This window comes from Dermacentor albipictus, chromosome 8, assembly GCF_038994185.2.
Source record: "Dermacentor albipictus isolate Rhodes 1998 colony chromosome 8, USDA_Dalb.pri_finalv2, whole genome shotgun sequence".
NCBI lineage: Eukaryota > Metazoa > Arthropoda > Arachnida > Ixodida > Ixodidae > Dermacentor > Dermacentor albipictus.
Window position 1 is genome coordinate 32345990 of NC_091828.1, and position 144179 is coordinate 32490168.

At 46.4% G+C, this 144179-nt stretch overlaps 2 protein-coding genes, 1 long non-coding RNA gene and 1 pseudogene across 5 annotated transcripts; 2 read left to right on the forward strand and 2 right to left on the reverse strand.

Annotated features, from left to right (window-relative positions):
- Positions 1 to 6808: 6808 nt before the first annotated feature.
- LOC135901557 (nose resistant to fluoxetine protein 6-like) lies at positions 6809 to 90205 on the reverse strand. Of its 3 annotated transcripts, XM_070522780.1 has the most exons (14): positions 89705 to 90203; positions 76108 to 76219; positions 73212 to 73296; positions 69062 to 69153; positions 68150 to 68329; positions 64931 to 65024; positions 64338 to 64424; positions 51069 to 51234; positions 44030 to 44112; positions 34388 to 34510; positions 27338 to 27458; positions 26208 to 26397; positions 20263 to 20405; positions 6809 to 7097 (listed from the first exon to the last, which is right to left on the reverse strand). In XM_070522780.1, the coding sequence occupies exons 2-14, from the start codon at positions 76166 to 76168 to the stop codon at positions 6864 to 6866; spliced, it is 1659 nt and encodes a 552-aa protein (XP_070378881.1). In that variant the 5' UTR covers positions 76169 to 76219; positions 89705 to 90203; the 3' UTR covers positions 6809 to 6863. The 3 variants fall into 3 exon arrangements, with proteins under 3 accessions (XP_070378881.1, XP_070378882.1, XP_065287459.2); XM_070522781.1 differs by lacking the exon at positions 76108 to 76219 and having other exon boundaries at positions 89705 to 90205; XM_065431387.2 differs by lacking the exons at positions 73212 to 73296; positions 76108 to 76219 and having other exon boundaries at positions 89705 to 90205.
- LOC135901563 (U2 spliceosomal RNA) lies at positions 47442 to 47581 on the forward strand (annotated as a pseudogene).
- A 4181-nt stretch (positions 90206 to 94386) lies between the features above and the next one.
- Positions 94387 to 96178, forward strand: LOC139048406 (uncharacterized). Its single transcript, XR_011507669.1, has 3 exons — positions 94387 to 94754; positions 95466 to 95661; positions 95962 to 96178. It is a non-coding gene; the product is annotated as an uncharacterized lncRNA (long non-coding RNA).
- Positions 96179 to 135600: 39422 nt separating this feature from the next.
- Positions 135601 to 140136, reverse strand: LOC135918870 (uncharacterized). Its single transcript, XM_070523163.1, has 5 exons — positions 139950 to 140136; positions 138873 to 139015; positions 138571 to 138699; positions 137493 to 137716; positions 135601 to 135622 (listed from the first exon to the last, which is right to left on the reverse strand). The coding sequence occupies exons 1-5, from the start codon at positions 140134 to 140136 to the stop codon at positions 135601 to 135603; spliced, it is 705 nt and encodes a 234-aa protein (XP_070379264.1).
- Between the last annotated feature and the right edge of the window lie 4043 nt (positions 140137 to 144179).

A 144179-nucleotide genomic window follows, 5' to 3' on the forward strand; every position in this document is an offset into this window, starting at 1 on the left:
AAAATCAGCGCTTAACACAGCATTATCAGTCATGGCGCTCTTTGGCCATACCTGGCCCTTGCGCCACTAAACAACACACATCCATCCATTCTAATTATGTACTTAATGAATTATGTCATGCTGCCTTGGCCTGTAGGGGCCCAGAGGCTCTGTCAGGCATTTTGCCTTTACCTCTGCCCCCTACACGGAGAGAATCCGTGAAACAATAAACAATTATTAGGTGGAATGGGAAAAAAAAGATCTGAGTATCTCCAAGCGAGGGCAAACAACGTTACCTTGGTTCTGTCCAGCTACGTGGCATTTGCGTATTTTAACTCTTGGTACTTGATAGTTGAGACATCCTGTGTATTTACATATAGCGTGTCTGTGCATAGTTTTCACATTGGACATTTTTTAAACAATTTTTAAGTGAGAAAATACGGATGAGGTATCCGCCGTTTGTACTTTAATGCGCTTGACCACTAATTGTCAGAATTCGCAGAACTACAGCGAAAAAATGAGTTAACAGTCGTGCGCGTCCGCGCCAACAGTGATGCAGAAAGCTTTTAGCCGCAGTAAAATGTTTTAGTGAAAAGCTGGAGGCAACTCAAAAGAAACCTCAAGTGAGGTGAGTAATAGAACACTCTGGTAATGACAGCTAAAAAGGCAGGGGGGTAGGGCTCGACATTGCTGGGTGGGGCACAGTGCACTTCCCCCGGAAATCTCCGGTGGGGGCTCGGGCCCCGGTGCTTCCCACCCGTATCATCATCATCATCATCATCATGGCTACGCCCATTGCAGGGCAAAGGCCTCTCCCATACTTCTGAAACTACCCCGTTCATGTGCTCATTGTGGCCACGTTGCCCCTGCAAACTTCTTAATCTCATCCGCCCACCTAACTTTCTGCCGCCCCCTGCTACGCTTCCCTTCTCTTGGAATCCAGTCCGTAACCCTTAATGACCATTGGTTATCTTCCCTCCTCATTACATGTCCTGGCCATGCCCCCCATTTTTTTTTCTTGATTTCAACTAAGATGTCATTAACTCGCTTTTGTTCCCTCATCCAATCTGCTCTTTTCTTATCCCTTAACGTTACGCCCACCATTATTCTTTCCATAGCTCATTGCGTCGTCCTCAATTTAAGTAAACCCTTTTCGTAAGCCTCCAGGTTTCTGCCCCGTAGGTGAGTACCAGTAAGGCACAGCTGTTATACACTTTTCTTTTGAGGGATAATGGCAACCTGCTGTTCATGATCTGAGAATACCTGCCAAACGCACCCGCAGCCCATTCTTATTCTTCTGATTATTTCAGTCTCGTGATCCGGATCCGCGGCCACTACCTGCGCGCCCGTGTAGTCGCCGCCTATAGGCACATTTGAATTTCGGTGTTCCTCAAGGGTTGGTACTTGGGCCTCTCTTATTCATTAGTTATATTGTGACACGCTGACGAAGATGTTTTCATCTTGGTGAGAAGAAGACGACGCTCTGGATTTCGCGCGCTGTCAGCCATCTTGTAAGCTGCTACAATTATTGTAAATATCCTTTAAATATATGTCTGATTGTTTTTAACCCCGTAACATTTTTGGTGGAGGTTGCGGGATCATTATCAAGACGGATCTACGCAGCGGGCGCTCCTTGGCTGCATCTACAATGCCAGCTCAAGGCGAGGATGCTTCGGCCTCGTCGGCACCCACGCCCACAGTCATTCTAGTGCAACCCCCCGACCCAGGAAACTTTTCTGGCACCGACGACACTGATGTTGAAGACTGGCTTCAACTTTACGAGCGGGTGAGCGCCAGCAACCACTGGGACCAGACCATCATGCTCAATAATTTGATATTTTACCTCGCGGGCACGGCACGCGTCTGGTTTCAGACCCACGAGGAGGAACTTATCAGCTGGGACATTTGTAAACAGAAGCTCAAACATTTGTTTGGCAAGCATGTTGGACGTCAGCGCGCCGCCCAAAAAGACATTGCTTCGTGTGTCCAGACGTGCACTGAATCCTACCTCACGTAGTACCATCAGAACCATTTTTCTTTGCAGGTGGTGATCCTTTAGGTCCTTTTCCTGCGTCTGCTTCGGGAAACAAGTGAATTGCTGTAGCAACAGACTACGCCACCTGATTTGCAATCACACGGGCTCTTCCGACAAGCTGTGCAACCGATGTTTCCGACTTCCTCCTAGAAAACGTCATCCTTCACTTTAGTGCCCCTCGACAGCTCCTCACCGACCAATCGAGGCCGCTACTTTCTAAAGTTGTCAATGACATTCTACACTCGTGCGCGACTAAACACAAACTTGCTCCTGCTTACCATCCACAAACGAACGGTCTAACCGAGCGCCTTAACTGCACGCTCACTGACATGCTGTCCATGTATGTCTCCGCTGGCCATCTCGACTGGGACATTGCGCTGCCATTCGTTACTTTCGCCTATAATTCGTCTCGCCATGATACCGCAGGCTTCTCTCCATCCTTCCTCTTGTTTGGCCGCGACCCTACGCTACCTTTCGACACAGTTCTGCCTGCTAGTCTGAATTCCACATCCGACTATACGCCCGTGAAGCCATACTCAAAGCACAAGAAGCACGCCATATTGCCCAACGTCGACTTGAGGAGTCGCAGGACAATCAGCGGCGCTTATACGACGCCCGCCATCGTGACGTACATTACATACCGGGCGCCCTAGCTCTCCTTTGGTCATCGTCGCGACGCGTTGGCCTCTCGAAGTTACTTTCACTTCACTCTAGCTATTACCATATCTTGCGCCAAGTAACTGACGTCACGTACGAAATCGCCCCTCTTCAGCCAACCGTGGCTCAGCATCGCTCCGACGTGGTCCACGTCGCGCGTCTTAAGTTGTATCACTCGCCCGCCTCCTAACCAGCACCGAGCCGGTGCTTCAGCCGCCGGGGATCACGTGACACGCTGACGAAGAAGTTTTCATCTTGGTGAGAAGAAGACGACGCTCTGGACTTCACGCGCTGTCTACCATCTTGTCAGCTGCTACTATTATTGTATATATCCTGTAAATATACATTTCTTGTTGTCTTGAAGGCGTTTTTCTATTGTAAATCCCGCTTCGCACTATTGGTTTATATATATCCATGCCTGTGATCCTATCTTTTGGAGCCTCTATTATTGGGTTCAGTCACAGAAATGTTCGCTTGGCAATCCAAAATTACGTCATTGAAAGCAATCGATTTCCATGTTAGACTGATCGTTCTTCCTCCCCACCGCAGCTTTATTTTAGTTCTTATCTATTATTATTATTATTATTATTATGGCCGGTTTGCTCGTGATTATTATTTTTCTCTCCAAACACAAAACGCCAGCTTTTAAACTCCAATGTTCAAATTGTTAACTCCGTTATATTATTTTTTGCACCTGATTTACCCACCCGATTCATGGCCAATCCAACACTGTGGGTATGTGCCACGGCCACACAGGACTACAACAACAACAACAACAACAACAATACGTCTGACTGTTTTTAACCCCGTAGCAATAATAATAAAGTTGTAGAGACAATAGTAACACATCTGTTAAATTAATTATGCATGCTGGTGATTACGTCCTTTCCACCTGCGTCGCTATGCTGACGGCTAATAGATACTAAATATGGTATCTTTCTTGCTTTCTGCTCTTGAAGCGAGACATGACTGGTGGAACTGAATTTCAATAAAGCAGCAGTCATTAGGTTGGCTAACAAACACAAGCCTTCGCAATTCAGCTGCGCGAACCAAGTAAACGTCATGTCTCTGATTTGAAGCATCCCGGAGCCATGTTGATGTCTCATTTCAAATGGCGTAGACCTGTGGGCGCAAATTTCGCAATAGCGCTAGTCACCTTGGGTACCTAATACGCACTCTAAAGGATTCCGCCAGGAAATGTAAACCGCATAAAGGGGGATCATTTTTAACTTTTACGGAATTTTTAGAGGTCGCCTGTTGCAGATAACATAATTACGCTCCTTGAGCTGGATTATTCCGAGAGATGGACATTACTTGCTCGAGAAATGGAAACAGATACTCATTTAATAACTAAAAATCACAAATGCTACTCAATTAATTACTTTACGGCCCATATTGCAATTTACGAATTATAGCCGGTGAGCTTGCAAGACGTGTCCAGTTGGAATGAATTTCCATAATAACGCCAGTTTCGAGATCTGGGGGAGTATTTTGTAAGAGTCCACCTACTGGACTGTGCATTTCGGCCGCTGCTGATTGGCTAGGGCCGCTCATCTCATCCTCTCTCGCACAGCTGCATCCAATCAGCAGCGGCCGAAGTGGACAGTCCACTAGGTGGACGCTTACGAAATACCTTCCCAGCTCCATGAAACTTGCCGCACAAATGCACTGTTGCTCCACTTACTTTTCAAGAAAACGCTCTTTTATGCATTGAAGCAAAAAAGTAACTGGAACGCCCATGTATTTCGTCCGACACCTTGGGTGATAATATCTCGAAATTGGTGTTCTCTTGGAAATTCGCTTCAAGTGTATAGGTATTCGAAGCTCTCCACCTACAATTCATGAATTACAATATGCATCCTACAGTAATTAATGAAGATGTTAATTAGTGCATTCGTGTTAATTAGTTGAATATGTGTTCCCATTTTACCTGCTAGTAATGCCCGCCTCACCGAATAATTCAGCTTGAGGACAAGATTTATGTTATCCGCAAAAGGCGATTTTTAAATATTCCGTAGAACTTAAATATTATAATTCTGTATTTTGTCAGACCCATTCCTGGATGTGCCTCCATTGCAAGGACACCTCACTGCGAATGCGATGCCTTAAAAGATACGCAGTTCCCGCGCATACGTTACACGTATGTTCAAAGCTTTCTTAGATGGTGAATAAAATGAGTTCGCTTATTCTGCACTTTTATGCAGCTCAACGCTCCTCACCCGCCGTGGTTGCTCAGTGGCTATGGTGTTAGGCTGCTGAGCACAATGTCGCGGGATAGAATCCCGGCGGCCACATTTCGATGGGGGTGAAATACGAAAACACCCGTGTGCTTAGATTTAGGTGCACGTTAGAGAACCCCAGGTGGTCGAAATTTCCGGAGGCCTCATAATCAGAAAGTGGTTTTGGCACTCAAAAACCCCATACTTTTTTTTTCAACGCTCACTCAATGCGCATTCTGGTCCCATTTGGTTCCATAACTCTTTTCTTCACATTCGGTTGCAATCTGTTGCCGACTTTTTCACTTCTCTGTGGCCTACTTCAATTTTTTTTGCTCGCTTCACCCCTTCATGCCTTTGTTCCGCTTGTAAATTCGGGCAGCTACACCATTTCACACGCCCACTTTGAGAGATTGGCCAAGGATTTGATGTAATAGTTCTGTGGAAACCCGCAAGGTGGAGAGAATTAATTAAGGGCAGAATGAGGCATCCACCTAATGATAGTAATTGATACAAAGGAAACCCATTCGGGTTGACCGAAAGAAAAGCCTCGCAGTTGAAGAAAAAAATCTTCCTGATCCGGGACTTCAACCCCGGACCACCGCCTTTCCGGGTCAGCCGATCTACCATCTGAGCTAACTAGGTAGCTATCAGAAAGGTAACCCATGTGGGTTTCTTTTCTAGAAATTTCTACGATTGGTTGGATGTCTCATTTTCCATTTATTAATTACTTCTATCCGCCTTCCGGGTGTCCGCACAACTATTACATCAAACTCTTGCCTTTGTTTCAGGTTGTTGATAAGTTCGACTTCGCCCTACCGTCTCTTCCAGCCTCTGGTTCGCTGAAACGGTATAGGGCGGCTTCCCTGGAAATGCGCTGGCCCCGGGTTCGAGTCCCGGACAACGACGAATTTTTCTTCAACCACGATGGTTTTGTTTCGAGGAACACGTATGGGTTTCCTTTGTAACAATTGCTACGATTGGGCGGATGTCTCATATTTTTCTTTATTAATTGGCCAAGAATATTTAGCGATACAGTGGCATATGCCCAGTTTCAAATATCCAGTGTCCGAAGTTTTCTATTCGGCAATTCTGTTCTGTGAGCCCTGCGCGACAACGAACATAAATTTTGCCTTTGTGTCACTCCAAAAAACTATAAGCTCTCGTTGTACGTTTTTTTGCGCTTTTTTACTGAAATGGAGAACACCTTAGATACCACACTGCGCAACCTTAAATTAGAAATGTTTTGCACTGAAACGATTTTTTTCTTTGCTACTATGCCTTTGTTATAGTTTTCTTTCTTTTTGATTGCATACTTTCTATTTACACCCACTAAGGTTCTTTTATGGCGAATTCTTATGTTATGCATTATAAGTAACATTTTGTCTACTCACCCCTACTATGTCTTGCATATAAGAGAACGATGCTCGACAATACCAATAAAAATACCGTGAACATGTCTGTTGAACATACGTGTAACAATAGCGGTTTAATACTGGCGTAGTCATCCTTAAATATAACTTGTTCCTTATTTTACCTTTACTATACGACCTCAGTATTTACTTTGTTCCCGAAGTCACTCTGTGCAGTTTGCATCCAGAACAAAAAGAACATAAAAATGAACCACAATGTTCATGTGTTAGCTTCTTTGGGAGCGTTTATTGACACTTTTACACAGAAATGAAATATCGACGGAACATCGTCATGTCGATGTGCGTTGTATGTTAGCTGCTTGCTCTTAAAAAGTAGCCAGCAGCGAAACATATTAAGGTAATGGAGCAGCAAAAATGCTCACACACACACACACACACACACGCAAATATATATATATATATATATATATATATATATATATATATATATATATATATATATATATATATATATATATATATATATGTGTGTGTGTGTGTGTGTGTGTGTGTGTGTGTGTGTGTGAGCGCGTTTAGCTGCTCTATTACCTTAACACGCATTGCTTACATATATATGTTGGATGAGGTTAAAGCCGAGAAGGGACGAGCTGAAGCGTCTTCGAGTTTTAGTGCTGTATCGACACTGTCAGGCCGAGGTTCTTGCTTCACGGAATTTCCTCGCTCTCTAAGTCCTTGAAAGGCCAGCTTGTCCAGCGTTGCTGTTGGCGCCTCGCATGCGAGGAATGCCATGTACGCCAGCAGGTAGCTCCAGATTAGCACCCCGAACAAAAGGGTCACCTGATATAAATCGGAGAAATTCATTCGTTCCGCTGTTATCATGCTGAATTAAAACTGTAATGTTAGCGGGTTCCACGTGAAGTAAACCCTGAAGTCTGTCGCAAGTGATAAGGAGAGATAACAATCAGGGAAATAGAAGCGAAGTATCTGACTTGCTACGAAACCATGACGGAGCAGGAAAACGCTTCGTCCGTAGGTTTTCAAGTTTTCTTAACAGCGCAAGGACACTAGAGGGGACAGAAGAGATAACAGAGCGATTACTCAGCGCTCTGTTCTGTCTTCAGTCCCTTCTGATGTCATTGCGTTGTTAATCAAACTTTGAAGCACGTCTTATCAACAAGTCCAATATTACACTCCCCATAATTCGTCCGTACGGCATTCGAGTTACGCCCAAATCTCCGTGCACCGTCTCAGAAACAAGTAGGCCAGTCACCAGACGTCCAGCTTCGGATAACCTACCACGGACGTCTCAAATATATTTCAGATGGTCTGGTGTCGGGTATCCTGAGATATGCGCATCATGGATTTTCGAAATGTCTTAAGGACATTCCAGATGTACCTTTTCTGGCATTTAAGTGAATATTTGTCATTTAAGAGGTTTTTGTCTTTGACTTTCCTCGTAGGATGCAGAATTATGTTTTGTCGCATGTTCGAATTGCGATTCGGAGCTATCAAGTCTGCAGCTCGTGTGTGCATAGTACAGTGCGAATTTTCTGACGCAATTTCCTTTGAAAAGTGCAGTTAGTTAGTTCAATGAAGCACTTGCACGTGGCGGAAGGTCCAGAAGAGTTTAGAGTATACTGCACTTCCGCTCGCGTGCCTGCGCGCGAGCGTAACGTCTGCACGTGACGTGTGTGTTCTTGATGCGTGGGTTCTCTGCCTGTGGCTTATGTCACACAGCGTGTGCTGTGAAAGCAGTATACATTACGGCAAACACTGTGCAAAATGCCCTGGCATAAGTCGGTAAACTGTACGCAGCATATCCATGTCCTGGCACTGGATGTGCATAGGATTTCCATAGGATGCCACTGTTGTCAGTGGGAGCGCAATGGTGAATTATGAACAGGGTACTTTGCGTAACGAGAGCATGAATCATCACGTAGGCAGCGCAACTGGCACCCTTTGCGTTTCTACATTCGAAACCAGAGGGGTTAAAGGGTAAATATTTCAATGGATATATCGTCAATGGATGGCTCTCATCACTGGATACATGGCCCGAAAGCCAGCTATAAAGAAACGAAAAAAGCATTAATGTTCCGACAACGGCAGCTACTGGCTCGTTTAATTATTGCCTAACTGAAAGAGTGAATAATGAAAGATGCCGCAAAGTAAAAGCCCCCCTCCCTCCCCTGGCGGCCTATAAAAGATTGTGTCCCTCCCCCCCCCACACACGCACCATCATTATCATCATCAGCAGCAGCAGCCTATTCTATGTTCACTACATGACGAAGGTCTCTCCCTGCGATGGCCAGTTACCCCTGTCCTACGCTAGCCGATTCCAACTAGCACCCGCAAATTTCCTAAGTTCATCGCTCCCCGTAGTCTTCTGCCGTCCTCGACTGCGCTTCCCTTCTCTTGGTACCCATTCTCTCACCCTAATTGTGCACCGGTTATATAACCGTCGCGTTACACGACTTGCCCAGCTACATTTTTTTCTCTTAATGTCAATTATAATATGGATTATGCACCTTTGCTCTCTGATCCAAACCGCTCTCTTTCGGTCTCTTAATATTGCGTTTAACATTCTTCATTCCAGCACTCTTTGCTCCGTCCTTAAGTTGTGTTCGAGAATTTTGGTCAGTCTCCAAGTTTCTGCCGCGTATGTGAGCACCGGTACCATGCACTGACTGTACACCTTCCTTTTTAATGATAATGGTAAGCTTCCAGTGAGGATCTGACAAAGTCTGCCGTATGCGCTCCACCACCTTTTTATTCTTCTATAAATTTTCTTCTCATGATCAGGGTCCCCTGTGAGTAATTGACCTAGGTAATTGTACTCCTTCACAGACTCTAGAGGCTGACTGGTGATCCAGAACTCTTGTTTCCTTGCCCGGCTATTGACCATTATCTTTGTCTTCTGCATGTTAATATTCAACCCCACTCTTACGCTCTCTCTGTTAAGGTCCTCAATAATTTGTTGTAACTCGTCCCCAGTGTTGCTGAACAGGACAATGTCATCTGCACATTGAATGTTGCTGAGACAGTCGCCGTTGATCGTCACTCCTAAGGCTTCCCGGATTAATAGCTCGAATACTTCTTCCAAGCACGCAGTGAATAGCGTCGGAGAGATTGTGCCTCCTAGTCTGACCCCTTTCTTTATAAGCATCTTCATACTTTTCTCGTGGGAACTTAAGGTAGCTGTGGAATCTCTGTAGATATTTTCCAAGATATTTACGTAAGCGTCCTGTTCTCCTTGATTACGTAATGCCTCTACGACTGCTGGTATCTCTACCGAATCAAATGCCTTTGCGTAGTTTATGAAAGCCATAAAAAGAGGCTGATTGTACTCTGCGGATTTCTCGATTACCTGATTGATAGCATGGTTGTGATCTATTGTAGAGTATCCCTTCCTGAAACCAGTCTCTTGCCTTAGTTGACTGAAGTTCAGTGTTGCCCTTATTCTATTAGAAATTGTCTCGGTGAATATTTTGTAAAACACTGGAAGCACGCTAGTGGTCCTATAATTTTTCAAACGTTTAACTTCTCCCTTTTTGTGGATTGGTATAATGTTGGCATTCTTCCAGTTCTCTGGGACCCTTAATCGAAGTCGTGAGACAGTTCGTATAAAGAACCGGCAGTTCTTCCAGCATATGTCTCATCCACCTTAGATTAAATCGACTGTTATTCTGTATTCTACAGCCACTTTTCCCCGTTTCATGTCTTGCAAGGCCCTTCTAACTTCATCGCTAGTTAGAGAAGGAGGCTCTGTAACCTGTTCATTACTGCTTTGAATGGAGGTATTGAGGCTGCTCTGGATGCTGTACAGGTAAGTATAGAATTCTTCCGCTGCTTTTAGCATACCTTCGAGGTTGCTGATGATGCTACCCTGCTTCTCTGTCAGTGCATACATCGTGGCTTGTCCTATGCCAAGTTTTCTTCTCGCTGCTTTCACGCTGCGTCCATTTTTTACTCCTTCCTGAGTATTTATCATGTTATAAATTCGAATATTCCGTGCTTCCTCCTTACTGATCAGTTTCTACAGTTCCACGAATTCTATCCGAGCTCTTTAGTTGGACACTTTGAATCTTTGTCGTTTCTTTATTATGTCCTTTGTTACTTGGTAGAGCTTGCCTACTGTTTGCCTTGACGCCTTGCCGCCCACTTCCACTGCTGCCTCTGAAGCTATCCTAGTTACGGTTTCATTCATTACCCCTATGTCATCTTTATCTCCCTGTTCTACGGCTGCATATGCGTTTGCAAGTAGCAGCCTGAATTCGCCTGCTTTTACCCTTAGTGCGTCTAGGTTGGCCTGTTTCTTCTTGACCAATTTTACTCTTTCTCTTAAAATTGAGGTGATTTCTTGACCTCACTAACCTATGATCACTGCACGGTACCCTACCTAACACGTATACATCTTGCACTATGCTGGGAACGGCAGAAACTATGAAATCTATTTCATTCCCACGGCTTACTACATATAACAGTCAGCAATGTGCATTCGCTCGAATTGTCTTAGAGTGCATCGGCATATTTTTAAATTCTGGCTAAAGTTACCTAGGACGGCTTACATGTGCGTGTATGTATGTATGTATGTATGTATGTATGTATGTATGTATGTATGTATGTATGTATGTATGTATGTATGTATGTATGTATGTATGTATGTATGTATGTATGTATGTATGTATGTATGTATGTATGTATGTATGTATGTATGTATGTATGTATGTATGTATGTATGTATGTATGTATGTATGTATGTATGTATGTATGTATGTATGTATGTATGTATCAATTCGCTTGTTTTTACCCTTACTGCGTCTAGGTTGGCCTGTTTCTTCTTTACCAATTTTACTCTTTCTCTTAAAATTGAGGTGATTTCTTGACCTCACTAACCTATGATCACTGCACGGTACCCTACCTAACACTTATACATCTTGCACTATGCTGGGAACGGCAGAAACTATGAAATCTATTTCATTCCCACGGCTTACTACATATAACAGTCAGCAATGTGCATTCGCTAGAATTGTCTTAGAGTGCATCGGCATATTTTTAAATTCTGGCTAAAGTTACCTAGGACGGCTTACATGTGCGTGTATGTATGTATGCATGTATGTATGTATGTATGTATGTATGTATGTATGTATGTATGTATGTATGTATGTATGTATGTATGTATGTATGTATGTATGTATGTATGTATGTATGTATGTATGTATGTATGTATGTATGTATGTATGTATGTATGTATGTATGTATGTATGTATGTATGTATGTATGTATGTATGTATGTATGTATGCGAAGTGTTGCTCGATATTGCTTTCGCTAACGTTTTAACACAGGTAGTACAGGAAAGCACTCGAAAAACGGGAACAGTACAGCCATATTGGACTTGGTATTTCTTGATGGACGGTTGGAAAATTATCAGGTAGCAGTTGAAGCTGGCATATACGACCATCATCTTGTATTTGTACAAATCAAAACCAAGGTTCCGGCAACAAATCCTAAAGAATGCACTACGCACGTTCCTAATTTTGATAAAGCTGACGACACGAGCATCATTGATTATTTGTCGTTTCATCTAGGCAGTCTGAGCTCTGACGATGACGTCAGTGTGTTGTGGGCGAGATTCAAAACCATTATTTTGCACTGCGTAAATTCATTCGTACCAATAAGGAAAAAGAGAAGAAATAAAAGAAACCCCTGAATAACACGCGAGATTGTTCGCCTGAAGCGAAAAATAGGAAGTCAAAGGAAAGTAACAAATTGTGGAAAGATATCTAACCTATCAGCACAGCTGCGAATAAAACTTGGGCAAGCAAAAAAGAAATACTACGAGGACGCTCTTCCTAACTTCATGGTATCTTCTCCGCAAAAGTATTGGCGTCCCTTGTCGCAAACCACTAAAAGCCAATACAGCATTGTTGTTAACAACGAAATCATAACTGACTGTTCAAAAATTGCGTCTTACCATAACCAGTTCTTCCAGTCTGTCTGTTCAAAGGTTTTTAATTCTACTGCTCCAACTATAGTAACATCATTTTCCCACGTGTCAGATATGCCAGAAGTACGAATTAACTATGAAGGATTACTATCGCTGCTGCTAAACATCAGAGAACATAAATCTATAGGTCCGGATGGAATTCCAAATGCCGTTTTGCGAAGATACACTGAATGGCTTGCTAGATACGTAGAAGTTATCTTTACTGCATCCTTGCAACAAAAACGGGTCCCAGATGACTGGCTTGTTGCAAAAGTTATCCCGATACACAAAACCGGTGACAAGCAGAAAATTGAAAATTATCAACCAATTTCTTTAACCTGCGTCTGCTGCAAACTCCTCGAACATGTCAACGGCCGATCAGACACAATTGCCCTGGAACGTCTCAAACCCGCCTACATCGAAGCACCCGCGCCATCAGCTCCACCTGTATGCGACGCGACCCTGCTGCATCCTTCGTCGCCGCCTGCGCACGTGACACCCAAGACCAACGCGAAGACACGCCGCGTCACGTGGACTTTCCATCGTTCGTCGAACTTTCCTCCTCTCTAGGGGGGGAGCCCTCTGTAGCGGCAGCAGCATCGGCGTCGCACGAGAGTTGACGCAGACGCTCGCGTCTACACGAGGCTCGAGCGGCTGGCGCGTTCCGGCGCGGGCTAGCGTTCCGAAGATCATTAAAAAAAAAAGAATGCTACGCTAAGCGACGGAGTGTTGGTTTTTCCTCTCCTGCGAGAGCCCGATACTTCGACGGTCTACGTGGTCGCCCGTCGCCACAAACATATAATAGAGAAAGCAATATATAAATACCTAGAAGATAAGAAAGCACTACATTCGAACCAACATGGCTTCCGGCAAAAGCTGTCAACTGTCACACAGCTGGTTGAAACCATCCACGACTTTTCAAAAGCAATAGATAACCGAAAACAGGTTGATGCAATATGCCTTGATTTCTCAAAAGCTTTTGATAGGGTCCCTCATAATTAATTAATTATCAAATTGAAACAGCGTGGAATAAATAACAATATAGTGGAATGAGTCAGGTCATATTTATCAGGTAGGACGCAGTACGTGGACGTAAACGGCTGCCAGTCCGATCATTTATGTGTAACTTCAGGCGTTCCTCAAGGGTCTGTCCTTGGACCGATATTATTTCTCGCTTATATTAATGATATTCGTTCAGATATTAATGAAAACGTAACTGTGCGACTGTTCGCCGACGACTGTTTAATTTATCGATATGTAACCACAAGGATAAAGAAATGCTAAGCGAGGCACTGGCGTCTGTTGAAGAATGGTGTGAAGCATGGGAAATGGAAGCAAATAAAGAAAAAAACTGTTCTTTGCGTGTTACAAACAAGGTTAAGCACGTCCTAAATTTTGTTTATCAACTAAGTTCCACTGTGCTAACTACCGTTAACAAATGTAAATACTTAGGAGTAACAATATTTGCTCTACCGCTGAAAAAAAGTTATGGTTCTTACGTGGCAAATTAAAACTCGCTCCAGCCCCCGTAAAGCTAACAGCGTATTTAAATAGTAAGGTCTACACTGGAATATGCAAGCATCATATGGGACCCCTACCGAAAAGATTAATTCATAAAATTGAGCGAGTACAAAGAAGGGCAGCTAGATTTATTCTTTCAAGGTACTCCCGTACTGATTCTGTGACAGAGGTTTTGCAAGAACTAAATTTACCCCCCCCCCCCTCTTGGAACGCGGTCGCATAGCCAGACTTAAATTCTTGTTTTTGCTTTCTCAAAATTTATTTAACTTTGATGCAGCGCAGTACATAATTCCGCGACAAGTCCGGAGCCTACGAGGTGACTGACAACCACAGCAACTTTCTAGTATGTCAATCTCGTGTGAATACATACGCATACTCTTTTTTCCTTAGAACCATAAGAGACTGGAATGATTTACCGAACGCCATATGTGATTCTCAAACTGTGGAACATTTTGAAACCGAAGTTACAAAATATTTTCTAAATGAATCCTCATGATCTAACATTTCTCGCGCAAGTTGTAGAATCTAGTATTGTTATATGTATAATGTTGCGATGTATGTGATGTAATATGCATCATGTGTGTTGTAGTGTGTAGTACGTGATGCATTTTTCGGCTACACATTGCTGCTTTATGTTTCACATAACGGTTGTTAAGTCAGATTTTGTATTATATTTATGTATAATGGCACTCTGTGATTAAGTATTAGCTATACAGTGCTGCTTTTTGTAAGCCGTGATGCGTTTTGTGCCATATTTGTACCCCACCCCTGTAATGGCCCAATCGACCAACCGTACTTGCAAATAAATAAAATAAATGTATGTATGTATGTATGTATGTATGTATGTATGTATGTATGTATGTATGTATGTATGTATGTATGTATGTATGTATGTATGTATGTATGTATGTATGTATGTATGTATGTATGTATGTATGTATGTATGTATGTATGTATTGTAACGAAGAGTGGACTGCCTGCGCCACAGCACCATCGCTACCGGTGTGAGCTCGTGGTTGCTCTCCTTGGCCGAACGCTTGTGACTGCTGCGCATTCGCCTGCGCCCGTTGCTAATAAATATCTTAGCAAGTGGTGGACATGCTGGGTTTCGACCATTCTGGAACTTCGGAGTCGCACTCTACCCCCCATCATGCCCGACGACGCATGCCCTCTTACAACTCCTCCAACGGTGCCAGCCACCTTGGTCTGTGCCGATGCCCTGCGTCAGCGAGATCCCCCTATCTTCTCCGGCCAGATGACAAAGACGTTGAAGATAGGATCTTCTCTTATAAACGAGTGAGTGCTCGTAACCAGTGAGACGATGTTACCAAGTTGAGAAACGTCACATTTTATCTTACTGACATTGCGAAACTATGGTTTCTGAACCATGAAGCCAACCTCACTTCGTCGTTGACCAGCTTTACCCAAGTTTTCGGTCAGCCAGCAGTACGAAAGCTTCGTGCAGAACAACGTTTCCGCACACGATCCCTACAGGCTGGAGATAACTTCACGAGCTACATTGAGGACATTGCCGACCTTTGCAAACGTCAGAGGAGGAGGATGTCAGAGGAGGAGACGATCAAACATATAAAACATATAATGAAGGGGATTGAGGACGACGCGTTTCACATGTCGTTATCGAAGAGTCCTCACCCTGTCGCGGAAGTGATAGAATTGTGTCAGCGTTGCGACGAGTTGCGCAGGCAACGGCTTCATACCCGACGTCCCACTCCGGCCATCGATTCTCTGTCAAGCCTTGAAGTCGACGACAACCAAGCTGCTCTATCTATAAAAATTCAGGAATTCGTTCGCGCAGAGGTCGCCCGCCAACTATCTTTGATATATTCTGTCCCGGAACCACCACCCGATTTGCCTTCTACGATCCCCGACTTCATTCAAGAACAAGTATCTCAAGCCGTTCCACCAGCCGCTGAGCAGACATCAGGCACTGCACCTCTCATTTACACTGAAGCAGTTTCCGGACCTCGTCCACAAACGCTCATGCCGCCCTCTATGTGTCGACCGCCGACATTTTTGCCGACATCTATGCCGCTTCACGACCGACACCATTTTCCTTCTATGCCGCTGCCCGACCGACAGCATTATCCAACTCCTCAACCACGACGCAGACCTTGCCCCCACCAGTGGCGCAGGCAGGCTAGTCTTATTCGTTACAATATATATATATATATATATATATATATATATATATATATATATATATATATATATATATATATATATATATATATATATTGTGATGTTCCGGCGAAGAAGAAGAAGACAGAAGAGACAAGAACAGCAGGGGGGAAGAGAAAGAAGTGATCAAGATGGATACCTGTAAATAAATGAGTGTATTTTAACTCGTACTTTATATTTGGCGCAGCCGACCATGTGGCTCGAAGTAACGTTGGCAAGAAGAACAGATGGGCAGACGACCGTGAAGACCTACCAGCTTGACGGCGAAGATCCAGTGCTTCTTCAGGAATCAGCGACTTCATCGGAACTGCTTCGCATCATCGCTGAGAAGAGTCAACTGAACGAAGCAGCCCTCGTTGAGAAAGGTGTGGTAAGAATCGATGCTTCTATGTCTGAATTTGAGGTTATGTTTCCGGGACATTCAAGGATAGATTCCAAGAACGAGACTGAGCACTCGCATAACGCCTTGTTGCAAGCGCTGTTTCAGCAGCAGACCACGCAGTATGAGCAACAGCGACTGATTTTCGAAGCAGTTAGCGACTCACTAAGAGCACAGAAACCACATCAAGAAGAGTTCAAGCCCGATAGTTTCGATGGGGTGTCTAATGCCGCCAACTTGTGGCTCAGATTTTATGAATATGCATGTGCGCAAAACCACTGGACGTCATTGGACGACAAAGTGTGTAACATGCGCCGTTTTTTATCTGGCAATGCCAGAACATGGTGGGACATGCGAATCGCAAGTCAATGCCGTGATTCATGGCAGAAGTGGAAAGATAGTTTTCTTTCTGCTTTTGAGCGAAATCCGGTTGACAGATGGGACGACGCATTAGCTTTCAGACACAGAGAAGGGACAGTCATGGATTATTTTTTCGAGAAGAGACGTTTACTCTACATTGCCGACCCTAATCTACCAGACTCTGCAATCCTTCCCCTGATAATTCAAGGCATGACTAACGAATCGCAAAGAGAGGTTTGTGTACACCGTCCAACCTCCACGGATGACTTACTTGCTTGCCTTAAGTATGTGTCCAGTGATTTTCTGATTCACGGTCCCATCAAAAGGCATAGTACTCTACCACTGAGCATTGACGCACATGGCGAAACGGTAGAATATTTTAATACCGAGTCCGACCAATGTGACACGATGGAAAATGTATACCTTCTGAAGTCAAATCTCCTATTTGTTAAAATGATGGTAAATGGAAAATGTCTGGACTCCCTGGTTGATACTGGAGCATTTGTAAGCCTGGTAATTCAGGAAATCATCCAACCGAGCAAGGTTTATGAAGGAAGAATAGTTAGTGTTCAAAGCTATGATGGAAAAACTAGAAGGTTGCAACACTGGGCAGAAGTAGAGGTTGAATTTGGTGGACATCACCTAAAAGTAGATGCCCTTGTCATGCAGGGTGTTGATTTCCTGTTTCTTTTATCTCGGCCTGATATGAAGCGATTGAAGATGAATATTTCTTGGAGAGACGAAGTGACTATTGACGGATCATTTAAGCCTAACTTGCGTGGAATTGAAAATTCACATCGAAGAGTTAGAAATGCTGATGAGATACTGACAAATTTTCCCGAACTTATTTGTGTTGAGACGTACCCGCCAGCAGCAGATGTCTTCGAGGTACCGTTTAAGCTTCGTGACGTCACAGTAGTGCGTAAAAAGCCGTACAGTCTTTCCCTCGAGAAAAAGACCTGGCTAAAGGCCGAACTGCAGCAAATGCTAAATGCCGGTATTATAAGGCCATCAACATCCACTTTCGCGTCACCAGTCACCATAGTACCGAAAGACGATGGCTCATTTCGCCTTTGCACAGATTACCGGCAGATCAACGGCCAGACTGATTTGTTTCCTTTTCCCATGCCCCGAATAGACGAGATCATCAATGAAACTGGTGGATCAAATGTTTTCTCTCGGATCGACCTCTGTAAAGGATACTGGCAGGTGCCACTACAAGAAGATTACAAGCAGTACACTGCTTTTGTAACACCTTTCGATGTGTACGAGTACAACCGCTTACCATTCGGTTGGAAGAATTCTGGAGCTTGGTTTCAGAAAATGATGAATGGCATTCTTGATGAGTTCCTGGGAAAGTTTTGTAACGTATACATTGACGACATCATCATATACTCACGTACAAGAGAAGAACATGAAAAACACCTCTCGTGCGTGTTAGAAGCCCTCAGCAAGTCAAAGTTAAAGATGAACAAGACCAAGAGTGAATTTTTTCAGACAAATGTTGTCTTTCTAGGAAGAGTTTTTGACGGCAAAACTAAAACAACCAAAGAGGAGTCTATACAAAGGATGAAGAAGCTCGTCAAGCCATATGACCTACACTCACTCCGTGTTTTCCTCGGACTCGCCGGTCATTTTCGTGCGTTCATTAAGGATTACGCTGCAAAGACAAGATGCCTCACCAAGCTGACGCAAAAGGATGTGCCATTTATCTGGAGTGAAGAGTGCGAGAAAGCGTACGAGTACCTTGTTGAAGCTATATCGTCGGATCCTGTGCTTGTGCTACCTGACTTCAACAAGCCTTTCGAGCTGTGTACGGACGCTTCACAATATGGTACAGGGGCCGTTCTATATCAACGAGACACAACGGAACAGCAAGGACGCCAGCTCAAGGTGATTGGCTATTATTCTTCTACGTTCTCAAAAGCTCAAGAACATTACACGACCACAGAAAAAGAGGCTCTGGCTGTTGTGATGGCACTCCGGTATTTCAGAAGCTACATAGAGGGTCGTCATTTCCGGCTTTTCACTGACAACCGAGCGTTAACCTACCTCTTGGGATTAACCCAGCCCAAGGGCAGAGTGGCGCGTTGGATCAGTGAAATACAACAGTTCACTTTCGATGTAAGCCATCGACCTGGTGATAAGCTTCCTGACGCAGATGCACTTTCCAGGCTTCACATCACAGAAGTGAGAACATCTGATCATGAACATGTTTGCAGCTTGTGGGAAGGCACCGAAGATCTGACTTGCAATAATGGCAAATTTTGTGTGCCAGGAACTTTGGTGAAAAAGGTTTTGAAGCTGTACCATGACAGCCCAGAGTCAGGAGGGCATGATGGATTCTGGAAAACTTATTGGAAGATAAAAAGTCGATTCATCTGGAAAAATATGAAGGAAGATATCAAGAACTACGTGCAAACATGTCACCAGTGCCAAATTAACAAGGCCAAGTATCGTCCAAGAGGGAATCAAATGGTCATCGCCCATCATTCCCAAGTCCCATTTGAAGTAATTCATCTAGATTTTGCCGAACTAAAAAAGCGAGGAGAGGGAGTCAGTAAGACTCAGGCTTTCCTTGTCGCAATAGATGAATGCACACGCATGGCTGCTGCAAAGCCAGGAAAGGAAGACGCCAATTCTGTTTTGACGTTACTGGAGCGGAATATGTTCAAGAACACCAAGGTAGTGGTCTCCGACAACGGGCCAGCTTTCCGCAGTAAGAAGCTTCAAGAATGGGCCCGTGATAGAGGAATTGCCCTGAGATTTGCCACACCCTACCATCCAGAAGGAAACGGCCTAGCTGAGAGGCTCATTCGGGATTTGAAAACATTCATCGCAATTTACCATGATTTCCATGGAGGATGGAAGTGTGCCTTGGAAGCAGCAGTCAGGCACCACAATCACTCTCATACCATGGGATTAGGATGCACGCCTAACTTTGCTGCATCAGGCGAAGCAACTTGGCTACCGGCCGACTACGACCTTGGAATCGTTGGGAAAGTAGATCTGCAGGAAAGGCGCAAAACAGAAGAGGAGCTTTCACGCTACAGATCAACAATGAAGAGACACTTCGATCTGCGACATAGCCCAAAGATGCCTGTAATAGAGCCTGGAGATACAGTTTTAGTCCGGAGGAGTTTAGATGGACCGAAGTCCAAATTTTCTGGGCCCTACACAGTGATAAAGACCGTCAAGCAACAAGGAATCTTGAAATCGCTACACTATTTGGGACCGGAAGGAAAAACTGAAATAGCAACAGTGGGAAATGTCATACCCTATCATCCCAGGAGGGATGAAAACCGAAGTCCGGGAGGATGTGATGTTCCGGCGAAGAAGAAGAAGACAGAAGAGACAAGAACAGCAGGGGGGAAGAGAAAGAAGTGATCAAGATGGATACCTGTAAATAAATGAGTGTATTTTAACTCGTACTTTATATATATATATATATATATATATATATATATATATATATATATATATGTAGTCATCACACGCTTACTATACATAGCGATCACACTCTTATTCAGAAAACTTCTGACACGGTGGTAGGCCTTACCTGATTAAAGTGAGAAAAGTGTATACGCTCCCTAGACGCATGTAGCATTGCCATGAGGAAGGGGTAGTGTATTAGGTACACGTTGAATGACAGCTTGCTTAGTGGCGCGAAGACGCTCGAAGACAGAAATCGTCCGACGAATCCTGCGAGAAGAATGGGGAAAACATACCTTTCAAAAATAATACAGAAGAATAACTTGGTTGCGAGCACGTTCTTTTAATCAAATTATGCGTGATCAGGCCAGTTAGGCAAAATGTTCTTTATATGAAATAGGAATAAAGGTAACCAAGGGGTAGATCTTTAGTTATAGTTTCATCCATGTGAAGAAATAGATAATGAAGCCAGAGAAAGGATGTGGAAGTTACTTGTTATGTCTTTATTTGAAATGTAGGAACAATAAGGTAAATGGAAATTAAACTAGACCAAATGACAACCTGCCGCAGGTGGGAAACAAAAGCACGTCTTCCGCATTATGCGTGGTGTGCTTTATGTGTAAGTTAACGCGGCGCACGTGCTACCATGCTTTTCTTTGTTTGTTTGGGTATTTGTGCATGTGCACAGGATATTCCTTGGGTATGTTAGGCAACCGCTACTCGAGTCCATGCAGCCTTTAAACCGCAGCCTTTACACATCCTTTAAACTGCAGTCGTCCTTCAATACATGACATGTCCAAGCAGAAGTGGTTTGCAATCTCATGGCTTCAGGTCTGCCAAGGTCGACACACTCGTTAATCAATGAACGAGAATTAAGAGTAAGAGGAACCTGCTCCCAATTTCGCGTACTATGCACGGGAGGACTGCCGCAATTGGGGATGGCTCATACCTGCGGCAAGTTGTCGTCTAGCGCACTTCCATTTACATTTTCCGTGTTATTTCCACACTTACATAAATTACAATAGCTAATTGCTCGTACGCTTTGACTTAAATTAACAAAAAATCAAGCCCACCCGTTCCCCTGCTTTTCTCGCTGATACGTCGACATGAGCAGCCATGGGGCCATGAGGTAGCGGTTAATTGGCCAGTTAGAAATGAAACTAACTTTTTGGGTTTCACGTGCCAAAATCACGATCTGATTATGAGGCCCGCCATTGTGGGGGTCTCTGGGTTTGTCTTGCACAACCGGGGTTCTTTAAAGTGCTTCTAGTGCACGGTACACAGGCGTTATTGCATTTTGTCCCCATCTAAATGTGGCCGCCACAACTCGTATTTCATCCCGCGACATCGAGCTATAGCAGCGCAACACCGTAGCCACTAAGCAACCGCTGCGAGTGTCGGCCAGTTGCCTGCTCCCAGGTTTACGCATCACTGGATGTCAATGGATGAAAGGATGCTCAACATCCGCTGCCATGGGCCTAAGTAACGCTGGGTAACTCTTCCAGGGCTAACCTTGTACAATTACCCACTACCCCTTAAAGTGGATAGGGAGACGGCAGCCGCAACAGCTCAATGGTAAAGCAGCGCATTGGCATAATACTTAACACGGGAGTTGAGTTCCCACTTGCAAACGGCAAGTTGCCTTTTGCATATTAAGGCTCCCACCTGTGGCAAGTTGTCTTTTCGCGCACTCATATGCATTTTCCTTATTTCCACACTTCCATAAATTACAATAGCTTATTTCTCGTATCTTTTCTCTGGCTTTTGTTTGCTTCATATGGCTCGTGGGTCGAGGAGGAGGAGGAAAAACTTTATTTGCTCTAATGGTGTAGAAATTAGCGGTGGCAGAGGTGGTCGGCCATCTTCACGGTCTTCCCCATCTGCGCAGGGTCGACGCCCCTATTCCAGGGCACCACTGAGGGTGGCTACTCGGCGAGCGTGCCTTACTAGTCCATGCTGGACTTTCGGGTCGCTGCTGGAGAGCACCCTCTCCCACTGCTCCGCACTCGGGTCTTTTATTTGAAGGAATTGCTGATTCTGAACGCATTCCCATGTAACGTGATATAAGGTGGGCTTCGCGCCGCACCAGGGGCAAATGTCTCTATACTGGGTGGGAAACATCGAAAAATCCGGTGTCCGGCGTTACAGCGCCAAAAAATTCATCGCACGAAATTTTATAGGGAGTCGAACCCACGAGCTGTGGTATTAATTAGGCAAAATGATGCCATCGATTTCTGTATAATAAACCGTGAAGCCGAGGCGAAGAGTAAGCGCCAGCAGGACCTGTGGTGTTGAGGCAAAGTTAATTAGTGCATAGTTAATTAAGGCACTTGAACACACAAGCTTTGGTGGGAATCAAACCCACCTGGAGATATGGGCGGAGCGGCCATATCTCCACGTTGGATTCCAATTTACATCGTGAAGGTCGACAGTCGAAGCCACTACATTCGGTGTTAATTAAGGCGAAGCAAGTTAAGACACAGTTAATTCAGATATATTTAATTAAGTCACTGGGACGCACGACCTTTGCTGGTAGTCGAACTCACGACCTTTGGTTTTAATTAAGGCGGTGTTAATTAAGGCACTCGAGCCCAAGACCCAACGTGGAGATACGGGCAGACCGGCCATATCTCCAAGTAGGATGGCAATTTACATCGCGAAGGTCGAGACTGCAACTCACTACTTTGGGTGTTAATTAAAGCACAGTTAATTCAAATAAAGTTCACTACGGCACTCGAACCCGCGACCTTTGGTGGAAGAAAACAAGCAATAGGAAGCAACAACGCATCCGAATACAAATGTCCAGTAATGAATGCCTCGTTAGCGCGCAGGCTTTCGCCTTCATCCTCTTTAGCCTATGCTAAAGTAACGGTCAACCTATTTATACGTTGCAATCAAGCATAACAGCAAATTTCCCATATGTGTTCTTTTTTCTTTCATTGTCTGATCGCCTCATATGGTTGTTTTGTTATATGCTACTCGTCATATTCAAGTACTCATGCTGTATATGAGATATTTTGCCCTCTTTCCCGAGACAAAGGGCATAGTTAGGTACGCATTGCCAATGATGAGCTATGTCGTACAGGTATATACAAACAAAGAAAAAAAACATAGAGCTGGGAATGTGACAAGAAATTACATTAAAAGTTACTTTCAGGATACACTGCACTTCTGACCGCATGGCGACAATTCTAACAAGCACAAATGCTTCGACCATACGCACACGCGCGTAACAGTTGACCCGTTCCTCGAAGCCGACGCGCCGATGCCGAAGTGCCACTGCAGAGCACAAACTGAGGCTGGCGCGAACCGAGCCTCATCTGGCGCATTGCAACGGCTGCCGTTCTTCGAGCCTGGAACTGCCCAATGAGATTCTGTCTCAGACCTCCTTCAAACACCTACGATTACATAAGAATTGCTGTAATTCCTCAAGGCAACAGGACAGGGCGGCCACCTGTGACACAGCGTGGAGAACAGCTGACTTACATTCCTTGGCCCATTTCCCCCCGTGAACTCCCTCCCTTCAATTTATCCTTTGCTTTCTCTCTCTCTCGCACTTTCTTTCCCCGTTAAGGCTTTCCTTGCAGCGTCTAACGGTCTTGCTTCATTGTCTGAAAGAATACAATCGCCATAAGTACTGACGAGATTGCATTCACCTACTTTGTCGTTGAATGTTTCAATACTGCGAAAAATTCTGGGGTTTAAAGTTTAATAGGGACGTTATGGTAGATAGCTCTTAAATAACTTTGGCCACTGCGGTTCTTTTACGCCCACCAAATACACAATACACGTTCGTTTTTTTTTTTGCATACTGTCCCCATAGGAATACGCGGCTGCTGTTGCTGGGATCAAACCGGCGACCTCGTGCTTTGCAGCGCAGCAACGTAGCCACTCGGCTACGGTGGCTGGTTCGACACTGTAACCAGCGTTATGTAATATTCATGAGGAGATTCCAGTACTTAGTGCTGCACTGGAGTCACAAATACTATACATTTTCATCGCTAGATTTGTCAGTAGTGTGGCTGAGTGGTGAAGACACTCGTTTTCAAAGTACTGGTGCAGTTGAGTAGGTTCGCGACACGCCAGTGGGTACGAACTACTTCATCGTATATATGTGCCATGTTTTGACATATTCTACCAAAATTTCAAGTTTCAACTGAATTTCTTAAGGATGGCCACACCTGATGGATTGTCCTCGGAAAGAACATAGAAGGGGCAAGAAAATACAAATTTGTGGCATAGACCTTAGATCGCACATTTCTTAACGCATATAATTAACAATTGTCTTTCATATGCGGTATTTCCTCGTAAAATGCAATGCGCAAAAGTTACAGCAATCTACAAAAAAGGTGATAGGAATGGTCTTACAAGCTACCGTCCAATCTCTATTCTACCTGTCTTTTCAATAGGTCTTAAAAATAATTTTACCGTGTTTAATTTCATTTACTGATCACTAAAACATGCTAACTGACTCGCAGTACGGCTTCAGGAAAGACAAATCTACAGAGCTGGCATTGCTCATGCAAAAATAAATAATACTTTAAACGTGCGAAAGTCTGAGCTTGGTCCTTGGTATCTTTCTGGATTTCACAAAAGCATTCGATCATATTAATCACAACACACTTGTGAAAAAATTGGAGCACTATCACATTCGAGGGAAAGCTTTGTCTCTCATTTCATCGTACGTACAGAATCGGTCGCAGTTTGTCCCGATTAATGGTCACTCTTCTTTAGTCGAAGAAGTTAATTTAGGCGTTCCACAGGGAAGCATTTTTGGTCCTTTTCTTTTCATTCTTTACATTAACGATATTGTTAACATTGATCATACCGCCAAGTACATATTATACGCTAACGATACTAGCCTATCGGCTTGGATGTCGCATGCCTATCTTCTCGCCCAAAAGAAACACTTCATCGCATTCACTTGTGGGCTACAAATAATGAATTAAAGCTAAACATTAGTAAAACCAAAGCAGTTTTGGTTTCATCCACGAAACTAATTCTGCGCAATCCCACGACTACTGCTAGACGATTTCGAAATGGAAGTAGTAGAAAGTTTTAAAACGCTTGGCGTGATTTTCTCCAATAATTTGTCCTGGATGCTCACATCAATTACCTAACGAAAAAACTGTCCAAAGTAATTGCTCTCACGCGTCGACATTGCATTACGTTCCCTCCTTCTATTAACAATATTTTGTACAATGCTCTATTTTCTTCTACGCTAAACTATGGTGCGCTAGTTTGGGTAACAACTACTAAAGAAAATATGAAGAAACTTCTTTCACTTAAGAAGCGTGCAATACTCCTTCTTTTTAAAGCTCCTTACATGAGTTACACACAGGACATGTTTAACAAGCTTAAGCTTGTAAACGTACAATGTATGTCCAATTTCAGACTACTACGACAACATAAACTGGAAACAAAAAGGAAAATTAACTTTCTGAAATAACTGGCGTGGTTGCGAAAAAATTCCTCCGTATACAACACATGCTGTCCCGAAACATGGAAAGTTGATAGATGCCGCACGACCTACGGTAAGCAAATGTTAAAGTACACATTACCGACCTTGTTAAATGAGTTGGCCGAAAATGGCACAGATATAGAATTGATCTCTTTGAATCAGCTACGCAACATATATGTATTACTCTCCATTGTTCTATATTTTGTTGAAACACTACATATGTTTTCTGTACTTTTTTTTCTAGTTTCTGATCCAGGAAATTTTACATGGTGTTTTTGTATATTTATGGATTTTTCTTTACGCACATATTTGCCTGTTGTTTGCATTGTTCCTGCATTTTCTGTAGTTTTTAAATTTTCTGCAAATTGATTTTCTCCTCTACCTTTTGTATGGAATTTATGCCACTGTATGCCATGCTATAGTGCACGGACCCAGTCAAGCCTTTTCAGGCTTTTTGTCCGTGCTCCAAACATCTGGCAGGTGCCGAATAAAACTGAATTGAATTGAATATATGGTACGGAACCCCATGGGGACAATGACAAAAACGTTTCATAAATCTAGTAGTGGGTGTAAAATGCTTACGGAGTTAGAACAGCTAGAAAAGTACTCACCGCCTCGTCCCGTCGCGCAAGCTAACGTCAACCAGGCGAGGAACAGCGACCAAAGGACTCGCTCAAAGAAAGCTGCCACCAGCTTTGCGGCTCCCGAGGGGGGATCACGACGCCTGTACCAGGGAACCTTCATGAAGACGGCGCAGAGCGCACTGGTGACGGCCACGCTCCAGCATGCGAGCTGCACCATCTAGTCGAGTAAAAGTAACGTTTTCATTAATACAACAAACATTTATCCCCATCTGAATGGGCAAGCACACGATTAAATATTAAGATACAAAAATTCACCGACGATTACGATGCTCCCTAATGCGCAATTTGAGCGCAGCTCTATACGTGCTTTCATTTCGCGATACATTAGCTGGCGCGGACAATCTATCTCGTGCGGGACATTGCAAACGGAGCGAAGTGTAGCGCAACTGCCTCGCAGACCGCGAGAGCCAGCGCGTGGGCGCGATTTACAGCAGCCGCCGCCGCCGACAGACCTTCACTCATCCCGCGCTTTGATATCCAGGGCGCGCGCTCGCCGCATGCCATCAGGGAACAGACAACGGCGCACTACTCTGGCCATCTCGTAGCAGCCATAGAGTAGCGGCCGCCACAGCACAGCCCAGCCCGTCTTGAGCGGCACTACGCTTCTCGCGCCTTTCGCCAAACCTTCCTCCTCTTTCCGCGTCACGCTCTCTTTGATGTCGGCGTCGTTCATGCCCGCTGCGCTCCACGTTCGCTCTTTCGTCCTTCGCTGTGCTCGTTCGCCCGTTTACACCTAGGGCCGACGTCGACGCGAAACACAGAAACGGGCGCCTCGTTACGTTAACGAATGGGCACCTCGTTACAGACATCACGCATGGTTAAATGAGTGCTGCAGCTGTAAAATACCCCTCATTCAGCCTGTTGCGCAACGTGCGTGCGTGAATGTCGAAAGGCCGTAGTCACTATACGATAACATTCGCAGCGGATGTGTCTAGGTGAGGAAAACTCGTTAAGTATCAATGTTGCGATTAAAAAAAAAAAGAACAATAAAGTTGTGCTTGACTGAGCCATAGCATCCAACTTCCTTTTCTTTCGAACTTTACCAACTTTTCTTTCAATTTTCGGAAAGCAGGTCCTAGTTATAAACGCTGACTTACCTTAGAAATTTTACGGTTGCTGAAGTCATCCAAGATGAGTAACGTCATGCAACCGCTGAAGAAGCATACGGCATGGTAGAAAGGTCGCACATAGTATAAGTTCGTTGTTGTGAGTTGTATACTGCAAAAAAAAAAAACTTTTGACGTATTAAAAATATATGCCTAAATCAATCCTCTTAGAAAATGGCACGAGGGTAAGTCACCTTAGGACCACCTGGTGTTGTTTCATCTCAAGATCTTTTTGATGTGGGACCACATATAAATTAAATTGTTGCGATTTATCATGCAATACATGCATTTTTGTGTAAACACTTCATGACGACGGAACAGCGCAATATACCACAAATGGTTTTCTTGCGACTTTTAGGTTTTAAGTAAACATGTTCCTACAAGAGCAATGACTCAGGAAAAGAAAGGAACGAAGGAAACACAGACATTTTCTGCGTCTTCGTTCTTCTAATAGCACGTCTAACTCAGCATGTACAGCCAACTAGAAACAACATTGGCTCTTCGCCGACTAACCATTGTTTTGTAAATAAAAATGAGATGAAGTATAGCGATACTGTGAGAAATAACCCGTTTGATGCAATAGTTTCCGTTTTGTGCGCAGTTTATGGCTATATCTGCACAATGTTCCAGTTGAGAAAATGAGTTACTGAGAATATAAATTTTGAAGTGTATTTCCGCTGCCATTTTGGCAGCGTGACTCGGATGTGCACAGGGCTCAACAAAGCACATGTTGCACGAGTAAGAAAAACCTATGTAATCGATTCTGCTAGATATACGCGTGTATTAGGAATGTGTCGCCGAACAACGCGATAAACGACTGCACTTAAGTTAGACCTAGTTTTGCATGGCTTGCAGGAATCCCACACGGTGGAATTCAACAATATGCTTAAAGTTGACACATGCGCGGACGTTTCCGCAATGAAGTGTGTAAAAGCAAAACCTGGTATCCGCTTAACATAACATAGAAACACGATGCAGGTTTCTGCTTAACCAACTAGCTCGTGTTCAGGCTCTATAGGGTTACATTTCCTCCTAACTCTCCCATTCATGAGACTGCCTCGAAATTGCCGGTTTACGCTGAACTTGCGTTTATAATCAAAGTTCCAGCGTATCAAGATGGGAATCGATACGCTTCCACGATGCCGAAAAAATAAACCGTTGCTGCGAACGACTAGCCTCCCCATTAGCCAAGTTAGTAGAATAACTGCCTTGCAACGGCGGGTTCGCGGAATCGGACTCTGCCTACGCGGGAGCTGCGTTCCGCGCAACGCCTGCTGTCGACGCCGCCCGATTTCGCCGCCTACGTCGATACAGCTCACACGCCGACCTGGAATATCAAGTCGCAGACACCTCCACCGGCCCTGCCGAGCTTGAAGCTGACTCACGCTGGGTCTGTGCCGTGAAAGCACACCGTGCAGCCGCGGCCCACCAGCCCATCGTCTCGCCACCGCCTGCCTCGCCACCATCCAAGTATGCCTGCACTAACACTCTCCGTCGTCACGCTCCCCTACCTCGCCTCCCAGCGGAGGTGTTCAAGATCGTCTACAGACCCGGAGGAGGGCTTGACCTCGGCACAACCACTAACGGAGCCCTGCTCCAAATCCTTTGCACTCGTGTGACCATCGACTACGCCACCGCACGCACCGCCGACCGTGCACGGACAAATCCGTACAACAACTCCCTTACTGTCAGCACCCCATCTGAGCCGCGCGCTCGCCTCTACCTCCGGGTCTCGGAACTCCGCCTGTGTGCCATGTCTTACCCCCTGCGTGCCTACATGGCCGCACCCGACAAAGCCCTCCGCGGCATCATACACAACGCAGTGGACTCCCAAACCCAGAACGAGATTGTCAAAACCTCCAATCAATGACCGTGAACACCCCCTACGCCATCGCTGACGCACGCCAGATGGGGCGCTCCCAATCCATCCTCAGCACCTTCGTCGGCACTTCTACCCTTCCCTCCACCATCGTCTTCAACTGCGGGGCCTACCGATGCCACCCGTTCCGCCCGAGAGCCGAGGCCTGCACGAACTGCTGGGCTCCTGGCCACCGAGCCGATGTCTGCACCAAGCCCAAGTCCGCCCTCTGTCACCGCTGCGGCCAAGCCCTCAAGCCAGTCGAGCCCCCGACCTGCGTCCGCTGCTGCATCCTGTGCAAGGGAGCGCACGTCACGGGATCGTGCCCGTGCGGGCTCCGATTCATCCGGAACGGCCCGTCATCGCTCCCGGCCACCTCCAAGCACCAGCCTCCCCCACCAGCGCCACCCACCGTGCCCATCCTGAAGACCTCCCGGCCTTCCCGCTCCCGCCCCCACTCTGTCTCCTGTGGTGCCCAGTCTACCAGCCGCCGGTGGCGGCTGGTAGACTGGGCACTAACTCCCTTCCCGCCTCTCTCTAGGTCCGAGGCGTCCACCACCCCCGCCACCACCACATCACCGGTAAGCTGGAAACCGCAGTCTCACACGTCGGACCCACAAACCGCGGCCCTTGAGGCCACTATCGCTGCCCAGCAGCTCCAAATTCAGGAGCTGTCTCGCCAGCTGCAGGCCGCGCTAGTGCGTCTGTTCTCACCCTCTCCTCCTCCTACTTCCCCAGCTCCCGCACCTCCGCAGCCGCCGGCGCTAGCTGTGGAGCCGATGAATACGGCATCCTCGGCTGCATCATCGCGCGCCTCCTCTCCCAACCGCAGCCCCCCGCTCAAACGCCGATCACCTTCCTCCCTCCGACGCCGTCGCGACCGAGCGTGACGTGATTCGCCAAACAACCTCCTTCTTGGAGGCGTTTGAGCAGCGCGTCATGGCCCGCTTTGCGTGACTTGAGGAGCGCGTCGCCAGTATCGACACCCGTGTGGGCGCTATCGAATCCCACCTTACCGCCCTAGACACCAGGGTTGCGGCCTTAGAGACCCGCCAAAGCGCGACTGAGGCCATCGTCGCACACCTGTCGCTCCCTGCCCCACTCATCCCGGCACCTACCCCAACTCTGTCGGGGGACTCCGCCATCCATCTTGGCCAGACACCTTACGCGCCTTAATTTCTGGCAGTGGAACTGTCGGGGGTTCCGCAGCAAGCGGAACACCCGGCAGCTCCACCTCCAGAACATCCCTCCCGACACTCTCCCCTCCGTCCTAGCACTCCAGGAACCCCTAAATCCCGTGAAATTGCGCTACTACACCTCCATCCATCCTTCTTGTGTCCACCCAAATGATGCCGTACTGGTGCAGCGCAACCTTCCTGCCGCGCAGCACCAGTTGGACGTATCGGACTGTGCCCATCTCCTCCTTGAAACCCTTCCTCGCCGTCGCACTGAGACAAGCCTCTTTGTTCTCACTGTGTACAGTCCTCCCAAAGCCCCTTCAGCTCCTCTCCTCCTCGTCCTCCGCAGAGTGCTCTCCTGCGCTGGTCGCAACGCCCTGGTCGTTCTTTGCGACTTCGATGCCCCACATACCAGCTGGGGCTACCCCCAGAACACTCGCTCGCAAAGACCACTCACTCTAGACTTTCATCCACAACGAGTGCCTTTCGGTGCCTAATGACTTCGCTTGCCCCATAAGGATAGGATCTAGTGTTCAACAAGACACCAATCCGGGCCTTACCCTCGCCAAAAATGTCGCCAATCTGACCTGGACTAATACAGGGGTCTTCCTCGGTAGCGATCACTACGTCCTCTGCACAACTTTCCTACTCCGCTCCTTTGCTCGCGCCTGTACTCGTCTGACGCAGATAGTCTACTGGGACCGCTTTCGCTCCACTCATCTCTCTACTTCCTCCTCTGCTCCTATCACCGATCTCTCTGCCTTGACTGAGACCCTTTTGGCGGACGTCCACACTGCCACATCCACACTCCCTCCAGCACCACACTCCACTACCAGCAGACAGCCGTCTGCTGCACCTTTGGGAGGCCTATCGCGCTGTCCACCGCCGGTGGCAGTCTCAGAGATATAATCACTGTCTGCGCCTTCGTTTGGCCCGACTCGCGTTGGACATGGAGGAGCATTGCGCCTCTCTCCTTAGACAACAGTGGGGCCAGACCTGCTACCGCATGGCAGGCAACCTGGCCCTCCGTGACACGTGGTCGCTTCTCAGGGTGCTGCTTTACCCTACACAAACTAAAGCTTCCCAGCGCAAGGATATCGCCCATCTCCTTCATTCCTCCCCACTCACCGATACTGACTTCCCGGCGGCCCTCCGGGATCACTACCTCTGCACCGACCTACCCACTCCGCTTCCCACCTACTCCGGCTACCCAAACCCTGATCTTGAGGCGGACTTCTCCGTGGGCGAGGTTCGTGTGGTGCTACTCACACTCCGCACCACCTCGGCCCCGGGGGCGGACCGCATCACTAACGAGGTACTACGCAACCTAGATAACCCCTCCCTCGAAGCCCTTACTGATCTCCTCAATACACATTGGCAGGCTGGCACTCTTCAATCCTCCTGGACCCATGTACGTGTCTCATTCATCCCCAAACCCGGCAAACCTATTGCCCTCGAACACCTCCGCCTCATCTGTCTCACTTTCTGTCTCGGCAAGCTGTTCGAGCATGTCATCCTGGCCCGCCTCCAGACCTATCTGGATCATAATGACTTATATCCGGACTCCATGTTCGGTTTTCGTTCCCACCTGTCCACACAGGATGTCATGCTCCAACTTTCCGAGGATGTCCTACACCCCTCCCACCACAAACGCACTCGAGCTATCCTGGCGTTGGGCGTTACTAAAGCATTCGACAATGTACACCACGCCACCATCCTGGACGCTCTCTCCTCCCTCTATGTCGGACCCCGTGTCCATGCTTACGTCACCGCGTCCCTCGCCCACCGCACAGACGAAATCTCATACGGCCCACTTTCTTCTCCTTCCTTCTCCCTTGTCAACAAGGGTACCCCCAAGGCTCTGTCTTGTCCCCTCTTCTGTTCAACATCACCCTCTTCCCGCTGGCACGTGCTCTACGCGCTATCCCAGCTCTGTCTCATGCTTTCTACGCCAATGACATCACCCTCTGGGTGACCACCGGCAATCTTGGCGACATGGAGACCACTCTACAGGCAGGTGTGGACGCGGTAGCAACTCACGCCTGGGCCATCGGGTCGAGCTGCTCCCCGACCAAATCGGAGCTTTTGCTCCTTCGGCCTGGGCGGATGGCCCCCCTGTCGCCTTCCCCACTAACCGTCTTCATTGACGGCACAACCATTCCTCTCGTCTCTACCCTCCGCATCCTCGGGCTCTTCCTTCAGTCCAATGGCAAAGCACACCACCTTCATCACTCGATTCACAAACACTGTACACCACACTGTCCGCCTCATACGCCTCATTGAAAACCTCCACCACGGCATGCGCGAACACGACCTCCGCCTCCTGCTCCAGGCCTTTGTTCTCAGCCGCTTCATTTATTTTCTTCCATATCTCTACCTTTCACGTACCGAGGAAGACAAAGTCAACAGCCTCATTCGCCAGGCCCTTTCGCCAGGAAAGGGAAGTCAGCCCTTTCCCTTCCCACATCTACGTCGATGGCTCGGTTACTGTCGATGGGCGTCCACAACGCCCTTACGGAGCTCCTCCGTCTCTCCCGCACCCGCACGGATCGCGCACTTCTCTCCACCCTTAACCTCTCCCCTCTTATTCCTCTTCCCACATCACTGCCCATCTCTTCCCATGTCTCCCCCCCCGCTAACCGTAAATTCCCTCCCTAAAGATATGCATCCAGAACACCACCCTTCCCGTAGAGCAGCGCAATGTCCGCGCTCTGGCGTCAGTACGAAGGGCAGGCCGCCGTGGCTTACGTAGACGCTGCCCTGTACCGCCGCCACCCAGCACATGCCCTTGCCGTCACTGACAATTCTCTCCGACCCACTCTTACTGCCTCACTCTACACTTCTACCTCTGTCGAGGCCGAGGAGGCAGCTATCCTGGCAGCTAACCTGCGGTCTACAACTACGCGGTTGTACGGGTGGCACACCCGGCCGTCGGAATCTTAGGTTCCGATACGGTTCCCTCTCGTCCCATCCAAATCATCTAGGTGCCCGCTCACGCGGCCCATCCGGGTAATGAGGCGGCCAATTCCATCGCTCGAGATTCGACTGACCGAGCAAGCCCGCCCCACCGTTAATGGATACGCGGGACGCGCTCCTCACGTACACCGATATCACGCTGCACTATCGCCTCTCTCGTCTCACCTACCCCCTCCGCACCAATCCCTTTCCCAGCCCCACCAACACTCATGGCGCCACCTTCAGGCCCATAGCTATCTTACTACCGCACGTCTTGCCCTCCTCCACCCCGGGACGCATTCGCCGGCTTGCCGCTTATGTGACGGCTCCCGCGCCGATTACGCCCACGTCCTATTCTCCTGCCCGGCACACTTGCTCCCCGCCTCTTGGCGCCTAACCAATCCGCAGCGGTGGGAGGCTGCTTTGTCCAGCACCGAGCCGGATATCCAACTCCGGCTGGTGAACTGGGCGGAGGATGTAGAGACTAGGCATGGCCTCGACGCCACAACCGGCAGCCTGAAGGCCGCCCTAAACGCTGCTTTATAATTGATTTTTACTTTCTGCCTCCTCATCAATAAATGTTTTTCACCACCACCACGGCGGGTTCGCTGTCGGCTAAAAATGAGTTGTTATTGAACTGTGAAAATTTCTTCCCTGGAAAACGTAAGCGCTTTTGCTGCAGATTCGGGCCATTTTCCAGTGAATGCCAACTTTTGTTTTATGAATTTGAATACACTCAACGGGTTTATGTTTCAATAAAATATGTAGGAGTGTCCCGTTACACAAAATTAATTTACTTAACCGGCATTTCCGTTCCTAGTTCGGCCGTATACAACGCTTAAGCCCGATTCGCTAGACTGAGGGATTTAATCACATATGCACCACTCACTTATCAGACAACACTCAAAATTGAGCAGATATTCTGTTCACCAGGTCATATATCGCAGATACAAAACCTCTATGGTAGATATTTGTATATTTTCTACCTTGTTGTAATTATGCCTGAAACTGAATAAACGTACCGATCCTGAGATCTGATTTGGGGCTCACCTTCTTGTGTAAGCAGGATAAGTCATGAAAGGTAGAACATTTGGATTACTTGCTGTCCACGTTGCGATGGCGCAACCCAAAAGAGAAAGCACGGTGAACGTTGCAAGCGCCAACTTTTTCCGCCTGTGGAGTAATGTCGAGCAAGTCGTTGGAAAGACAGCACGCTTCTGATTACCGCGTGACATGGCAATGCGTCTTCTCAATGGAGTGTTAAAGGGGATAAGCTTAACTACAAGCGAATCGTGTCCATGTTTATTTCCGCATGTTACACATCGCACTGCAGCCTTGCTGCTCCTTGATTTCGAACACTAGCGACTCGAGTGCCAGATTTTATAGTAAACCAAAGGTTTTTTTTTACACAGGCTTTTGAGCAGCTCTTTTGCAGAGTTCCAAAGACTTATGCCTAGTCATCAAAGCTAAATGAGGCAGAAAAAAAGCGCCAATCAGTGGCATACATCGGTGAGCCAATCCTTGCATGACTACACCATCTGCAGCTATTGGGTATTCCTTCTGGCATTCAAATATGCACACGCTTGGTCATGCTGCATATGGTGGGGATAAGCATTCAGAGAACCGATGCATGACCTGCCCGCGCAACCTCAAAGGCAATGGGAGAGCATACCATGACATTGCTCTTGTATAAGCGCATTACATATGGCACATAATTCTCAGATGAAGCACGCTTCCTATAAAAACAGGCGAAGCGGTGATATCCGTACAATCTTGTTCGGTAGCGTACATGAAAATGAGAAAGCACTAACGCGAAATTTCGTGACACCGCAGACAATTATTTTCAGCATGCAGAATATCATACAGCTGACTTAAAGTGCTCACAAGCAACACATGCTCCATTTTTCTGGCAAATAAGCATACGCGCATGACGCAGTCAATGCAGAACAGACAATTCTCAATTTTAACTGAAATTGATACCTTTCAAATTCTATTGTGCATTTACAGACAAGAGCGTAATACGAATGTACTTTCTCATAAACATTAAGTGCGCGGTGCTTTGTGAAGCGAAAAACATTGTGAAAAAAATTTGTCGCTTTCTGGTTGGTCGACACCTGAACAATTCATACCAGCGTCAACTGAGACTATAAAATGCACAAAGAAAAGGACGCGCACTGCACTTTGTATTCTCTCTATTATTTGTCGAAGCCCAGCCTATGTGTGCAACATAGCACGTGCTCATAGGTGACGAGCATACCCGCCAAGTTAAAAAAAAATCCGCTTGCCACAAGTGATAAAAGTACGCCATAATTCAGCTCATGCCTTATGAATTTAGAAGGAATGCTTCAAATAGTTCTTGTGCCATCTCATCTTTGCTTCGGCCTAGTACAATAATTTCACTGCTCTGAAAAAAATGCCGATTTTTCAAAACAATACATAGCATGAAAGCAGCGTATAATTAGGACCACGGAAAAGCTACGTGAAAGAAAAATTCAAGCTACTTTCACACACTGAAGTTAACCCGCTAAATAGCTAGAAGAAGACAGCAAGTGAAAACAGCTTGTTAATATCAGCATTTCCTCGCACAAAATATATATGATTGCAGTAAAGGAAATGACATGAAATTGCAATCACAACTGACAGTTATCAGAGTTTTATCATGAGGAACCTCTAATCGCTTTTTTTTACTCTCACAAGGATAAGGGAAACAGGCGTTTTTCAGTATAGGTTTATGTTTACCATCTGCGTTAAAGGTCTATGGGCGACGGGATGCCGTTAATCTTTTAAGACCGTGGAGCAATGTTGTCACTAAGGTTTGGGATTGCTTTGTAGTAGAGAAAGACGTGTCTTAGTTTAAAGAAGTTGTGAGCGTCATGAGTGCTCATACTGATCCATCGCAACGTACAAAGACAATTCCAGTTAGTTTCGCTGCAGTTGGAATTAATTTCAGGGTCAAAAGTTTGAACGTTATTAGCTCGTTTCTCCTGCTCTTCCGTGCCTGTGCGGCCAGGGTTGTCTGCCGCTACCGGTTATCGGACACTATAACAACGGAGACGGAAGCAAATTCTACTTTATATGTGTTTTCATCGCGATCAGTCTTCCAGAGTACCCATTCCACAGTCACAAAAGAATTGATGTCGCTTGCAGAGCACCCTTTACACTCCCTGCACAGATTGTACGGCGGCAATGGCTCGGCATTGGCTAGCATGGACTTTTGCTTCGCCATACCAATATCCCGCTGCGGGCGATGCAGGCACCATATCTCCTCTTCATTGGCTGATTTCACGAGCCACGGCGACGAAGGTTCACGTGCTTCCTGGGTAGACTACTCAGACAACACTACATTGCCAGTATGTTCGGACGGTATGAAAGAAAAACCGGGCGCCATAGTGCGCCATAAATAGCAGCGCTCTCATGCCGTGGACCTGCCGCTTTAGTAGTCACGAGATATGCACCTGTTCATCCATTCAGTTCAACGAAATTCCTTTTATGCATTACAAGTAAATATTGATACGTGCCAAGACTTGTGCTGTTTGCCCTATTTTGTTTCAAAACGAAGCGGAGAGCAGCTTCTGACTCATCGTCCTCATGTCATCTATACAAGTGCAAGCCACGTCCACTGATGTCAGCACAGATTCAACATGGCACTGACTTTGTGGTGACAGATGGCCATGTAGTGGACAGTACTCTGACATCCCCTCGGTGGAAGAACAAGAGACTAGACTAGCGCCATGAGGCTCGACGATGGTAGCGACGACATCAACACAGTCACCTGATAAATAAATGGCAATTCTTTGTGGGCCTTCTGTTTCTACAGGTTGGTGACCTCGGACGTGATACCACATCATAACTGTTTACGTCTACCAAGTTTCTTTTTGGCGTCATGGAACCGGCCGCCGAACAACGACGTCTCGAAAAAAACGGAACGTCTTCCGTCGCCACACTCAAACTTCCCGATTTCTGGCCCTCGGACTGTGAACTCTGGTTCGTCCACATCGAGGCACAGTTTCGACGTCATTGAGTCACATCTCAGGCGGTCAAGTACGACAACATCGTGAGTGTGCTTAACCCGACCACTGCAACTTTGGTCCGCGACATTTTGCTAGCTCCTCCGCCCAATGATCAGTACGATATCCTTAAGCGGGAGTTATTACGACGCACCACCGACTCTGAGTCGGCACGGATTCAACAGCTCCTCTCATCGGAGACACTTGGTGACAGAAAACAGACTGAGCTGCTTCGCCGCATGACACAACTCTTGGGAACCAGTCCATCGTCAGCAGACTCAAAATTCTTCGGGAGCTCTTCTTCCAGCGACTGCCGAATCAGGTACGCATGATTTTATGTGCCTGACCTACTACATCTGTCGAGTCCTTATCGATCATGGCACACGAGGTTATGGATTCTTTCCATCCTTGATATCCGCTGTTGACCGTTGTAATGCGCCCGTAGTGACACGACCCCAGTTACAGCAGCACTTTGACAAACCCGATAGTTCAGGCACGCACCTTGCTGTGCAAGTAGAACAACTTACTAACTAGTTGGCTGCCTTAGGCTTTCGTGCGAATAACCATCAGCAGTGGCATCGCTCGCGTGGCCAAAACGGGTCACGCCCTCCATCTCCCTTTATTTGTTGGTATCACGCCAGATAGGGCACTCGCTCACGTCAGTGCCGTCCGCCTTGTAAAGTTCCGGGAAACCGTGGGGCCAGTCACTGATGACGGCTATTGCTACTGGCTCTACATCAAGCCATCTCTTCTACGTCACCGACCGCGTTACGAAAATTCGCTATCTTGTAGACACTGGTCTGGAAATTTGTGTCATTCCCACTACTTTTCAAGACCGCAGAAGACATCGCCATGACACGTCGTGTGTCACTGCCGTCAACGGCTCCAACATTAAAACGTATGGCCGTAAAGCTGTCACTCTTGAGCTTGGTCTGCGACGCCCTTTTCGATGGCTATTTACCGGCGCCGACGTCCGCAGGCCAATCGTCGGCACTGACTTTCTCTGGAAGTTTAAGCTTCCCGTCGATTTTCGCCGCTGCCGCCTTCTTGCCTCTTCAAAAAACCGGTTCGTATAAGGTATCACCACGTCTGCGCCACCTTTGCTTCTCGTACAAGCCCACACCCAGGTACCGGGACCGCGGTCCACCAACCTGTTGGAATTTCCAGAGCTGTCCGAACCACCCTCGCCAGATCGTCCAATAGTGCACAACGTCATGCACCATATTCTGACTAAAGGACCACCAGTATGCGCTCGACCTCGCCGCCAAGCACCAGAACATCTGAAAATTTCAAAGCAAGAATTCGAACACAAGCTCGAGTTGGGCTTCGTTCGTCCTTCCGCTGGCCTTTGGTCACCTGCTTTATACATGGTGCCCATGATGACAGGTGTTTGGCGGCCGTGTGGCGATTACCACACCTTAAAAAAAGTTACGATACGCCATAGGTACCCATGCATACCTCACATCCACAATTTCACCGCATCGCATCATGGTTGCTGCATATTTAGCAGGGTGGATCTAGTAAAAGCCAACCACCATATTCCTGTCGAGCCTTCTGACATTCCTAAAACCGCAATCATTACCACTTTTGGCATGTTCGAATACATGCGCAAGCCATTCCGCCTCCGTAATGCCGCTCAAACATTTCGGCGGTTCGTCGATCGAGTACTCCATGGCCTGACTTGTTGCTTCGTCTAATTAGACGACATTCTTGTATTTATTCACTCTGCTGTGGAACAAGAATCTGACCTACGGAAGGCGTTTGAATGCCCCTGTCAATATCATCATCATCATCATCATCATCATCAGCCTGATTACGCCCACTGCAGGGCAAAGGCCTCTCCCATATTTCTTCAACAACCCCGGTCATGTACTAATTGTGGCCATGCCGTCCCTGCAAACTTCTTAATCTCATCCGCCCGCCTAACTTTCTGCCGCCCCCTGCTACGCTTCCCTTCCCTCGGAATCCAGTCCGTAACCCTTAATGACCATCGGTTATCTTCCCTCCTCATTACATGTCCTGCCCATGCCCATTTCTTTTTCTTGATTTCAACTAAGACGTCATTAACTCGCGGTTGTTCCCTCACCCAATCTGCTCTTTTCTTATCCCTTAACGTTACACCTATCATTCTTCTTTCCATAGCTCGTTGCGTCGTCCTCAATTTGAGTAGAACCCTTTTCGTAAGCCTCCAGGTTTCTGCCCCGTAGGTGAGTACTGGTAAGACACAGCTATTATACACTTTTCTCTTGAGGGATAATGGCAACCTGCTGTTCATGATCTGAGAATGCCGGCCAAACGCACCCCAGCCCATTCTTATTCTGATTATTTCCGTCTCATGATCCGGATCCGTAGTGACTACCTGCCCTAAGTAGATGTATTCCCTTACGACTTCCAGTGCCTCGCTGCCTATTGTAAATTGCTGTTCTCTTCCGAGACTGTTAAACATTACTTTAGTTTTCTGTAAATTAATGTTTAGACCCACTCTTTTGCTTTGCCTCTCCAGGTCAGTGAGCATGCAATGCAGTTGGTCCCCTGAGTTACTAAGCAAGGCAATATCATCAGTGAATCGCAAGTTACTAAGGTATTCTCCATTAGCTTTTATCCCCATTTCTTCCGAATCCAGGTCTCTGAATACCTCCTGTAAACACGCTGTGAATAGCATTGGAGAGATCGTATCTCCCTGCCTGACGCCTTTCTTTATTGGGATATTGTTGCTTTCTTTATGGAGGACTACGGTGGCTGTGGAGCCGCTATAGATATCTTTCAGTATTTTTACATACGGCTCCTGTACACCCTGATTCCGTAACGCCTGCAAGACTGCTGAGGCTTCGACAGAATCAAACGCTTTCTCGTAATCAATGAAAGCTATATATAAGGGTTCGTTATATTCCGCACATTTCTCTATCACCTGATTGATAGTGTGAATATGATCTATTGTTGAGTAGCCTTTACGGAATCCTGCCTGTTCCTTTGCTTGACAGAAGTCTAAGGTGTTCCTGATTCTATTTGCGATTACCTTAGTAAATAGTTTGTAGGCAACGGACAGTAAGCTGATCGGTCTATAGTTTTTCAAGTCTTTGGCGTCTCCTTTCTTATGGATTAGGATTATGTTAGTGTTTTTCCAAGATTCCGGTACGCTCGACGTTATGAGGCATAGCGTATACAGGGTGGCCAGTTTCTCTAGAACAATTTGCCCACCATCCTTCAACAAATCTGCTGTTGCCTGATCCTCCCCAGCTGCCTTCCCCCTTTGCATATCTCCGAAAGCTTTCTTTACTTCTTCCGGCGTTACGTGTGGGACTCCGAATTCCTCTAGACTATTTTCTCTTCCATTGTCGTCGTGGGTGCCACTGGTACTGTACAAATCTCTATAGAACTCCTCAGCCACTTCGACTATCTGATCCATATTAGTAATGATATTGCCGGCTTTGTCTCTTAACACATCTTGCCAATTCCTGGTGTCAATATGGCCTGGTTGTAAACATTTCGAAGAGTGAGTTTGGTGTTGGTTCTCTCGATTTTTTGGGCCATGGAGTACATTAGCATGACATCCAACCCGTCCCATCCCCTGTCCAAGCCATTAAAGATTTTACACGTCCTTCTTCCACCATGAAATTACGGGCATTTGTGGGCCTCATCAGTTACTATCGTCATTTCATTCCTCGTTGTGCTTCAATGTTGCAGCTTCCGCACATTCTACTCTCTGGCACAACACAAGCTAGCACGCTTATATCATTGACCAATGCCGCTGAATCTGCTTTTATCTCTGCCTAGAACGCCCTTGCTGCCCCTACTCTACCGGCACACCCGCAACCAGACGGTCCACTGTCCCTTATGGTAGACGCCTCTGAAATAGTTGTTAGCGCCGTGTTTCAACAGCTGGTCGGGAAGACATGGCAGCCTATATCTTTCTTTTCAAGGAAGCTGACACCGTAAGAAACACGCTACAGCACTTTCGGTCGCGAATTGCTTGGGCTCTACCTCGCAGTCCGTTACTTGCGTCACAACCTCGAAGGGCGTCAGTTCTTTATTCTCACCGACCAGAAACCACTCATTTATGCTATTACATGCAACAGTTCCTTGCTTATTTCCCGCGATATTCGCCAGCTTGCATGTATCTCCAAATTCACTACTGGCATTCGGCATATCAGTGGTGCCGATAATCCAGTTGCTGACGCTCTTTCACGGATTCATATAAATGAAAGCCAAGTAAATCGCTCCGGCGTTGACTTCGTCCACCTCGCTACCGCTGAACGCACAGACCGGGAACTTCGAACACTCCCGACTGGCAACGATTATCTGCGCTTCGGAGATATCTTACTGCCTGGCTGCAACGTCACAGTGATATGCGACATGTGTACGGGTCGTCCTCAACCATACGTTACACAACAATTGCGGCAGCAAGTTCATCACGCACTACACTCCTTATTGCACCCTGGAGTACGCGACACAGAACGTCTGCTCACTTCCCGCTATCTGTGGCCGCGTATGAACGCAGACGTCCATTGCTGGGCTCGGGCATGCATGCAGTGCCAGCGCGCCAAAGTCAGTCGGCACACTATGAGCGCGCCTGGTCATATTTCACTACCAAACGTTTGTTTCGGCCACGTTCACATCGATATCGTTGGTCCGCTACCACCGTCGTCGACCCAACGAAACATACTCATTTGTATCGACCACTTCACATGCTGGTCTGAAGCAATGTCACTCTCTCACATAACTGCAGAGTCTGTATCTCAGGCCATCTTAAATACCTAGATTTCTCGTTACGGCGTACCACACACCATAACGCCGACAAAAGAAGACAGTTTGACTCGTCCCTTCTTCAAGCACTGTCCCGTATTCTGGGTGTAACGCCCATACGAATGACAGCTTATCACCTAAGTTCCTATGGCAGAATACTTCCGCCGTCGACTGAAAGCAGCACTTCGTGCCCATGACTACATGATTCCATGGACAAAGCACCTGTCTTTGGGTCTACTAGGTCTTTGCAAAGCTCTGAAAGCAGATGCAGTGTTCCTCAGCAGAGCTTGTTTTCGGTACGACCTTTTGGATACATGGTGAGTTCTTCGCCTCGGAACTGTCATCTGCTGACGTACAATCTTAGGCCTACCGCCTTCCCATTAAAATGGCCACTGTTATACCACCGCCGCTTCGTAACGACCGCAGAAATGTTTACATGAGCCCATCTTTACTTCATAACAGTCACGCATTTATCCGTCACGACGCTACTCGTGCTCAATTACAAGCTCTTTACGACGGTCCCTTCAAAGTCCTCAAGCGTGACGCCAAGTTTTTCACAATTCTTGTCAGCAGACGCGAAGAAACCATTTCAATTGACTGCTTAAAGTCAGCTTATCTAGACTCTGGCAGTGCCATCTCCACAACCTAAACCTCTCAACGGCAGTGCCTTCATCGCTAGGGGGTGGGGTGGGGTGGGGGGGGGTGCCATGTATTTGACAGTGCTCATAGAGCCCCTCGGTGGAAGAAGAGATTGGACTAACGCCATCGAAGGAGGATATCCAATCCAATCCAACCGCCATCAGGCATATAGGCTCGACGATGGTAGCCGCGGTATCAACGCAGTCACCTGATAAATAAATCTCTATTCTTTCTGGGCCTTCTGTTCCTACAGGCAAAATAGCCAGAATGCCGTTGTTCCATGAAACTCAATGTTTATATATCATTGATCCATTTTGCTGAACCAAAATTAGAAAAATATTAAGCCGCTGATACTGGTCACTGAACAAATACAATATACATAATTAGCACTTCTTAAAACACTCAGGCAACACTTCAACCCGGTATCAATCACTGAAGAAGGCAAACAATGCCCAATTTGTAGCACTCAAGTAAGCGGATTCTTGTGTACGTTGTAAGCGGATCAGTGGATTTTTGTCAGATGCTTGGCTTCAGAATGCGTTTTCCCATTTTTAGTAAACATAAAACTCGGCTGTCCATCTAATGAAACGTGTCATGTTTGACACCCTGCGTGCAAAGCATTTATAGCTCACTTGGAGAACATAAATCGAATCCAGAGTAAGGTATTTCATTTTGTCTTGGGGCTTAATAAACTAATATACACTTGTACAGATCTCGCGAAAGCATCACAATAAATATATGTACTGCTACAATCTCTAGAATGCTGTACGATGCTACAAGAGTCGTACGTTGAACAGGCAAACCGGCACATCAAACACTTTGTGTCCACCTCCATTGCTGATCTATACAGCGTCTTGTGTAGTTGTTGGTGTTTATCTTTATTGCAGTGCGGTATTTTTCTTCCCTTCTTGGGACAATTTCTATTGCTTTTAACCTTAACAACAGTTTGACAATCTTTAGCCACTGATCACCTTGCGAACTCTATCCATAAGAACCATCTTAATGGGAAGACGTCATTATGAATGCGTGCTTTCCGGCAGCAGTTTAGGGCAGCCTGTCACTTTTGAAACGAAAGTCAGGTTGTACTCTATCGCAGATTATAGAGCAAAAAGCAACTTCCTTAAAATAGGGCCTGCACATCTTATAAAAACAAAATTTACACCCGTCTCCAAACTGAACATTGAACACTACACTTATTTTAACAGAGTGCTAAGCATCAACTTTCCATAGACCTTAACGTTGTTACTCCTGATACGCTGCGACTCACTATGATGTGCTGGCCTGTCATGATATGCCAACTCACTTTTTCAGTACGAGCAGTATGGGAAGAGACAGAACGAAAAGCTGGAAGTCTGTAGACAAGTACCAGAGGTGAACAAGAAGGGTCTGAAATAAAAAGAAAGAAACGCAGATATATGCACCGTTTTAAAGCATTCCAGCATACAGCATTGCAAATCGTTTCATTTTTTGAAGCATGCAAGCAAAGACGAACACAGATCTAGGGGGACCCTCTAGCCGCGTTCTCATGGTGTGCTTAAGTATAATTAAGTGAAAAAAACAACAGTCCGAATTCTCATAGGAAAAAAAAACAGCGCCCTTCCACTCTGTGAAGAAGGATGACCAGAGAATCTGTGTATGTGGGCCGCTTAATGGCGAACTGCCCCTCCGCCGCGAGTCGGCCCGGCATTGCACTATCTTTGGGATCGGCCCGCGTATGGGGAGTGCTTAGCGCCTGCATCACCTCCGCCGCGGCCTGGCCCGGCATTGCACTGTCTTCAGGATTGGCCCACGTATAGGGAGTGCTTAACGCCTGTTCACCTCCGCCGCTGGTCGGTCCGGTATTGCACTGTCTTCGGGATCGTCCCACGTATGGGGAGTATTTTGCTCACAACGACACGAATATTTCCTTGTACGGTAGAGGTATACATATTTGCTGTAAATGATTTGGTAGGCTGTATCAGGGACACAACCGCAGTGGTGCGCGTGAAGCGTCTGGTGCGTCTGGTTCTGGTTCCCCCTCTGGTTAACCAGAGGGGAAGATCCGGTTTGCTACCCTGAGCTGGGGAGAGAGGGGAGCAAGTTAAGGAAAGGGAGCACAGATACGCAATCACAGCCGGTCACTATTAACGCATGCTATCACCGCACAGCACAGTAGCACTTGCATCTCTATAAAGATCAGTTCAGGCTACAGCCGCTTGTCCAAGTCTGATGTCCTTAAGAACTGCAACAGTGCCCTCGTCGCTTTCCGCTGCGATGGTTTGCGATGTTGGTATTCTAAACAGATTTCCACTAGCTGTTTAAGGTCTTTGATCAAAACGTTCAATCGCGATTGACATTGATCGTCTCTGCAAATTGCAGCGAGGACAGTCACAGAAAACGGGTTGAAGAGCATCCTCGCTATAACAGTCATCGCACGAGGTGTCATAGTTCCATCCAATTCGTGAAGCAAAAGATTTCGTAGAAGCCACTCCTAGCAATATTTGACAAAACAGAGTAGCCTAGCGTCGGCAGGTCCAGCTGGGATCCAGACGGAGTCGCCTTGAAAAATTCGTATGTTCCACATGGAGCGCGTGATATTCCTATGTAAGCATTCGAAGCTTTCTAGCGGCATCTGCCCTTAATAATGGCATCGACTCCCCTTTGCCGCCTTGGAAAGTCGACAGAGCAGCGTTATCAGCGTGTTCGTTACCTGTGACGCCGCAGTGACTTGGAAGCTACTGTAATGTCATATGGTGTCCATTTTCAGCCAAGGCATGGATTAGTTCTCTAATCTCGAATACTATTTGTTTGTGTAGTCCACGCCGCAGTGCTAATAGCAAAGACTGCAGTGTTATAGGGTAGAGAAATGACGTAACCAAATGCACACGTTACATTTCTGGATGCATTAGAAGGCCTAGATGCCTAACTTAAGTCACAGCTAGTGGGAGTCTTACAGCTTAACTTTGCAATTGCGCTCGCTCCCTAAGTAACTGGGCCCGTTTGTTTTGCACATGCTGTTCGGGTCCTAAGGTAAAAAAAAATTGCAGGACGCTTAAGCTTCGCCTTTAATTGTTGAACGCGATAGCATTCAAAGATCCCTGACTGCTTGTACGCTTCCCCGCAATCGCAGCTTTGTTGCGATGAATGGATGGATGGATGGACGGACGGACGGACGGACGGACGGACGGACGGACGGACGGACGGGATGAGCGTCCCCTTTGGAGCGGGTCCGTGAGTTGCGCTACCAAACTCTTATTATATTGCTTATGTCCTACCTGTGCTAAAGAAAAAGACAGAAATAAAAGGAAAGAAAAAATTCACGAAGAATCCCCATCACCAAACTTTTTGAACCACTATTTTTGAACCACATTGTTTTTTTGCACGCCTCCATTGTTTGTCATTTCCCTCATTTTATTCCATGAATCTTCCAATCGCCTCTTACTAATCCCTACTGCGGGCATGTTTACTTTCCCTCTGCTCTCGTTGAACCCAACGGCTTCGAGGAGGCCAGAGATGACTAAATTGACCACTGGGCAGATATTTTCTCATTCTAATAAAACATGCTCCGTTGTTTCCCTACCTTTACATCAAGCAAGTACATGCTTGGTCTTCTTTGTTGTATCTCGCTTTATAAACAATATTGCTATAACATGTTTTCTTTACATGCGGTTTTAGCGAACGACGCCTCCTGACTGATTTTAAAGGCGTTTCACGTCAAAACAAAGAAAAATAAAGGCACAGCCATTGTCAACGTCTGCACAAAGACCGGCATGTGTTCAAAAACAGCTTGGGTATGGGGACGAAGTAGTCCTAGGTGCACTGTTTAACGGACCGATGCCTTACCAATAAACCGAGTAAAAGAGGCAGGTTGTGCGTACTAAATACCAAAGGAAACTTATAGTGTTCTATACGAGTTACATATAAAGTACTGTGGACTTGTGGTCCCAGTTACTTCAGTGGGATGGCACGCTGCACTAATAAATACTTGGCAGAGAATAAGAATTGCTTAAATAGGAAAAGTTTTAGTCAAGTTATGTATTCTAGCGTGTGCGGGTGTAAGACCTGTTTCAAGATCCGCTGCCATATTAGGTGGCCGCCGCGATCAGGACGCATGAGAAATTGAAAAAAAATTTAGTGCTATTCCACTCTGTGAAGGTGGATGACAAGCGAAGCTGTGTATCTAGGCCCAATAATGTCTACTGCCATGCGTGAAACGTCGTACGCACATAAATGGAACGCGAGGCGTGACTGGTCGCTCCTCCACGATGTTGAGACTCGGAAGATGATGAGGCGCCGTGGCGTATACGCATCCATGTATTGTTGCAAGACGTGGCGCGACACCTTTTGCTAACGAATCCGGGCACGCAGAACAGACACGCACCTCGCCCCACTCCGAGGGCGCACACTGCTTTACCGTAGCCAAGGTGATCGTGCGTTGGTCGACCTCCCGCAGTTCAGTAATGGTTGTGAGGACGCTCGAAAACCACAAGCGGTCACAAACAACACAGGCCACACAAAATTGGTTCCCAATAAACTCCCTCTCAAACCTGGCCGTTGCTTCGGTGAAACGATCGAAATTTGCGGGATGTGGGCCCCATAGACGGTTCACGTTTCTTTCCTCCTTACGCTCATGGCTAACAGCACGCTTACGGGACCGCCACCACTGGACAGTGGAAGGAAAGGAGATACGCAAGCGCTTGAAACGAGGACAAAGAGAGGGCAGTGCGACCGTAGGCATAGCCAACGCGGGTCAAGGTGTAGTGTCTGTTCTTATCAGCCTAACAGCTGATACGGGTTGTATTCGGAGCGAAGATATTGAACTTATCTTTGCAAGTCGACCCGGAATTGCAATATCTTCGGGATCGGCCCATGTATGGCGAGAAATTCTCGATCTATTTGACTCTTGCTAACGGAAACATCTTTCATCAGAACCTAGCCATATACAGCTTCGCTGTGAAACAAAAGAAAAAAAGAAAACATACGATATGAGAAAGTTCGCTGCCAATTGCCTAAGCGAAGTTTCAGCGGCGTTGCACGACCGATATTTTTGTTACGACACACGACATAAGTGAACGTGAACAAGGCACAACGATCGAGGCCATCTAGGAGCACGACAAACTAGATGGAAAAGTGGTCTACCTCTTATACCTAGTTTTTATCGTCTGTAGGGTGAACTGGCTATCTGAGCAGTTATCAGTACGCGCTACGATACCACAGGTCAAGCGGTACTTTCCAGAATACGGAATCGCGCGCAAAGTTCAGACGCACATGCGAAGACACGCACACACCAACGACAATGTACGCTGTCATTTGTAATCACAATCAAAATTCCGACGATGCACAATCTTATCCAAAATGACGGCAGCGCCTTAGGCGCTCCCTGTAGGGGAGGGTTCTCCCGGCGAGAAGGCTTTTGCGTTTTTACAGTGAACTTGTATATGGCTAGCCGATTTCTCCGTCCTTCTGTCGTCTGTACGCCGGAAACTCCTCCGGCGCAACCCCATGCGCATGCGTAAAAAAAAGAGAGACAGGTGCGCGATGAGCTACGCCAGTAATTACGTCGTTGCTCTCCGTCCCAGGCGAGCGCGCGCGCAGCAGTTTCTCTGCAGCTCCGACATGGATAGGCCATGCGGCATACGTACTCCTGAGGAGCAGGCAGCTTTCGATCAGCAACGCCGCGAGCATAACCGGGAACGACTTCGTCTACACTGTGCCGATGCTGCAGTTCGGGTACAAGAGCCGGCTCGTGCAGCCGAGCGGAAGCAGCAACTGCAAACCGAGGATCCGGCAGCCTACTAAGCGATCGTTTAATGAACTGTCGGGATTAACTCAGTGATAAACGCGGCCTCACGTTTTAGCTTCGCTGGTTAACCATCTGTATGGAGTGCTTGGGTGGTGATTTTTTTTTGAAATGTTTTTGCAGACTTCCGTGCACGTCACGTCGAGCTACATCCTTTAAGCCGATGGCGTTGGACGCGTGACTGCTTAGAATGTACGGTCTGAAATTAATACTTATGGAAGTTAAACATACTTTGAGAGCTTATAAAGAACGCCTCACGTGTACACATGAAAAAATTTCAAGAAGAAATGTTGATGCGTGGCTGCTTACAGTGATTGGTGGTAAATTGATACTTTGAAATAGCAAAAATACATTAAAGGGACACTAAAGGTTACTATTAAGTCAACGTGGACTGTTGAAATACCATCACAGAAATCTCGAAACGCTTGTTTCGTGCCAAGGAGAGACTTATTTTAAGAGAAAATGCGTTCTGAAGCGTCCGCGTACCTCTAGCGCAGTTCAAATCGCCCGCCCTCCGATCGAGGAGTACTGACATCATGGTCTCATAGTGACGTTGCGCCATCGGTGAGTAGAACGGCGTCCGCAAACGGCGCTACGGCTTTTCTGCGCAAAACGCAAACGCGCGGCCAGAAACAGAGCCAAGACAGAGCCGACAGCAGAGCGAAAGCGGGAGTATGGTGGCTAGCGGAAGGAGAAACGAATTACGTGCCACATTACGTCCCACGGCACACGAAAAGTCTGTTTTCGTTAAACTATAGGCTGCGGCGAGCTCGCAGCGTGGTCGGCTTGGTCTGTGAGAAGTGACGAGCCTTTTCGCACTCGCAACAGGGCATAAAAAAGTGCGAATCGACGCAAAACTCGGCCTAGAAACGTGCTTCGCCACAGCCGACCCAGATGTCGTTTCCCGCACCGCCACCAGGTGCCGCTACTATACCTCAAGCTCGAGCGCAAGACGCCCATAAGCTGGTACTTCATTATATGACGCAAACTTCGACGCTCGTCGCAATGGACCCTGACACCGACAGATTGGTTCGCGATGGTGGGCTCAACTTCAGCGATTTGAGCACCGACGAGTGCGACCTGCTGCTGAGGGCTCGCACTGCCGGCGTCGTTGCGTACTACGACGGCGGCCTCGACACCGGCTCTCCGGAGCGGGAAAGCAACGAGGGCTTCCCACGACATCACATGGACGTGGCATCCTCGCTGCTTGTTCCAAATGAAAGTTTCGCGAGCCAGCAGAACCCTCACAGCACTACACGATAACGAAAGTACTGAAACTCCAAAGCGTGTGCGGCGCAGAGTCGAGCGTGCAGAGTCGAGCGAAAACGAAACCCTTCGAACACCCATATTACTGAAGGGTAACGTCAAAATGTTATTTTTTCTTAGAATCGAATAGACGTAGACAAGCAGCATTTTTCCTGTCTTATGATCGAATGAAATGATATTTTTAATACGAGTAGTTGAGTATTAGTAACACAAATTATGAGGAGTCCTTTCGTCATCGGGCTGGTACCGGAATGTCGCTGGGGGGTCTCAAATCGTGTCATGCATTTACCTCAATTTCTCGGTTACTAAAGCTCTGTTCGCGATTAAATTGACGCCTTAGACGTTCTAGAACATTGCTCTACCACTTTCACTTGAGTTTCTGGTAACCTTTAGTGTCCCTTTAAGAGGTTCTTGATAAACGTAGATGGCCTCCCACATACGTAATAACATGTTTAAGCAGAAATATTGGGGCGTTTGGTCACAGCCGAAATTCTAACACCAAATTCACAACTCGGAGGAGCATTTTAAAAGATCATCAAGCCATTTGCATTATATTACGGTGCCTTCAGTGCAGCTACAACTTTGACATTTCACTACCGCATTCCACCAAGCGCCGCGTTATGTTTACGTATATATTCTCCTCGATACACTTTGTAGCTTGCAAATGCCACAGCGTTTGCGCCAGAAGAGCTCCAGTCAGCACAACTATGATAACCTTTAAAGGTGCCCCCGGTGCAAACGCAACTACATTTCTCGAACATATTGATACATTAAAACACATCTTATTTTTGGCAAGTTCTCTCCCAAAACGCAGGATTTATTTCTGAAGTGGCATGCTGCCCGATACATCACGTACGGAGGAATTAACACAACGTTACGTAATTTTACACAACACGCTTAATTACCCTACACACTTCTAACATTGATCGCAGATCACCCACGGTATTCCTAAGAACTGCCCCAATTTTCAGTGTGGTACTCTAATAATTCCTTCAGTGAATCACCTCTTGGAGCGGGAATTCTCCATCGCCACCGATATTCGCAGAACGCCCGCAGCGAAAGCGTACCACGCTCCGGCGATTTTAACAAGAGATTCCAGGCTGGATGGGGGCGACGCGCAATGACGCAGCCGTTTACGGTGTCCGGCGCTGATGCTTGTGATTGTGCGGAGGTTGAGTCAGATCAGGAAAAGCTCTTTCCTGCGATCAAACGTCGCACGTGGCTGCTTCCCAACGCGACAGCTGTCAAACGGCAGCTTTTAGCGCCACGCGAGAGCAACTTTACCTGCGTCGCTCACCCGTTCGGTCACTTGGAAGAAATTTCTAATCTGCAGGAGCAGGGCCCACCAGGTCTCAGCAATCTCCTCGTCAAGCGTCCGGAAAAACCCTTTGGCATCAGGCCCAGTCACAAAGCGGGGAAGCACGTAGGTGCACATGATGATAAAGAAGAGCGGCACGCAAATCCTGCAGCAAATAAAAAGATATACAGGTAACTACATGTCTCGTGTTCAGGAAGATCAGCCAGGAACCATACACTTTAATTCTTTAACTCATAAAGATCGTATGCGCTGTTGTATGTCATTCGCTACTCTTAAATACCACCGTAGTTTTTCACGTGTTTTCGTGTTTCCTCCAAGAGGGACGCAAAACGACGAAAAAATATAATCCAGACTTTTGTTCTAACCGAAAGGGTGGCAGCCCAATGATCTTTTTCCTTCCATTCGCATTTATTTTGTACATATAACTTGTCTTTTCCAAATCTGTGCACATATATTGCGAATAATATATTTTCAGGCAATCTTTTTGTAATAATGCTGTATACTTTCTATAGGTGACGATAAAATTCAACGGTCGCTGTCATGCGCTATTGGCTAGAGATTTATTATCGGCTACAGCTAAGCCCACGTTCTCCTCTTCTCTCAAACGAGCATTTCAGCCACGCGCAGATTACCAGTTTTGTGGAACTGTGGATGTTTTACATATTTGTGCGCAGTCGAACATAAAAATTGACGCTGACCAAAATTTAAAAAAAATGTGCAGGAAACATCGAGAATAGTGTCTGTGTAAGTGAATAGCCCGAAGGAATGAACGAACGAATAAAGCCAAAGTGCGAACGAGAGGTCGAGAGAGAGGACGAGCGAATGCGTGAAAGAGCAAGCGCGTGAGAAAACGTGTTAGAGTGCGAAAGCGAGAGAAAAAGAAAGAGCGAACGAACGAACGTTTTTGTTTACAGTCTGACTACCCACCATCAGCCACCGACCACGAAAACGGCCATACGATTCAAAGAACGAAGGGAAAGCGCAAAAAAACACGATGACAAGAGAAGGAAACGGACACAGCGCTACTAACAACTAAATTTTTATTGCACATGGTTACCACATATACACCATCGCACAACAGGATAATATCGCAACACAGATTTCTTTCCGGCACAATTATCTACTACAGGCCGCTACCGCGATAGAAACATTTCTTCTTTTGACAGCGACCACAAATGGGCCACTTACAGATTTGTCATTGCTAATAATTTCAAGTGGCCCTATGGTCTCCCTAGCGACATGATCTGTGTTCCGAGATATCACTTTTCATTTGTCGAACAAGGGTTTTCATTTGTCGAACAACACGCAAGCAGTGCGCGGCTAGATGATTAGTCTGTACCAGATTATTAACATCGTTCGAATGTTCCCGTAAGTGATCATTGAGGCACCTTCCTGTCTGATGGATGTATTCCTTCCCACACCACTCCTTCCATGCACAAAAAAAAAACGCTTCTCAGTGTATTTTATTGCAGTCACGGCGCCTCTTTGCAGTATTGTTAACTTTCGCGCCATTTTTAACCATGCGCCATGTGTAACCATTTGCAACAAAAATTCAGTTGTTAGTAGAGCCGTGTCTTTGTTTCCTTCTCTTGTCCTCGTGTTTCTTGTGCTTTTCCTCAAGTGATGCAGTACGAACTACCCCACCAATCAAATTTATCAAATGTATCTCTTGTATCAGAGAACCCTATTCGCTTAGAAAAAAACATGGCTCGCTATCCCGGCATACCGAAAGTAGATGTCGAGCGAGGCTGTTGAAAACCTCCATTACTCCTGCTGTAGGAAGTATACAATGCTTTATTTCCTTACAGTAATGCTTGTGATGGTAATTTAGAGTAACCGTAGTAATGGGAGTAATTGAAATTTTGGCAGCATGCCGCCGCTGGTCGTACTGACGTTTCTTCTCCCCCTTGCCGCTCCTCGTATCCAGGCTGCTCCTCGGGAATACTGATTTGCTGCGACAACAAAGAAACCAATCGCTAGGCTGGTTCCTTTATATGTGAAAGGCTAGTGACGTGACTCCCGAAATCGCAAGCTGCCATCACCGCGGCCTCACAGCAGTCCTTACCGAGAAACGTGTTATACGAGTGCTATACGTGCTTCGCGTTGTTAGCAGGAGCGCCTTATTATCAATGATGTGGTGTGGATTCTTGTTTCGTGCTTGTTGTTTATTGAAATGAATGCAGTGCTGTATGTTGTATGGGTGATACCAAAAATTCTACGCACTTTTCACTTCAATCGCTGAAGAATTTTTTTTCTGATTACTGAAGGTATCTTTTTTTTCGTGACGACGCGGCACAAAAATTCACGGTCAGCTAGAGGCTAACAGCTTGTCTGTAAAAATAGCGCTCGTCCTGTGTTCTGCTTGTCCCTGTGTAATTTTTTTTTTGCGCTATGTATCCCAGTCTGACTGTAAAAGGAGTTGTTTCAGACGAATGTGGGGTTGCGCCGAAAACTCCTCCGGCGCCACCCAATGCGTATGCCCGGAAGAAAAAAAAAAGGAAAGAGGGGCATGCGATTGGTTGTGCCCGTAGGGACGCCGTTGCTCTCCGTCGCAGCCAGTTTCTCTCCTGCTCCGAAATGGGTAGGCCGCGCGTCCTACGTACCCCTGAGGAACAGGCAGCTTTCGATCAACAACGCTGCGAGCAGAACGAGGAACGAGTTTGTCTACGAGGTGCCGATGCTGCAGCCCAGGCACAACAACAGGCTCGTGCAGCCGAACGCAAGCAGCAACTGCGAACCGAGGATCCGGCAGCCTACCAAGCCGTCGTTTGATGAGCAATCGGAATTAACCGAGTGATAAACACCGGGGCCGCACGTTTCAGCTTCGCTGGTTAACCATCTGTACGGAGGGCTTGGGCGGTGATTTTTTACGTAACTATTTACTTCTACGATCGCAAGAAACTTTGCTAATTGTTTATGTTGATGGTGTCGATAACGCATGCATACCGTCCGGAAGTGCAATGACACGAAACGGCCGATATGTCTGGGCATTTCATTCCCTACCTATTTTAGAACTTTGTCAAGTCAATCATTTACTGAAGTGCGAAAAGCAAAAATTTCACGTGATTAGATTATTTTAAATGCTCTATCCCAGTAGCAGCATGGGGAAACTAATGGACATTACGTTTCTAGCACGGCTAGAATGGTACCTCGAACATTACCAGGCATATCCAGATGTAATGGCCGGTTTCAGGAGTGGCTGTTCTTCTATAGACAACGTTATCGACTTGGTGAAGTACCTCTAGCACCACAAGTCCAACAAAAGATTATCTGCTACCTTGTTTCTTGATGTTAAAGGAGCATCCGATAACGTAGCGTACGAAGCGATTTTCAACGCGTTAAAGGGATTAGGACTTGACAGAAAAATCTATTTCTAGATTGGTAGCTATATACATAAAACATTCTTTTTCATACTTTCCGAGGATGGCCCAACCTTCCAGCATTACAGTAACTGTGGGGCGCCTCAGGGCGGAGTAATGAGCCCAACGCTCTTGAATCTATCACTCATTGGACTCGCCGACACCCGCCCATGCACGATTAGGCTCTCCATCTATGTCTATGACATCTGTATTTGGACGTCGGGTGTGACAGGACTGCAGCTTCGCGTTGCGGCTTCTGAAGGCAGCCAAGTACTTTAACATCATTTTACCTTCGAGAACAAGGACTTCAATTATCATGTGAAAAGTGTGCAGTGGTGGTATTTACCAGAAAACCAATGTCTCCGTACGTGATATCTGTCGATGGACAGTTGATCTCGTACAGCACAAGTCAGAGATTTTTGGGCGTGGTCATTGACAGAAATTTCTCCTGGACCCTTCATGCGAATTATGTGAGAAAACGCCTGACAGGAAATTGCCATATGTTTAAGTTCCTAGCAGCAAAGACCTGGGTAGTGTCGATACAATCTATGCTCCAACTGTACAAGGTCCTCTTTATTGGATTCCTACGTTACAGCCTACCGGTCATCTCCAACACCTACAGAAGTAACCTAAATAGGATCCGAGGCATCCAAGCCCATGCCCTCAAGATATGCCTTGGTCTACCGCGGAGTGCGTCAACGACAGAAGTTACTGTAGTCCTTCAAGATTGCACTATTAGAACGCACATTACCATTTAAACAATGCATGTGCACATAAGGCACTTCGCCCGGACCCCTATCCACCACCTGGCAAGTCTCCCAGTAGAGGACCCGCACAAAATTCAGTGCAACTGTCTTGCCGCATCGTGTCTCTCTCAGGTCAGGTTACGCAGCTGCGCCACGACGTTCAATTCCTCCAGGGTGTGATCTGTTTTCAAGTAAACCTTACTATCCCAGGACTTCAGACAAAATCGAACTTGCCAGGATCAACACTCAAGGAAGTTACTTTACTCCTCTTGTACGACAAATACAGCGTCTGCACGCACGTCTATACTGATGACTCAAATACATCAGCTAGTTCCGGTAGCGCTGTAGTTATATGCCAATAATGGGAATAACCCAGCGGTTCATGACTTCCCATGTCACTACATCTACAGCTGCAGAGCTCGCGGCTCTCCGCGACGCCCTTCATGTGATAAATGCTGAAAGTCCTAGAAACTGAACAATCTCCTAGGATTCAAGGCCGGCCTTGCAATGTGTGCAGTCGCTTCTCCGACGTGGAACTCACGATCAGCTCACACGCAAATCGTGGAAGTTTTCCACCACTTGAGAGAAAAAGGCCATGATATCTTATTTCAATGAATACCAGGTCAATGCGGTACGATTGGAAATAATGACGCAGATAAAGCAGCTCGGACGTCAAATAAAGAAGACCGCTGCGTCCTCATTCCTCTCTCAATGACCGACGCTGCTAGACAACTTCGAATTCTTCGCATTCTAGACAATTTCTCCTTAGCAGAGTGGAATACATCACATACAAGGCGCACCAGACTTGACAGACTAAATCCTTCACTGCAACTGAGACGTCTAGGCGGACTGTACCGACACAAAGTGTCTCTTCTGTGTCGGTTGAGGCTGGGGTTGCTTTCGCGAAAGCTTCCCCAGCACTAATGGAGATGGCTGCTAGTCCTGCATGTGATGTTTGCGGGTGCGAGGAGAACATTGACCACTTATTGTGCCACTGTCCTCAATTTCAAGCACAAACACAATCTTTGTCCAACACGTTGAAGAAACTAGATGATCGTCCACTGAGTGAACAGACAATACTAAAGCGCCATCCCACCGATCATCGGCTCAGAAGGCAGAGGAGGCACTTTTGTGCTTTCTGAGAACGTCTGGCTTGGACGAGTGGCTTTGACTCAATGATTGTCGATGTACGTCTCTATGTCCTCTCTCTCTCTCCCTTCCCTCGGCGTACGGTAGCCAACCAGACTCTTGACTGGTTTACATCCCTGCCTTCCTTTATATATATATATATATATATATATATATATATATATATATATATATATATATATATATATATATATATATATATATATATAGACGCATGACCACAGCCGCTCACCATACATCTACTGTTAAGAACGGCCCGCTGAGTTCGAAGTTTTGCCAGCCAGTTGCGACAGCAGCGTCAACTTTTTCTGTAACGCCACCGCAAACCTCTAGCCACGGCGTCACTAAGTCAACTGTGTGCGGAGAACAATACGTGCGTCCTCGACTCTCCGTCGCAGGAGCCAAGACGAGTTCGACGAAGCAGGCTTTGGGCCTGAACCCGCCACCGCCGACCTGGTCTGCTGTGAACAAGGGAGTCCCCGAGGGAACGTAGTTCGAGGCCCCTTCCCACGCACTGTTCCTGACGTCAGCCCCGAGTTCTGCGAAGAACGTCTGACCTCGGATGAGGACCGCGAACCTGTGCGGAAGTGTGTGTGTGCAATCCCTCGCGCAAAGAGGCGGCTCGTCTACGGTGCCTGGTCGGCCGTTTCCCTCACCTTGGGATCGAAGGAGGACAGAGTGTTTATAAACCGCTGTTGTGCGGCTGCTCAGTGTACTTTCTCTCGCAGTCATGCTAGACTGATGAACTGCAACGTCCTGATGTAGATACTGTAAATAAACCCATATTCCTCGTTCTCGATGAGAAGCAGTCCTTCCCTTCAACAACGTCCTCAGCGTGGATAAGTTGGACGACGGCATGGGCCAGCTACCATCTAATTCATGCCCGACTCCAATCTTGACAACTGATTACGCGCGATGGCATTGACCCCCCAATCCTCACAACTGGATGTCAGCGCTGGGATCGTCCTACAACTCTTACAACTGGCTGACAGCGGTGTGACGGACTTTGCGACGTGGTGCTGTGTCTGCGGTGAGTGCTTGGTTCTTGCTTTGATTCTCTAGGCTTTATTATGTGGTTGTTCTGTTTAGAATTGTAGGGAAGCTAGACTGTTGATTGTTAGCTAAGTTGTGTTTCCCTAGGTAGATTTAGCGAGCAGGACCAAGGCAGTAAAGCAGCAATCATGGAGTTAAGGACACTGTTGAGAGACAAGTTGTTGATTGTTTGTGAGGAACTGGGCCTATGGGTACGCAAGGAAATGCTAAAATCGGAATTATTGCAGCTAATTTCCGAACAGGCCAGTGAGGAAGAAATTGAAATGGGGTTGGAACTTCTGAAAAAGAGAGAAGAACGAGAGAAAAAAGAACAAGAGAGGAAAGCGATAAAGATCGCGAGTTAAAAAAAATGCAACTGGAACTTGAAAGCAAACGTTTGAAGTTGTCTCAAGGAAGTGAAGGGGCTCTGGGACGATAAAGAGAGACAAAATCATGCCGCATGGACAGGGAATTAACGCTATTTGAGGTCGGGACCGACATAGGCTTGTTTCTACGCAATTTTGAAAGGACTTGCGAGAAGATGAACTTCGGTCCGAGTACATGGCCACAGCGGTTGCTGTCTATGTTGCCGTGTGAGGCGGCGAAAGTAATCGCCAGACTCAGTGCACAAGATGCATATGATTATGCGAAGGTTAAGGCTAGTCTCCTGAAGAAATACCGCCTTGCAGCCGAAGCTTTTCGGCAAAGGTTTACGAGCACAGGCAAGAAAGATAGCGAGGGATATCCGGAGTTTGCATATAGCTTAAAGGCAAACCTAGTCGAGTGGCTGAAAAGTGCGGAAGCGTACGAGAGCAGAGACACGATCATTGAATGCATGTGTCTAGAGCAGTTTTACAAAAGCATCCCAGCATCTGTGAAGCTGTGTGTGGAAGACAGAGGGAATGTAAACACTGTGGAAAGGGCGGCTGAATTAGCCGAAGAGTACGCAACCCGTAGAAAGTTGAACGCCGAGGACGGAAACTTGGACGGTCGAAATGGACCGCGGAAACCATTTCCATTCAAAAAGGGTTTGCAGATTAGACGATCGTAGCCTGTAGCCGTGCAGGAAAAGACCGCAGAAAAGAGCACGGAGAAAGCTAACGGCTAAACTGTACAAAAAGAGCAGAAAAGAAAATTCGAATCTTTTAGACCCATCCGCTGCTATATATGCCACAAACTGGGACATATAGCTGTAAACTGCGGGAAGCCTAGCGTAGTTTTTTCCTACGTAGATGAAAAAGACGAGAATATGGAACTTTTAAGCCCATATATTCACGACCTGCAAGTTAATGGCAAACCATGCAGGGTGCTGAGAGACAGTACCGCCACGATGGACATTGTTACCACATAGTAGATGACTTCACTGGAGAAGTAGCATGGATCAAACAGGTTGTAGAAGAACACAGCGTGTGTTTGCCAATGGCCAAAGCCAAAATCAGTGGACCATTCGGGGAGCTAGTGACCGAGGCTGCAGTTACCAAGTGTTTGTCAGTGCAGTACCCTTAGATTTTTTTTCGAATCGTTCAAATCGGTTACTGCGTGAAAAAGGGCTTAAGCTGGGAGAGAGCGTAGTACAGGCATTGACGCGAGGCCAAGCTCGTAAAATTGCGTCGCTTTCGGCTGAAAATGCACAAGGTGCTCCAGCGGAAGTAACAAAGGAGATAACTTCAATAACCGAGTCCGAGCTAGGCTCGAGGGACAAAAAAGAAACGGTTGAGGAAAGCCTGCCAGCTGACCAGCTCAATGAGAGCGTATCACTAGGGAGTCAAAGTTCACGCCTGCAGGAAGAGCAAGCTGACGCAATCGCAAGCGAGACAGGGTCGTTATTATCACCGGCCTCTAAGAACTTTGATCAGCTCTTAAGTGCGGACAGAGAGTCACTGGCAGCCGAGCAAAAGAATGATGACAGCTTAGCTAAATTACATCACACAGCTAAAGAAGGCATTGCTAGGCGCAACGTGACGATACAGGAGAGAGGAGGATTGTTGTATCGGCACTACAGAGACCGAAAGGGTAGGATTCTAGATCGGTTAGTCGTACCTACTAAGTAAAGAGAGGACCTTTTGAGTTTCTGTCATGGAAATGGGTGGTCTGGCCACCTAGGCATAAACAAATCGAAGAAAAGATTGCTTATGTAATACTACTGGCCTGGCTGTTTCAAAAACGTCGAAAACTTTGTAAGATCATGCGACGCCTGCCAGCGCTCGAGTAAACCAAGGAAAACATGGAAAGCTCCAGTAAAGGTAGTGTCCTTAATAACAGAACCTTTCAGACGACTTGTGGTAGACACGGTAGGGCCTCTACCAAAGACAAAGTCGGGTTATAGGTACTTGTTTACCATGCTGGGTATGGCTACAAAGTTTCCAGAAGCAATCCCTCTGAAAGAGCTCAGCTCCACCGAAGTAGTAGACGATCTTTTGTCAGTATTCGCACAAGTTGCGCTTCCAGCCGAAATTCAGGCGGATCAAGGGTCAGTATTAACCAGCGCACTGACTTTCACATTCTTGCAAAAGCGCGGGGTAAAGTTGATACTCAGTTCCATCTATTACCCTCAGTCAAACAGTGTAAAGAGGTGGCATTCGGTGCTTAAGCGAGTTTTGCGTGCGCTCTGTTACGAGCACACGGAAGACTGGGAGACCTGTGCGCCGGCAACGTTGTTTGCTAAGTATGGACAGCTGGGCTAGTTGGTTATGATTAGCATTGTGAAACATAGTTCCAGCGCACAATTGAACAAGGACGAGGAGAGAAAGACAACACGAAACTGAGTTTTATTCATTGGAAACAGGGCTTTATGTACACAGGGGGAGGCGGTGAGGGACTGCTACTGCGCAGGACCACTCAAAAATATTTCCTTGGTCTAGGCAAAGGTCATCAGAGGTGTCAAAACAAAAATAAAAAGAGAAACTTTTCCCTCTTTTTTTTTCTATTTACGTCACTCAGTACAATCGTGTTCATATCCCGCCCTGCGTAGTTGATTCGACACACCCACGACACAAACACAAACTCAGTTGAAGTCCGGCGTTCGTGTTGTCTTTCTCTCCTCGTCCTTGTTCAATTGTGCGCTGGAACTATGTTTCACAATGCTAACGTTTTGCTTTGCGAATGGTTTCACATGTGGCTACAGGGTTCTCGCCAGCAGAACTAGTGTATGGGAGGACACTCCGTTCTCCATTGAGAATGTTAAGAGAGATGTGGGAGAAAAGAGGAGAGAGTCCAACAGTGGTTGAATACGTGCTAAATCTGCTGGAACGGCTAAGCGCATCCCAAGAACTAGTCGAAAAGAACATGGAAGTAGCTCAAAAGAAGGCCAAATTCTATTACGACAAGAATGCGAGGCTTCGTACGTTTAACGCTGGAGACCAGGTAATGATCCTCAAACCTTCAAGAAAGAACAAGCTTGAAGTTCACTGGGACGGACCCGTTAAAGTGTTGCACAATCTTTCAGATACTAACTACGCTCTGAAAACGCCCGGTCACAGGAAGGAGGTGAGGATATATCACTGCAATTTGATGAAGCCGTATGTAGAGCGGAGCGGAGTCGTCAACTATACCATCAAAGAGCAGGATGACACTAGTACCAAGTTTAAGGAGTATAAGGCGACCTCCAACTCTGAAATCGGCCTAAAAGAAGTAGTGAAACATTCGGTAAGCTCGCACGCTCTTAGACCCAAGCAGCTAAGAGCTAAAAGGGATGTTAGGGGAATATCTCGACTGATTCAGTGATCGGCCAGGTAGAACCGAACTAATGACGCATGAAATAGAGCTGACATCAACCGAACCCTTAAGATCAAAGCCTTACAGGGCGCTCCAAAACAAAGAGAGATTATGGAGGCAGAGATACAGCGCATGCTAGACTTGGGAGTTATTGAGCCTGCTGAGATTGACTACACGTCACCGCTAATACTGGTAGAAACCCCTGAGAAGGATCCTCGTCCGTATTTTGACTACAGGAAGGTAAATGCTATCACTAGGGATCAGCTGTACCCGATACCCAACATTGAACGATTGATAGAGTAAGCGCTGCTAAATACATTTCAACTATAGATCTCGTGCGGGGGTACTGGCAAGTTCCCCTTTCAGAAAGTGCCAGCCGCTATGCTGCATTCATCTCACCTATAGGCACTTTTCGCCCCCTCCCACTCAGCTTCAGGCTGAAGAACGCACCGTTTAGCTTCTGGAAATTAATTGAGATTGTCATAAGAGACTTGCAGGGGTTCGCCTTGCCATATCTTGATGATGTGGCAATTTTTTCGGACAGCTCGGAACAACACGTATCGCACCTCAAACAGGTGTTCTCACAGTTGAAGGAAGCCGGCTTAGCAATGAAAGCGGAAAAGTGTAGATTTGGTTGTTCACACGTTACTTATTTGGGCCATGTTGTCAGCCAGGGTACGAGACGGCCGGCCGAGCTGAAGATAGCTATGATAGGAGAATTTTCTCAGCCGCGCACGAAAAGACACCTTCGTTCATTTTTGGGACTTGTGGGGCACTATCAACGGTACATAACGAATTACTCGCAAATGGCAAGTCGGTTAACGGACGCCCTCCAAAAGGGAGCACCGAGTAGCGTACACTGGGATAAGGACAAAGAGAACGCTTTCCAAAGTTTGAAAACGCTATTGGTCTTTCGTCCTGTGCTTTGCGTGCCAGACTACACAAAGAAATTCATAGTTCAATGCGACGCAAGCGACAGAGGTATGGGCGTGGTGCTTAGCCAGGTCGGCGACGATAACGAGGAGCATCCTATCCTCTATGCCAGCCGTAAACTAACTGTAAGAGAGGAAGCATACAGCGCTTCAGAGAAGGAATGCGCTTGTTTAGTTTGGGCCGCCCAGAGTTGTCGTGTTACTTGTACGGAGCGAAGTTAATCTTCGAGACCAACCACTGTCCTCTGACGTGGCTCAATCAAATGTCACAAAAAAAAATGGCGGCTTGCTCCGATAGATTCTTCCAAAGAGTACAACTTCTACGTCAGGTACAAGAAGACAAATTTGCATAGCAATGCGGATGGTGTGTGTGATAACTTTATTTGGAATTCGGCGATTGGGAGGCCCGGGCCTGGGGCCGCCTAGATGGCCACTGGGAGCTGCTGCTCCCGTGCGGCTTCCTTGGCTCGCTGGACGGCCCAAAGTTGGTCTTGGAATTCTGAGCTGAGCAGCACGGCGGACCACAGCGCCCGTAGATTTTTTGGGGAGTCTGCCATTTTATTTTGGTATATTTCACATCCCCACAACATGTGTTGAAGGGTGGCTCTAACAGACTTGCATAACTTGCACGGATGGTTTGAGCAGGCTAATTTGAATTCTGCATTTAAGGGTCTCGCCTAAATTTTAGGGTTACTATTGTTAATTTTGTTAAGCTCAGAAGATCCCCTCTCATTTAGCAGCATTCCCTCCACGATTGCTGAATTCGTCAGCACGAAATTTCTTCAAAAATTGGAATAGGGAAATGCAGCATTTTTTGTTTCTACACTTATGTTTTCTTTAAAGCCTAGTGGGTCTAAAGTGAGATCCAAGGTACGTCATCTCGGCGCAGCGCCGTGTTGTGGGGTTCGTTTTGCAGTTTCCTGTCCTTGTTGGATGTTTTGGGGCGATGCCATCATTACACAAGTGGTCGCTGCGAGCCAAGGCATCACCCCCTGGCCACTATCCGTTCTCTTCCTACCCAGCGGTTGTCAGCACTGGACAGTCGAGATTTTCTGGGCCCTGGAGGCGCTGTTAAGAACGGCCCGCTGAGGTGCAAGTTTTTCCAGCCAGTTGCGACAGCGGCGTCAACTTTTCCTGGAACGCCACCGCAAACCTCTAGCCACGGCGTCACTAAGTCGACTGTGTGCGGAGAACAATACGCACGTCCTCGACTCTCCGTCGCAGGAGCCAAGACGAGTTCGACGAAGCAGGCTTTCTGCCTGAACCCGCCACCGCCGACCTGGTCTACTGTCAACAAGGGAGGCCCCGAGGGAACGTAGTTCGTGGCCCCTTCCCACGTGCCGTTCCTGACGTGAGCCCCGAGCTCTGCGAAGACCGTCTGACCTCGGATGAGGACCGTGAACCTGTGCCGAAGTGTGTGCGTGTAATCCCTCGCGCACAGAGGCGGCTCGTCTACGGTGCCTGGTCGGCCGTTTCCCTCACCTTGGGATCGAGGGTAGACCGAGTGTTTATAAACCGCTGTTTTGCGGCTGCTCAGTGTACTTTCTCTCGCAGTCATGCTAGACTGAGGAACTGGAACGTCCTGATGTAGATACTGTAAATAAACCCATATTTCTCGTTCTCGATGAGAAGCAGTCCTTCCCTTCAACAACGTCCTCAGCGTGGATAAGTTGGACGACCGTATGGTCCAGCTACCATCTAATTCATGCCCGACTCCAATCTTGACAACTGATTACGAGCGATGGGATTGAACCCCCAATCCTCACAACTGGATGTCAGCGCTGGGATCGTCCTACAACTCTAACACTGCGCAGACTATCACAGCACATGATCACTAGTGGCACAACGGACATGAATTAAGCCTAGGGCCGTTTGTACTGATATGTTATCATATTTGTCAATGGCTCCGTACCGTGGTCAGACTAAACACCGCACGCAACAGCCGCGTGACACCAGGGAGGAACCTTGCGCCGATCCTAACTCTCTTGCATGCGTAATCATGCGAACGAGAATCAAAATTTGCAGTGGGATATCTCAGAGCACGGACATGCTAGAATTCTTCCAACTGATACTGTGTAGAAAAAAGGCTAGCTTCAATGCAAAGATACCCAGTTACTGCAGTCAACAAAAAGTTAATTATTGAATTATAGTTAGTTAGGATGCTGACCGCGACAATTATCAACTCGCTTTGTGTCCCCCTGCCCACATAACTTATTTGCACAGGTGGTCTTCGCGTGCCTCCAAGTGCCTAACTTTAAGAAAACCATAAAACTTAATTTTGAACACCTTGTACATCGCCAGAGCAAAAGTACTTGCCTGATGAGCCTTCGAATCACTGCAATTAGAAATACGAGGGGTCCACTCCTCTTTTGCTTTGTGATAGCAAGGCACAGCAAAAATCCACTGCAATGCAGATAGAGAACTTGCATGCACCCATAGTCATGTGCAATAATGATCATGGCAATCAGTTGCTATCTTCGGCTTTATTATGAATTATTAAACAAATTCTTACGTTCTTGATAGTATATCACTACTGGAAAATTACTGTCTGCTTATTGTTAACCGGAATAAAGAGCACCCCATCCAACACTCCTCACAACCGGTTAACTGCAAATGGCAAAACACACAGTAATTGAAACAGTCGCGACTTTAAAGTAACTGTAGGCGTGTTCCTATACTAGTATATTTTACGGTTAGAAATAACAAAGATTCTTTACTTTCGCAAACTAGCTTGCTTTGTTCTCATTCCATCGTTAGCAAATTGCAGATACTTTATGAAAATGCTGCTAAAATCTTAAAGCCTTGATCGCACTCGTTTATTTTTCGATGATATTGTTTTTTTACCTTAGTACAGACGTGCAGTAGAAATGGTAAAACTCGTTTCTTTCAGTGAGATACGGTTCACTTGCCTGAGAAAGAAGAAAGTGTCAACGCTATCGAATGCCGAGGTGACTATGTGTATTCCCCATTGTTCGATAGCGATCATAATGTTTAGCAGGCGTCCTGGAAGTAAAAAAAGCATAAATAAATCAGAGGATACCTAAGCACTCCTTATGAGTTGTGAATGCGAAAGCATTAATGTCCACTTGAACGCCGCTGAGCGGTCCTTCGAGTTATACAGGGTCACCCAACTCTCGGGCACCAAGATTGAAAAATATGCAAATGCCTCGTAGCTGAACAGAACCAATGTAATTTTATTTGCCATCGCTTGGAGACACTCATAACATTTTTTTCATTCCACCTAATTACATAATTCGTCTTGACTGATTAGACAACTTCTTAAATAATACACTTGGATGAAAAGTGTCAATCAGAAAATGTTAGAGAAACATGAAAAACTCCCGACACAGCTTTCTGTTCCTCAGTACATGCTACATAAAAGTGTTTTGCCAAGCGTAAAAGGAGCCCGCGAATACATGTAATATTGCCACACGACTGGCCACTCGAGGCTTCTTATTCCTCTTCCGCACTCGTCCGGTGTGGCGTTACAATATATGTCGGTAGTACGCAGAGTAGTATTTATAAAATTCCACGAGAACAGCAAGGATTGAAATGACATCATCTGTGTGAAGTTTAATGTGACTTACGGGATTTAATACACTACAGTGTTCACCACACAGTCATGGTCTAAAACCAGTCATGCGTACTAGAAGTTTCCTTTTATGCTCTACAAACCAATTCGACCTGTTGGGGATTGATTTTTCTATTGCTTATGATATGCAAGATGTTAGAAAAACTGAGCGATACGCGGCTAAATTAGTAACACCTTTCCTAGGTTACATGATGGGAACCAGTCACTTTTCAGAGTCCTGGAACGTCACCTGTGCTCCATACGTCGTTTAAGAAGGCAAGCGCTTGTTTATGTGGCTTTGGCAAGTTCGTGAACATCTGTCTGATTGCGGATGACGTCAGGGCCCACTGCAAAATGTCGTCGTAAGCTGCTTAACGTAAAGTCCAGCTCCCGAAATATGAAAGGCGCGCTTATCGGAGAGTAAGAATGACATGCGGCCTGTGAGCTAAGTAACATGCGGATAAGTAGCCATCTGCAAGATATTCTGCTAAGGCCGCAAGAGTATTACTGAACTTCAAAACGAGGGCCTCGAAGGTACTTCTTGTGCGAGGCTTCTCAGCAAGCGCGCCAATGTTTGCTCACACTATATTGTAACCGGGATAAAAATGATCAAGCTGGCGCATAATACCACTCTCTCTTTCCTTCTCAACCTTTTAGGTTGCCAGGCGCATTGCGGCATTGGTGCGATTGAACATCGTTTTCAGTGCCATACCCCCCTTTTCTCAACAACACATGCTCCACACATCTGCGGGCAGCACAGAGGTTCCTTAATTTTAAGTCAGGAGCACGGAAATAATCAAGCAGTTTCGTTCATTTGGTGGCCGCCATCTTGCTGCGCAACACGTCTGCCCGGTGTACTCGTCAAGATCTCGATAAGCACGTCACCGTGCGACAGAGTACCTTTGTTTAACATTATGACGTTCAGCAACAATAGTAAATATCTGGAAGTGGTCGTTGTCCATTCGATGACATCTAACCATGACGTCTACTGAATAACCCACCATGACATCTACTGAATATATCAGGAGGTCAACGACGCTGGTGGAACTTGTGGGGTCCGAAGAAGTTTTTTTTTGTTCGCCAAACACAGGTTTTCTGCATCCGTTGTACATGCTGCACTACATGCTACGCCGCCGAGTGCCACATCCACAGTGAAAATTGTCACAAGTTTGTAAGTTGAAGGTATTGAAACATTTATTTGCGCTTTTGTCGTCGATCTGCATAGTTTGAGCAACTAACCCGGTACCAGCGTTCCTTGTTCCATCCGCAGCCATTATCTTTCACGGGCTGCGCAGCCTAGAGTGCTCCGTTGAATTATTTGCCGTTGACGTAAGCATCGCTCTTGACATATGCATACAGGTTTGTCAGGCACGTGACCTAATCATAAAGTGAAGTTTAGCCTCGAGAATTTCACACATGTAGGGTGCACTAACGAGTTAGCCGATTTGACGCGTCCTTGAGTTGACGCACGAGCGAGAGGAGCATATATGCTGGCTTATGCTGTGTGAAGCTACCGTAATTCAAGGCAGTGGCAAGTGCGTGTCGTTTTCGGTGACACTGCTAAAAAAATTGAGATTTCTCTGTGACGGAATGGTGACGTCATTTGTGAACACGTGGCGTGTTTCGCTCGGTTTTGCCGTAGTGGTGATAGATGCCACCACCATTCAGTAGCAGTAACATTGCGAGCTGCCTTTGTCCTTTCATCCTTCGATATCGACACCCACTCTCAATAAGAGCGCCAAGATTACGCCCGAACCTTGCTGCCGAGGTGAGATAAAGCGCAGGGAAAGCCTACAACACCTTCTCGTGAAGGGACAAAGGGGTTAACAGTGGCGAAACGTTGGGCCTCAATTGAACAGGCAAAATCAGGCCAGGAACCGCCATGACAAGCTATGACGTAGTTTCCTTTGCATCCGGAAGTCCACGGAAAAGCTCGACAAAACCCCGTTCTGCGGTAAAACGGCTGCAGGAAAGTATACGAAGAGCTTTTATTATTTCAACTCCTCGACATGGAGCTTGCGCTTGCCACTGTGCGTCACCACAACGCCAACTTTGGACAATTATGCGAGCTTTGGGAACTATCACAATAGAGAAAGAGAGACTACACGACAAAGAGCAACCCAGCGGCGCCACTCATGGTGCACTTTTGTTTTTCTTTGTGTTCACGCTAATCAAATTCAACTGTCAAGGAGTCACTAAATGTTTTAAATGTGACTATTTTTTTTTTCATTTCATTTTATGTGTGTGATTATTGACCCGTTATGTGTGGTGAATCCCCCTCGTGCATAAGAGCCATGCTTCGAGGATTTAACAGTGACACAAAACCTCCGTAATCACAAGACACATGAAGTTTCGCTACACTACCGCGACCAAAATAACAGAAAATATTGTGAGTGAAGCGTATTTTGGAGCAATTTTTTATGTTACATCTTTTTCCCGTCTATTTATTAAGGTTCATGATTGTTTCAGAGCAGAAATAGTGATCTAGAGAGCAAGCCACAAATTTACTCAGAAAGACTGCACTTACAAAGACAGAAAGAAAACACAACGGGCTCACCCCAAGTATGGGATAGTGCCTGGTAGCAATGACCGAGAACAATGTGTCCCACGCAGATGGAACGTATGCCGTGCAAGAAGCTCAGGGAGTATTGGTCTGGGTTGGTCCTATCGGCCACATGGAACAATGAACGCGTGTTGGTCGCAGCCGAGAATGCCACGATGACCCTTAGTAGGATACCTGAAAGAATGTTGTGACTTAATTCTGATTTGTGTTTGCAGAAATCAGCGTACTATTTTCAACACTTCTAAGTTTTCCATGTTCATCTTTATATAGTTAGCAGGGACCGCGAAGCTTGCAAACGGCGCCAGTGAAGACGAAGGATAAACAATGAAGCATGAAGATGATTACAAGCCGCCTTGTTATCGTCTTGATGTTTCTTTCCTTGCCATGACAAACCAAGCAGACCAACAATTCGTTTTGACCAGGGACTGCCAGCATACCGCACTTATGTTTGTATGCGCGGGTGCAAATGCAAAAGCGCGTGTGCGTGTAGTAGTGTATGTGTGCATGTACCTATGTGCGCATGCGTGCGCACATAGGCACACACTTCTTCGCGATATTGTTATAGAACGTAACTTGATCTGGGCCGCGATATTAGTTTAGCTGGCCGCACGAGGTGAGTTACCCACAATAAGTTTGAATAAGTACCTCTATTGTTACTATGATTTTCTCAACACGCCAGCTGTTTTAATAGCGCGACATTTTGTCATTAGCAACGTGTACCCCTAAATCGAAAACAAAAAAATTTAGATTAGGGCGCATTTACGACGACAGTTTTTCTCATTGCAGAATTTGAGTAATGCCGACACAGCAACAATGACGTCAAATAATTACACTGCAGCGGTTACACAGGATTCCGGACATCGTATATTGACTCCGAAGGGCGGCTTCTATCATAAATGTACTCACCACCTTTCTGCGCAGCTTTCGGCTTCGAACCCATGTAAAGGTCGACAGCAGTGGCCCCGGCTATTACAGTAACTAGAACGGTCAGGAATGCTCTGCAAAGACAGACACGATCCTTATAATAAGAGTGCATACTATAGAGTGCATAATATAAGAGTGCATACTGATAGAATTTGTGCTAATGTTTATGCGGCTTACTGGTTCTAACGAACAAATATTGTAATCATCTTTGTTACTGAAATTATGATCTCTTGTGCGAAATATATATGTACGTTATATGTGTATTCATTTGTACTGATTTTATCCGCTGTTGATACCGTGGGGTCTGGGACCTCTGTCAGGCCTGCGTGCATTTAGTCCGAGTCTCCCCTCGCTCGGACTAGAAATAAAGTACATATGATGATGATGATGATGATGATAATTCCTGGAGTGCAGTGTTCTAGGCCTTTGTGTATACACAAAGGTAAGAAAAGAAGGGGCATATCGTGCGCACTGTGGAAATGTATATTATGCGAGGCATTTTATTACGTAGTAACAGACCGTAGTAAGTTTTGCGGGCACTTCATCCATATAACTTAGATCTTGCCGAGGCGTTTGCAGGATGGAGAAGAGGAGCCTATTCACAAGAGGCAGACAACATCTAAAGCCGAAGTACTCGATATCTTTCCTATAGAAATGACTCCTGCCACTTCGAAACCTCACGCTGGGCGTATACCATTTGTCACACGTAAATACAAAAAAAAATACTCTGTTTTACTCCAAGCGACGACAACCAACATTGCCTTGGTTCTGTTTAGCTGCATAGCACTTGCACATTTTCAAATTTTGGCACAATTTACGTGGGACATATATAGGTTTCGGACGGATCGCAACGTCCCACGCGAACAACGACAGATCGCACACACTGGACGAGACACAAAACTTGTTCTGGGGGGAAGTGTTCAGCAAAAGGCCTATCGACACCGGAATTACGGAGCTGAGCCCTCTATTCAGTTCCCGCTCCATTCCAGAGAATGTACAGCCGCGTTATTCAACTTCTTTTAACTTCTGGAAATGGTGAGAGGTGGACCATTCCTACACCTGAAGTGGTCGAACTGAATCATTTCAGTGTAACTCCAGTAAAATTAAAGACCTTCCCTCTAATTAGTTACTGTGCTTGCGTGCCTAGTAAGCAATACATATTTTGAGTCTAAACATTATTACAAATAATGTTACGCGCTATATTTTTGCCTGCACGTTATTATTCTGTCAGTTTAATAACCCGCATAAAAGCGAAACGCAATGATGAAGTTTCCAGGATAATATTTCCTTGTCTCGTTTTCTTGCACACAAACATGCTCCGTTTCTTACGCCACGCCTGTCTGACCTCCTTTTATCGCATTTTATGGATATCTGACATTGTGCACAAATCAGTGCGCGGGTTCCGAACCATTGTGAGCTCATGCAGGGCGCAGCTGTTTGCAAAGTAGTTGTTTAGTCTCCACCTTTGTGTCGTAGGTCAAGCATGCTCTTGGTAAATCGAATTATTCTTGACAACTGAAAAAGTTGCTCTCTTCAAAGATACTTAAACTTCGTAAGAAATAGACGTTTTCCGGCCTTCAAATATCTAGAATGCGTAATACCGAACTGTTTATAGTTACTGTGGCAGCGATAGTCAGCTGTATCTTGGTTGTTTGTAGCCGGAAACGGTATCGAAAGCTTGGCTAGTGAAGACGCTGCTATCGCAAAATCATAGCTAAACACACGCACATATAAAAAACACTGCTCGAGAGAACAGTATAAATAGGGAAAAGTTGAGATAATCAAAATCTTACACAATCGCTTAGAGTACATGGTACACTTACACGCACTCTACGATTATACAAGGAACTTGATAAACATTTGCAAGTCTATACAAAATTTGCGTAAAGCCGAGTCATCGCATGACCTGTCACAAGCATGAGTGGTCTCCAGTCATGTTAAAATAGATCAGTTCAAAGCAAAACGGATAAAAAGTCACTAACGCGGAAAAGGTTTCACGATAATAAATTGAGATGAAAATGAAGCACACCAAAGTACACAAATGGTCGATGGTACAACAAAAACATCACGGCGTTATCGTAAGGCAAATTGTGTCACTTAACAGGAACTATTGACAAGGAACAAATGCGGTCACAGTCTCCAAGAAAATTGCGCAAGGCTTTCACAGCTGCTCTCTGTTTTAGGGACAGGATCAATGACTGAGTAATTTTTATAGCTAACAAGACGTCTATAAAGGTGTTAAATTGATCGCGAAGTGTCTCGCGATGGTGGTAAAATTGAAGACCTTTGATAAGGTTATGTTCTGGTGACTACGCATGGTGCCGCAGCATGCGTAGTCAAAAGAGGATATTTCCATATACGACATAGAAAACTGGGTGTGTACGCCATATCGAAACCTAGGCGATGCATAGTAGACACTGAATAAAGCAGAAAATTGAAAAATATAATACATTGTCCAATGTTATTTAACAGATATGCCCGATTTGTAGTCTCGCTTAAAATCAACGTTTAGCACTGCAGGACTACGTCTCTATTCCATTCCCACTACCATTCCGGGTGTTTCAAAATGTGGAACGATTCCGGAATCATTCCAGCTCCGTAGTCGCCATTCGGCGGCTTTGATCGGTCTGTATTAGCGGTAAGTTGCCGAGTCCGGCATTTCTCTTCCAGCGCTGCTGCGGCCCACCGACTTTCCGATATCTTATTCCAACGGACGCTCACGTTCTTCATTCCACACTCATCGCTGTCGTCCTTCCGCCATGCCAACTCTTCGCTACGTGCATTTGCTCTCAACACAGTGAACGCGCTGCTGTGTTACTCATCGCAGCCACTCGTTGATTGGCAGCTTCACGCATTTGTGCCCACTGACACTCTCACTCGGCACAGGTTCCTGGTTCTTCATCGAAAAAACGGAGCTACGCTTGCGCAGCGCGATGCTGTTTGCTACGAATTGCGTCGCTACGTGCACCTATTCCTCTCCAGACACGAGGCGCCAGCTGCTGGCGCACCGCTTCTAAAATGATACTTACCCAGCGGCAAAGAGAACAGTTGAGGCAATGAATGCTAAGAGATAATGCAGAACCAAATAAGTATACTCGCAAATATTAAGTAACATGTTAGAGGCATACTCGAACTGCAGGCGCACAGTGGCAACACTGCTCGCAGAATATCGGCATAAAATCCACTACCCACTTCTGTAGTAAACGGCCTCTGTGCAATGACGATGCAACTTCGTTCCTTTCTCCTTTTTCGAGGTGTCATCACGGCATTGTCAGTACGCGAATACAGAATGCGCTACGTCGACATAAAGTGATGAATTAACGAAGCCGAAGCGCGAAAGGCCGCAGGGTACTGTAACACCGCTACCATAACACCAGTCATAAGCCTGTGGCGTCGATTCCAACAAAAACTAAGTTTTGATTTCGATTGACTGTTTTAGAATTGGATCGAGACGCGTAGAGGTTGCCAACGTAACGATAACGACAGCAAGATTTAGGATATTTGGTTTAAAATGGTAAATTTCGCCGTTCTTCCAATGTAACCCCAGGGTCGAGTTCAAGTAACGAAAATAATGAAAAAAAAACGCGTTACAATCGAGCTAATACGGTAACTCTCCTGAATGCATGTGTCCTTGCGCGAAAGCTTTGTGGATTCCGAGGGTTTAGGAGCTGTGGTCGGTAGTGGCGCTGTGTCGCCTTTCTCCGCCGCCTTGGCTGAGGGCTGCAGGGCGCGTTGATCCAGATGCGTGGTTTCACCTTCCCGGTTTAAAAAAGCACCGTTTACACCGATTCCCAGTGTGCTTAGGCGCTTCAGGATTTAAAAAAGAGTACCTAACTCAGTCATAATGCAAATCATGTGTACGTAGATAAAGAAACAGAATTTGGGCGTACGCGCCGAAACCACGTTCTGAGGCACTCCAAAGTGGGGTACTGTGGAATTATGGTGCCCACTTGCAGTTCTTTAATGGGCATCTGAATCTAAGTACACGAGTGCACAGCTGCCTCTGCCGGTATCGAACCGTTGCCCTCGAGTAGAGCGGCGCAACGGTATAGCCACTAAACTGCCGTGGTGGGTCGATTCGTCCGCAGCTGACCCATGTTACTATGGCCTAGAAAATATTTGAACAACTTACACAATTGCTATTTGCCTTGTACTCCATGGCTCAGGTTGTGCAGTTACGCAGTTTTCCACTCGAATCTCCACTGAAGAAGGCTTCACTGAGAAAAGGACGAAAGACGGCGAATGTTTGAACGACACGTTTATTAAGCTAGCACTTGTTGACAATCATTATGCGGAAGCACCGTCGTAGTTAGCGAAGAATGTTCGTGCCTGGTTTCGGTATCGCAGGACAAAAAGATCAATTCTCGCCGATAAATATATTGACCACTAGCACTATTACAAATCGCGTAAGCTGTTTTCCATCTTACGGTGCACAATGACAATGCTGCCGTAGCAACATGGACGCAAATACCAATAACTAAAAATTATTTTGCCATTTTTTTAGTTAATCAGCGAACGGACTGCTACGTCAACTCTGCTATTTCGCGTCCTCTATGCGGAAAGCACACCTAGTGAGGAAGTGTCCATGCGTCGGGTAAATATTTTAAGAAAATATGTTTCCACAATTGAGATCACGAGCACACACAATGCACACATTTGGGTCGGCGTCCAACCTTCATCAAGGGTGACCTAGCGTGACTCTTGATGGAGGCCAGACCCTGGCCAGGACGCCAAAATTACATAATGTTTAGTTTTTCTTTTCCACGCGCCTGCACTTTGAACATATTACACACCGGATCCGAAGAACTACGCGAATATATATATATATATATATATATATATATATATATATATATATATATATATATTGTAGCGAATACCTTGCTGTAGTATACAGGCTGAATGGGGATCCATGCGGTTGCACTTTGCGAAACGTACGCGTCGACGCGCGATGCCGAGACGAACCGCGTTCTCTTCTTCAGTCCCCTTGCTGTGTCACACCATGTGGCAATCTATATATATATATGTGTGTGGTTATATCATAAGAGGAGGAGGAGGTGAAATAAACGTTTATTTTCGAAACACTATATTGGGGTGTGTCCCGGTTCTACTCTAGGCGGGAGGTCTCCCCATTGCAGGAACCCTCTGTCCTTCGCTGCCTCCTTGGCCCTGGCGACGAGGCGTCATTCTTGTTCCAGGTCCTCGGAGACGAGCTTGGCCTCCCACATTTCGATGAGGTCTCAGCAAGGGGAAATCACATGTACTTAATTGAAATTAAGGAATGTTAAATTAATGCTGCTACCATGCTTCCCACTCCAGAATTTTTACAACGAGTTTCCGCGGTCATCGAGTGAGATCTGTTGATGCTTGCTGGTGCCCGCGTGACATTATGCTCATTAATTTAGTTAGTATGCCTATGTTTGCAAGTTGATGCGGTCGATAAAACTACTAGCCTTAGTTCGTGTAGCTGTCCACTAAACTGCTATAGCAATCGATGACTTGCCCGTTGGGTGATACTACGACTTCTTTCATTCCTTTCATTCGCTTTCATTTCCATTAATATATCGTTTCTTTAATTCAATTAATAAGTACATGCATTCCTTGAACCGCGTGTGTATTATATATATATATATATATATATATATATATATATATATATATATATATATATATATATATATATATATATATATATATATATATATATATCAGCACTGACGTGTGTACTCGAGATGCCAACGCAGCAATTGAGAAATATGCTAGGCCCAGACGTCAGCGCACAGACAGCAGCTTTTTCTCTGTGTGCTTGCTTTGTCAGCCACCTGTTTTTTTCCCTGCTGCATCCTTATCCTTTTGATTGACTCTCTTTGACATTCCTGTTGGTCATAGTTTAATTTAGTGAAAGCTCCGCCGTTGCAAATACCGTGAACGCGAAGCTTCCCTTCAGAGCCGTCATGGCCCGCCAATTGATCCCACGGCTCCCTGGTCATTTAAACGTGGCGACAACTTTAATGACGGCCACCATCTTGTTCAGAGTATATCCAATTTCAGTTATAATGCGCATTACATAGAGCACAAACAAGTATTAGTTACATCACGCATTTATTTTCCCCTCCAATACATGTTCTTTGTTGTCCATCAAGACTCACCACACACAAAAAAATTACCTTGTGGTCGAGAACCAAAGCGGCCATATCACCGAGGTATCACAGAAGACTTTGGTGTTGGAATGTGAAATGCTTTTAAATTGTATTTAGCGGCTGCGGGAGGCTTATTAGAACGAGAGCAATAATAGGGACACTCCGAGCGCATTTGGTCGTCGCCGTCGCTGTGATGTTCCGTATAATGTCAAAGGGTGATAACACCGCCGCCGCAAGGGGAAGGAGAGAAGGATCTATAACCCTCTCATCAGAGAGTTGTAGCTCAGTGGTTTTACGGGCCAGCGGGCCCAGCGGACGAGCGGAGACGCCACTGCGCATGTGCGGTACACTGAGGCGGCCAGTAGGTTTGCGGAGCGGGCCGGTCGCTCGCTTGCTGGCATCCCCTCTCCAGTGGGCCGTGCGGAGCGGACGAGTGTTCTTGCGACACAAACATGGCGACTGCCCACATGAACAGCAGCGTGTGGTCGGCGTCGCCTTCTAACGCGACGTTAGCTCACCTGCAGGCGAAAAAACTTCGGAGGTGTTTCACGACTGAAGACCTCTGTATCCTGCGAGAGGTTTCAGTAACGAGGCCACTTGGCGACAATATAATGTAGTTGACCGCGATTGAGAACCCGAAGCGAGCGTAGTGGTCTTTTCACCATAACTCCAACTCCGTTCGACAGGTGGCACAGCAAAGCGCTCCGTTCGTTCGAGCGAGAGTTCGCTGATCTAAAGCTCTTCCTCTCGTGCGGCTCACCGGTTTCGTCTCCGCTGGGCCCTCTGGCCCGTAAACCCGCTCAGCTATATCCCTCTACTATTGCACTGAAAACTTGTACCTGAAAGAAACAATCCAGGCATTCGAGAAAAGGATGTGGTTAGACTTACATGTGTCCACTAGCGATTGTAAGTCACTCTGTGTGCAGTCATTGAGAAAGCATAGCCCCATGCGAAGAAATGGTAGTTCAGTCTCCGTAAATAACGCTCTGTATTCATACGCCTGAAAGAGAAGCGAAAAAAAAAACAAGTAGACTCGCCACTCAGGCCCTACAATAGTGTATGCCCAGCGAAGCTGTTGCAAAACCACCACTACAACTGCTGAGGGCAGGCACGTACCCAGGGGGGGAGGGGCCCGGGGGGGCCCGGGCCCCCCCCGAAATCAAGTGGCATACCCCCCCCCCCCCCCCTCCCCACCCACGCCACTACTCCTCACACATCCCTAAAGCACCGCCAGATCATGGTTATATTGCGCTCAGTTTTACACAGACGATATTAAGAAAGGACAGGACGTGGACGGACGTAGCGCAAACTACCAACTGTTTAATAATGTTAAATAACGCGCTTATATACAAGGAGAAGGAGAAGGTGCCAGTGAACCACGTATGCCTGACCCGAACTATGATCACATTCCGTGAACTTGTCATATCTTTTATACCCCCCCCCCCTCGCGCCATATCTCCTTGTATATAAGCGCGTTATTTAACATTATTAAACAGTTGGTAGTTTGCGCTACGTCCGTCCACGTCCTGTCCTTTCTTAATATCGTCTGTGTAAAACTGAGCGCAATATAACCATGAACGTTCACCAACTAGCCCCCTTCATTGCTTTACTAAACCGCCAGATCAATGTTGAGATTTGGCAGCTGTTCATCGGTCAGCATTATGCTGCCTTTTTCACTCCTTTTAGATGGCGGTAGTTATCGGCATCTCTTGTAATGTGAAGGACAGTTTTCTCATAGATTCCGCACCCGCGCAATTAACTCAAGATGCATTCAGTTGTCACCATCTATTCAACCGCCACGCGCATAGCTGTTGCTTTTGTTAGTTCAACCTTCTTTGTTTAGGCTGATCCTGGGACCAGGAGAGGGATGCGGGTGTTACTCAGCTGGTCTGTACTCTCATGGAACGAGTTGCGGCCGGAGAAAACGCCGATTGCGTTGAACTTTTCTCTTTGCTTCATTATTTCCTTGAGTTACGGCTCGCCGCGACGCTGGCAGATGCCCGGAACCATATACACGTGATATGGGTTAGATAAAGTGGGAAATAAAATAATGTGAAAGAGCGTCCATCACGAAATCCTGCAATAACCCTTAAACCCATAAGCAAGATGACTGTCGCCCGTTACCTCGTCTGTTTTTCCCTAATTGTATAGCACTTCTCGTGCAAAATTGACAACTGGAAACAAAAATCGCAAGGTGTTGAGAAATTAAGCGATCTACTAAGGGAGAGAGCCAAAGCAACCAAACTGCAAGCAAAAGCGAATAATAAAAGCGTTAATCGTTGTTTATGAGAATATTTATGGATCAACATCTTTTTATTCAAAAAGGAAGTAGAGAAAACGCCGCCGGACGTGGAGAACAATTACTTGTTTTGAATGACGCTTCTACAGTTATCGGTCGAACCACCTCACGTAGCCACTTCTCTGCTGTGCTTATGTGGGTGTTTTTCTAACCTTTCGCGGTGAGCGCAGTATGTCTAGAATCGCAGAGTCCGGCGCTCTACGCGGTTGTATGGGACTGACGGCCGCACAGCGTTACGCAATTCGCGGAACTGCCAAAACTGATCAACAAGGCGGAAATAACTAATATTCGAAGCTATAACACGTGAAAGACTGAAGAAGCCGCAAAAAATGAACGCAGCCTGAAATCGGTAAAAAAGAAACCTGGCTTGGGACAAACCATGATGTATACACTAAAAGATAATATCATCAGCAATCTCGAAGATATAGTAAAAGCAGCGGAAAAATCCTAAGCTGACCTGTATACAGTACTAAGAGGAGTCACGATACCTCACTTAGAAACAGTAATGAACAGGATACAGAAACTCTCCTATAACTAGCGATGAGGTCAGAAGGGCCCTGCAAGAAACGAAACGATGAAGAGCGGGAGGAGAAGGTGGAATAACAGTCGATTTAATTGAAGATGGAGGAGACATAATGCTTGGAAAACTGACGGCTCTTTATACGAAGTGTCTATTGACTGCAATGGTCCCAGAAAACTGGAAGAATGCAGACGTTATACTAATCCACAAAAAAGTTGACGTTCAAGAATTGAAAAATTATAGGACCATTAGCTTGCTCCCAGTATTATATAAAATATTTACCAAAATAATCTCCAATAGAATAAGGGCAACACTGGATTTTGTGAACCAAGGGAACAGGCTGGCTTCAGGAAGAGATACCTTACAATGGATCACATCCATGTCATCAATCAGGTTATCGCGAAATCTGCAGAGTACAATAAGCCTCTCTATGTAGCTTATATAGATTACGAAAAGGCATTTGATTCAGTAGAGATACCAGCATTCATAGAGGCACTACGTAATCAAGGAGTACAGAACGCTTACGTAAAAAGCCTGGAAAATATTGCTACATGCGTGTGGTATTTGTTTGTTTGAACGAGGCGCGTGGGCGCCATCACTCCAGAAAAGAGGAGGAAGAACGAACTGGGCGCGCGCTGTGAATCTAGCCGGTCAGCGCTGCAACAGTTGTTGTAAATATAATCTGTAAATAGCTTCTCGTCTTACTGACTCGTCCTTTGCGTAATAATATCTACAGAGGATCTACAGCTACTTTAATTCTACACAAGAAAAGCAGGGAAATACATATAGAGAAAGGGGTCAGACAGGGAGACACAATTTCTCCAAAGCTATTCACTGCGTGCTTAGAAGAATTAAAACTATTAAACTGGGAAGGCTTAGAAGTAAAGATCGACGGCAAATATCTCAGCAACCTTCGGTTTGCCGATGACATTGTTCTATTCAACAACAATGCAGACGAGTTACAACAAATGATTGGAGACCTTTACAGAGAGAGTGTAACAGTGGGGTTGAATATTAATATGCAGAAGATGAAGATAATGATAAATAGCCGGACAAAGGAACAAGAGATCAGGATCGCCAGTCGGCCACTGGAGACTGTGAAGGAGTACGTTTACCTAGGTCAATTAATCACAGGGAACCCTGATCATGAGAAGGGAATTCACAGAAGAATAAAAATAGGTTGGATCGCATACGGCACACATTGCCAGCTCCTGACTGGAAGCTTACCATTATTATTGAAAAGTAAGGTGTGCAATCAGTGAATTTTGGCAGTGCTGACATATGGAGCAGAGACTTGAGAGCAAGTTTAGGACTGCGCAAAGAGCGATCGAACGAAGATTGCTAGGCATAATGTTAAGAGAGATAAAGAGAGCGGTTTGGATCAGAGAGCGAACGGGTATAGACGATATTCTAATTCACATCAAGAGGAAAAAATGTAGCTGGGCAGGTCATGTAATGCGCCGGTTAGATAACCGATTAGGGTTACAGAATGTGTACCAAGAGAAGGAAAACGCAATCGAGGACGACAAAAGACTAGGTGCAGCGATGAAATTAGGGAATTCGCGGGCGCTAGTTGGAATCGGTTGGCGCAGGACATGGGTAATAGGAGATCGCAGGGAGAGGCCTTCGCCCTGCAGTGGACATAAAACATGATGATGATGATGATGATGATGATGATGATGATGGAGGTGGTGGCCCCCCCCCCCCCCCCGAAAAAAAATCCTGGGTACGTGCCTGGCTGAGGGGATATGTAATGCTTTATTGATGGCCCGAATGCTTGTTTTTAGCTTGTTCTTTATTAAAACGTGTGCTGTTCTGCGTGTTGTATGGGCGATTTCAATGAATGTATGCACTGTTCGCTTCACCGTGCTGAGTACTCCGCCACTGCATTGCCAGGAGGATGAGTCAATGAGTTTTTGCTTGCTTAGAGGGTATAAACAATTGCTGATGATGATAATTTCTGCTCACGGACAGACGCGATACATGCCGACCACCAAAAGGCTAACAGCTCCGCTGAAAAAAACATTTCAAGATTAAAGTGACCTTTTCATTCCGTTGACTCGATAACAGAGCACAGCAATTATGGGCCCTCGACTACCGGCTATGTTTAGACGATAACATATTGTTAGGGACCTCTCGAGTACTCTAGAAGAACGTTGAGAGAACTGCTATGATACCACATAAACTGGAAACTGCCTGAAAAGACTCCGAGGCTCCCCCATATTATGAACAATCATGCAGCTAGCACGCAACAACAGACACACGCTGTCCACACCACATCCATTTGCTAGGAAAACACAGGATGCAACGATGGTTCGCGAGGCCTCCGCGAGTTTAGCTTACTTAGTGCCATCCTATCATCCCATATCACTTAGTACAATCCTATAATTTTAAATCGAAGCATTCAGTTTAGTTGAATACAGGAGAATCTTCTTATAGACAAGGATACTAGGGAAAAATCTCAGTGCCCTTCCACTCTGTGAAGAAGGATGACCAGCGAAGCTGTGTATGTGGGACCCTTAATGCCGAGCTGCACCTCTGCCGCGTGTTGCCCCGGCATTGCACAATTTTGGGGTTCGGCCCACGTATGGGGAATGCTTAACGCCTGCTTCACCTCCATCGCGGGTCGGCCCGGCATTGCAATACCTTCGGGATCGGCCCTCGTATAGGGAGTGCTTAACGCCTCCTTCACCTCCGCTGCGAGTCGGCCCGGCATTGCACTATCTCCGGGATCGGCCCACGTATGGGAGTTTTCTTGCTTACCACAACGACACGAAAATTTCCTTGGGCGGTAAAGGTATACAGCTTTGCTGCAATATGAAAGCAGGCCTGCTGTAAGGAAAGGTTCCTTTCACATTGTCCCCCTTGGACTGCATGCGCAATGGCCAGTATTGCGGGTGATGTCTGGGGTTGCGAATGCAGCACTGCCCCCTTATTTTGGCACCAACCGGGACCTGAATGGACAATTCAGACATTCCTCTGTGGCGCTTTCCCCCGACGGAATGTTACTGCACTGAAAATTGACCTCACAGCTCGTCGGAATACGAGCGAATAGCCAGTATATTGCTTTCGTTGTATTTTTTTTTCAGAATGATTGCTCTATTCGAACGCATTTGACTTCGCATACCGCTGTACGCACACGTACAGCCGTCAGCACGCTTAACACGAACGCTCCGCAGTGTGGCCGAGACAGGCTTGGACTGACGCCAGCGCCGGGAAGTGTTGTGCTCTGTGATCTCGGCATGTTTGCGGCGGCTTACGATAGCCGGAGCGCAGCTCGATTTGACTGCTCGTTTTGTCTTTCGCTTGTGCCTGACCGGTGGCGAGGTGCGCTCACTTGACATGTTCGTTCCGCCACGTTTCGCTCGTGGCTGCGGTCTCACGCGCGTCCAGAAAACACGTTGCGGTTTTCTTACGTCGGCAAAGCGAAATGGCGTGCGACAGCTCGCGCGCCTTTCGGGTTCGGCCTCAAAGCTGGCGCTTTAATGAAATGATAAATAGGAAAAGGAGAGGAAATGCAGGTTTGTGGCGTTTGTAAAGGTAAATAAATCTGCAAATCCGGTGACATAGTTGTTCATGTTCTTCTTATATTTTCTGACAGCGCGCATCAGAGTGCTCTCGTGGAGTGCTCTCGCAGGTGCCATTCGCACCAAAATTGTGATGCAACCGTTCGTCGTACAACGTTCTGGATGTTGTCATACACGCGTGTCTGTGTGTATTCAAAAAATTCAAAAAAGACTGATCGCCTGAAAAAGCAGGCAGGTTCCATGCCCTGTGGGAATGGATGTTATGCGAAGCAGTGCGCGGGGAGCCTACCAAGTTAACCAAACAACCATTAGGGCACCAAGACGTAGGTGGCTAGATAGATATATATATACACTCTAAGAACAGTTTACACGCTTTGTCGTGCTCCTTCTGCCACACAACGATAATCGTTATCTGCCTTGATGCGTTTCCTTTCTTTAACGCTGCGAGTCCGGGACTTTCCAGTAACGAACGGCACGCGCGTTATCAGCATAGAACAGTTCACACCCTTTGTAATGCCCCTTCTGGTAACGCGCGTGCCATTCGTTGCTGGAAAGGTCCGGGCTCGCAGCGTTAAACGAAGGAAACGCATCAAGGCAGATGACGATTACCGTTGTTTGGCAGGAGGGGCACGCCAAAGGGTGTAAACTGTTCTTAGAGTGTAGATAATGCCAAAGTGGCAAATGTTCCCCAAGAAATACATCGCATTTAATAAGCTCAATTCGCAAACTGCAACCAAACCTCTATGTCTTCCCTAAAGGACATATGTTTTCGCATTCCCATACGTAGGCAGTCTTGAGTGTCTTTGCCGAATCTTTTTCCATAGGAACATACAGCCATTTAAAATATTAACTGCAGTTTGCATTCTTCAAAACTAGCGAAAAAGCTACATAGGAAACGCGCATTGCAAAGTGTCAAGCATGACACTGTGAATGAGATCAGGAACCCGCTCTGTAATTCACCAAGATGGGACGGGGGCGTCTAGTTACCTGATGTGCACCTTTCGATACATTGAATCTATGGCCAGAGTTCTTCTAGTTACCTAAAAAGCCAGTTTCTTATCCGACAAGATGCCACTTGGCGCTTTTTGCCAATAACTTGACATTAAAAGTTTAGTTTGAGTCGTATCCACGCGTCTTTCTTTCTCCGGACACGCGCAGCTCTTACGCGCCGACCGTGGATCTTCAGTGCATCGTGGACTAAACAGGAAGCCAGACCTGCGACAGCACTCCGATGCGCGCTGTCAGAGAATATAAGAAATCAAGAACATGAACAACTACGCCAGTGGATTTGCAGATTTATTTATTGTCCTGCCTTTACAACCGCCACAAACCTGCATTTGCTCTCCTTTTCCTATTTATCATTTCTTTAAAACGCCAGCTTTGAGGCCCAACACGAAAGGTGTGCGAGCTGTCGCCCGCCACTTCGCTCTGCCGATATAAGCAAACCGCAACGTGTTTTCTGGGCGCGATGAGACCGCAGCCACGAGCAAAACGTGACGGAACGGACCTGTTAAGTGAGTGCACTGTCCTCGCCGATCAGGCACAAGCGAAGGACAAGACGAGCAGTCAAATCGAGCTGCGCTCCAGCTATCGTAAGCCGCTGCAAACATGCCGAGGTAACAGAGCACAATACTTCGCGGCGCTGGCGTCAGTCCAAGCTGGTGCAGGCCACGCTGCAGACGACAGTTGTGACATTGTCTTGAATACCTTTTTCGGTCATAAAGGAGTTCCAGGACGCATCCGTCTTCGTCTTAGCGGAAGTGATGCTTCCTTTGAAACATATTTTTTTTTGTCGAAGACGACGTCCCACTGACTTCAAATGGATCAGGCGCTTAAGAGCTGGGTTTACTCCGCAAAATTTCCTCAGGGGAGCAACGAGAGCTCTACGAAGCTGCGGAACCTTATGAAGATGTTTTCGATGGTTTGGGAAGGCTGAAAGGTATCGTCTAACATATGAAGCTTCAGCCAGGTTCCCAGGGTGTGACTAGGCCGGCAAGAATTAAGGATTCCACTAGAACTTAAAGAAGATGAACTAGATCGCATGGAAGCCGAGCACATAGTACAGGAAGTGACGGTGCCAACAGCCTGGGCCAGTTACATGGTCGTGGTAAGGAAGAATGAGAAAGTACGCATCTGTCTTGACCCCATGGAATTCAACAAAGTGGTACTAAGGGAATACTACACTATGCCAACCTTAGAAGACGTTGCACCCTCTAGCAGGAGCCCATACTTCTCAACGCTAGATGCTGCTTCGGGCTTCTGGCAGAAAGCTCGACGAAGAAAGCTCTAAGGAGGAGGAGGAGTAGATTTTAATGGAGAGAAAGGAGGAGAGGTCGGCCTGGAGAGCGTGTCTCTAGCCTGCTACTCCTCACTGGGGAATGGGGAAGTGGTAAATACAGGGAAAGGTAGGTGGCGGATGATTATGATATGGTACAATGAGATACTATATACACGTTGTATGCGGATGCGCACCGGAGACGCAATACACTAAGAGTAATCTTGTCCATACAAAAACTAATCGCACTGACTTCACGTCGAATCGCACTGACTGACTTCACACTGACTGAATCGCACTGACTTCACGAATTTCGCACTGACTACACGTCTCACAGCTTCTAGAGGCGATCGTCTAAACCAGACTCACTTAAAAAGTTCAAGAGTGCTTTTATGGCACGTTGGGTACAGTCAGCACTCCTCCACGCGCTCAAAAGCTTTTCTTCTGAAAAGGGGCGGGAGTCCAAGCTGTCAACTGTAGATTTGAGTTGTCTTCGTTCGGCCGCATATTGAGGGCACACGCAAAGTACGTGAGCTATTGTCTCGAGAGTGTGACAGACGCTACATTCAGGGTCTCGTGTTTGTCCAATCTTGTGAAGGTATCGGTTGGTGTATGCCACACCCAGCCGTTATCGATGAATGAGCGTTTCCTGGCTTCTCCGCAACCGAAGTGGATGTCGGAATTGTAATCCAGCGTCAAGTCTATGGAGGCGCTCTTGTCGATGTTCGGGGTTGTCCCAATGTTGCGCCGTAGAAGTTTTAAGGGAGGTATGGAGCAATGAGTTAATGTCATACCGGGAAAAATGAATTTGTATAATGGTTCCGTCAGTGTGCGCCTGTTTTGCTTCTGCGTCAGCCTGTTCGTTTTAAGCTATTCCACAATGGCCAGGAATCCACTGCAGCACGATGGTATGTCCAGAATGAGACGCCTCAGCAAGCAGATACATGATGTCATAAACCAGCGGACTATATGCGGTTCTGTCACTCATATAATTGCTGATGAGTTGCAGTGCTGGTTTTGAGTCGCAGATCACTGTCCACTTCTCGAGACTTTGTTGCAGTATGCAGCGAACTGCTTCTCGATCTCCGGTCAACTCAGCTGCTGTAGACGACGTCCTGTGTCCTATCTTGAACCGTTGTGCGATCCCCATGCCTGGCACAGTGTAGGCCGCCGCGGAAGAGGTCTGTGTCACAGAACCATCTGTAAAAATGTGTTCGTAATATCCATACATGTAAGCAATGTATGATAACGCGAAATGCTTGAGCCCAGCAAGCGGCATCTTCGACTTCTTCGTTATTCCAGGGATTGAGAGCCTCACCGTTGGCTTTGCCATCATCCAGAGTGGAACTTCGGGTATGTCATACGGTTCGAAGTCCGACGGCAATAAGTCTTGCTGCGACAACACGGCTTCTGAGTAGGCGGACACAGGCCGTACGCTTGTGACGATCGTGAGTGGATGGTTCCTGTGTCTAGTCAGTACCCTTAGATGCACTCGCAATGGCTCATGTTGCAGATAAACTCGAGCTGGGCACGCACGTGCCTCTGCAATAGTGCCCCAAGTAGACGCACATCGTGGTAGTCCTAGGCAAATTCTCAGTGCGCGAGCCTGAGCACTTTCAAGTGTGCGTACAGCAGTTGTACTAACCCGAGAAAGTACAGGCGCACTGTAGCGGAAGTAGCCAACAAAAAGTGCCTGGTAGAGCTGCAGAAGAGATGACTTGGATGGCCCCCATGATTTCCCAGACATATGTCGAATGATCTGTGTAAAGCTGTCTAGCTTTTTTCTTAATCATGAGAGGTGCTTCGAGCAAGATAAGTCACGGTCGATGATGACTCCGAGAAACTTGTAGTGGGTTACTGAAGGTATAATCTTCCCATCAATCATAACGGGGTAGCAGGCCATTGACTTTCGTGTAAATGCCATGGTTGCACTTTTTTTCCGGTGAGAGCTGCAGTCCGCGACTGTTTAGGTATGTCGACGTTATTGACACCGCGCGCTGCAGCTTCGTTTGCACTTGTGAGCGCGTTAAGTTTGTGGTCCATATGCAGATGTCGTCTGCATACACAGAGACCGAGACTGCGCCTCCGTGTTCTTTGACCAGTCCGATGAGAACGATATTAAATAAGGTTGGGCTCAATACACCTCCTTGAGGCACTCCACGATAGACGGGGTGTTTTTTGTTTACCCGTCTGGAGTTGTCATGAATATCGTTCTCTCTTGAAGATAGCTGGCTCTCCATTGATGCATACGTCCCCCGACGCCACATTCTTCTAGGGCATTTAAAATTGCATCATGGAGAACGTTGTCAAAAGCACCCTTGATAGCTAGAAAGATAGCAGCCGTTAATCGACGGCGATGTTTCTGATGTTGAACAGTTGTTACTAGGTCAATGACGCTGTCGATTGACGACCTACCTTTTCGAAAACATGTCATTGCGTCTGGATATATATTACGCTTCTCCAAAAACCACTCCAGACGCGTCAAAACCATGTGTTCCATGGTTTTACCTATGCAACTGGCAAGCGCCACAGGTCTGTAGGAAAGCATAGCATGGGGTGTCTTGCCTGGTTTCAATAATGCCACAATTTTGCTTGTCTTCCAATGTGCAGGCACAGTTCCCGAGGACCACGAGAGATTGTACAAAGCCAGGAGCTCTTGAGTCGCTCGAGGGCCTAGATGGCGCAAGGTATAGAATAGGTAATGCCATCAGGACCAGGCGCACTTGAGTGTCTTGAGGAGGAAATTGCTGCACGTAGCTCTTGCAGCGTGAAGGTCGAGGCGATCGTCCATTGTTGGAGGAGCACACCTGAGCACTGAAGCTACCGATGTTGTAGATCCAGAGAGGTGTATGCAAAAATCTTCCGCGATTTCCTTCTCACTGCGCGTCTGGATGATAGCCAAAGCTCGGAAGGGACGTATCTGGTGTGGAGGAGATGGTAGTGCTCTAAAATTTGCGCAATGAGTGTAGGACAGGACAAGTGATACTCGTGTGGGGCAGGACAAAGGAAGATCTGGACATTCACCTTGTTAACGCGCTACAGCGGTGCCAGGAACAGAACTTCAATTTAAACCGCAAGAAATGTCGTTGTTTTCAGAAATCTGTCAAATACCTCGGACATGTTTTGACGTGGAATGTGCTACGCCTGGATCCGGAGCGCCTAGCAGACATTCTTAACGTTCGAGCGCCAAGCAACAAGAAAGAGCTGCAAACTTTCCTAGGTATGGTCACCTTTATGTCCCGTTTCATTCCACATATCTCGGACATCACAACTGCGCTCCAGGAACTTTAAAAAATGAGGCAGTGTGGGTCTGGGAAGACCAACATCAGACTAGTTTCAAAGCTCTTCGTGAGGCACTGGCAAAAATTCGTTTTCGCGTGCTACCAGAAGCACAAGCCTATCACGCTATTGGTAGATGCCAGTCAAAACGGAATCGGCACTGTGATCATTCAAAATGGTCACCCACTAGCATTCTCATCGCGCGCTCTCTCCAAAACCCAACAGAGGTATGCGCAGATAGAAAAAGAAATGCTAGCGCTCGTTCATGGTTGCGAAAAATTTCAGGTTTACTTGTTTGGGCAACCAGACGTCACAGTGGAGTCTGATCACAAACCACTAGAGATTATCTTTAGGAACCATTGTGTCAGTGCCCACTTCGCCTTCAGCGCATGCGGCTCAACCTGCAACGATATCGCCCAACAGTCATATAGCCGCAGGGAAACATCCATATTGCCGATGCGCTATCCCGTTTTCCGAGTTCTACAGTTTTGAGTGAACACGGAGAACACTTTCACGCCAATGCAATCATTAATCTTCCAGTTTCAGACAAGCACCTGAATCAAGTTTTGCAAGAAACTTAGAAAGATCCGACGATGCAGCAACTTCGCTAATATGCAAGCACAAGTTGGCCCGATAGCAAGTATGACGTCAATACGGAGATGCGCAGCTACTGGGACTTCCGCGATGAACCACACAGGGAACATGGCATGGTTATACGCAATAACCGCCTCTTTATCCCTATCAAGAAGCGCGGTGACATTCTTTCTTGTTTGCATGCTGCGCACGTGGGAGTAGAAAAGATGAAGGCACGCGCACGTCTGGCAATTTTCTGGCCAGACGTCAATGGTGACGAAAAGGACACCTCATGACGCTGTCAATTATGCGAGCGGTATCAATCTAGAAATACCCGAATGCCGTTACAGAACCAGGAAACGCCAAGTTTGCCGTGGGCAGTCATTGGCGCAGATCTTTGCTACCACAACGGTAGTGAATACTTGGTTGTCGTTGCCTCCTACTCATTTTTTCTTTGAAATCAGGGCTCTAATCTTCGTCGGCAAGCAAAGTGACACCTGCCTTCGCGAATATTTTTGCTACGCACGGCTTCCCAAACAGACTCTGCACCGACAATGGCCCACCGTTCAGCAGCAACGGTTTCAAGACTTCATCCGTAAGATTGGATCAAATCATATGCGATCAAGTCCATACTATCCCCGCTAAAACGGCATGGCCTTGCGAGCAGTGGAGGATGGATGGATGGATGAAAAACTTTATGCGGGTCCTTTAGGGCGCGCCCTAGCACGCAGCGGGCTGCTCCCACGTCGGGACAGAGCTCCGCTGCGTCGCGGGCCCGTTGGACAGCCCATAACTGTTCTTCGAGGTTGGGGCTGTGTAGGACAGCATCCCAGCGTGAAGAAGTGTTACTTTCATCGCCGCGTAACACGGGGCATCGCCAGAGCATGTGAGGTAAGTTCGCTAAGTCATTGCATAGTGCACATGCATTTGTCGAGGCTAAGAAACTATTAAAGTGTCCTTTTGGCTCGGTAGACTTTTGCGTCGCGTTATTCGAGTGGCGGAACTCTCCGCGTGACCAGTGCTTAAAGTTTCCTCCGCAGCGGCTCATGGGGCGCCTGAACAGTGGTGCGATCGGAGATGGTTGTTCGGCGCGTTCGTTCGGTTACCGGCGCGCGCGATTGGCCTACTCCGCGCCGACATCGCCAGCCGCGGGGCGCGGCCACGTTTTTGGTGACGTCAAAATGACGACATGCTTCTGTCGGTCAGAACTTCAATTCGTCGAGCATTTCGTCTGCTAGGCGCCGAACCCGACGGGAGCTGGGAAGTTTGGAGCGATCATACGGCTTCGCATGGCGCGTCTGGTGGATTTGATTGGATCCAACAGGCGGCCTTTTCGGCTGCGGAATGGCACGTTTGAATCCAATCCATAGTTTAATTCGAGAAAATGGCGCTTCCGTTGGGAACTTAGGTTGTTGCACTGGCGTTTCTAGAGGAAGGAGAGCGGGTGGCGGTGCGAAACGCGTTTGAAGAAATGTCAGAAAGTGAATTCCGGCGTCGTTTTTGTTTCTCGACACAAATAATTCGTTGGTTGTAGAGAGAAATCGACATCATCGGTGCCAGCGAGCCACTGGAATGTTGTCGCTGCGTCTTGAAAAGTGCGCCAATCTTCCCATCGTTTTTTTTCTTCTTTTTCCTTCTCGCTGTGCGCGACACCACCTAGGGACGACGCAAGTAACCTAATAGTTATAAATTGCAGTAGTCACACGTACTACTATTTGAAGACGTGTTTGGGCTTGAGAAGAAAAAAATACATTTTTTTAGATAAAGATTTAATTCATTTGGAAGACGAGAAACATTTGGTTTTTTAGTATACTGTTGGCAAGCAGACGACAAACGACGGAAGTAAACTTCCGGGGAGGTCACCGCTTCCTGACTGGCTGCTCTCTCCACCCCGCTGTCACAAATTTTGCATACTGCAACTTTGTGACGTTGCAGCAATTGAACAGAACGCGTATCGAACAAAATATCTCCGATCGCGCCCCAGGACGCTTCTACTGGTTCCGGTGACTCACCTACAGCCTCTGGCGGTGCACCAAAGGACGTTCAACGGCGGCTTCTGGACCTCTGCCGTCAGCAATGCACCTTCTACAACAGAGGTTCCAAGCCTTTACCAGAGCTACCACTGGTTGCCAGAGTCACGGTGTATAATGTACCCACAAGAACGTGGTCGCCCGCTACAGTCCTCCAGAAAGCAGACAGCCCGCGCTCGTACGTCCTCGAAAGCGATGATGGACGTCGATTCCAGCACACACGAGAACACACCAGACCATCGCACACACTCATCTTGTAAGATTCGGTAGCACCTGGCCCTTCAGCTGCCGTGATAGCTATACCAGTACAATCGAATGAGCAACCAGTGCGAAGAAGCCAATGGGAGCGTCATCCACCAAAAAGATACCTAGAGCCACAATGATATTGTCGTTTGTAAACTGGTTCAAAAAAAGAAGCGAGATGTGACGTAGGGATGACGTTATGCACGGTCATGTACACGCGCAAGCATAGCGTAGTACGATCCCTTGCACGGCGGATATATAATCTTGGGCTACTGCAATAAAGCGTCTTTCCACACCCGAACTCGCCTCGTGTATGTTACAATCATGTTCTCGTACCGCCAGGAATGATCTTGAAGGCACAATGTTGTCGTTCCGTGCTTTCACCACGCAGCGCCGTGCTTTGGCGAATGCTTATTGCGCCTATCCCACATGAGAGATGATTTTTTTTTTATGCGAAGGTGTCAGACGGCTCATTGAGCGCAAATGCCGGCCCCTGCAGCAGCGAGACGGGATGTAAATTCATATTGGCTGCGACACCACGTCAGCCTCACTCTCCGAGGCCTGTGTTTTTCGGGCAAACTCTCGCCTGCGTTCCAACTGCGCCTCGGTAAGGTCAAATAGAAATTAGGAGGGCGCTTAAGCTTCGCTTTCAAAAGTGGAACACGACAGAATTCCCGTCGACCCGCCAAGGGGTGTAAGACAATGCGCTACGGCGCAGCGGTCACTTACGAGGAGCCTCGCATCGGACTTTGTACCCACCAATCACGCGGTGAGCGCCGAGCAACGCAGCGTTCGGCGCGGCAACGAAACGTGCGCCAAAGAAACGAACCAAAGAACTCGGTGTCTCGGAGGGGGAAACGATCTACGCGAGCCAAACGTCGTGATCGGCACGGAAAGCCGGGCCGAGAGGAGCCTCCCACCGGTCCCCGCACAGCCCCAATTCGCTCAAACGAGACGAAGGCGAGAAGTGGGCGAGTGCCGCGCCACCTGTCGGCGCAGCGCCGTACATTGCGAGGAGGGGGTCTTCTGTGTTTGCCGCAAGATGGCTCTGCGTGTGCGACAAGCACAGAAGAAATGCAGCGGAAACGTATTTCACTACGCGTTTAACTGCGACTTCTGTATTTACATGCTCAGAATTACCGGTATACACCGCAGTATAGCTTTCTACGGCATGTTTCGAAGGCAACGCCGCATTCACTAGAGGCGTTTTTGTCCCGCCTCGAACCATCGAAATCATGGCTGAGCGGTAGCGTCTCCCTCTCACACTCCGGTGACCCTGGTTCGATTCCCACGCAGCCAATCTTGCAAGTTGTTTTTACTTATGAATTGCCTTCCCAGATTTTTCGCTCAATGCCAAAGCCGCCGACGACACCGGCTTATCTGCGACACGAGCTCACGACAAGCGTGTCTCAACGCGCTCGTTTGCCCGCGAGGACTTCGCAGCTCGAAGGACGACTCAGCGGCGTTCAATTGGACATTAATGCTTTCGCATTCGCCACTCGTAAAAAGTACTTAGTGTCCTCAGATTTTCCTAAAATTCTAATTTCTTGGTTTTACGCGCCAAACCCCTAGTTATTACGAGGTACGCCGTAATAGGGGACAATTTTGACCGCCTAGGGCTCATTTACGTGCACACGGTGCACTGGCTTTCTTGCATTTCGCCTCCGTCGACATTATCCGCCGTGGCCAGGATTCGATCCCTCGACCTCGTGCTTACCGGCACAACGCCATAGCCACTAAAACACCATGGTGGGTCGGAGCTTAGTTGACACTATATTCTAGGACCCACTACATATCACCATGTGCTATCAGCAACACCCACTTCTCACGCATGGGGTTGCGCCCAACTTCGTCATTTAGGATCTACCCAAGCCGCTAGACAGTCCTAATCAACAAGCCAATTTGCCGCAGAAACCTCTTGATAGTGGCAACATCAACGAAAAGGTTCCTTTTGCGCAATTTCACCTTTGCAAGTCTTGCTGTCTGGGAAGACTGCAGTAAGCAAGTGCAAAGCGAGCCCGTTTCTAATAACGCTGCCATGTTCCCGACATGTTATTCCGTCTGACGAACGGCTGCTCAATTATTGACCAACAACTCATCAACGAAGTGCTTCAAAACAATTCTCGCTCGTCCGATACGACAAGGCCACGGATAAGACATTTTTCCTGCAATTGCGTAAAACCTTGGTCAACTTGTTGCGCGGTCTAAATGGGCCCCCATAGACTAGCTTCTGAAAGGGCTTCTTTGTACCACGTGGTACGCTTAGCGAATTGACATTTCGGAAGCTGCTAATAGAAGTGGTGTATACAGCAAAAAACTTTCTTCTTTTGAAAGACAGCGCGCCTCCCACATGCGCAGAAGGAGAAAAGCGATTATCTTACCTTTCGATGGAAAATGGATTCAAAATATTCCAGCTCTTTTTCTCCGATGTAGCCCTTCTTTATTGGAAACTCGATGTTGCAGTACTGGCCAATTGAGACTACATTCCCAGAGCTGTCGCTCACCACCGTCTCCAGACACTCGTCGAAAGCGCCAAGGTCAGCGCGTGAAATTTGCAGCACGCCCGTCGGATACTTCCCACTTGCATCGAATACTGCAGGCGCATGCAAAAGTTGGAAAAAAATATTACACGAAGAGTTGTTACTGTTTTCGAGTGACACAGAGGTTCCCATTCCAATCTAAAAAAAGAATTCTCCATATCAAACGCACATGTTGGAATCTATGTAAACAGAAGCTTTAGTGAAGCAACCAACTAAAAGATACAACTAACGAAGATGTGTTTACTGGGGTACCCAAAATGCGTCACGCCCTTCTCACACTTATCTAGAAAGTGAGACAACTGCGCGCGGCGAAGGTCGGGGCAAGTGATAACGCGCAAACCTCCGGGGAACACGGTAAGCTAAAGCTATCAAAATAATTAAGGGTGGTTACAAAATCTGGTTGTTTCTGAAAAGTTAAATGTGACAATGACATAACAGTAGAGTCAAAATGCAAAGCATAGTACAGCGGTTGTAAGGCAAGAAATCCTTTCTCGCACGATAAAGCTAGGTTGGAAGAGTACTCTTAAGGAAAATTGATAATGGATTTGCGAAGTGACAAGAAAAGAGAAGGCGGAGCCACGATTACCTTTCTTTCGCACATATCACCCATTTAACATTCTGCAAAAATGCGAACCGAAGATGCAATGATGATACACTAAGGGTGTTCTGCTTACGAGTATACACATCCCAGATAGTTACAAGAAAAAAAAAAGGTTGAAGGAACGGTGTTTGCATAACCAACAAGGGTGAAATTTTCTTTGGTGTTTAGGGTGCTGTCCTAATTACACCCACCAGCGACGACTCCATAGAAGTAACCGAAACATATATCAAAGGACTTGTCCTTTTGCACTAAAGGTGCCAGAAGGAATATCAGGTAGGGAGATAAAAAAAAAAGGAGCCGGAAATGTTTAACATCGTCATTTGTCAGACACCACCTATCGACAATGCAGAACGCGCTTTACTTCGTCACCCGTCAGTGTTGCCAGGCTGATGTGCAGTTCAACTGCTATACAGGCGAACTCGAATACAAATTCACTACATTACTGAGTGCACGCAAATTTGGCGAGCTTGGTTTAGGGGGCGTATGGTTTAACATTGAATGCATAATTAAAGCTCGAAAATTCGCGCTCGAGGAAAAAGAAAAATACTGTTGACTTCACCCGACTATCGACTTCTGTCTAGGCAATGCCATCATAAAATTTACTCAAGCCTAATGAACCAGTCTGGACGTTTGTCTGCAGCAGGGTTCCCATTAAGCTTGCAGGTTTCTGTAGCAGAAAGTTTGCTGAAAACGGGTCCTGAGCACTGTAAGAGCACCGACTTTTGAGAAAGTTGGTTACGCATAGCAGATCAAGGTCGAGCGCGCACAAGCAAGGACAAAGTGATGAGTAGACAACACAAGCGCTTACTTCCAACTGATCGTGTATTTACAAAATTGCGTCATTTGAACATTTGGAGGAACGCCCGTGTAGCGCGCATTGGGGGTAGCTTAAAGGACCCCTGCTGCTCAAAATTTACCCGCAGTCCCTCACTACGGCGTGACTCATAATAAAATCGTGGTTGTGGCACGTAAAACCCCAGAATTTAGTTTTTCGAATGACCGTCTGAAATAACATTGTCTTAATGTAAAGAATTACCGTCGCGGTCATCTGTCTGTTGGCTGTCAAGAGTGCGGCTGCGAGCCTTTACTGATGCTATCTTCGGCTGGTCGTTTCTGAGTGCTCTGGAGCGCTCTCGCGAGCGGCGTTGTCTTCGGCTGGTTGAAAGAGGGTGCGCGCCCCGCGTTCGGCTGGTTCTTCTCGATTTCTTTCCTCTGTCTTAGAGCGCTCTGAGGCGCTCCGAGCCCTGTCGTCGGAGCAGTCATCGAGATTGAAACTAGAGTCACTAGAAAAAATTTCAGAGTACCGCATTTGTTTTCCCCGCGCCGCCGCCGCGTTCATTGGCCCAACCGTACCATGTGACCTCCGGGGTGCCATATACCTTCCAAGCGCCGGGCGGGCCGCCTGAGTTAAAGCGCAGGCAGCGCAGGTTCCCTACGTTTGTTATTTGTGTTCAGATTGTAGCGCTCGCGTTTGACTAAAGAAATCATGCCTGGTTGCTGTGCCTTCGGATGCAGCAACCGAACCGAGTCTGGAAAGACTTTTTTCTCGATTCCGATTGGAAAAAATGACCGAGAGCGTCGTTCTGCTTGGCTACATAGAATCGGCCGGGATAACTTCAAGCCTACAAAAAACACCCGTGTGTGCGAGGTAAGTGCACCTTGCTTGTGCTTCTCGGCGCTGTTTTAGAAGATATTTAAGCGAAGTGCACGCGGTTTTAGCGATGCTACGAAAATAGGAGTTCATTGTAGGGATCGTTCGCGCCTTGCACGCTTGACGCGGGTACGCTTTTGTTGCTCAACACACGTGGTTATTCCGTGCTCGTGGCACGCGAAGGCACACTTGTCGCGCGAGAATTCCGCGTCCTCACGTGCACCAGGTACTCGCATGATTTCCCCGCGCACGTGAGCACGCTCTCGCTTCGAGTCACTCGACCCATATGGCACTTGTTTTTCGCAAATTGTGACGATCGCAGTCAATAAAAACATGGTCAGTGCATGTCGTGCGTCCACATAACGGCTGCTTTCTGTGCAGTTGTGTTGGCACTGGTAGAAAAATAGAAATGGGTTGAATATTAGCAATCCTTGAAGCTGCGTGTTTGCGGTCACGTGCGCGTTTACATCCCAATTGAGCTATTTTAATTTTCACTGTGTAAACTTGTAAACCTTGATAACTTTATAACGTATTCTTCGTCTCTTTAGTTGGGTCTTTCAACTTATTATTACAGCTATCTTCCATGTTTTTTTTCTTATTTCACATGTCTCGAACAGCTTCATTCAATAAAGCCCTGGCAGCCGCCTTGGGCAGCCAGCGTTACTGTGACCAGCATCACACTCCTAACCATACAACAAACATTTGCAGGACCACTTTTGTGCTGAAGACTTTGAGAAGCCTAGAGTGGATGGGAAGAAGAGGCTAAAGTATAAAGCTGTGCCAAGCATTTTTGCACACCGTGTGCCAAAGAAAACCAGAAAGCCACCATTCGCCCGTCTTCCTAGTTCGCCAGCAAACAACTTGGCTGAAGAGGCTGAACCTGAAGGGGAAAACTTGCTAATAGGTAATTTTTCCTCAAATGAAACTTTTTTTCATACATACACTGCAGCAGTGCTTTGTTGGTCGGTTATCATGTAGCCACATATAATGCAAAATGGATGATTTCGTACCTGAATGTATACTGGCATTGATCTTGTAACTTTTTAATGATTTGAATCGGTGCCTGATACTGTGACCAAACAGAGAAACCTCAACTATTTCATTGGCACTGCTCTTTTAAGTGTAGCACTTACAAGTAATGTGGTTGCATGTCTGGGCACAAAAAGTGTTTGAAACGAAAAAATCACTATGAAAACTTTTGCAGCTGCTGACAGCACAGCAGATGGTCTGGACTCTTCAAAAGAGCAACAGGAGCATACTGGATCTGCTGATGTGGCAACAGAAGTGCCAAAAACCTCAGATGTTCAAGAGGATGCATCTCCCAACATGTTCAATGAAGTTGACACACTGAAGCGCCAACTTAACTTGGAAAGAAAAAAGCGTGCGAGGGTGGAAATGGAGTGTGACGCCCTGAGAAGATCATTTAGTGGACTGCTTGCAGAAGATCAGCTCCGCGTCCTGCAAAAGGGAACAATGAGAGGGTCATCATGGACTCAGAAGACAATTCAGGAGTCTCTGAAGGTCCGACTTGCCTGTGGGGGAAGAGGATATGAATACCTGAGAGGTAATGGGTGGCCGCTCCCTGCTGAACGCACTCTTCAAAAACATATTGAAGATATCAAGTTTACCCCAGGTATGCAGTAATGTTTGCAGCTCCATAATAAACATTTTCCACATTGCAGGTGCGACTCAAGACTAGCTACTGACTTCACTGATGATCACATAGCAAGCATAGCTAGAAATATTGGGCGGCAGCAGGAGGCTTGCACTCATCTTTTTAGATAAGATTTTATAAAGGCTCTGATAGTGACAAGCGAGGTTGTTTGAAACGACTGGGCTGAAGCTTGTACTTTTGAATTTCAAAGAAAAGTAGCCGTGATCATTCCAGGACGCATGTTTGTTAGCAAAGATACACTCTAACTATGCTTTCTGCAATACCCTTGGGCTAGTGTTAAAGCTATCAAACATAATAAAAGGCTCTTTTCTTGTCATTCTAGGTATTCTTGAGGAAGTGTTTCCACCTTTAGCATCAAAAGTGGCAACATTCAACTCTGAAGAGCGTTATGCAGTCCTAATGTTGGACGAAATCCAACTGACGCCTGGTTTGGACTATGATATTACAACACGCTCTGTCATCGGTAAGGCTTCATCAAAAACAAATGTGGTCTGCCGTTTACATATCAGGCAGCGTAGTTCTCTTGCAGCTAAAACCAATGCAGTAATGAGCACTGGCATGTGATACTTAATTTAGCGATGTGAAAAAAATTAATGCAACTAATTTAACTGCTCTAATTTGAATATCTAAGCGTTAATGACTAAATGTGTGTGCATAGGTACACACAGAAAGCCATTCAAGCATCCTTGGGATATCTTATATTTATGTAGTTTTCGATGAAACCTGTTATACCTTATAAACAAAGTTATCAAAGTGGTGTCCAACTTAACTCACTTAAGCTTGGCACATGACAGGCTTAGATGCTTATGTGCTACTAAACCCAGCACAGCAACATCATTTGTTTTTCTATTTTTGATGCTTTCCTGTGCTAATAAAGCACACTGCATGCTTACTTTATGATATATACTGGACAGCTCTGCACTGCTATGCCCCAAATAAGCATTCTTGAATTATCCCTCAGGCCGCCCTACTCTCCCCTCCTCGGACCCAAGTGCAGAGCCTGTACTGGCGACACATGCTTTGGTTTTTATGCTTGGCGGAATTGCATCAAGATGGAAGCAGACCGTCGCATATCATTTCACAGGTAAGTAGCAGTTGAAAGTTAGTGTTAAGTGAATTTTTGCACGTAAAGTTGGGAACAACACAATGTTTTCATTTTTCTTATGCGCATAACTGCAGAGACTGTTTGGCCAATTCCTGAAGAATTGCGTGCCAGTGATGTGTAACACAGAGTGGCAACATTCCTCCTAGAATCTTTACTGAACTGCCTACTTTTTCTTGGATGGTAGCGAGCTAATGCATAGGGGAGGCTTACAGAAAATGCAGTTGGTGTCGGTTAAGACCACCTAGGGTCACAGGCAATGACAATCCACAGAATAAAGCTGAAATGAGTTGTCAGTACTGTGTAGAATGCTACGTAGCTATATGTAGTGATGACCATTGGTGACACGCTGTCGTCGCTTGCTTGCTAAACCTCCTAAGCGGCTGACGAGTGAAAGAATGTAGCATAAAAAATGAAGCAAGGCGGTTATCGACTTGGCTTTGCGCCTTGCCATGTTGGCTGTGCGCCAGCCAAGTGTGGAGCGGGTGAGAGGCACCACTAATAGAAGCATAATGCAATAAATACAGCATCAGTATGCATATCCCAATGAGTGAAATGTGCAAAATAAATGAAAGGTTTCAGCATTTTGTTTTCATTTCAGGTGAATCCTTTGATGCAGCAAAGGTACTGGACTTGCTATTTGAAATCATCAGGCGCAGTGAAAGCATCGGTCTAGCAGTGGACTGCATTACTTCAGACATGGGTGGAGGAAATCAAGCCATCTGGAAGCTGCATGGAATCATGGCCACAAAGTATGGTCGTCCAAGGACCAGCTGTCCCCATCCATGTGGAAACGACCGTAGCCTCCATTTCCTTGCGGACGCACCCCACCTGCTCAAGAACTTGCGCGGGCACCTGGTTCGGCAACAAAGAATCCTTCTAGACGACGACACGGTGCGGAATAACAAGTTGCCATCCAATGAGGTAAGTTGCCGAGTCTCACACCATCTTACATTGCTGTTCACAACGTAGCGTGCACAATGGAGTTTAATTATTTGGAAAATGTTGTAACTTTTGCTTCTGCAATGAAGATTATTTACTTCAGTGTGAAGCATCTATAGGATTCAGCTTAAATAAATACAAATATGGTTTTACAGTTTCATTTATTTATTCATATAACTCAAGAGTCCCTTTTTGAGGGCATTACATGAGAGGCAGGCACCTGTAAACATACACTATGCTACATTAGCCTACACATGCAAAATGACAATGATCATTTGCTGCTTCTGCAGGTCTCCATGAAGTACCTAGAGCAGCTATGTGAGATCGACGAGAAGCATAGCCTGAAGCTTGCTCCACGCCTGAAGTCAAAGCATTTAAATCCCAGCCATTATGAAAAAATGAATGTAGGCACAGCATATGCTGTATTTAACCATGCAGTAGCATCTGCCCTACGGCTTCTGGTCGAGCAGGGCAAAATGGACGAAGAGGCCCTTACGACAGCATGGTTCGTGGACCAGGTGTTCAAGTGGTTTTCCCTCATGACATCTCGGACGCCAACCATGGCGTTGAGCGACCTCTGCCCTGAAAAGGGAAAGGAAGCTGTGACCTTCCTGACTGACTTCATGGAGGTCTTCAGGAACCTCCGCATCATTGACAAAGGAAAGACGAATGCAGCATGGAAGCCTGTCCAGGCCGGCATAATAATAACGACTACAACTGCACTGAACTTACGCAAACTGTATGTGCAAAGCAAGACTCTGAAATTTCTGCTGTTGAGTCGCCTCTGCCAAGACGCGCTCGAGAACCTATTTAGCACAATAAGAGTTAAGACGCCCGTACCCAGGGCACGAGAATTCAAGTATACCTTAAGAGTCATTGTCCTGGCACAATTCTTCAAGCCAAGCAGGCATGGCTCTTACGACATTGATGACTCTGTTCAGCTAACAGATTTTCTTTCCTCCCGACCTGATTTGGCTGAAGAACTAGATAACATAAATATGCCAGAGGAAGTAGGAGACCTTGAGCCTGAAGAACAACAGTCTCTACAGTATGTCGCTGGTTATGTGGCACGCAACATCATGAAAAAGCACAAGCTCTGCGAGAGTTGCACAACTTTATTGGTTCAGCCGGCAAAGAATGAAAACAGGTTTTTGGCACTCAAGAACTACATTCCAGACAAGCAATCTCTTTGCACACCATCCGAAAATATTATGCACCTCACTGAGTGTGTGGAGACATACTTCAGGGTGAATGAAGAGTCTCTTGTCATGGGGAAAGTCAACGTTGGTCAGGTCAGAACCCTCATTGCAGCCGTGGAGCCCACGTTCACTGTCTTTCCTGCATGTCACAATGTTGCAGACAAAGTTGTGCATGAATTTTTGTTGTGTAGGCTGCGCTTTGCACTGCGTGCAAAAAATGAAATGCTGCAAAAGAAAGCAGCACAAAACTCTAAGTGCGGATCAAAAAGTGTTGGCATGCGTGCAGCTATTTCAAACGTGAAGTGAGCTGTAACTTTATGCTTCAAGAGCTAGACCATTCTTAAATTCTGTGTCCATATCAATATGCTGTTGCACTGTACTAAGAGTTGACAGTGGGTTACCATTATTCCACATTTTGTATGTCTCAGGCTGAAAAGGCCGACATGTTTTTGTAATATGGGCTTGATACACTGTCTTTAGTACCCTTAAAGGACTATAGACGACAAATTTTTGCTTGCATGTTTTCTTGTTTCAAACGATGTGTTAGACATTCGTATACATGGAGCAGCCTGTGGTATTGGCGTACAACCGCTAAATAATTAACAATTTAATTTCTTCATGACGCTATTCCAGTTTCACCGAACGACGACTGTGATGTCAAGTTGATGTTTTCGTCACGTGATTTTGTAGAAAAACTAATATAATCGCTGACAGGTCATTTTTTGTCATTCCAGGTCTTGGAAAAGGTTGGATTAAATGTTGCAGTAAATTATAACTACACATCAATGATTGTTAGTTTTTTTTAGTGGATCACGTGACCAACACATGAGCTTGACATCAGTCGTTCGTCGATGAAACAGAAACAGCATGAGAGAAGAAAATCCATTATAAATTATTTAGCACTGTAGGCAAATACTGCCCGGTAACCCATGTATTCTATTTTGTAACGCATCGTTTGACACAAGAAAACACAGAACAATATTAGGTGTTCATAGTCCTCTACTAACAACTACCATGTATGTTTGGTGTGAATTTTGTCACATATGATATTCCATGCTGAGTTCAGCCTCCAGAGTCAGGCAAAGAAGACATTATTCCAGTTTGCAATATTTAATTATTTTTTTCTGGCTTATTTATTTTGGACTCTTGGCTCATCACTGCAAGCTGGTTCCGCTTTTTTTAAAACCTGACCAAGTCTGTGTTAGGGGAGTCGGATGGCACAGATATTGAATGCCTGCGGCTCTTTGTCTAGTCTCTCTTAGCCATTCCACTAATGCCTAATTTGCTGCACTATGGGGGAAAAAATTGCCTGCTGGAGTTTTGTGCACTTAACCCAGTTTGTGCTGTTTATGGTTGCTCTTATGTTTTTGTGTGTAGAAGCTGTATGCATGGTACAGAATTTTTAAAATTTATTCAAGCAGTTTGATGCGTTTTAAATGTTCTTGGATTGCATTGTTTAGGAGGGTTGTAAGCACACATTCATACTTGTGTGGTGGTTGATGCTGCATATAAGACCATCGTGCAAAATGTCGAGTGTATTTGAGCAGCTGTTCTAGTCCGTGCTTAGGATGAGAGTACTGGCCGACTCGGCTTATTATGGCTTGTATGTAAGGCTTTGCAGCTTCAAAAGCTATTTTCTGTATTCCGCAGAAGGATGAAATCAGACTTTGCTGTGGTTTTAAGGAGATAGTGTGCAATCGGTGTTTTCTGGTGTTCATGCTCCTGCAGTTTCATTGTCATATATACAAAATTCATTTTGTGTTTGTTCGTACACGCTAATGGTGTTGCTATTTGAGAGTTGGTACTTTTAAATGGTGTTGTCAGTACTGGGTAGTTGTTATCTTTGTGTTGTACAGCAAACTCCACTTGCTGTTCAAGATGACTGCAGGGGTGATAGGTGTTTCTAGTCTTGCATGTGCTGTTTGCAGCGCTTCTACTTTGTTTATTTTCCACACTAGTGGTGTCAGCCTCCAGTGTGTTCCGTAGGTGAAACAAACGTGTTTGCTTCTGGAGGTGAGGTCAGTGATGTATACTTTTTGAATGACTGTTTGCTTGGAACATGCGGATGAAGAGGAGCTGGCTCACCTGCATATTTGCTAGGAAACAAGGCTTGTGGGGCAGGTTCTGGCACCAGTCACCAGCGCCCGTTCTTATGAGTTGTAAGAGGGTTCCTTTCTTGTGTAATGCTGTGCCTTCCCAGTGGTGCCAGATGAGGACCTCCGTGTGCTCCGTTGGCTACCTGTGTCTCTGTCGGTGCCATTCAGCTGCAGAGTAATGCAGAGTAGTTAATTTATGACAAGGTAGACAATTTCATAGCTCAAACTGTATCTGCTGATCCCGTGGGCTTTTTGAAAGCTTTTCACAGATAGCAAAGCATCCTCTGAAGTGCCATCAAAAATTAATGTATGAAAGAAATGCAGTTGCTGCCACCATAACTACTATTTATTCTTTAGTCAATGATTACCCCCCTTAGCCCGAGGGCGCAACAGCAGGGGCATTCGCTTCACCTCACTGCCATTGTGATGATTGGCGCTGCAACTGAAACTTGTTTGCTAGCACAGTAATTACAGATTGTGATACATTCCAAGCAACGCACACATTGAAGCTTAGTTAAAGCTATGTTTATAAATCCGAAAAAAGAAATAATAAAGTTCATTAGGCTTCAGAACTTGTAGCTTCCGTACATGATGGATGTTGCAGGCAGTTTGTTAGTCGCAAGGAGCAAAACTAAGCCATTCTTAATTTCTACTTCAGGTGTACCTACACTTCCAAGTCTCTTCAGCATAAGCACATTTGCCTTATGTGCCATAAAGAGAAAAAAAGAGCATTATAACTCACTTACGTGCACTTTGTTTTTAGGTGCCAAAGTGTCTTAGTCTGCCCATTTTTTAAGTTTGCATGGTGTGCCTGCTTCATGATCACATTTGACAGGGAGACTTTACTCGGAAATACAGGATGATGAAGGAAAGACGGGATGAGCTTGAATTGACAACAGCATTAAGGAAAGCAATGTGTGCGCCCAGCCACTACACTTAAACAGGAATGATGTTTTGTGATTACATGAAAAAATTTGTATCACAGCAAAAACCACCAAAAGCAAAGAAGGTGAAAGCTTCATACTTGTAGCAAAATTAAAAACAAGATTAAAGCCTCACCTTAAAACGTAAAAAAACTATATTATCTAGAATTAAGTAACCTAAGTGCTCTTTGAAGAAAATCAACACCAGATATATCAGTGACATGCGTCTCTTCTGAACCTGTGAATGAGAGGCGCCTCAAGAATCTCCCTAGCTAACTTGTCTTTTAATCGTCCTAAGACTTCTGTGTTTCTGTACAGCAGATAAAAACTACAAGCTTTACAGTGCAAACAGACATACTGAGCATTATTTTTGTTAAGTGAAGCACCATGTTCTCTTCGTCAGTTGTTTAGGAAACGACCAGTTTGCCCTATATGAACAGACCTACAGCTCAGAGATATCTTGCAAACCATGAGTGCTGCACATTCAATAAGCTTGGTGGTATGCTTCATATCACAAACCAGTTTTTTCACCATACTTCAGCTGAAAAGTGTGTAAAGGCTTGACAACTTGTGCGGGAAGTGGGAGCGTGTGAAGATTACGCCTGTGCTGAATTTTTCTGCTACCATTTGGGAACAGAGAGATATGGTGAAAGCAGGGCAAAATCTGAAATTCCTTTTTCTGCTGTTCTTTTGTGGCACTGAGGACAGTGGGTCATCTATACTCTCTGCACAATTTCTGAAACAGGCTTTCTGCATCATCGGTGAGCACCGACATGTTGGTCTCCTTGGGTATGCCTCTGAAATAAAAGCTTTCTTTGTCTGTTTGCATTTGTGCCATCCTTCTTTCCCCGTCCTTTGTTTATTCGGCAGGTATCTCTGTAAAAATTATTGCCAACTAGCCCAAAGTTCGACTTTGTTCACGACTAAAGCCGTAGGCTTGTGGTCGGGAAAATGAAAGTGCAATGTATATGTTATATATGTCAATAAATGTGTGCAAGGTGGCTATCGCTTACCGCACACAAAGCACTCATATTGTTTACTGCCTTGCTTTCATTGAATGTGCGATTTGTACCTGGATGTACATTACAAATGAAACTGACCTATACACATGACATTTAAGAAAATATTACCCAACACTGCATGCATGTAATATCAAGTAACTCATCTTTTGATTTATTTTCCTTTGGTCACCTACACACAAGACTGCAGAATCTGACACATTGCAGTCCTTTCTTAAAATTTGGTCAATAGGAGGCCCTTGATACTTCCTTTTTTACACTTATCCTTTGCTCATTCATACATACGCATTTTGAGCCTGAAACCAACGGCCAGGTGATATTCAAAACGCATGCTTCAAATTTTGAGCTTGTAAGCCGAGCGCATGCAATGAACTGAAGTCAACATACATATGTTTTATGTTGAAATGCTACGGTGCATACCCAAATAATGCTGTGCTTGATGCATAACAAGAAATACAAAACAACAGAACACCCAGTAGCTTTAGTTTCACTCTGTCACTATGCATGTCACATAAACCGCTCTAAAAGCACAATAATTTTATACATCGCCCATGCAACTTAGAAAAAAAAGTGCTGCGTCATCAGCGGGCGTTCCTGCCTCTTTTTTTACACGCAGCAATTCCTGGTAGTCTAAGAAAACAGTCATAAATCAGTTGAGAAGAGTAGCCGCTCATGAACGCACTAGACAGCCGCGTTCATAAACCGCAATGTAGCAAACTCTCGCTCATTATCAGTGTACAGAAGTACATATAAGCTGCTGTAATCACACAAATGGCTCATATTGGCCTTCCTCAAGATTTAGTGCGCAAAATGGTCATCGCAGTTGGTTTTTACGCCTGCTGTGCACAGATCGTCTTACGATCACGGCCAAGCACCGATGCGCACACGGCAGTCGCAATGTGTCGTGCGTATACGGCGGACGAAGTCGCCCGGCAGAGTCGAGAACGCGCGGTATCGGATTACAAACTAAATTAAATGTATCCGATTTAGCTTGTGAAATTACACAGTGAACGTACGTACCTGTGACACTGTCGGGTGTTTCGTCCTGCTTGGAAACATTCAGTAGAAGCCGACGGCGGTCCTCGATATTCATGCCCAAAAGCACAAGCTTGCCTCATTGCGGCTCGAAGTGACGAAACGTTTTCTTCGTAGCTTGCTCCGCGGAAGGGAAAAAAAAACGCGTGCATAAGCTCGCGATAGCAGCGCTAAGCTGCTGCCCGCAATCGTAGCACAGTTCCAGGTGTAAACACGATCGGCGTGCAAAACAACCACCGGCTGGATAACATCGCCAAAATAACATGTCCTTTTCGTTCTTGGCAACCATTATCTCCGGGCACAAAGTATTTGTACTTCAGTAAACACTCAACCCGATATGTCGCCGAATATCAAGCTCTTCCAACACAGCGGCCTTCCCGCGACGCAGTCGGCTTGGAAGGTGTATGGCGGTGGCCGCTCAGTGTTGCCAGTCAAATCCCGACCTTTGCGGTACTCTGAAATTTTTTCTAGTGACTCTAATTGAAACGTCATCGCAGCGCCGCGTCGCTGCTGTTGGCGACGGCCCACCGTAACCTTGGCAACCTAGGCCACTGCATGCTGGCGTCTCGACGAACGCTCGTCCCGCCGGCACGTCCGCCGGTTTTTCCGGCAGCACCGGGAGCTTTGGATAGACGAATCATCGGATGTTGGCAGTAGTCACGTGGTTTCGCATCGGCAATTTCCTCCTCCGAGAGCGAGTCGCACGTTCGGCTTGCGCGCTTGTCTTCTACCTCTGAGCTCGGGAAACGCCCGATCTACCCGACTCTGCTTCGGGGCGTACAGGCGACCAGTCGAAGATACCATGATTGTGTGATTCTTGCCAGGCGCAAAAATAAGGATGTGCGCAAAATTATGTAGGCAACCACTATCAAGCGGATTCTCGAAAGCTGTGTAAGGAATGCGTCCATTTTGATAAAAATACAGAATTTTTGGAAAGAGCACTTTGACGCGTTGAGCAAGAATAGTGCTTTAGCGCATGGTATATAAAAGGGCGGATGTTCCCGAAAAAATATGGAATTCAGCGCATCGTGCTGTCTGCGTCTCCTCTCTGGCATTGCTTGCCAGCGCTAAAATGTTATCCAAGTTTGAATACCAAGACGCCCAACACACAGCAGTGCAACATAGCACGTCTCTATTACAATGTGATGCAATGCAGAACGCCGATGACACATTTCACACATGAGTTTGTTTTTTTCATGCGTAAGCATCCATTGGTGAGTATCCTAGAAAAATCTGTCTGTCCGGTGACACCTTTCATCTATATGCAAGATAAATGCGTGATTGTCCAAGTTAGCAAGTGTAATCGTTATAATAGTGTAATAGTAGATGATTGGCAGCTTTCGAAAATATATAAAAAAAGAAAAATGCTCCTGACTGGGTTTCGAACCATAGACCTCGGCGTGGCAGGCAGATGTCTGTGTGAGCCACATTACGTTAAAAAAATCTCGTTATGTTGCCGTCGCCGCGTCAAGGCCTTAATAGAAGGGAAATTAAACAAGGTAACACATGTAATCGTTATAACAGTGTAATAGCTAGTAGATGATTTGCAGCGTAAGAAGAAAAAATACTGGTGACGTCGCTATCGCCGAGTCAGATTCGTAAGAAAAAAGGACAAAGAAAAGCTGCGGTGTGGCAAAAAAAGAAAGAAAAAGAAAACGGTTGTGACGGCGTTATATCTGCAAGATAAATGCGTATTTGTTCAAGTTAGCTCATGTCGTCGATATAGTAGCGTAACAGTGGATGATTGGTAGCGATGGGTAGACATGCATAAGCTGACTAAATAAGTAAGAAAAAGGGAAGTAGTAGCAGAGCTAAAGGGCACTTACGCATTAGTAGATAATTCTAAGAATTTCTGTAGCATTTTACGTCTTTCGGCAACTGCTCTTAAGGGTACCTCCTCCCCATTTCCTGGTGTCTGGCGTTGTCCCGTAAATGGCACCGCCGAGGGTGCCACTAAACAGGAAAATGGAAAGAAAATTATATTTTGGGGGTAAACTTTGCTATGCTCATGAACAAAGTTCAAGATGAGCCACGTCACAACATTGACAGTGCTTGAAGTTTCCGCCCTCCGTAGTGCAGTGCTATATTTGCATCAGCAGTCACCAATTCAATGGGCTATATTCTGTGAATCAAAGGCAGCCTGCATTTACTCGTGTCAGCTCTGCACCGCAGCGCACGTGAACAGTTGGTGGCAGAGATACGGTTACGCTACCATTCAGCGGGGGACAGAGGCCATGACATTGTATTTCAATGGCTACCTGGGCACTGCAACATTACTGCCAATGAAAGCGCCGGCAAAGCTGCTCTGAGACACATGGTGAACGTGAAAGCACCTCGATACCATTGCCGAGAACGGATACAGTGCGGCACCTCAGCGGTCTTGCCCATTTTTGTTAGAAAATTGAATATGCCAGAGTTCACCAACCAATGTATATATGCCATGGACCCGCATACGAGCTTACAACGTTTGCCTGGTTATAACCGTTGTGAAGAAACGTTACTGCGCCATCTGCGAGTAGGAGTTTCTTTCACAAACGCCTACCCATTCCTCGCTGGAATGGCAGACAGTCTCAAATGCAGCACATGTGGTGTCGAAGAAAGGACCAAACATCTCCTGTGTGACTACCGTACCTACAAAGATGAGAGGAGTGTCCTTCGGGCAGCTTTGGAGCACTTAGATGACAGCCCCTCCGCCGAGGAGATCTTGCGCCCATTGCCTCGTGCGTCCGCTATGTGCAAGGTCACAAAGACGCTGCTGCCTTTCTTGAAAAGCACCAGCCTCTATGACCGCCTGTCAGTGACTCCGCAATGAACGCTTGTCTTTTTAACAGTGCAAACTGTGCACGTTTCTCTTCCTTTTCCTCTTTCAATTCCATTTCCCCATTTCCCAGCGCAGCGCAGCCTACCGGGCTCAACCTGTTTAGCCTCCCTGCATTTCCCTTATGGCATCTTCCTCTCTCTCGCTCTCAGAAAAAAAATTCAAGTTGCGTCGGGTAAGCAACAGAGTCGACCGTTGCGATTATTTAATATTATTTGACCACACGGCGTGTAAGCGGCCTTGTAGCTGCGTAGGGCACTCCTACAGAAAAAAAAGAGCGCAGCACAACACACTCGAACTGGCAAGAGCCTTGCACCACCTGCCCACACTTTCAATGACTGTCGCCGGTCCCGCCGCCCATCGCCCCTGCAAGGCCGCTGGCGCTCTGTGTGGCCGAAGCTCGAGCAATATTATTAAAAAGATTCCAGTGCTGCATACATAGAAAGCGAGCCTGGAGAACAGGCGGAGCTATTGCCGGCCCAGACTTCTAGGTTAACACCGCCTGTGGTAAACATCTTAACCAAGCAACCGCACACATTGAAGCGGATACACGTGTACGCTGAAGCACGCCCCACAGCGACTCCCAAGTGGAACAGGCCGATTACATGACCAGACTGTCACAAATAATAATAAGTACTACGGTAATAAATACGGTACCAATAAATTTGACCCCAGTTATTACTACAGTCAGATTTGCAAAGATGTAGGCAATCGACGAAAGGGAAAAGAAGGGCGAAAGCAGGTTGGCAATTGCCATCGGAATGGGCACAACGACAGCGTACTTTTCGCGAAGGAGGGGAATAAAAAAACATAAGAACGAAAGAAAAAATTGGCTGAAGGCTTAGCTTGGTTAAGCCTGGAAGATTGCGAAAGCAATACCCTTGGCTGTGCCTTGGTTCGGCTGATGGTGTAGACATGGTTGCCCTTTGTTAAACATATGGCTATACATCATCCAACATAGCGCAAGGCAGCGCACCGACCACTGCGTGAAGCCGAGCTGTAGCTTCATTTATCCTCTTAGCATGACGTCATACCAGCGAGCGCCCTCTCTCGGTCTGGCGTGACGGCACACCAGCGGGCGCTCTCTCTCGGTAGCGCCGCTGCAGCGGCGCGCAAGGCTTCGCCTCCGCCATCGATGCCGCGAGCTGGGGCCCCGTCTCTCGGTCTGGCGTGACGTCACACGGTCACGTGTGACGTCATCTTACATGCGCAGCTGTGTAAGGAGGCGCCACGACCACCGATGGGCCCAAAGTGCAAGCAGTATTGCTTTCGCAATAAAAAAATGGAGGACGCTTAAGCTTCGCCTTCAAGAGTGGAACGCGACAGCGTTCCTGTCGACCCGCCAAGGGATGTAAGGCTACAGGGCAGCCATCACTTACTAGGCGCCCCGCATCGGACGCGGTGAGCGCCGAGCCATATGGTCGAGCAACGCGGCGTTCGCCGCAGCAATGAAACGTGCGCCTGAGCAAGCGGAACGAACCGAAGAACTCGGTATCTCGGAGGGGGAAATGATGCACGCCAGCCAAACGTCGTGATCGGCACGGGCAGAGAGATAGACAGATAGCGATCTAAACAAAGGAAGGATGCTTGATTCTGCAGAGGGAGCAATGCGAAGCATTGTCAGGGGAGAGGGAGTCGGGGCCGCGAACCGCTTCGCACCGGTCCTCGCAGCTCCAATGCGCGCGTGGCGCGCCATCTTTCGGGGCAGCGCCGTACATGGACAGGAGGGGGTCTTCTGTGTTTGCCGCAAGATGTCTCTGCGTGTGCGGAAAGCGCAGAAGAAATGCAGCGGAAACGCACTTCGCTACTCGTGTAATTGCGACTTCTGTAAGTTACATGTTCATAATTACCGATATACACCGCAGTATAACTTTCCCCGGCTCGTTTCGAAGGCAACACCGCATTCACTAGAGGCGCGTTTGTACCGCTTGGAAGCATCGAACTCGTGGCTGAGTTCAACAGAAGAAGTGCGGAAAGCCATAGAAGACCTCAACCCGGGAAAGTCCCCAGGACCAGACGGGCTAGTAGCACCGCTTTATAAGGCATTCAAAGATGATTTAGCACCGGTTTTGGCTACACTGTTTAATGAGGCTTATGACAAGGATATGCTTCCTCCTTCATTTTTAACATCCCATACAATTTTAATACCAAAAAGCGAAGATGAAGCTAGACTGCGACAGGTTACCGCTTACCGACCCATATCCCTGACTAATGTAGACTACAAGATCTTCATGAAAATTCTGGCTAAAAGACTCCAAGCCGTGATGCAAGAATTAGTGGGACCACATCAGACCTGTGGTATCAAAGGTCGCACCATATATACCAACATACACACAGCCCGGTCCGTGCTCGAGTGTTGCGATGCTTTGCATGAAAGCATCGCAATGCTCCAGCTCGATTTAGAGAAAGCCTTCGACAGGGTGCCGCATGACCTCTTGTTCTATGTTTTAGAGCACGTTAATGTTGGATCAGTCATCTGCCAAGGCGTAACCATGGCGTACAGAGGATGCACGACGCGGTTGTTAGTAAATAAGGGGGTGGGAGCGCGCATCCAAGTGCAACGCTCTGTGCGTCAGGGTTGCCCCCTGTCACCATTGCTTTTTTGTTTGTATATTGAACCTTTTTGTTTGAGCGTTATTGAAAGCAACAGCGTTCATGGTTTTCGTTTGCATGCGGCGGAGGTCCGCATTCTCGCGTATGCTGATGACATTGCCGTATTCTGTGCTGACTACGAAAGCGTTCGTGTTGTGGTTCAAATTGTGAAAGACTTTTGTTCTGTGAGCGGGAGTGCTGTGAACTGGGCTAAGTGTTTGGGGTTCTGGCACGGCGACTGGCCCTTAACCCCAACGAATTTCGCAAACATGACTTGGACAGCAACCCCAGTAAAATATTTAGGAGTGCCGCTGGAGAATTATCGCGACAGTGAGCCATATTGGAAATGCCAAGTTGCTGAAATGCGTGAGAAGGCCGACAGGCTCAAAGGCTTCAGCTGGTCTATTTTCGCGCGTGCCACAATTTGTAACCTTTTTTTTGTAACCAAGCTGTGGTATGTCTTGCAAGCAATTCATTGTTCTCGCGTCAATGTGCAGAAGCTGCACCGTGTATTTGCGGTTTTTGTGTGGGGAAGCACTTGGGAGCAGACACGACGCACCAATCTGTTTCACCGCGTCCGCTCTGGAGGACTAGGTTTGGCCCATCTATATCTGCGCCAGTTGGTTAACCGATTTATGTTTTTTCGTGACACGAATGACCCCTTTTTGCGAACTGTGTGTCAGGTTAGGTTGGGCAGGGTTTTGCCAAATTTGGTTGTTAGTTCGGAGAGTATGCAAGGGAGCATTTTTGGCTTCCTTAAAGAGGTGTACATGGCATGTCGCGTCTTGCAAGTGCGTTTTTCGTTTGAATATTTGTCAGTGGTGTCGCGAAAGAAACTTTATAAGGACCTGTGTGAGGTCTTTCTTCCGGTACCGTTGTACAGGTCGTTGTACTGTGCAGGTCCATGGCAGTCAGTTATAAAACGTGTGAAAAGAATGACTGTACCAGGCGGAGTTAAAAGTTTCTTCTTTAAGCTCCATACGAACACTCTTGAAGTCAAGACGTATTTGGAAGCGAAGGGTTTCTTTGTGCCTTGGGGAAATCATTGTTTCATATGCCGGAAGCCGGAAACTATCGAACATGTTTTCTTAGATTGTTGGGAAGCCCTTTTCTTTTGGGACATTCTCCAACGCACGATTAAAAAAGACTTACCGGTTGATGCTTTCGGAATTAGATTTCTGCCCGTCGAGAGTGAAGACGGGATTCCTTTTGACATGATTATGATATTGGGCCTGCACAGTATTTGGCGATCCAGGATGGCGGTCAGCCACGCAGACATTGATGCCAGGCCCATAAGACAGTATTTTTGTGAATCTGTTAGCAGAGCTATTGAAGGATACAAGATAGAAGACCCAGTGCCTGAGTGGCTTCCAAGAATGGAAGCTTTGCTACACATGCGTGAATTTTAATCTCATCACGTAACCCCAAGTGAGGGTGACGTATTTTTAACATACGTGTTGTGTTCTTCGCGCGGACTGATTTTGTAAACTGACGTGTTGAAGTCGGCAATAAAGAAAAAAACTCGTGGCTGAGTGGTAGCGTCTCCGTCTCACACTCCGGAGACCCTGGTTCGATTCCCACCAAGCACATCTTGGAAGTTGCTTTTTATTTATGAAGTGCCTGCCGTGATTTCACGTGCCGTGATTTCACGTGAGTCACGTGTTCATGCACTAGAATCCACTCCTATGTCCAAAGACTCTAGTTTACTGCGTGATTTACGTGCTGAAATAAATGCCTTGACTACTAAGGTAACGGACTTGGTCTTAAAAAATGATAGCCTTGAAAACCATTCTCGTAGAAACAATCTGATAATACACGGTATTTCTGAAGTAATGGATGAAAACGCTACCACCCTGATGACTACAGTTTCATCTGTGTTTACTCAGCACCTGCATACTAGCTGCCCTCGTATTGAGCGCTGCCACAGGCTCGGTAGAGCACGCACTGGTTACATTCGTCCCGTCATTCTTAAACTTTCTAACTTCAGCGACAAAACCGAGGTTCTTAGGAACGTTTCAAAACTCAAGGGCTCAAACTTCGTGATTAAAGAAGACTTCTCTTCTAGGGTTCGGTCAATTCGGAAAAAAATCTGGGATGCATCAGCCTCTTTTCGGGACAGCGGTTCGGTTGTGAAGTTGAGATACGATCATGCTTTCATTAATAGGGTTCGTTATAACTGGGATGACAGTTCAAACTCATTAGTAATGGCACCCGCTCAACGTGTTTCTTCTGAGTCTGTCCATTTGACTTCTGTGCCATCCACTTCTTGAATTCATCCTGGTCGTTTTGAGAACCTTGTTGTCTTGAATATAAACGCTCGTAGTATTGTTAAAAAATTTCCTGATATATTGTCCCTTATATCTATTCATTCCCCCCATGTTATCGGCATCACAGAGACTTGGCTGCACAATGGTATCTATGAATCTGAGTTCACTCCACCCGGTTTTGTTGCCGTGCGCTTAGACAGAGTTAGCGGTACTGGTGGTGGCGTGGCACTGCTTATCCGGTCGGATATACGATTCTCAGTCTTGCCTTCTCCTCCAGAAACAGAATCCGTGTGGTGTAAAATTTACCTTCATAATCGGTGTATTGTGATTACTGTTATATATCGTCCCCCCGGCTCTACTCTTGATGTTCTTCATGCTGTTTCAAACTTCATGAGCGAGATCAACATTGCGTCGTCGAGTTTTATCTGTATGGGCGACTTCAACGCCCCTGGCATCCACTGGCCGTCATTGTCTGCAGTCGGTCGCGACACAGCTATTTGTAAAGAACTAATCAACATCTCCTTGTCCTTTGGTCTCACCCAGGTTGTTCCTAGTGCAACCAGATTAAATTCCGTCCTTGACTTAGTTTTTTTAAGCGCTAACCTAGCCGAACGTGACTTTTCTTGCGACGTAATTGATGGTATTTCAGACCATAAAGGCGTCTTAGTGTCACTCTCCTGTCTAATTTCTAAATCCCCCTACACGTTTACTAGTTTCCCTGATTTCACTCGTGCGGATGACAACTCCATTACTGATGCCTTATCTCATCATTTCGATACGTTTAGTGCACTTGCAGACAACCAGGACGTCAACTGCCTTGCTAATTACTTTGAGCGTCTCGTCAAATCATGTGTCGAACGTTTTGTGCCCATTAAGACTAAAAAAAGAAATTCTAACATTCCTTGGATGACTCGCGATATCTTGCATTTGTCCCGTCGCGTTCGAAGGTTAAGGCGTTCCAGAAGAGGCACTGATCCCATGGCATTGGATAGATATGTTAAGGCAAAGCAAGAACTGAATCTTATGTTGCGAAATGCAAAGGATTTCTTTTTTCGCGTTCGCCTGCACAATTTGTTAAGAACTAACCCACGAAAATTTTGGTCTTCTATTTTACCTCGCGATTCTTCATCCACTTCTTTCAGAATAGATAATGACGTCACCAACGACCCGGCGGTGATATCCGATGCATTCAACAAGTATTTCCAATCCGTGTTTGTTTGCGATAACAACTTCATCCCGACACTTACCACTATAGTTTCTTCTGAAGCAATCAGTGACGTTGAGATAAATTGCGAAGGCGTCCTCAACCTTATATTAAACCTGGATGTTAAGAAATGCACCGGTCCGGACGGGATACACAATGCGTTCCTTGTTCGTTATTCGTTGTGGTCATCAAAATATCTGTCCATCATATTCAGAAAGTCCTTATCATCCTCTACTGTACCTTCTTCATGGAAGTTAGCCAAAGTGCTCCCTCTTTATAAATCTGGAGATAAGCAGTGCTTGTCGAATTACAGACCAATTTCACTGACGTCACAGTCATGCAAAATGTTGGAACACATCATTCATAAGCATATCACGCTCTTTCTGGAATCAAATAATTTATTGTCTAACAAGCAACATGGGTTTAGGCGCGGTTTTAGTACGCTAACGCAGCTAGTTGAGTTCACGCATGACATTTCATTTAACCTTGACGTAGGCAACCAGGTCGATGCAATTTTTATAGATTTCTCGAAGGCATTTGACACCGTTTTACATTCTAAACTTACTGCTAAACTTAATGCTGTACTGAATAACCCTCATTTGGTTAACTGGATTTTAAGCTTTCTCTCATTTCGCTCCCAGTTCGTCTCTTACAGTTCGACTGACTCCGCTACTGTTGATGTGACATCAGGTGTGCCCCAAGGCTCCGTCCTTGGGCCACTTCTTTTTTTATTATACATAAACGATTTGCCACTTCACTGCTCTTCTAACATCCGTCTCTATGCTGATGACTGCGTTTTATATGAAGTGATTAAATCTTCTAATGATCATTATCGCCTTCAAGAGTCGTTTTCTAGGTTTTGCGATTGGTGTAACACTTGGCAAATGAACATTAATTTCAATAAAACCGTTCTGATGTCTTTCTGCAACAAATCTTCCCCCTCCCTTTTCAGTTACTCGTCCAACGGCCGTACAGTAGATAAGGTTTCTGAGTTTAAGTATCTTGGTGTCATTTTTACGGATAACATGTCATGGTCCAAACACATTGACTACATATGCAGTAAAGCACTAAAAAAATTAGGTTACTTAAGACGAACGCTAACCCGATCTCCTAAAGACACAAAGGTACTAATGTATAAATCTCTAATCCGCCCTGTTCTTGACTATGCATCTGTAGTTTGGAGCCCGCATAAGCAGTTAGAAATTAATAAACTAGAGGCTATACAGAAAAAAGCTGTGCGATTTATATGTCATCGTTACGATCGAGACTTTTCGCCCTCTTTAGCACTTTCTTCCTTGAACCTAAACACGCTCTCTTCGCGTCGCCGTGTCGACTCATTAAAATTCTTGCACTCCATTGTCAATTCCTCAGTTAGGCTCTCAAATGATAATTACATTAACTTCACGCCGGGATCATCAACAAGAAGACATCATGACCTAAACTTAATACCCTACTACGCACGTACTAACATGTTCAAATTCAGCTTCTTTCCCCGCTCAATCGAAGACTGGAATTCATTACCTGGATCCATTCGCTCATGTTCATCCCAAATTTTTGCAACCGCCATCCCAGATGCATAATTATGAGTATGGGTATGGGCATAATCAGGCATGGGTATGCCTGGCAGCATTTGTATAACATTTGTATAACTTGTGTATTCTTCACCAGTGCTCTTTTGTAAAAGTGTTCACTTGTATTTTTGTGTATTTTCCTTTTCATCTGTGCTCTTTAACAGTGTTCACTTGTGTTTACCGCTGTATATTCCCATGCATTTTCTGTACATTTTCTTAACCCACTCCTGCTATAGCGCAAATTGCGCTGCAGTATGTATAAATAAATAAATAAATAAATAAATAAATAAAATTTTATCGCTCATGGTCAAAGCCGCGGACGCCGACACCGACGCCGACGACACCGGCTTTTCGGCGACACGAGCTCCTTAACGCTATCGCGTTAAAATGATAAGCCCATCCATGCACGCTAACTGCATACTTCCGGCGAACGCAGACTGCCCGATGCTCGGCTGTTTGGGATCAGTTGCAGAATCTCAGCCATGAACAACCAGCATGACCGCCGGCATGGAGGAAGGAAACAAGAGGAGGGAGCATACCGCAACGCGATTGAAGTCAAAATCTACTGGGCCATCGGTGGCCCAACACCTGATTGTACGTCAAAGTGCTCGGTTGGTTTTGGTGCTGTCGTTTTGCAGGGAGAGCCGCGGCGCGGCAGCAGCGCGCACCGAATAAGAACTGCTGGCGTAGCTACTGGGAACCGAACGTCTCAAGAAATGTCAATTCGCGCGCCGTGATCTCGGCGCAACAGGTCACGTGTTGGGCCACCACCGTGGCTTCACGGAGGGTTCGCTTGTCAAGGCTGACTGCGGGACGTAATGCTCCCTCCTCTATTTTCCTTCCTCCACGAGAGTCGATATGAATAGGCTGCTCTGTCTTCTCCGTCAATGGAGCTTCCCAGAAGTGCGGGTGCTCCGTGAGCGGCAGCCGCAGGTAGTATGGGAATATGCTCTAGTAGTACTTGCGGTTGGGCTGGTTTGTGCGTGCTAAATAATAATTAATTTAAGCCCAAAAACACAGTCTGAGATCGTTTTCGGCACTAAATTTATGATTATTTTCATTATGAAAAGCGGGAGTCGCGGCCTCCACGGCCAATGGGAACTCGCCTATTCGAATTCCATTCACCGTGCGTGTACCGGCTACGGCGGTGCACTTCCTAAGAATCACACACACACCACGCGCGGCCCGTGGATCCCTTCTGTCACAACAGACGTCCGCACGCCAAATTTCATCCTAGACGCCAGCGCTCGTTTCTGCCCTGGCGGAACGATTTCACCTCCAACGGGTGTAGGTTTCCGCCGCCGCTTCCCTTCATGGTTGCGCCCGCGTTCAGTTCGAGCTGCGCGCGAAACGTCTCTTGTTTGCGACGGTGCCTCTTCGGATGACCGAAATTATTATTGTGTTGTTAACTGTCACGACAGCAATGTGAACACGAAAGGGTTGATGCTTGATGCCACCCTTGAAACTCTGCTGATTCGCAAGAAAATGGTAAGAAAAAACCAAACGACAGACGTATTACTGCGGTGCGCCGAACGAAGTAAACAAAAGGCAAACGAAGCCAGCTTGTTCATTGATCACTCGTGAGTGTATGACGGTTTTTATATGTAACCCACATGAATTTCATGATTTCTCTGTATATAATCCTTTTATTCATATAAAATCTTTCAGTTGTTCGACCAGCTCTTGTCCTGTCTTCTTTCTCGTGTTTGGTTTGTGTGTGCGCTGCCCAAGAATGGAAACCACTTCTGTTGTATGCGCTAGCAGTGGCCGAAGTTCACGTGTGCCGAGACATTGAATATGTGCACGATGCATTGAGCATGACCGGCGTTCATTCCTGCATCACCACTGCACCGATCGATCGAGTTACTGGACGATACACGCCCGCGTCTTGGTCGCGCCGGCATTGCTGAAGCAGAAATGATTACTAATACTTTCAACTTCCGTCTCTTGAGCACTGTTAACAATGGCCAAGCTATTGACATTGATGCCTCTATTCTATATTGTAGGGGAGGTACTAGTCAAAGTTGTGTGCGCATGTCGTACTTGTGCTATGCGGCGATATATTTTGTTTATTTCCGCACAGTGTCGATGGAAGTCAGTTGTCGCCATCAGAGACAACACGAATTTGTAGCAAACATATTGTGGGAAACTGCAAAATGAATTTCAGCGAACACGCATCGTATATGCCGATTTCTCTGGCGGCACATACGACGTCGTTTCCAATTACCTGCTTAGCGTCACTTACATGGCTAAGCAGACGCTGCCCTTTCTCCGCATTGGAGCCATAAAAATATTCGTCAAGCGTACCGATCTCCTTAAAGGCAAATAGAAACGTGTACATCGTCCTTCGAATAAAACGTCCACGCACACACACACAAGTACGCACACACCGCGTGAGGTGCGAAAAATGCCCAAACACGCGCAGTGCAAGAGGCAATCAGCGCAGTGTGAAGGAGAGATGGGAGAGGCGTACACCCGCTAATTGAATGATGCCCCGCATGCGGCGCTCTCATGCCGGCGCAACCGCAAGAGCTTGGTGGCGCAACCAACCGCCCTGTTACAAAGGGGACGCTCATAACATACATACATCCATCCAGCAGCGCCACTCGCGGTGCCGTTCTTGTCTATGCCTAACCTCCAGCGGAGGTGCGGTTGTACAGTGGCTATGGGGGATTCGCGGCCACAAGCAGCATGTACTGAGTTGTGCATTTTTCTGCCATAGGTTGACTCGTGCTTGTGTGCTGCCTGGCCGCCCATCATCAAAAACCGAAGCTCTGCATCATCTGAAGCTTATCTTGGTTCCGCACCGAACTTAACGGAGTCTGCGTCACCGGCATCGGAGGTAGTGCCACCTGGACCTATAAAGGCACCAGCACTCCAGCTAATCATTGGCATTTGCGGCTACAAGCAGCATGTACTGAGTTGTGCGTTTTTCTGCCATAGGTTGACTCGTGCTTGCCGTCGTGTGCTGACTGCCGCTGTCACTTCCTGTAATAATAAGTCAGGCAATGCGAAAGTATTGTCAACACGCTCAGGCATTCTTAACGAGGCTACATCAATATTAATCCGTGAGGCCAGCGAAGGTTCTATGGAGGCAAAATGGGCATTAAATAATTCAGCCATGTCTTCGTTAGCTGATTCAGGCAAAACAGCCACTCTTGAACGAAGGCCAATTGCATCATTAACTATGTCTCACATTTTTTTCGTAATACCCCGAGTCTCGTTTACAAGTGACGAAAAATATTCTTTTTCCTCTTCCTCACGAGACACACAGATAGGTTGCGGCAGCGTTTAAACTAGCTTAGATAATAGTCGTTGGTTTTAATTGCTTCCATTTATGGTACCATTTTTCCTTTTCCTTCAGTATGTTTAAGATCTCAGTTGTCATCCAGGGACATGTTGGCTGGCTGTATTTCTTAGTGGCCACTGTAGAGCTCCGGGTAATAGCGGTTTTCAGAAGAGCTAGGAATTGTGAGTACTCAACATTAACATCCTTGTCATAGACAAAATAAAAGTGGTTTGTTTCAGGATTTTGTGTAGTAAAACGTAACTGATTTTAGTACGCATTTTGCTGAGTCATGTGTGTTTTGCTTACGTAGCTCTGTTTCAAACAAGACAAAAATCGGCAGGTGGTCGGCAATCATATCAGCACAAGTACCAGCTTTCACACCTGTGTCAATGTTGCATAGGGCATGACCTATTAAAGTGCATGAGGTACTCGTTATATGGGTTGGTTCTGAGATGAGATTACGCAATGCGAACGATTCGAGGAGAAGGGTATAGTTATTCTGTGCGCCAGATGATAGATCAATAATAACATCTCCCACAATGATTATATTGCATTTCCCATCAAATATTTCTACAAGGATAGTTTCAAATTTTTTCAAGAAAATCCGTTATCGTAGAGTTAAGTTGCCGGCATAATACCCCAACTATAAGTCCACTGGAAAGCATTATAAAAAGTGTTTCAGTGCAATTATTACAAAGAGATGACACAGTCAACACTTGTTTGACAAGGTTATCTTTCACAGAGTCCAACCCCACCTCCTCTCGTATGTGATTCACGAGGCTGACAAGAATTTATAACCCCGAAGGAAGACTGATTCATCATCCTTGAGCCACTTTTCACTCAATGCAGTGACATCAAAAGAGGATTCGTACCTTGACAAATGCGCTACCAAATCATTTAGGTTTTATCTAACACTGGGTACGTTACAATGAAAAACTGAAAAGAACTTTTTATCGCGCATCAATCCTTCAACTTCAGAAAATGAAAAAGCTATGGTGAAGGGCAAGCAAATTTCACATCACACAAAAAAAAATGGGAAAAGCAGACTCACACAACATTAATCAGATCATCCTCACATGTGACGGGTAATATAGTGAAATTTTCTGTTCTGCGCATCAAAACCTTCCCCTGCGTCACCCAGACAAATTTCCATCGTTTGTACAGCTTTGCTTGCTTCGCTTTAGTGAGGAGTAGCTTAGTTTCAACGCAAAGATGCTCATTGACATACAGTGGCTGCTCCCCGTCGAAACCACGGAGGCCCACGTTCAGTTGAGTCTTCTTAGCGGCATTGAGCACCTTGTCCTGGGCTGACCTGGTTGCAAACTTGACTACGACATTTGGCTTGTCTTTACCTTTAGAGCGAACTCTATGCACAATGTCAATATCGGATTCGTCAATCTCAACGCCCTGGGAAGTAGCCACTTTCTGTACAGCATTTCAAAGGTTCTCACGCTGAACAACTGGTAGCCCCTTCATCTCGAGGTTTGAGTTCCGACTGAACTGTTTTATTTCCAGGATTTCGTTCTTAGCTTCCTGCAGTTCTGTGCGGAGCGGTTCATTAGTGTTTTGACACTGGACATTTTGCGCTTTCACCTCAGCAAGCTCATAACGAAAGGTTTCAACACCACCCTTAAAACACTCAAACCCTTCATTCATGAAATCGATCGATTCCCTTATGCCCGTACGTTCAGCACAAATTTCTGTATTGGAGCTCCCCATTTTTTCTACATTAGTCATCATACCAGAGGCTAGCGCATCCAGCTTAGCTACTAGTTCATTTAGTACTTCCAGAACTTCTTTGATGGTACTCGGGGGTTTCTCTGTAAGAGCCTTAGTGACCTCATTTAGTGGTGCCGTGTTACGGTCCCCCATTTTAGCGCTTAGTAACTCGGCCAGGACAATCAAACGACAGCCCAATTCCAACTACAACCAGCAAACCAAAACACACTCGGCAGCAACAGCGACAGCAATGCGATGACGCCGTTTACAAGAAGACAAAAAAATAACCACCAGCCTGCAAAATAAATGCGCCTGAGTATTCGGCGTCTGCACGCCATCGCCGTCACTGCCAAAGTGATGCTCGCTGCACGAAAACAACGCCCACTCGTCGCGGCAATTCCAAGTTTCTTAACTCTTGTATCAGATGGCGTCACTGACGGTGCTGGAAGCAGTGCGAATGTACTGTCACCTCACAAGCCAGGAAATATCATGCATTGGTGCATGCTATCCCCCACCTGATAGCCGCTTGGAATTTGTTCATTTTTTCAATGATGCTTTACAACAGGTCATATCCCAGTTCCCAAGAGAGAGAGAGCGAAAACAAGGGTAGCAAAGGCAGGGAGGTCAACCAGAACAGCATCCGGTTTGCTACCCTGCACTGGGGGTGGGGGAAAGGGGAATAGAAAGCGGAAGAAAGGGAGAGAGTAAACACTGAGTACGTGTGGGAGGGACACCATACACAAGGACACTATAAACGGTCTGTTAAGCCCGTGCACTTCAAGTACTGCACTAGTGCACGAATCGCTTTTCGAGCCAGTGACGGGTGCGGCCACGGTCCGAGTATCTTTGACTCGGTGAAAGGTCTCGAGTCCAGTCTGCGTAAAGTTGCCCGCAGAGAGAGGCGCTGGACATCGTAGCGAGGGCACGTACACAATAGGTGCTCGATGGTCTCCTCGCACCCACAGGAGTCGCACATCGGGCTGTCGGCCATTCCCATACGGTAGAAGTATGCGTTCGTAAACGCCACTCCCAGCCACAAGCGACACAACAAGGTTGCTTCGCCGCGGGAAAGGCTAGATGGCAGTTGTAGACGTAGCATGGCCTCCAGTCCAGCAATTGAAGCCACTTGAAATCCAGAGATCTTGGGACTTCTTGCGCGCAAGTTGGTGAAGTTCTCTGGCAGCGTCCGACCTCGCCAAAGGTGTTGGACGTGTCTTGGTATCCTCGTGGGCACACCGGGCAGCCTTGTCAGCTAGGTTGTTGCCGACGATGCCACAGTGAGCAGGGATCCACTGAAATATAATGTGGTGTCCTCTTTCTAGAGCATGATGGTGCAGTTCCCTGATTTCAGATGTCATTTGCTCGTAAGTTTTGGGACGTAATGCGGACTTGATGCTGTGAAGGGCTGCCTTAGAGTAAAAAAATACGAGCCATTTCTCTGTTGGCTGTTCAGTGATGTACATCATAGCGGCATCGAGAGCTGCAAGGTCTGCCGATGTAGATGTAGTCGTGTGCGACAATTTGAATTTAACTGTAACGTTCTTGGCTGGAACGACGAATGCGGCAGTTGAGCTGGTAGGTGAGGTCGAACCATCGGTATATATATGTATGCGGTCATGATACGTCTAGTGCAGTAATAGGAACGTAAGTTGCTTCAGAGCCGGTGATGGATAATTGGACTTTTTTGTAATTCCAGGAATAGCAAAATTCACTTGAGGTGGTCACAGGCACCACAGGGGAGAGGAAGGCTTCGCCGCCGGTGTAACAGATGCCGGTATGTACTCTTGATGAGCGCTAATCACTCGTGAAAAGGCCGCTTGAGGTCTCTCTGCTGGTAGGGAGGCTAAATGATGGTCGGGGATCCTTGACAGATGGCGAATGTGCGCTCTGAGAGAGTCGACAGCTACATGAGTCTGGATTGTATGGTCTCCTGCGATGGCGATTGTTGCTGCGGTTGAAGTGCACCGAGGCAGCCCTAAACACGTGCGTAGGGCTTGACCTTGTATGCTCTCCAAGGCGCGAAAGTTCGTCTTGCATGCACTTGACAATACTGGTAGGCTGTAACGTAGGAGTCCGAGAAACAAAACCCTGTACAGTTGCAACATAGAATGGACTGGTGTACCCCAGTTTTTCCCGCATTGAAATTTGAAGACCTGAGCAATGGCGACTAGCTTCTTCTTCTTCAGATAGACGCAGTGAGGGCTCCACGAGAAGTTGCGGTCAATGATGACGCCCAGAAAGCGATGTGTCTTAACATAGGATACAGCTTGACCATCGATGGTAACAGGATACGATGACATTTGTTTCTGCGTAAAACAAAGTAATGCGCACTTTTCAGTAGACACACTGAGGCCTTGTTCTCGGAGATAAAAAGCCGTCATGGTTGCCGCCCGCTGAAGCCTGGCTCTTAGCTGAGGGCGAGTCACCGCAGAGGCCCAGATGCAAATGACGTAGGCGTATATTAAGACATGTACTGTCTGCGGTAGGTAATCCGCTAGTCCTACCAGGACGAGGTTGAACAAAATAGGGCTCAACACTCCACCCTGCGGCACATCACGGCAGATGTAATGGTCTGAAGTTGGGCCGTCTTCGGTCTGTAACAAAACGCCTCTCAGTCAAATAGTCCCGAATCCATTGATACATCCGCCCACCAACTCCAACAGCCTCAAGTGAGTTTAGTATGGCCTCGTGAGCGACGTTGTTGTATGCGCCTTTTATATCCAGAAAAAGTGCCCCAGATAGGCGCTTGAGGCTTTTTTGATTTTGGACCCATGTTACGATGTCAATGACGTTGTCGATGCACGTGCGACCTCGACGAAAGCCTGTCATGGCGTCCGCATAGATGTTGAATCGCTCTAGGTACCATTCCAATCGAGCAAGAATCATTCTTTCCATGACTTTGCCGACGCAGCTCGAAAGCGCAATCGGACGATATGATGAGATCTCAAGCGGAGACTTTCCATGTTTCAGAATGGGGATCAAGCGGCTCGATTTCCATTCTTTAGGAACGGCGCCGTTCCGCCAAGACTCATTGTAGTAGTAGAGCAGCTCATCACGTGCGTCATGTCCAAGGTGGCATAGGGCAGCATACGTGATGCCATCAGGTCCTGGTGACGAAGAACGCCTGCAGGTCGCCAACGCAGCATCGAGCTCTTCGAGTGAAAATAGCACGTTTATTTCTGGTACACGTGCCTCAGGGATGTCATTCAATGCTGCGTCAGTAATGATGGCCACGGACCCAGCAACCCGTGCACAGAACTCTTCAGCCACTTGAAGTTCCGAGTGGAGTTGGTAGAGGGCCAGAGCAGCGAAGGGCTTCCTTTGATGCGGAGATGAGCGAAGACCCCTAACCGTTCTCCATATGTGCGAGAGCGATTTTCGGGGATCAAGCGACTGACAGAATATTTTCCATCGCTTATCTTTCACTTTATCCATGCGACGCTGGACTTTCTTTTGTATGCGTCGTGAAGCCCTCAGATCCAAGACGGACTTCGTGCGCCGATACCTCCTCTCCGCCTGTCGGCGCGCCGCACGCAGCCTCTCAAGTTCCATGTCCAAGTCTGTTCGCCTTGTTGACCTTGTAAGCGAGCAGATGGATGTTTTCAATGCATCTGCGATTGCTTCTTCGATGGTGTGTGAGAGGCCTTCCCGACATGTGTCATCCATATCCTTCTTAAATTTTGACCAATCAACTGTACGCAAGACAGTAGAGGAGCATTGCTCAACTCCTCTAATCTTTATGTATGTTGGAATATGATCGCTTCCGTGTGTTTCTGTGTCCGTAAACCATTGGACGCTCGAGGCAAAGCGCCGTGACACCAAAGTTAAGTCCAAGCAGCTACTGTAGGTCGTGCCTCGCAGAAATGTAGGGCTGCCATCATTCACACAGCACAAATCATGGTCAGCAGCAAAGGAGGCAAGGTGCCTGCCTTTGGAGTCAATTTTAGTGCTTCCCCATAGCTGGAGATGTGCGTTGAAGTCACCTGTGATAATCCAGGGGCCATTGTTCATTAGTAACATTTTCTTTAGTCGTTCGCCGTCAAAGTGACCCGCTGGGGATATGTAGGCTCCAATTAGTGTAAATGACACATTCTTCTTTTGGACATTTAGGCAGACATATTAGTTGTCGTCATGAGGCTCTATCGCGTTAGCGACATATGTTAAGTCCGTGCGGATGTAGATGATCACTTTCGTGCTCGCACCGCATGTGGACGAGACGAAAGATTCATAACCGGACAGTCGGAGTGGGGTTGATGTATTTGGTTCGCAGATAACCAGTATGGGGAAGCGATGTGTGAAAATGAATTGGCGAAAGTCTGATATACGGGTCCTTAGACCCCTGGCATTCCATTGAAATATCGACGCACTTTTAAGTTCAGGGCGGAAGGGGACTATTGGTCGAGCCATGATGCTTAAACGACGCTAGCAAGCACTGGATTTAGTGCATCCAGTATTTGCAGAGCGCTTCGAGCTGCTGGCGTTTGCAGCTTGTTCAGTATAATACGCATGGTATTAATTAGCGATTGCAGCATATCAGCCACTTGCCTGTCTTGGTCTCACAAATCGCCGGCAGTAGACGTCGGGAGTTGTCCAGCGAAAGTTTGCTGTGTTTCTGTTGGTGACTGTTGTCGTTTCCGTAGAGCCGGCCAAGATTCGGCAAATGTGGTCTTCTCAGTGGACTTGCTCTTGGCGGTCCTTTCCACATTGTTTGGCTTAGGCGGTGGAGGAGGAGGTGGTGTTGTAGGAAGTGGCATGCGCCTTCCTTGAGGAGCCTTCCTTGAGGGGCGCCGGCGACGTGAACGTCGCTTCCTGATTTTTTCGGCGGCTTTGCGATGAGATGAATGATCTCTCGCCATCTCTTTCAAGATGGCCATTTCCTTCTTAATATGTGGGCGTTTCTTCGATGAAGCTTCATGTGATCCTCCGCAGTTTGAACACTTCACTACAGTCGCACCACATTTATCTGCAGCGCGGGCTCTCCGCAGCGGGGGCATGCTGCCTGATTTTCGCAGACGCTGCTCACGTGTCCCAGTTTCATGCATTTGCGGCACTGAAGAGGTTTCGCCACGAAAGGCCGCACTGCATGTCTGTACTGCCTAGCCGCTTAACATCAACGATGACCTCATCACTGGCTGGCTTGATAAGAATCGGCAAGTCGTTATTAAGGATGGCGACGTCTACGTCGTAGATAACGCCGCTGACTATGTCAGATCCCAGAGGGATGTAAGAGCGCCCCTGAATGCCATCGAGGTCCGTTACGCTGCGTAGAGTGGTCAAAGCAGCCGCATGCTGGACATCAACCGCCAGAAGATTTTTTCGGGTGTTCACTCGAATGTCCGATATTTCATTTGGCACCAGGGCTTCCAGTGACATCGACACAGATTGCCTGTTAAGTAGCTTCATGTTGACTTTGGGAAGCAGGGGCACAAATATGATGGTATTGGCGTCCGGCCTCTGCGTCTGTTTCACTGTTTGCGTGCTTGACGATGAGCACGTCCTGGTGTTCCTTCTCGTCGCTCTGCGGCTCTGCACAAGCTGGAAGTCCTCATCGGAAGTGTCCTCACTGCTGAGAGAGTAGACATGGGTGTCCTCGCTGTCGGTGTCGCTCTGCTGACCGATCCGCTTTCTGGAGGCGGCCGCCGCTGACGCCGCCGTCGCCGGCAGACGTACGGGGTCGTCCACTTCCATTACGACCGAGCAGGGAGCGAGGACCAGCGGATGAACTAAGGTTTTCACAGAAATAAACCGGAGCTAGAAAGAACAGCGCTGTATCAAAAGACACTTCGTCGTCGTCTCTTCCCAGTTCCCAAAATGCATATTGATATTAGGGGATTATTTTAATTACCCAGGTATCGAGTGGTTGACCTCGTCCTTAAAGGAAAATAGCAACAGATCTGAGTGTCTTCATTTTCTACAAACCTTGCATTTTCATCATTTAACTCAAGCCGTGCGCGAACCATGCAAGTCGGGGTGACCACGTACTAGACATTATTTTAACAAATCATCCAGACTTGGCTGCGACACATGCGACCATTAAGTGATCACGGGGTGGTGCGAGGTTCCTTTGCATTGAAACCTGCCGAGAAATATACCGCGAAAAAATGCGTTCTCAACAACGGACGCGCCGGCACTGCCAAAATGATTGCGATGTCGGCTGTAAATGAGGCTAACATATCAAACAATTTTCAAAACAGAACGGTAAATGATAACTGGAGCTTGTTCCACGATAATCTCAAAGAATTTGAAATTACATGTATACCAAAAATGACCACCAGCTCAAGGCAGAACGATCCGTGGTTTAACCACCACGTGAAAAAGAACATAAACAAGAAAAAAGAGTGCTCAGAAAAGCTGCCCGTACAAATGCTCCAGAAGGCTCGCAAAATTAGAAAACCATAGCGCGCCATACAGAAACTACAATTCTCGAAGCTAAATACATTTTTTTAATTGCATCCTTCCCAATATGATAAAAACTGATCCGAAAAAGTTTGGGCAAGTAGTTAACCCAAAACACACTGCTCCCTTACTAATTTCCGAAAGGGGAGCAGTGCTTAACACAAGAGATAGCACAGAGCTATTAAGCAAATGCTTCGCTGCAGTTTTTACTAACGAACTGCCGCTTGATAACATTCACATACTTGAACAACCATCTATTCAATTCCCTTTTATGCGAAGCATATTACGAGGGCTCAACCCAGCTCCTCAGGCGCGGCGGTGACCATGAAATCACGTGACACCGTGACGTCACGACAGAGGAGAAGTGGCTTTGGCTCAACTCTTGCAAGACGGGCTGGGTGGGAATCGAACCAGGGTCTCCGGAGTGTGGGACGGAGACGCTACCACTGAGCCACGAGTACAACGCTTCAAAGCGGTACAAAAGCGCCTCTAGTGAATGCGGTGTTGCCTTAGAAACGCGCTGTTTCTAAGGCGTGCGTCTCTTGCTCAGGCGCACATTTCGTTGCCGCGCCGAACGCTGCTTTGCTCGACGCTCACCGCGTCCAATGCGGGGCGCGTAGTCGCTGCCCTGTAGCCCATTGTCTTACACCCCTTGGCGGGTCGACGGGAACGCTGTCGCGTTCCACTCTTGAAGGCGAAGAAGTAATGCATGAGTTGTTTCTTCGTCTAGCCGAACCAAATATAGCCAAGCAACAGCAGTTCACCAGGCTAAACAGTGGTTCAACAACTAAAATAAAGGCTAGTATGCTTCGCATCCTGGGCTTAACCTTACCTAAGCCACAGCCATTTTTTTCATCCATCATAATATCGGAATATGGTGTCTCTTGTGCAATGGACAGGCTTCCTCATAAAACCAGCCCATGTCCTGACGGTATAAGTGCTAAACTTCTAAAATTAGCCTCGCACTACTCTTCAGTTTTGTTATCTGTAATATTTCAGCAGTCACTAGATACGGGGTGCCTACCGGAAGATTGGAAATCAGCATTAGTAATACCGGTACTTAAATCTGGTGACACAGCAGACCCTAATAATTACAGACCTATACCACTGACATCTATTTTTTGCAAATTACTGGAACACATCCTGTACTCTCACATTACAGCCTATCTCAACAAAAATAACCTGCTCCTTAATAAGCGACATGGCTTTCACCAATATCGCTCATGTCAGACGCAACTATATGAACTTGTAACAGATATTCACATTTCTTTACACAAATTCATTAGTGCAGACGCCATTCTTATTGATTTTTCTAAAGCTTTCCACCGGGTATCCCATAATAGACTAAAACTGAAAGTAAGAAACCTACAGCTTGACTACAACACGACACGATAGATTGCGGTGTTCCTAACGAACAGATTTCAAGTAATCAGTCTAAACAAATGCTTTTCTAACCGCACTCACATGAGTTCGGGAGTTTCTCAAGGGTCCGTCCTTGGTCCACTGCTATATTTAATATACATCAATGACATCGCAACTAATATTACTTCGCAAATACGTCTCTTCGCAGATGACTGCGCCTTGTATAATGAAATAAGCTGCCCTGCCGACATCTCTGCGCTGCAGTCTGATTTAACAAAACTACCTGACTGGTGTGACACACGGCAGATGGAAATCAACATAGCCAAAACGAAACACGTAAAATTTGCTTCGATAACTCGACCTACCTCTCACCAATATGCAATACGCGGTATTGCTGTTTACTAAGTACCTTCAATCAAGTACTTGGGTATCCTGCTTACCTGCAATTTAAGCTGAAATGCTCATATTGAACACATAACCACAAAAGCATGCAAAAACTCGGTTACCTTAAACGGCACTTGCACCTTACGAACACAGATACCTCTTTAAAATATGCCTCCATAATTGGGCACCCCCATCACTCTAATCTCACGAACCTGCTCGAATCAGTTCAAAATAAAGCTGCGCAGTTCATCTTTTCATCGTTCATCAGTTCACCTTTTTAGAGCGTATCAACGTGTCCGAACCAACATATGCTTGAATGTTTACTTCAACAGTGTTTTCACGTGCTTGGAATTCTATAAAATTAATTCCGTTTCGTCTTATATATGTGATCTGATCTCATGATATATCTGATCTGATCTCAACCACGAGATCCCACTCGTGGCTGAGCTCTTCTGTGCACCAGTGGCCTGCTGCTATAGCGGCCTGGTGCAGTGGCTGGAAACCGGGACGCCTGAGCGAGCCCGACGTTCTAGCAGCCGAGGCGTTACAGGTCAGGCGTTACAGGCCAGCTACAGCAGTGTTCCCCTGCTTCCACGTCGCGACAAGGTGCGGCGTGATGATGATGGCGTAAGATGTGGCCGTCGCAAGCAACACACCAGCTGTCTGCAAGTGTCAGACGACGCAGCGACGCACTACGCAACGACAACCGTCATGGTCACCGCAACGACGAGGCACACGGGCGAGTCGTGATGCATGAGTGCTAGGCACGTACTTATATAGATGGACAAAAGACTTCCGAATTCTAGTCCGCGTGTATGTAAATCGTCTGCATCGTGTTACCGTGTCTGTATAAAATGTATGTTGCATGTAAAACGCTCCCGTCTGCCGTGTCGTTATTAAAAGGATCCTGGGCCGAACGGAAACAGCAAGTTTGTTTCCATCACAGAGTATTTGTACACAAGTGAGGAAGTGAACCTCTTAAAACACGGTCGACAAAATGATTCTGCGTATGAAGCATGACAACGTTTTGGAAAGTGCGACGACGAATATCAACACAGACACAGAGCAGAATAAAAGTCAGCTGCACATTCACCGGCACAAGTCCAAAGGAAAACGAAGTCTGCATGCTCTGCTGCTGGCAAATTTTTCTTTCTTTCTTTTCTAGCTCAAGCCTTCTGGATTGGTCACTTGTGAGCTGCGCAAACTTGAACTTACGAAGAGCATGATCAGGCTAATGTATTGCTCGCTTGCACTTCCTTGTGACCACCAAGAACTTGGCATCTGAGCGCACTTCAGAAAATAAAAAGCACCTTACGGCCACGCTAAATGTATTGTGAGCGCTTTGATGCAGTGACGTATTTCAGTTAAGGCTATCATCTGCTGTAAAAGCTTGGCATTGCTGGTTTAGGCATTCCACCTAATAATGACCCCATTATATTCAAATATACGTATACGGCCATGAAGTGTCCAAGCTATTATTTTGCATGCTACAAGCTGCTGCTCTCATCACAGATGACACTGTTTATCATAGATCATAGAATAAGGTAAGAAATAGTTCTTTTTTTAGAAAAAACAAGTTTATTTCTACTGGTTGAAGAGGTCGTTGTTTTATACTGCAAACATGCATACAGCTCGACACAAATTACCATACATCTCATTTATAATAGCACCCATGCGGGCAAAGAAATAAAGCCAGGGAATTTGGTTGAGCGAATATCAATATTTACTCGATTGCATTTAACATTCCTTCAGACGAAGTCATTTTTATCACTCATTTCGTGGTATAAGAATGCTCCCTGCGCGCATTGCGTTCGCATACATCACCTACATACTGATTCGTAAAGGAAATTTCAACTCTAGCTCTTCCTTTAGATGAACTGATGAAGGACTATTTCGACCGTGCGGTTGTTGCGCTGCTCCTCGTAGACTGAATTGTAACCCTTTTAGTGAACGAAACAGCGACGCCCCCCCCCTAGGAGCTCTATGTTTTCGCCTCTCAAACAACTGACGGACAAGGCACGTACGTCACCTTCGCAAGTGACAGAGCTCCGCTGCATTAAGAAATCTGTAACTCTCCATGGTGTCACTGTAAAGACCGTTTACAGTTTAAACATAGCGATAATTACGTGTTGCCATGAAGCGAAGAAGCGCTAAACTATGCTTCACGCCCGGCAGACGCACCCATCCAGCCACCGTAAGGCGGATTTACGCTCGAGCCGCCCATCGTCGCAAGCCGCACCGCACGCTTGCGGTCGCGCAAAAATTGCACATATCCAGCACTTGTGCACAAATTACGATTTACACTATGTGCACAGTGTATACCTTACTCATTGTAAACCGAAATTTGTGCACAAGTGTTTGATATGGGCAATATTTCGCGCGACCGCACGCGTGCGGTGCGGCTTGCGGCGATGGGCGGCTCGAGCGTAAATCGGCCTTAACGGGGGCGTACCAGGCGTACAACGGACAGAAGAGCGCTCGCGGCTGCCGCTGACGGTGTGCGCCCGTTTCTGGAATAGTCTATTCGCGCTAAGGGTAAGCTTTAGCTCGGGTGCTCCTATGTAAATACATGTAAAAGGAGAATTCGGGTTTCTCGGCAACCACTGCACTAAATTTGACGAGGTTTGTGGCTGTTAAAAGATAAACTTAAAATCTAGCGACTGTTGGTTTCGAATTTTCGGTTTATGTCCTCATTTCCAAATTACAAATGTCAAAAATCAAAAATTTTGAGAAAACGAAACTATCAAGTTTACAACTCTGTTATACGGCAATGAGAAATGATATCACAATTTTGTGCATTGCAACTAAGAGTGCATCTAAAGCGGACAAAATTGATATGTTACTCATGAATCTAAGAAACATTATTCATATGGAAATGCAGCTTTTGCAGAACCCTTGTAAACAACGTAACAATTTCATGTAAGATATAAACTGACATGCCGAATTGGTCCGCTTTCAATGGTCTAATGGATGCCGTTTACAGAACGGCAATATCTACTCTTGATGCAGAGCTATGAATTTGTAAACTTCGTGCTTCTACTTTTATTTCAAGGCTCCGAATTTTTGAAACTCCTTATAACAAAATAGAGGACATAAATCGATATTCCGCTTCAATCAGTGACTAGAATTTAACTTTGTCTCTCAAATGCAACAAATTTCATTAAAATCGGCCCAGGGGTCATCTCTGAAATGTGTTCTTTCGTTTTACATGTATTTGAATATGCCGCGTCGGAGTTGGACCCGAGCTAAAGCTTCCTGTTAAATGCGACGCCTCGCGACAGGCTTAAAAGGCAACTGCAAGACCCGGTTTGTGACGTCCTAGCACTACCTTCTTACGTTAAAATTCCGACGTTCTTCGTCTTCGCGAAACCGTTGGCAATGAACCAAGCGGAAAAACCGCGATCAAGGCCACGTCACCTTTAATGTGCAGCATGTATGAATATAAATATTCTGAAGAAGAGTTTCCGCTTGGGCTGGATTAATGAAGCAATAATTCAGGCAAATAAAACAGTTCTTAATGAGGAGAGCACCGAACCAAGGCAGGAAACGACAGGACAGCGCGTATTTACGCTAACAACCAAGTTTATCGTTACCCGCCGTGTTTGCTTAGTGGCTTTGGCGTTGCGCTTCTAAGCACTAGGTCGTGGGATCAACTCCTGCCCCGGCGGTCGCATTTAGATGGCGGCTAAATGCAAAAACACCCGTGCAATTAGATTTAGGTGCACGTTAAAGAACCCCAGGTGGTCAAAATTAACCCACAGTCTGCCCTCACTACGGCGTCTCTCACAATCAGATCATAGATTTAGCATGTAAAATCCCATACTCTGATCGTTTTTAGGCTCATCGCTCAGATGGCGCGAATATAAGTAAAATCGGAGGAGTTAGGGAAGGGGGGAAGTGGGGAAAGCGGGGAGATGGCAAAATCATGCATGAGGACATCGCTGTATAGGTCTTCCCATAACCAGGTCGAAACCGGCTTTCAAAGCCAAGTGGAAAGACATTTAAGGCCAAGACATAATCAGGCGTGGCACGAGTGCGTACCACATGCTACGCTGGCGAAAATTGGGCGCTCTATACAGTATTGTGTCCAGCGCAGTCGGGGTGGCCGGCGGCGCGCTTTGGCGCTGCGAGCGGGGGAATGGAACATGCAAGGTAAATATACCTGGTAGCGAAGCTTCCAGTGGAGCCCAGTTCAAAACATGGCGGCTCATCGGCGGTTGGGTGCGACTGTTCTCACTACAAATCCGTGCAGGGACGGAGCCTCGCCTCGATGACGTATCACCATTTTCTTTTCTTCCCCCTCTCTTTGGCGGCGCGGTCGGTGTGCGGCGCTTCAGTGGAGTGAAATGTCGGCGCTCGTGCCATATTCGCGGCGCGCGTTTTGTTTCGCTGGTGAATGCGCGGAATGCAACGATGAGCGAGCATCTCTCCCATGGCTACCTGAAGTCAGACGATAAGCTTTCTGATAAGTCCTTGGCTGCCGTCAACGAGAGGTATGCTGTGCGGACATCAGGAGACCTGAACAAGCCATCTAAATGTAAGGATGTATCGACTGCTTCTTAATGTTTCGCTCTGCGCATAGATTTATCATTGTAAAACGAAGTAGTAATTTTAACCAGGGACTCAACCTGGCAGAACGACTTGTTTTCAGTTGCGGTTAGTGCGCAACACTAGACAATTGATTCATCTTGATTCGCCTTTTTGAAGATGGGGTTATATATTATTCTGGTTACCGGTTCAGAGTTCCCCTAGCACCAATTTAATTCGGTTTGAGTGGAGTATTGTTCTGGTTACCGCGACATGACCTGATCTTCAGAAATTCCGATAAACGTAAAATTAACAACTGTTATTTTTCGGTTTTCAGTCATGATTACAACCACGCACGCAAGGTGACCACGAATACAAAAAATGAGAGGTCTGCCCCTGTGCTCTTTACATACTTGATTTGAATTCAAGACAGAGCTACGCTTGGGCGTTCGTTTTGTATGCATCTGCGCTTTTTTTAATACTGAGAAAGCAATCGTGCGCAACACGGGACACGAATTTCGGTGGGGCTGTACTATGTGGCTAGAACGGACACCATAGCTGTACTCCATGTCGTGACACGGCCGTCTGTGCCATCCCTGGTCCTGCTACAAGGCATAGGCCTGATATTGAACTCTATATACGAGAAGCTGAATCGTCAGCGTCGAGCTTTTTTGTCGTGTTATATTAAAATCCCAAGGCCCAACCAAACTGTAACACGTTGGTTTTTTGGCGCTGCTTGCAAGTTGTTACTTAAGACCACACAAAAAATTCTGGGTAATTAATAATAATAATAATTATTATTATGACTGAGGAGAGCCGGAATTTCTAGCCAGGGGCATGCAGAGCTTAAGGTATATTTGCTGCCTATAAACAAAAACTAAAGCCAGATTCGATATTGCCTCTGCCATGCATAAAACTAGGCGCTGTCATTAAATCGTCTTTATTGTTTATTTTCAGCCAATGTCGTCTTCTCCACAATCCACTGCGGATGTCAAATCTCTCTGGGGAATGTGCCATTTCGAGTTGTGAAGGAAACAGTCAGTTTGCAAGTTCGGAATGGAATACTACAAGACTCGAGGAGAAAAAGACCAGGTATGTTACATGGATGCGCTTGCAAACACTTCACTCTCATGCAGATATCCAGCAGCCTTCCAACTCAGATTGTGTGCAAGCAGTGTAAAGAGGATACTTCGCGACAGCTATTTTTAACTTATTTTCCCTTATACAATGCCCATTTCAGGGCCCTCAGGTTGTTCCTAGTAAATGAATAGATTTAGGAAAAGACCATTATGGCTGTATACCAGGCACATAGCCAGTGGTGAGAGTGGCCCAGTCCCCCAAGAAATCTTCAGTTTTGCTGGGACGTCCTTTACCACCTCTCCCACCTGTGGCGTTTTCCCCTCCACTCCCACCCCCCTCATTCAGTAGTTGCGAGCCAAACAAAATCCTGGCTACATGCCTGGTGTGAACTATGGAAGCATGTCACTGTTGTTGTTTGTACTTACCAAAGCCGCATGATGTTACAGTTGACCTGTGTGTCTTTTAACATGCATGTAAAAACACCAGAAAGAAATATACTTTATTTAATTTACAGGATACAAGCACCACTGACCACTGACTGGCCGAAGGAGGTGTACGAGAAAAAGTGAATGAACCTCCAAGGCGAAAAAAAGAGGGTTCATGAGACTTTTCCCCTTTCCGTAGAACGGCTATGTAGTACGCACCATACTAACGACTGATGCACCATACATCAGGTCGCATGTTTTCGTGACATGATGGGCAAAAACTAGACAGCTCAACATTGACTGTTTCGAGTTCCACGATACTAACGTACATGTTGAGACTAATTGAAAAATACTAGCTGATAAATGCTACGTTTAGACGATTGCCTATTTTCTTGTGCATTCCTGTTCCTTATGCAACCCCTTTTTATATCCCCATTTCCATAGGGTGAAATTGAAAAATGTTTTAAGGCTGGATAATGAAACAGCTCCCTTAAGTCACTAGTATCAGTATGTATACCTAAAACATTTCACTGAAAGGGTAGTTCTCATAATTGCCCTCGAAAATGGCCAGTTTGCCCAGCCTCTAATTCCAGTCACAACTGTTGAAGTACTCTTGGCGAAATTGCTCTACTGTGTAGGTAATCATGCTTCACATTTTCAAAATAAACTCTTGGTGCACATTAGGCATTCTCTCAAATGTGCTTTTTTCACAGTCGATGCATATTACAAGCACACTACTGAACTTTTCTTGAAATAACCACCAGACAAAAGTGTAATAACATGTTTTCATATACAATAGCTGCTATATTAAAATGTTAAAAGGAAAGTATAAAAGCAAGCACTTTCATGGAAGTACAGAAGGGATGCAACTTTACAAACAGTTTTATAGACATACATTGAAAGCACAAGCCTAAAAACATAGTTTTATAGAATCAATGAATTGAGTCACCGACACGAAACATTAAGGCAGTATTTCTACACATACACAGCCGTTGCCAATGTTGCAATTACATGACTATAATGGAGTCTAGTATAAAACATAGCATATTAATCTTAAAAGTTTCAAACATTCTAAAACATATTTACACATATTTAAAACACTCTGCTTAAGGTCAAGTTATGCAAGGTAAAAATTGAGTTTTGTAAAGTTCGCAATTCCTTAAAAAATGAAAAAAAAACACCGAGTGGCAATCTCTAACGTTTTCCCCTGACCCTTTCCTAGCAGCCCGAGCCAAAGCTCCTGTGAAGAATCAACGAATCAATGGCAGAGTGACAGCACACTATACGCGCCTTCTCTTTGGAAGAGGCTTCAGAGACGAGCATCCCTTTGTGAGTGAGCCCCGAATCTGTAGGCCGGAACTCTGTGGCACAGATTCAGCCAACTTACGGAAGGTGACTTGCAATAAGCCCCTAGCCTCCAACAGTGTTTGAACGTCGTGGCAGCAGTAAAGGAGGGAACTGCACTTTTCAAGTTCCTCGGTTATACATTTGCGCAACTCCGAGACTGAGGGGACTGCTGTCCCAGGAACCATAGCAACCACAGACTGTAAAGGCACTTGACAAACGCTTGGCTCATTGGCAAAGGGAATGTCCGGCTCTGATACTGCTGCACCAAGAGCCTGTGAAGACACTTCAGAAGGGCTGGGCTCATTGACAAGGGGAATCTCAGAACCTGTTTCTGATTCTAGACAGCTTCCAAGTGTAATTTGCGGTCGACTGAGGTAACTCTGTGGAAGAGAGGAAAAGCGCCACCTGTCGCTCTACTTGAAAATAACACAAAAAGTGTTTGCATGGGTATTTGTGCTTTCTAAAGTCGGGGCAGGTACACGATGGCTTGGTGAAGTCGACTGTGTACACATCATCATCATCACTTCTTTCAGAATGAACCGAGAACATGCCTTCAGCGGGCAGCTCTTTCATGTCTGTGAGGCTGTATTCCTCTGCGTTAACGAGCCGTCTCAGCATATGTTTAACAAACCCGTGAGGCCGGTTGTGCAGGTATGCAGGAATATTTTCGCTGTACTTTCTGTACACTGATGACCGCCTCCTTGCTGCCTCATGGAATTTCACTTGTTTGTCGGGAAGGTAGCCATGGACGACAGCTGTGATTAGGCATGTTAACGACCGTTTCCCACTGGCACTGTTCACATACTGTGCCTTCAACACCCTGTTTTGGGCCTCAATGCAGTTATTTGTGCTCAAGACAACATCAAACTTCAGCCTGTAAGACATGACCCACAGCTCCTTTACAGACAGCCACACTGCTTCAAAGTAACTGCGGAATTTTTCATTTTTCCAATACTCTGAGGCGACAAGGACTTCAAATGCCTTGTCAAACTCATCCTGATTTGAAGCACTGGCTAAGCTTTTCATGAGTCTCAGGGAATCATCCGGGTCGGATATACTGTTCCTTTCTGCGCAGCCACCTTTGCCATGCTTGTAGTCTATGGAAGTCACAGATGGAGATTTGACTCTCTGGGAACACTTGCTTGATGGCACTTATTTCTGCTTTGCTGTAATCTACCATCCAGTAATGTGGGGACCAGTTATCACACCCCTGCTTGAAAACGTCTAAAGCATCAGCGATACAGTGGGTCGTCTCAAACTGTACGATAAACACACCAGCTGGTGTGTACCCCGACGGTGTTTTCACAAGCAAGAAAAGTGGTAAGGCATAATCACTAGTCTTGTGTGTTGCGTCCAGGCAAACTACTGAGTCTCCATACTTTTTAAGCATGTTTCTCATGAACTTTGTCTGGAAGCAGAACAGCAACGTGTCTTCGCACTCGCTGGCAATGCTCTCTTCCACGTTGTTCAAGTCGTTGCTACCCACGCAGCTGTGTGCTGCATATGGCTGATAGAAAATGGAGGATTCGGGTTGCTCACCCCTGACCTTTTCAATAAGGATGCTAGCATTTTCTTGATCGACTGTACTGAAGCGGTCTTTCTTAAGAACAGCTTGGATCTGTTTGCTGATATCATGATGTGTTGGGAAAAAGGCCCTGCAGCTGCTATCAGGCTTTTCCTTGTTTGCAAAAGGTACGTCGTGCACGTAATAGTGCAGACACTTTTTCTCATCTGATACAGATGTAATTCCTTCCCTTGCCAACATTTGAATTCGCTCAGCAATGTTCCTGTCCAAGTTTTGGCTAAAAGCTTCCATGTCCTCGAAACCATGGTTACGATGGGAACCGCAGTTGGCAATTTTAATGTATATCCGCGTCTCTTTGGCCACAGTCTGCTGCTCTGCGTCAAGCACCTCCTGCAGCTGCTTGGCCTTGTCTGCTTTCAGCCGACCCTCTTCTGTCTGGCCGCATGGCTGGGGAAGGTCCACCTAGAAAGTAGGCACTGTTACGTATATTGAGCATACTTTATGGTTTAAAACAGTGCGACAAGATGAGAAGAAAGTGAAGACGAGACAGCGCTGAACTAACAACAGAAAGTTTATTTGCACTATTTGCAGTATAAATACGAGTACAAGTGGGAAATAGCAAAAAAAAAAACAGTGCGAAAGATAAAAGGAGTACAACACATACAGCCTCGGCTTGGATGCCGAGACTGTATGTGTTGTACTCCTTTTATCTTTCGCACTGTTTTTTTTCTATTTCCCACTTGTACTCGTATATATCCTGGAAATAGTGGAAATAAACTTTCTCTTGTTAGTTCAGTGCTGTCTTCTGTCTCGTCTTCACTTTGTCCTCATATTGGCACGCTGTTTTGAACCATAATGATCATTGCTGCTTGAGCTAGTTAACCAACTAGCTCAAACAAACCTTTCATTGAGAGCATACGTTAACCAAGTCTAACGTGCCCCATCTTATGCCACGACAAATTTGCCTGCACTGCGCACCAAGAGCAACAGGAAAAGCCGCTATTAGGGAGTTTTACCAGACCGTTCTTTAGCCCCGATAACGATACCATAACGATGCACAACGCGTGTTCAGGGCTGTAAGAGGGGAGAGAAGCCATCCTTATCGGATCCCTCTACTACAACTCCCTACTATCACCAGAAGTAGAAGCAATGATAGTGGACGTCAGCTACAAATTTCTCACGAGCCACTGCAAGGACAATGTAGTAATGTTTTAAAACTGCTTGTTTCGTGTCTGCTTGCAGACACAAATGCCATGATAAAGGTGCCCAGAAAATAACCTGCAAACATTTTTTACTTGTGGTTGCACATTACGTACCTGTAAATCTGGGTACAATTCAATCCAGTTCAAATTCATTGTTGCTGCACACCCTTTCTTCTTTGTGCCTTGGAGGTTCACTCGCTTCATCTCGTACACCTCCTTCGGCCAGTCAGCGGTGCTTGAACCCTGTAAATGAAATCAAGAAAATTTATTTCTGGTGTAAACCTAAAGTAACCTAACCTAAAGTAACATAAAGTAAACCTTCTTTACACTGCCTGTACACAATCTTTAAATTTGGAACGCTGCTGGATATCTGCATGAGACTGAAACGTTCGCAAGTGCATCATCATGTAACATACCTGGTCTTTGTTTTTCTCTCGAACCTTTTTGTAGTATTCCGTTCCAAATATGCAGACTTTGACGGTTTTTTTGACAACCACAAACGGTACATTGTCTAGAGAGATTCTGCACCCGGAGTGGATCATGGAGAAAACGACATTATCTGAAAATAAACAATAAAGATGATTTAATGAAGATGCCTAGATTTATGCATGGCACAGGGCAATATCAAATCTAGTTTTAGTTTGTGTAATGTAATGGCAGCAAAGAAACTAAGATGCACTGCCTCTAGCAAGAAAATCTGGCTCTCCTGAACGAGAATAACAATTATCACTATTATTATTAATTACCCATACTTTTTGTATGGTTTTAAAAAGTGAGAACTTAAAGGCAGCACGAACATGCTACAGTTTGGTTGGGCCTTGGGATTTTAATATAATACGACAAAAAGCTCGACGCTGCAGCTTCAGCTCATATACAGAGTTTAACATCAGGCCTATGCCTTGCTCTAGACGTCCAATTCACACTTTTAGCAGGACCACGGATGGCACACACGGCCGTGTCACGACATGGAGTACAGCCCCACCGCAAATAGTGTCTCGTGTTGCGCGCGATTGCTTTTTCAATGTTAAAAAAAAGTGCTGATGCATGCAAAACAAACGCCCAAGCGCAGCTCTGTCTTGAATTCAAATCAAATATGTAAAGAGCACGGGGGCAGACCTTTCATTTTTTGTATTCGTGGTTACCTTGCGTGCGCTGTTGTAATCATGACTGAAAACCGAAAAATAACAGTTGTTAATTTTACGTTTATCGGAATTTCTCAAAATCGGGTCATGTCGCGGTAACCAAAACAATACTCCACTCAAACCGAATTAAATAGGTGCTAGGGGAACTCTGAACCGGTAACCAGAACAATATATAACCCCATCTTCAAAAAGGCGAATCAAGATAAAACAATTGTCTAGTGTTGCGCACTAACCGCAACTGAAAACAAGTCGTTCTGCCAGGTTGAGCCCCTGGGTAAAATTACTACTTCGTTTTACAATGATAAATCTATGCGCAGAGCGAAACATTAAGAAGCAGTCGATATTACTTACATTTAGACGGCTTGTTCAGGTCTCCTGATGTCCGCACAGCATACCTCTCGTTGACGGCAGCCAAGGACCTCTCAAAAAGCTTAAGCTCATCGTCTGACTTCAGGTAGCCATGGGAGTAGCCGTCTTCATGATGATGTAACCCTTGGAGGTACTTTTCGATCACCTTCTGTCGGTCAGGCTCGCTCATCGTTGCATTCCGTGGGAAGCAAAACAATGCACGCCGCAAATATGATATGCGCGCCAACTTCTCGCTCACGTGGGGTGAGCTGATTCGAACTGAAGCGCCGCACACCGACCGCGCCGCCAAACAGAGGGGAAAAAAAAAGAAAATTGTGATACGTCATCGATGCGAGGCTCCGCCCCTGCACGGATTTGTTGTGAAAACAGTCGCACGCTCGGCGGTTCATGGGGCTTAGCGCCATCTGTTAGTGGAGGGAACACTTCCGGTGGAAGAAAAAATAATGCGACGCGATATCCGTTAAAATCAGAAATGACGTCATTTTGTTTTCGAAGGCGCAAAATTTTTTGTGTTGGCCTGCCTTTAGAGATATATGTCCAAATGCCCCACCATTCGACTTGATGGTTGTTTCGAGCTTTGAGCGCGGAAAACGATGCAGGAAAAGGCGAGCCGTACGGTTGTCGAAATACACCCCTGCACAGAACATACCCTCTTTGGAGGCCGACGAAAGCTTTAGGTGCACAGTGCTGATCCTCTCGTCAGATGCCAAGCCCGTCGGCCAGCGCAGTCGCACGAAAACAACTGCACAATTATCTGGTGGTCGTAACTCACTGCTTTTGACTGAACAGGTTAAGAAGCGATGAAGCTATCCGCGTCACCAAATTCAGACAAACTTCAACAAGCAAAAAGCCACAACGTGTGAGGGGGGCGTATTTCAACAGGTGAACTTTACGAGTGCGCCTTTCTGAGCATTTCAAGAGGTGCATTGCATTGCGAGTGATAGTGGCGTCAACGCCCCCTGTAACGATGGGCGCTGAAAATAAATGTATTTATTATTATGAAGGTTAAGTAAACTTGTATTTTCTTAACAGGTCGCGAATATATAAAATTGACAAGGAATATTATTTTCGTTGAAAAAATCTAGCTGCGACTCGCTTGAATTAAAAAAAAAACGCTTTTTTTCTTTCCCAATGTTTGTTCCCTGAAAACACAGTCACGCTTCAATCGCTGCTCCCATGACCACCCTTGCTGATGTCGGTGACAATTTCTACTGAACTGCTTTTCGCCCGAAGCTTCCCGACCTATTTGGATCGACCTTGGAACGTGTCCTACGTCACGTCGAAGTGTCTATAGGCTAGAGTGCATGGCCCTTGGCATGGCTTACGTCACGTCGAAGTGTCTATAGGCTAGATTGCATGGCCCTTGGCATGGCCTGCTATCCTGGGAGGGCAGTGACGTAGCACGGTGACCTATACAGCTCAGTTTCAATGATCCACGGCTGGTTTCCGACGTGACCGCTCTTCCATCGACAATGTAGTTGATTTTGTTTCATATGACCAGCACGAAAGGTGCCGTAAGCGGTAATCTGCAGCTTTATTTTTAGATGTGACAGGGCCATACGATAACGTATTACATGAAGCCATTCTCGACGCTCTTGCGACGGTTGGCCTAGAAGGTCGAGTCTTTTTGTGGATTGCAAGGTACCTATCTGCAAGATCATTCTATGTGTTAACTGACGATGGCCCAACTACACGATGCTACACCAGCGGGGGCGTTCCTCAAGGCGGTGCTCTCAGCCCGACACTACTCAACCTCGCTCTTGTTAGACTTGCCGAATACTTGCCAACTACCATAAAAATTTCAACATACGCTGACGACATCTGTGTCTGGACTTCGGCAGTCACACGTCTTCAGATACGTGCGCGGCTTCAATGAGCGGCAATTTTGACAGCGAGCTACTTGTTTAAAGAAGGTCTCGGCATATCACCAGAAAAATGCGCACTAGTGGCATTTACTCGCAAACCGATGACGCCTTATGTCATCTCAATCAGTGGGCGGACCATTTCCCCAAACGCACAAATTTCTTGGCGTAATTATTGACCGAGACCTCCGTTGGAGCCCGCACGTGGCCTACATGAAACGGCGCCTGACAGCAACTTCCCAGTTGTTTAAATACTTGACAGGAAAGACGGGGGGATGTCAGTAGACGCAATGTTAAAACTCTACAGAGCTCTCTTTCTTGTTTTTTCAAGGTATAGTCTACGTGTACTAAACAACACCTGCAAGACAAATATTCGTGTTCTGCAGGCAGCACAAGCTCAAGCACTCAGAGTCTGCCTTGGTTTGCCCAGATGCACGTCAACAGAGGCAACTATTGCGATTGCTCGGGACCATCCAATGCGAACTCGCATTACGGTGGAAGCCCTGAGAACGCACATCAGGTATTTTGCACGTGCCCCCTATCAACACCTTCAGACAGGCACCAAGCATCATTCTCTAAGACTATCGTCAAGTACAACGACAAACTTCCCTCAAGCTTCACCGCTGCATCTAAACCATCGATACCCCCTTGGTGTCTTATCAGCCCCACAGTCCATGTCAGTGTACCAGGAATGGGGGAAAAGTCTGAGCTGTCGTCGTCTGTGCTGGAACAACTGTCTCTGCTTCTTCTCCGAGAGAGGTACGCGGACAGTTTACATATTTATACTGATGGCTCCACAAACATCCAGGGTTCGTCCGGTGCTGTGATTTTCCCAGCAAGAGCTATTACCATCAGCTTTAGGACTGACCACCCAACAACATCATCTGCGGAACTAGCTGCTTTTCGCGCTGCACTTTGTTTCGTCAATCGGGAACCACCTCGACAATGGTCAATCTTCAGCGACTCAGAGGCAGCCCTACAATCTGTGCTATCAGCTCTGCGTCACGGGCCATTCGAAGACCTCGTATTCGATATTAGATGCCTACTCCATACACGACAGGAGAAAGGACACCACGTGACGTTTCAGTGGCTGCCAAGTCACTGCGGCGTCATAGGAAACGAAGACACCGATAATGCCGCTCGGGCAGCTCTTGAAGACACACAAGAAGAGGCCATACCACTTTCGCGGTCAGACGCAGCTAGCAGACTTCGAGTGCTTGCACAAGAGATCACGCTCTCTCTATGGTGCACACCAAACAGCCAGACCAACCGGAGCAACCGTCAATACCACCTGCCCTCTTTGATGCATCTCGGTATGCCAACTGGACTCCGCCGAAGAGAGGCCACGCTGCTTTATCGCTTATGGCATCAGCGTGGCATTTCGGCTTATGGCATTTCGTGGATTTCACGAAATCTTACTCATTTCGCACTGGAATGGCCGAAAACGCTCTCTACAGTGCCTGTCTTTGCGAGGAGACGCTGGAACACATTCTGTGCGGCCGTCCTGAATGTAATGTTCAGCGACAGTCCCTGGCATGCGTTCTAGCGCACCTTGATACTAGACCATTGTCCCTCGAAACGATTTTCACACGCCGCCGACAGAAGACATCGCAGCTGAAGGCGATGAAGGGACTACTTCGGTTTTTGAAAGAGACGGGATTGGACAAGTGGCCGTGACAGTGATATCACGTACCACGCAAGAGTGATGGACTCTAACTGACGATGTGTGTGCTGTGCTATGTGCTCTACCTCTCTCCCCTTCCCATCTTTCATCCCCCATCCCGTTCCCATGTGTAGGGTAGCAAACCGGTTAAGCTAAACTGGTTAACCTCCCTGCCTTTCTTTCTCCACTTTTTCCTTCCTTCCTTCCTTCGGTTTCAATGCAGCGCGCGTGCTGGGTTTGTGTATTCGTCAGACGAAAAAGCGCCCGCTCGACACGCACTTATGCGCATGCGCTGCGGCAACAGATGATTACACTGCGATGATGAACGAAGCCCACAAATAGCCGAATTGCCACGCGAATACACAAATTGCAGCGCGACTGGACGCTCGAGGCACTTTGCCTGTATTCGTATGCTTCTCTCATGCTTGGTAAAAAACACGTTTAGGTAGAGCGTATTTTAGCAACCGAAATCTGTATCTGGAGTTTTTACTGTTCTTCTACAATTAACTCATCGGCACTTTTCATCTCTTTATAATGTTTGAAATGTTGATTAATTCATTAGGCCTAATTATCTAATCTGAGTATATCCACACGACGACAACCTTGGTTCTGTCAAGCTACGTGGCATCTGCGTATTTTTTTAAAATTTTGTCTCAAGTTATACATGCGACACCCGGTATAGCATGT

Excerpts from the sequence above, each read along its gene's own strand:
- LOC135901557 (XM_070522780.1), bottom strand. The coding sequence starts at position 76,168 with ATGGGGCTATGCTTTCTCAATGACTGCACACAGAGTGACTTACAATCG. Across the intron at positions 64,425-64,930 it reads GACACTTTCTTCTTTCTCAG|TGGATTTTTGCTGTGCCTTG; the intron begins GCAAGTGAACCG and ends TCTGCATTGCAG. Across the intron at positions 44,113-51,068 it reads TCTTCCAAGTGACCGAACGG|ACCCTTCTTGTTCACCTCTG; the intron begins GTGAGCGACGCA and ends TTTTTATTTCAG.
- LOC135918870 (XM_070523163.1), bottom strand. The coding sequence starts at position 140,136 with ATGAGCGAGCCTGACCGACAGAAGGTGATCGAAAAGTACCTCCAAGGG. Across the intron at positions 139,016-139,949 it reads CCTGAACAAGCCGTCTAAAT|ATAATGTCGTTTTCTCCATG; the intron begins GTAAGTAATATC and ends GTTTATTTTCAG. Across the intron at positions 135,623-137,492 it reads ATTGCTGAGCGAATTCAAAT|GAGCTTTGGCTCGGGCTGCT; the intron begins GTTGGCAAGGGA and ends GATTCTTCACAG.